This window comes from Talpa occidentalis, unplaced genomic scaffold (genome assembly GCF_014898055.3).
Source record: "Talpa occidentalis isolate TD23 unplaced genomic scaffold, MPIMG_talOcc4v2.1 talOcc4.11, whole genome shotgun sequence".
In the NCBI taxonomy this organism is placed as follows: Eukaryota; Metazoa; Chordata; class Mammalia; order Eulipotyphla; family Talpidae; genus Talpa; species Talpa occidentalis.
The window spans coordinates 37886791-38030969 of record NW_023601104.1 but is presented as its reverse complement, the minus strand read 5'-3'; the positions used below and the strand labels follow the sequence as shown (position 1 = coordinate 38030969).

General features: G+C 35.1%; 11 protein-coding genes, 1 long non-coding RNA gene and 1 pseudogene across 13 annotated transcripts; 9 read left to right on the top strand and 4 right to left on the bottom strand.

Annotated features, from left to right (window-relative positions):
* Positions 1-6709: 6709 nt before the first annotated feature.
* Positions 6710-7651, bottom strand: LOC119237974 (olfactory receptor 4F6-like). Its single transcript, XM_037501782.1, has one exon. The coding sequence runs from the start codon at positions 7649-7651 to the stop codon at positions 6710-6712; it is 942 nt and encodes a 313-aa protein (XP_037357679.1).
* Positions 7652-17688: 10037 nt separating this feature from the next.
* LOC119237973 (olfactory receptor 4F6-like) lies at positions 17689-18630 on the bottom strand. Its single transcript, XM_037501781.1, has one exon. It carries the CDS (start codon positions 18628-18630, stop codon positions 17689-17691), a length of 942 nt encoding a protein of 313 aa, XP_037357678.1.
* A 15151-nt stretch (positions 18631-33781) lies between these two features.
* LOC119237972 (olfactory receptor 4F6-like) lies at positions 33782-34723 on the bottom strand. Its single transcript, XM_037501780.1, has one exon. The coding sequence runs from the start codon at positions 34721-34723 to the stop codon at positions 33782-33784; it is 942 nt and encodes a 313-aa protein (XP_037357677.1).
* A 14733-nt stretch (positions 34724-49456) lies between these two features.
* LOC119237971 (olfactory receptor 4F6-like) lies at positions 49457-50395 on the bottom strand. The gene has a single exon (XM_037501779.1). The coding sequence runs from the start codon at positions 50393-50395 to the stop codon at positions 49457-49459; it is 939 nt and encodes a 312-aa protein (XP_037357676.1).
* A 10383-nt stretch (positions 50396-60778) lies between these two features.
* LOC129145419 (uncharacterized) lies at positions 60779-66942 on the top strand. Of its 2 annotated transcripts, none has more exons than XR_008550953.1 (3): positions 60779-60948; positions 61976-62105; positions 66920-66942. It is a non-coding gene; the product is annotated as an uncharacterized LOC129145419 (long non-coding RNA). The 2 variants fall into 2 exon arrangements; XR_008550954.1 differs by lacking the exon at positions 66920-66942 and adding an exon at positions 63169-63185.
* On the top strand, positions 63185-64060 carry LOC119238177 (olfactory receptor 4K2-like). Its single transcript, XM_037501884.1, has one exon. It carries the CDS (start codon positions 63194-63196, stop codon positions 64058-64060), a length of 867 nt encoding a protein of 288 aa, XP_037357781.1. The 5' UTR covers positions 63185-63193.
* A 4027-nt stretch (positions 66943-70969) lies between the features above and the next one.
* On the top strand, positions 70970-71908 carry LOC119237970 (olfactory receptor 4K3-like). The gene has a single exon (XM_037501778.1). It carries the CDS (start codon positions 70970-70972, stop codon positions 71906-71908), a length of 939 nt encoding a protein of 312 aa, XP_037357675.1.
* Positions 71909-83413: 11505 nt separating this feature from the next.
* LOC119237969 (olfactory receptor 4K1-like) lies at positions 83414-84352 on the top strand. Its single transcript, XM_037501777.1, has one exon. It carries the CDS (start codon positions 83414-83416, stop codon positions 84350-84352), a length of 939 nt encoding a protein of 312 aa, XP_037357674.1.
* A 5955-nt stretch (positions 84353-90307) lies between these two features.
* LOC119237968 (olfactory receptor 4K3-like) lies at positions 90308-91246 on the top strand. The gene has a single exon (XM_037501776.1). It carries the CDS (start codon positions 90308-90310, stop codon positions 91244-91246), a length of 939 nt encoding a protein of 312 aa, XP_037357673.1.
* Positions 91247-94796: 3550 nt separating this feature from the next.
* Positions 94797-101947, top strand: LOC119237966 (olfactory receptor 4F15-like; annotated as a pseudogene).
* Positions 101948-110507: 8560 nt separating this feature from the next.
* On the top strand, positions 110508-111449 carry LOC119237965 (olfactory receptor 4F15-like). The gene has a single exon (XM_037501775.1). It carries the CDS (start codon positions 110508-110510, stop codon positions 111447-111449), a length of 942 nt encoding a protein of 313 aa, XP_037357672.1.
* A 17110-nt stretch (positions 111450-128559) lies between these two features.
* LOC119238176 (olfactory receptor 4F17-like) lies at positions 128560-129498 on the top strand. The gene has a single exon (XM_037501882.1). It carries the CDS (start codon positions 128560-128562, stop codon positions 129496-129498), a length of 939 nt encoding a protein of 312 aa, XP_037357779.1.
* Positions 129499-134677: 5179 nt separating this feature from the next.
* On the top strand, positions 134678-135610 carry LOC119238175 (olfactory receptor 4F4). The gene has a single exon (XM_037501881.2). The coding sequence runs from the start codon at positions 134693-134695 to the stop codon at positions 135608-135610; it is 918 nt and encodes a 305-aa protein (XP_037357778.1). The 5' UTR covers positions 134678-134692.
* The last annotated feature ends 8569 nt before the right edge of the window (positions 135611-144179 follow it).

The following is a 144179-nucleotide window of genomic DNA, read 5'->3' as shown; positions in this document are numbered from 1 at the left end:
AAAGTTTGGTTAAAACATAAATGGAAAGAAAAGAAAACTTCATGTAATAAAACATGACAGTAAAATATCTTCAAGGAAGATCAGCATCTCCTAACATTTTAAAGCCTATTTGTAAGTATACTTATACTAATGCCAGGGAAAGGGAAATGGATATTAGCAAGTTCATTAGTAAGGACCATTAAAAATAACACATATATGGGATATCAGTGGAAACACTACTTGCAGTTTAGCTCATTGGTACAGTTATCCTCCCTATTTCAGATATATTAATATTAACTAATATATTGGCCAAAGTCACTTTGCTACATCTATAGTCAATATTCCAATGCTACTAATTTCTGATCTCAAAGTCCATGGCTTTAATACCAACACTATATTGCTTCATTTTATATCATTACTACAACACACAAATAAGAGTTTACAGGTTGAATTAGCTGTTAACTTTTCTGAGTATATTTACATATATTATCTCATCTATTGTTCTTTCACTCCACATTTTTTGAAGTCACACATACTAAAGTGTTTCAGTGCATCATTCTTCATAGCTGAGTAATATTCCTCTATATGAATAGGCCACATTTGTCTATCCATTCATCAGCTGAACATTTCTATTGTACTTACCTTTGGCTATTGTGATCAGTGCTACTACAAACATTCATGTATAAATTGAATATCTATTTTCATTTTTTTAAAGATTATTTATGCATACAAGAGCTGAAGTACAGGGCGGAGATGAGGGGTAGGGTGTGAAAGGACCCACCAGAGACAGAGCAGGGAGCAGAACAGGTGGATTGACTGAAATACACTTCTGAGGGGAGCAGCGGGTGAGACAGGAGAAGTCTGCTGTGCCAGGGGATTGAACTTGTGCTGCAGAGGCTTCAGATTGCTTCACAGTGCAGTGCTTAATCCCTTGCACCACCAGGGAGGCCTCTATTTTCAATTATTTTCTGTAAATTTCTATGAATAAAATTAATGGGTCATATGACAATTATATGCTTAATCTTTCTAGGTACTCCTTTATTATTTTGTAAAATAGATGCATCATTTTATATACCTACCAACAATACACAGTTTTCCATTTCTCACCATCTTTGTTAACAATTATTTCTAAATTTCTCTTTTGTTGTTGGATGTTTGTTTTTAATATAATGGACATCTTAAAAGATGTGAAGTAGTTTTTGCAATGGTGTTGATCAACCCTTCTTTCTTTGTCTTTTCAAACTTGAAATACAATCTTCAATAATACAATAAAGTTCAGGGCCTCCCTTGTGGCACAAGGGGTTAAGCGTCAGCCTATGAAGCAATTCCCAGCTACTGCAGCACTAGTTCGATACCCGGTCAGGGAGGTGACACACATGGCACAGCAGACCTCTTCTGTCTCACTCACTGCTCCTCCCAGCAATGTATTTTGGTCCATCTGCCCGTTCCGTTCCCCATTCTGTCTCTGGTGAGTCCTCTCACCACCACCCCCCCAACACAAACACACACCTCTGCCTGCATCCCAGTTCTTGTATGCATAAATCTTAAAAAAAAATTATAAAGTTCAGATTTTTTATTTTTTTTTCATTGAGGTAATATTGGTTTAATTTAGTACATATGATTCAGAGGTACAGCATCATTTCTTTTCAGAGGCTTATTCCCACACCACACCCACCTCCAAGGCACCTATAATTTTCTACCACTTCTACCCCTCCCACTTTGCTTTCTACCTCAGAATCAGTCATTGAATGGGAAAAAATATTTTCAAAATACACACCTAATAAAGAACTTGCATCCCAAATATGTAAAAAATCCTTAAATCTCAACATTATGACAACAACCTAATTTTCAAAGGAGAAAGTATCTAAATAGAGATCTAATGGAAGAAGAAATGCAGATGACAAAAAAAGTGTCTGAAAGATGCTTGACATTAATTGTCTTTAAGGAATATTAAATCTAAGTAACAAATATGATGTGAATATTCACTTATCAAACTGACAAAAATAAGCAAAATGACAATATCAAATCATGGTAGGAATGTCAAAACCCAAACACCTCCTAGTACCAGAAAATAACAGTGTGTGCGTACACATGCACATGCAACAAGCTCGCATGTGCACACGCGTGTGCACACACACTATGATGGTGGTATATTGACGAGTTACAGGAGACAAATTTAACAGATGCCAATGGCCACAGCGAGAACGAGTTATGTAACAAGATAAATAAATTGGTACTGGATTGTGACCCAATTATTAATTGAATAATCTATCAGTCCATATTTATACAAATGAATTATTTAAGTTCATTGATGAATACATAAATAACATATATTTGGTGCTATATGTCAATTATTCTTCAATTATACAAATACAATTGTGTACATGTATGTTTTCACTTGACATACATATATATTGTGGAATGATGAAAATTGTGATAAAAACATCCTTCATTTCCTAGAAAAAACACAGGAACATAAAAGCTCCTTGACGTGAATATTGGTAAAGATTTTTGGATGTGACACCTAAATCACAAGCAAAACCACCAAAAATAAACAGCTGGGATTACCAAAACCTTCTGAAAAACAAAAACAAAAACAAAAACAAAAAAACCCAAGAAACTGAAAACAACCTATGGATTAGGAAATTTTTTTATAAATCATATATCTTTAAAGGGTTATTACCTAAAATTGTTTGGAAAAAAAACTCATAAAACTTCCAAGTAGACCAATTTAGAAGTGGTAAAGGACATGAAAAGACATTTTCCCAGAAAATATATATGATAGGCTAACAAATACATGAAAAGAAGCTCAACATCATTAGGGAGATGAAAATAAAACTATAATGAGATATACCTTCACACCTAGTAGAATAGCCATCACCACACAGACAAGAGATAACAAATGCTAGTGTGGATATAGAGAAAAGGCAACCCTTGTGCCCTGCTGTTGAGTGTAAATTGTAAAACCACCAAGAATTACAATATGGGGAAGCATAAAATATTAATCATATTATTCTAAGTGCAATAAGTTAGATTTAAAAAAATATATATATAAATATCAACTTGTGACTTGTATTTACCAGAGGCAAGGAGTGATTGAAAGGAACAACTGGAAGAAGGCAATCAACAGATACAAACTTCCAGTTATTCCAAAGTAATTAAATAAGTATAGGGATGTAATATACAATGATTACTATTGCTGATATAGGCTATTTTACACATAGAGTTAACAGAAAAATCTGAGAAATCACATCACAAGGGGATATATTTTTCTTTTCATCATTTTGAGTTCTTTTTTCCCTGTATTTATATAAGAAAATGAATATTACCTGAATCTACTGTGGTAGTAATTATAAGATATAAATCAAACAATCATCTTCATGCTGTGATGTATATTTACAACTTACACTGTAAATTTCTGTTTACAGTATAACTTATACTGTGATATATGTTAATTCACAATAAAATGGTACTGTCCCCTAACAGGCAAAATGATACTGTCCCTTACAGGCAAAATCAGCAGAGGCCAGAAATTTAATAAAACTAATCAAGACAAATGGATGTATCTTAGTCTATAGAAAAGTAAAAGAATTGCAGCTGCTGTGAAAAAAACAGCTTGACAGTTTCCCCTGTCATCAACTAATTCCACTCCAGAGGATTGAAAACAGGCATTACAAAAAAAAAGTGTGCATAAATGTTTGTAGAAGCAATGTCCCCAATAGCCAAAAGGTAGAGGTGATCCAAATGTCCATCATTGATGATAGCATAAACTGTGTGGTATATTCATACAATATTACTTAGCTGTAAAAATTAATGAAATTCGGATGTATGTTAACATGTGGATAAACCTTAAAAACATTATATTAAGTAAAATACATCAGATACACAGGGTTCACATAACATAATTCAACTTCTCTGAAATGTCAAGATCAGTCAAATCTATTGTTACAGTTAGTGAATTAGTGGTTGCTAGGAAACAGGAAGATAAGAGAAATGCACCTGATCACAGGTACAGTGTTTCTTTTGAGTGATGAAAATGTTTTTAAATAGTAGAAAAGACAAGTAGGAAGTGTATGTCCAAAAGTTATGGAACCAGGAATACAAATTCACCATCACACATCGATTTTCTCTATTTTTTAAATTTGTTGTTACATAAAAGGAAAAACTAAGATTAAGTATGTTAGAAATATATAAAGATTTTAAATGATTTCCAAATGATTTTCTATTATGATTTTAAATTATTTTCTATTTTATAAAATCCTTACTATCAAGCATAAAGTGCATTTCAAAATTCACTTATTCAGTAAGATTTTCCTGATTGCCTACTGAAATATATACAATATATACAAAATACATTTTTTAGGTTTTGTCATGAAAACCTCAGCTGCTTTTAAGAAATGAAGACTTTAGTGTAATCACTAATGCTAAAGATCTCTCATCAATGGTACATTTGCAAAAGTGAATTTTCCATTACATAGTCATAAAACTATATATATTATAGTTTTGTATATCTCCAGAATATATGTATATCTCTAGAATATATAGCTTCATGTTATGAATTTGAATTTTTTCTTTTTCATAGAGGTAACTTTTATTTTCATGTTTTCTTTTTGAACTGTCATAGATTAAAATAGTTTACAAATACCTGTTCACAGATTGGTCCTGTTTTATCAATTGTTTTGCTTGGTTTTGTGTTACTTAGTATGCCTTTTACATGTTGTCCCTTTTATTTTCTCTTTTTAATTCTTTTAAGTATACTGTTGTATTACTTTTTAAAAATATTTTAAAAATTTAGTGTCCACATTTCATTAAATCCCATCATTCCCTCACTTCAAAGAAACTGGAATTCCACTATTTGGGTTGCCAATTCTGACCCTACTTACTGCTAATGAAAAAAATCAACACATTGTTCTACTTTTATTTCCATTAGCCTTCCCCATTAAATAATATAAATTAAAATAATATAAAATAAAATAAATGTTTAATTTATTAGAGAATGAGAATTACATACTATTCTTTCATGTGGAGCTTTATTTTTGTTTAAATATTAAATCTATTACATAATCTATAAAATTCTAAGCACCAGTATTGCTGAGGGTCTCCAAATAGCTCTTGATTGCATGGAGTTCATCTTCTAAAAGATTCCTCAGAAAGTGCTTATATATATGTTGTGACATTCGACAAAGTATTGCAAACTCAAAGGTAATTTCTTTTTTTACTTCTCACATATTTTAAAGTCAGGTTGGATATATGCTATTTATCTCACTAACTTTTTATTTCCTTGAGTGCTTTAGAGAAAAATGTGCTTTCATTGTTGCCTTTAGAGATTAACAATGCAGATGACAGCCTGATTTTCTCTCCTATTTAAGTAAAATGACTTTTTTGATACCAGGCTCAGAATAAATTAGGAAATGGGATATTCTGAATTCAAAAATATATTCAAAATATCCAAAACTTTTACAAGGTCATGCCTGGGAATTAACCATATAAGCTAATTTATCTAGATCCCTTACAAAATGTTCATTATATAGATTTTGATCTGTTACTTCTGACACATTAGAAAAGTCTGAAATACAAATTCTATTTTAAATTCCATCATTTCCAAATTTTACAAATATTGGAGGTCATCTGCCCAGTACTTTTTAACCATCTATCTGAACTTTTCTTAACTCTATATTTAATTAATTTCATTTTCAATGCTTTGAATTACTCCCTGTATTTTTCACTGTAATTTTGGCCAATGTATTCTTCTTTGAGTACCTAATGATTTATTCTTTGTTTATAAAATGATTTTGCCAAGTTAAAATTCAGTTCTAGTTTAAGTTGGCTCTATTTTTAGATATTTCTTTTCAGAAATATTGAATTTCTGATTCTTTTATATCTTGAGTTGCAGTTTTAATGACATTTTCTTTGTCATTGAATATTATCATATTGTTTCACCACTTCATGGTTGGAATCATTGTTGCTTTGTAAAGATTTCAAAGTAAACAGATTTTAAAAGTAGTTAAATTGTTATTTGATATTGTTTCAAAAGAAAAAAAAAGCTCTGAAAATTTGATAAATGATCTTACCAAGAAATACTTAAAATTTAGGATGGATTGCTTCAGAGGAAAGATTTAACTCCTAAAGGTAAAAGATATAGTTCCAATTATGAAAGAGGAGACACTACAGAATTCAGCCTACAAGACTATAACATGTAATCTACAACGAAGCAAACCCCATATACTATAGTAATATAATATATATTATAGTAATATAATGTGCATATGTGTTGATGTTTTTTTCAGGTTTTTAATCTTAGATTTTTGCTTGAATTAGAGTGTGGCTGCTCAGTACCACATTTCAAACATTATCAAGCAAATGTCAGAAAGGAAAATATCGAGAGTCAAAAAAAAAATCTGAAAATATAGCAGGTGGCCTGGATTTCATTTTTAAAAATGTTTATTTTATGAATTACAAAATATAGGTCACAGTGTGTTTTAAGAATTTGAAAATATAAAAACTATGAACTAGATTATACATAATAATTAATACCAAAGTCAAGTTACAAGTCAGTAACTTGGAATGTTTTATTCAAGACTATTTGACCTCATGAATTAAGAAAATAAATTGTCTCAAGAAAGTATAATGTTATAACTTCATGATTACAGTAGTGGTATCTTTCAGAAGATACTACTATCTTTTAAAGAGCTAAATAGCCAAATAGCTCCTTCTAAATAGCTACCATGAGCTATTTAGGAGAGCGCCTCAAACTCAGTAACTGGCTACTCAGTCTCCTCATTGAGGACTTCATATCTTTGTTTCTCAATGTGTAAATGGCAGGATTCAGAATGGGTGTAATCAAAAAATCCAAAATGGCAAGAAACTTATCTGCTGGCACTGTGGGAAATGGCCATATGTATATAAACATGCATGGTCCAAAGAATAAAATCACCACTGTGATGTGAGCTGACAGAGTAGAGAGGGCCTTAGACAAACCAGAAGGAGAGCTTTTCCATACAGTGAGCAGAATGTAGATATAGGAAATAATCAATAAGAAGAAGGTTCCCATGGAAATAAATCCACTGTTGGCAGTCACCATAAATTCCATTTTGTATGTGTCCATGCAAGAAAGTTTGATGAACCAAGGAAGGTCGCAGTAAAAACTATCTATCTCATTAGGACCACAGAAAGGTAAATGGACAACAAAAGCCAACTGGACCACAGAGTGAATGAGGCCTACAATCCAAGCAGCAGACAAAAGGAAAATGCACATGCGTGGGTTCATGATGGTTAGATAGTGGAGGGGCTTACATATGGCCACATATCGGTCCAAGGCCATGGCGATGAGCAGCACCATCTCAGACCCACCCATGAGATGAAGAACAAATATCTGCATGATACACCCTGGGAAGGATATGGTCCTCAGTCCGGAGGACAGGGTAGAAATCATCTTGGGAACAGTTGCCGAAGAAAGACAGAAATCAATAAATGAGAGATTGGCTAAAAGGAAGTACATGGGGGAATGTAAATGAGGATCCAATGTCACAGTAAGCACAACAAGGAGGTTTCCAAGAAAAATTGTTACATAAAACACTGTAGAGAAGGCAAGGAGGAAATACTGCACTGGCTTAGAGGCAGAAAGTCCGATTAATACAAATTGAGACACTTCAGAGTAGTTTGCTTCATGCATTAGATATTTCTTGTGATGCCTAAAACAACAAAGACAATGTTACAAAGATTTCTAAAAAAAACATTAATATGTAGTAAACATTGAATACTTCAAAAATATTAAATTACATATCAAATGAGACCTCTTTACTAACATTCATAGGTGTTTTGAAAATGTTATGCATTAATATTCTCATTGAACAAATATCCCTGTGAGCATAACCAATATTCCTAACATGCACCTATTAAATGACAAGCAGTATGTCAACTTCTCAGGCAAAACACTAACTCTGATGTGAGGGAGTTTCTGTAAAGGAAAAGAGCAGACTACTATGAGACAAGATGACTCTTCACAGAAGTGCTTGTTCACATACTGCTAAATTAGAGATATCTTTGGAAAGAAAGTTGAGTTGGCCGGACTTGAACATGCCATGGGCAAACACCCTGAGAAAGTAAAGAAGATACATTATTGAGATCAGCCAGGAATAATAGGCCAGGCAGGATGGAAATCTGCATCCATGAAAGACATATTTTACATCAGTGTGGACATGGTGGACTTATTCCACTAATAGTGCTGGTACAACAGGTAAAACTTGAAAAAATTCAGATTTCTGCCTCTCAACATAAACTCAATAACTCAGTTGAATATTTAAATGTAAGCAGCAAATAATAGGATAGAAAATCCAGTGTATATATAGTCCTTGTTAAAAACTCAGAGAAGAAATAACTGACAGTATCTAAAATATTCTAATCAAAATCACATCAAGTTTACAAAGTTTAAAGCTTCTCAAATTTAACTAATAATCAAGAAAAGTTACTTATAGTAATAATAAGTGAAAAATCAAGGTATAAGGCACCAATTAGACCAATGTTTATTTAAAAAATCTACAGACAATATTAATGTCCATGATAGAGAATTAACAAGTCCTCCAACCAGGGAAGGCATTCAACCATATATATCAATAAAAAAAAATCAATGTAATAATTTATGTCAATAGTGGACACTGAGCTATAAACCAATGTGGTTTCTATTTAAATTACGCAAATAGAGAAAATATTGAGTATAAAAATAGAAGGAAATCCATTTTAAAACTCTTATCTTCATTAACAATTAGAATGACATAGATCTTTAATTCATATCATAAAATAGTTCATCTCTGCACGGTATGCATTAATGAATTTGAACCATATGAAATTATTCCTAAACAAAGATGGTCAACTCTCAGTAATAGAGTTCAATATATTAATTTTTCTTTATATAATTTTGACCAGTTTGATGTCAAAATATCAAAATCAAATTACTGATCCTTATTCTGCACCTCAATGAATGCTATGGATACCATACCTGTACTATCATTACCAAGCTTACCAGTTCCACATGAAGTCTTTCTTACTTCACTCCACATGGTCTCTTATGGACACAGACCAGCATGGCCTCGGTATCAAACCGAATACTGTGCATCATGACCCCAATGAGCCAAGAGTTATGAAAGTGCAGCCAAGCAGTCAGTAAAGGGCACCAGGAAATCCATGGACATATAGCAGTAATGTGAAGCAAAAGGAAACATTGCCGTGATGATGCTTGGGAATGTTGACATAAGTATACAAATGGAGAATTTTGTACCCAATAATTAATTAGTAAAGAAAGATAGACCATTACTGAGCAAAGGATAATGGGTAAGGTAAACAAGAGGGAATGTATTTCAAAGTGGAACAGCAGCAGACACTTCAAAGGCCCTCTCTTAAAGTTTTGATCATGCACACGTATGACCAATGAATTATGTCTGGCTTTCACTGCCTAGCATCGATATTTTGTTTTCTATAAGTGATTACAACAATCATGCCTTGATTTTGACTTTAAAAAAATCAATTTTAAATACAAAATAAGATGTTCAAGATGCACTTTCCTTTTAATTAGAAGAAAGTAATGACAACACCATTGAATTAAACATTTAAAAGTGCAGTAAAGTTTCACAACTATGTGAATAACTGTTAACTAACCAGAAATGAGAAGAGGCCAAGGCAGAAAATATTCTCTATAACAGATTCATTCCCAAGATAAAATAATATTTGAAAGCAGTCTACTGCTAGTTTCTTTACAAGAAATCTATTGCTTGGTGGATTGATACTAAGAAGAAAGAGATGACAGGAAAAGAAAGGAGAAAAAGGAAGTCGGATTCATGGAATAATGGAAAAGGAGTGATGGAAAGAAGTGAAAAAGAGCATCACAGAAGTAAAGAGGAAGCAGCTGCAACACACTAAGGAGGGAGTGGCCCAGAGTCTTGTCTTAATGCTCACTGCTTAAAATTCCCCTGCAGTCTCACTGGCTCTCACAACACCTTGGCTGACACCTAAAGCTACTGCAGTATGTCCACAGCCAGTGCCCCCACACACTCATCTTTCTCTCCACCTAGAAAACTCAGCAACTGCTGGGACACTATTTCAGAAATGCTCAGGTTGATGCATACTTTTGTTTTAACCAAAGGTATCCCTGAGCTTTTCTTCATTTGGCTGATTATTTCTGCTCAAAAAATGTTATCTCTGCACCAGTTACTCAATGATCTTCCCTCTTTCCTCCAGTCTAATTTCTTTTTTAAGATTTATTTATTTATTTTTACAAGCACTGGTTACAGTCAGAAGCACGGGAGGGTGAGAGAATTCACCAGAGAGAGAATGGAGAGCAGAATGGGCAGACTGACGAAGTACACTGCTGAGGGGAGCAGTGGGCGGCAGGAGAGGTCTGCGCTCCATGTGGGACCCTCACCCGGCGACCAGGGATCGAACAGGCACTGCAGAGGATGCGGGCAGCTTCGCAACCCAGCACTCAACCGCTGCGCCACCAGGGAGGCCCTCCAGTCTAATTTTGTGTTCTCCTTCAATACCACATTATACTCGCAAGTTGCTCATGATGCTTTTCATAATAACTACAGGTGACAAGTTTCTGTGTCTGTCCTGCTAGGTCGATACGCTTCTTGAGAGCAGGATTGTGTCTTATTCTAAATACTAGTCCAGGTATTATTGTGAGTTTAGAAAAGTAAGGGGTTAGATAGTTGTGGTTATGCATATGTATATAATTTAATGGATATTCCTGAAATAGTTTCTCAGTAAATAATATCCTACATCTTATCCTTTAGAAATCTGATGGCAATACAATTCTTAAAATACAGCTGCTACTGTAGGAACTGTATGTAATTATGGCAGGTTTGAGAAAAATCACATATCCACTCATTTCATCAGTCAATATTGAAATATATAATTTTAAATTACTTAAAACAGTTCTACAAACACAGTATATCAAACTCACATATGCATTTTGAAGGGAAAATCTCATTCTGTTTAGAAAGACTGTCACCTGTGTGGGTTCAGTAAATGCTCACTGAATTGAAAAGTAGAACTGAGATGGAATGAAAGGAAGGGAAAAAGAGGCTAGTGAGATATTTTAGACAGTGTGGCAGAGGTACTAAGCATTAATTATAATAGGAAAATAGCAGATAATTTTAGCACCTATTCATTATAATCATACCATCTCCACTTACCTGACCAAAAAAAAAAAATGAACTAAAGAAATAAGTATTCTAACTATTACTAGACTTTTAAGAACTGTTTCCCTCTGTATTATGTGGTTAGTTCTTCTCACAGCTGCTCCAGCTCTATCAATAGCTTTGGTAACCACTTGATGACTCAGTGACCTAGTCCCCAGCACATTCACCTTGGGGGATCTATTTTAATTCTCATGACACTAAGAAAAAAAATGAGTGTTAAAAGTTGGTTTAAAAATAAATGGAAAGAAAGAAAACTGTTTAATAAAATATGACACTAAAATATCTTCACAGAAGATCAGTATCTCCTTAACATTTTAAAGCCTATTTATAAATATCACATAGACCATTACCAGTGAAAGGGGAATAGCAATTAACAAATTCATTAATAAGGGCCATTTAAAATCCTTTTGTTAATACATATATAGAGTATCCATGGAAATATTGTACTTGCAGTTTAGCTCATTGTTACAGTTATCCTCCCCATTTCAGATATACTAGTATTAATTAACAGGATTTAAATAGATTGGCCAAAGTCACTCTGCTACATCCATAGTCAATAATCAAATGCCAAGGTCACCTGGTGGTGCAAGGGATTAAGATGCAACCTATGAAGCTATCCACAGCCACTGCAGCATGAGTTTGATCCCTGGGCAGGGAGCTACCCACATGGCGCAGCAGACCTCTCCTGACTCGCCCGCTGCTCCCCTCAGCAGTGTATTTCTGTCAATCTGCCTATTCTGCTCCCCACTCTGTCTCGGTGAATCCTCTCACCACCCGCACCTCTGGCTTGTACCCCTGTTCTTATATGCATAATAAATCTTAAAAAAAAATTCAAGTGCCATTACTTTCTGATATCAAAGACCATGGCTTCCATCCCTACACTATACTGCTTCCTTTCATATTATTACTGTAAAATATAAATAAGAGTTAACAGTAGGATTAGCATATAACTTTTCTGAGTGTCTTCACATATATTATCTCATCTATTCTTCCTAACAAAACAGTCAGATGGAAGTGCACCATTCTTCCCTCAGGTTGTGATTTCACTTAACAGTAGAAAAGGAGAATCAATTTATGTTTCCCAGATTCATTCCACTGGTCTTTTTTTTTTAAATTTTTTTAAATATTTATTTATTTTTATACAAGAGCTGAGATACAGGACAAATGCGCAGGAGGGTGAGAGGATTCACCAGAGAAAGAGCAGGGAGCAGAACAGGCAGATGACCGAAATACACTGCTGAGGGGAACAGCGGAGCGACGAGAGGTCTGCAGCTCCATGTGGGACCCTTGCCAGCAGGCCAGGGTCAAACCCACACTGCAGATGTTGCGAACATCTTCACAGCACTGCACTCAACCCACTATGCCACCGGGGAGGCCCCATTCCCCTGGTCTTTGTGTTCACTAATTTATACCACACTTAACTGAGTTACAGAAATGCTGTTCAGACACACACAGGAGAGCAAATGCCACACATTCTTATCTCAGGACTCTGTTTCAAAATACCGTTTCAACAATCTTGATTTTTGTTAGCTAAATTGCTGTCAACTATTGTATCGGTACTTTTACTAAATTATGTGATGATCAACATTATATGTAAGTACACACAAAAGCATAATTTTAACAAAAATCAAGCAAAGATAAAGGTAAATGTAAGCAAAATATGATGATGAAACCACATGCCGAACCACTTTGCAATTGAAATCTTAACTTATAATGAAAATATCATTTCCTCATTTATCATTTTCTAGTTTCTAACTGCACCTGCTATTGTTTAACTAAGTTCACACCACATTAATTCTATTAAGGGCACAATTCAGTGACATTTTGTATGATTATAATATTATGCAATCATCACCTTATCACCCAGATAGGAAACGAGTGTCCCTTGAGCATTCACTCTTCCCCCATCTGCCCCTTACCCCTGGAATCTCTCATCTGTTTTCTCTCCTGTGAATTTGCCAATAGTGGATATTTTATATCCACTATTATATAAATGAGAACATACAAGATGTAACTTTCAATATATCTTGTTTCTTTCACTCAGCATGTTTTTGAAGTCACTGAAGTGTGTTTCAGTGCATCATTCCTTCATAGCTGAGTAATATTCCTCGGTATGAATAGACCACATTTGTCTATCCATTCATCAGCAGATGCACATTTGGATTGTATTTACCTTTGACTATTGTGACTAGTGCTTTTATGAACATTCATGCATAAATTTTTTAAATACATATTTTCAACTATATCTGCAAATATCTATGAGTGAAATTGATGGGTCATATGATAATCCTATGCCTTATTATTTTGTAAAATAGATGCACCATTTCATACACCTACTAAGAATACACAGGTTTTCAATTTCTCCCATCCTTGCTAACACTTATTTCTCAATTTCTGTTTTATTTTTGGATATTTGTTTTTAATATTATGGATATCTCAATAGATGTGAAGTAGTATTTTACTGTGGTGTTACTGACCCTCCTTTTCAGAGGTATAGGATCAAATATTTTCAGAGATTTGCTCCCACATCACACCCACCTCCAAGGAGATATATGTATCTTAGTCTATGGTTTCTTTAAAACAATATAGTACAATCAACAAAAGAAAAATTAGACAAAAAATACTTCATCAGAACTAAAGCCTTTTGCATGTCAAAACATACAGGCAAGACAGTGAAAATAAAATCTTCAGGTGAGAGAACATTTTGTAACTCATGTGTCGTAGAGGATCTGGTAGTAGGATGAATGGTGGTCCTCAAGAAGCTATGTCTATATCCCAATTTCTGAAACTGCTAATGTAATATTATTTGGAAAAGGGCTCTTTGAAATACAGTGAGCATCTTGCAAGAAGAGAATCCTGGATAACCCAAATGGCTCTAATTCCAACAGAAAGTGTCCTATGAAGAGACAGAAAACAAGAATACATAATAGAAGACTATGAAAACAGAGATTAGAGGTATGCAGAGTCTGGACAGGGCCATGGCTCAACCAATATATTTGTATCAGGTTTCTAATTTCTAACGTGGAGAGATAATAAATCTGTTATCTATTAATTAGCCCAGCACTGATGAATGGATAAACAGTGTGGCATATTCATGCAATAGAGTAACACTTGGCCAAAAAAGTGAATGAAATTCTGATATATGTTATAATATGGATGAACCTTGAAAACATTACATAAAGTGAAATAAGTGATAAACACAAGGGCCACATAATGTAATTCCACTTCATTGAAATGTCAAGATCAGTCAATTCTATATAAACAGTAAGTGAATTCATGGTTACTAGGAAATAGGAGGATAAGGGATCTTGGATTGAATGTTACCAGGTACAGTGTTTCTACTGAGTCATGGGAATGTTTTAAAAGTAGGGAAAAAAGTAGGAAGTATTACATGTGCATAAGTTCAGTAGCAAGGAATACAAAATTCACACACCACAGATTTTCTCTATTTATTGATTTTGTTGTTACATAAAAGGAAAAACTAAGATTAAGTATGATAGAAGTATGTAAAGATTTAACACGATTTTCAGTTGTGCTATTTTTAAGAATCCTCACTATCAGGCATAAGTGTTTCAAAAAATTCACTTGTTTAGTAAGCTTTCACTGACTGTGTTTGAAAGAAACTATAATATATAGAAAATACTGTTTATGTTCTGGCATGTAAACCTTAGTTGCTTTAGGAAGTGAAGTCTTTAGTGAAATCACTAGACATTAAATAACTAATCACTGGTCTATACAGTTAGATCTATATTTGAAAAACTATTCTTCATTATTGGGTTACAAAACCATATATATACATACATATGCACACACACACATATATGTATATGTATACATGCATATATGCCCATTTTTCCAGGCCATATAACAGTGTAATTATAGATTTGAACTGTTTTACTTTACATGGAGAAAATTTTTTTTCACTACATTTTCTGCTTGAATGTCATAGACTGAAACAGTTTGTTAATACATGTTCACAGATCTTATTTTTTCGATTGTTTTGCTTGGCTTTATGTAATTTTGAACATGTCTTTGACTATATTGTCTTTTTTATTTGCTCTTTTTTATTCTTCTAAATTTACTTTGGTATAAATTTAATATAAAATATTGAAACTTTAATTAGTGTACAGATTTCATTAAGGAACATTATTCTTTCAACTCAAAGAACACTGGTTTTCTACAATTTGAGTTGTAAATTCTGAAAACTACTTACTGCTGAAGAGAAAATCAACACATTTTTAATGATAAATTTTCTACCCCTTTCCCATTAAAAATGTTTTATTTTTTAGAGATTTAATATTATATAATATTCTTTCATGTGGAGCCTCATTTTTGTTTGAATTTTAAAGCTATTATAGAATTTATAAATTCTAAGCACCAGTTTTGCCGTAGAGTCCCCAAATAGTTCTTGATTGCATAGAGTTCACTTTCTAGAAGATTCCTCAGAAAAGATTATTATACACACAACATTTGACAAAACCTTCCAAACTTAAAATTATTTCTAATTCTGACACATTTGAAAGACAGACTATATACTAACTACTTATTTTATTTCCTTGAGTGCTCTGAGAGACAATGTGGTTTCACTGCTGTCTTTCAAGATTATTATTGAGAATTCAGATTTCAACATGATTTTGTCTCCTATTTAGGTAAATGACTTTTCTATATACCAGGCTCACAACAAATTGAGAAATAGGATATTCTGAATTCAAAATATATTCACAGTATCCAATACTTTTACTAGGTTATGAACATATAAGCCAAATTATCCAGAGTCCTAAAAGCCATTTCACTATATTGATTTTGATATTTTGTTTCAGGCACACTAAGACAAGTTTGAAATCACAATTGCATTAATTTCATCATTGTCAAATAATACCAATTTTGGAGGTCATCTGCCCAGTGCTTTATAACTTTCTATCTTGAACCTTTCTTACTTCTATATTTAGTTAATTTCATTTTCAATTCCATTCTTCTTTATTCCCTGTATTTTTCAATATAATTTTGGTCACTGTATTCTTCTTTGAATACCTAGTAGTTTATTCTTCATTTATGAAATGATTTTGTCAAGTTAAATTTTGAGTTCTAGTTGTCTCTTATTTTTAGATATTTCCATTCAGAAATTTTGAATTTTGATTCTTTTATATATTTTTATAAATTCTTTTATAAATTTTGATTCTTTTATATATTTACTTGCAGTTTTAATGAAATTTTCTTTGTAATGGAATAGTACCATATTGTTTCAGCACTTCAATGGATAGAATCAATGTTGCTTTGTAAAGATTTTGACGTGAACAGAATTTAACAGTAGTTAAACTGATATTCAAGGTTTTCTCAGTTTTAAAAAAAAAAAAACTCCTATTATAGTTTGATGATGGAGAATTTTGGTAGGCATTATTTAAAATTTAGGATGTTTGGGGTCAAAGGGAGGATTTAACACCTAACAATAAACAATAAAGCTGCAGTCATGAAAGGAGAAGACACCACAGGAGATAATTTCTTCTGTATAATTCTGACTCAAAAAGAAAAACATATAAAATATGTAAAGAAGTAAATTCCATCTCAGTATAGGAATGCAATATCAACAACAAAACATTTTACAAACTTTGTTTTGCATGTGTTGGTCTCTTCTGAGGCTTGACTTAAAACTCAGACTTAATGAGAAATAGAGTTGGTTGGTCAGTACCGCATTTGGCCATTATCAAGCAATACAACATCCAAGCTTCCTCTCTTTTTCTTACATCCCAGTCTTGTTTTCATCTCTCTGACTGAATATTTTTTCTTAATTCATATGTCACTGTCAGTACACATTTATATATAATATTTGAGGAAATGATGAGAGAAATAAGACATAATCTCTTAAACTTTAAAAAGTTTTCAGTCCACTTGTCACTAGCATAATAAAAAGGTGGGAAAACAAAAAATAAATATATTTCAAACTCTGACAAATGCATAATTGCTTCATTCTTCAGTATACATTTCTACATATTTGATTAAAATACAAATTTTATCTACAAATTACTTTTTCATTCAAAAATTATATTCATGTAACTCAGTATTTTTACTAGCATCAGTAACAGAGGAAAAGGAGCAACAGCAAACCCAATTAATATAAAAAATAATCCTTCATTGCCTAGCCAAAAATACTAGAAGCAATCATTCTCTTCACAGGAGATAGTTTCTGTATGATTATATAGGAAATTATCAAGAAAGAATAGAAAATCTGACTATATACAGAAGGTGGTTTGCATTTCATTTTCAAAAATGTTTATTCTATGGATTACAAGATATAGATCACAGTGTGTTTTCATAATTTGAATATATAAAGACTATATAAAATAGATTCTACACAGTAATTAATACTATAGTCAAGTTATAAGTAAATAAAATGGAATGATTTCACCAAGACTATTTCACCTCATTAATTAAAGACAATAAAATGTCTCAGGAGAGTACAATGTTTCAAACTTCTCATTGACATAGTACTTTTAGAAGATACCATTTGTGCTAACATGAGCTATTTAGAAGAGCTCCTCAAATTCAGTAACTGACTACTCAATCTCCTCATTGAGGTCTTCATATCTTTGTTTCTCAATGTGTAAATGGCAGGATTCAGAACGGGTGTAATCAAATAATCCAAAATAGAAAGAAACTTATCCCCTGGCACTGGGGGAAATGGCCATATGTATATAAACAAGCATGGCCCAAAGAATAAAACCACCACAGTGACATGAGCTGACAGAGTAGAGAGGGCCTTAGACAAACCAGAAGGAGAGCTTTTCCATACAGTGACCAGGATGTATATATAGGAAATAATCAATAAGGAGAATGTCCCTATGGAAATGAACCCACTGTTGGCAGTCACCATAAATTCCATTTTGTATGTGTCCATGCAAGAAAGTTTGATAAACCAAGGAAGGTCACAGTAAAAGTTATCTATCTCATTAGGACCACAGAAAGTCAAATGAACCACAAAGGCTAGCTGGACCACAGAGTGAATGAGGCCTACAACCCAAGCAAAAGCTACAAGCAATATGCATATTCTTGGGTTCATGATAGTTAGGTAGTGGAGGGGCTTACATATGGCCACATATCGGTCAAAGGCCATGGTGATGAGCAGCCCCATTTCAGATGCACCCATGAGATGAAGGACAAATATCTGCATGATACACCCTGGGAAGGATATGGTCTTCTGTCCTGAGGACAGGTTAGAAATCATCTTGGGAACAGTTGCAGAAGAAAGACAGAAGTCAATAAATGACAGATTAGCTAAAAAGAAGTACATGGGGGAATGTAAACGAGGATCAAATATCACAGCAAGAACCACAAAGAAGTTTCCGAGAAATAATGTAACATAAAACACTGTAGAGAAGAAAAGGAGGAAATGCTGTACTGGCCTAGATGCAGAAAGTCCAAGTAATACAAATTGAGACACTTCAGAGTAATTTGCTTCATACATTAGTTTTCTTATGATGCCTAAAACAACAAAAAGAAAAGAACAATATTTTTTATCAAACATTAATATATAATGAACATTGAATAATTAATTAATATTGAATCACAAATAAAGGAGACATACATCTTCACTAAGTTGTTTTGAAAATGTTACCCATTCATATCTCCATTCAACTAATATTCACAGTGAGCATAACCAATATTCCTAATGTACATCTCCTATGTGACAGGCAGTATGTCAATTTCTCAGGCAACTGAGTAATTTTGACTTGAGGGAGTTTATAGGTTAATGAGGTATTAGACTTCAAATAGTTTTAAATAAAGATACAAGTTACAGTTTTGATGTAAAGGTAAAGAGAGAGTATTATTGGAACAGGTGACTCACACAGAGGTGCTTGTTCACACACTGCCAATTAAGTAGAGATATTACTGAACAGAAAGTGGAGTAGCCCAGACTTGGACATGCCATGTGCAAAAATCCTGAGAAAGGAAGCCAGTGGGAAAGAAGATAAATAATTGAGATCAGCCAAGAATAATAGGCCAGACAGGATGGACTCGTGTGCTCACAATAAGAACACTGCCTTCATCCTAAAAGCAATAGAGTGTATGGGGCATTCAAGCAGAGAGTGGATCGTATTTCTGCTTTCAGGAACAAAAGTTCCAATGTAAAAAATGGAATGAAAGATCTAGAGTTGACTTAGTGGTACCTCTCAGGAGACTACGGAAGACATTTCACATCAGTGTAGACAGGGTGACTTATTCAAGCAATGGTGCTGGTGCAACTGGTAAAACTTGGAAAATTCAGATCTCTGCCACTTATTAATAAATCAGTAATTCAAATGAATATTGAAATATAAAAAGCAAACATTAAGATGGAAAATCCACTGTAATCATGACCCTAGTTAAAAAATTATCAGGGAGGTGGCCTAATGGTTAAGACTCGGTGATCTCAGGGTGATGGCTTAAGTTCCATCCTGGGCCAGGGAGCTAACCCACAGTGGCAGCAGACCTCTCCTGTCTTGCCACAATGTCCCTTAGCAGTGTATTTCAATAAAAATCTACCTGTTCTGTTCCCCAATCTGTTGCTGCTGAATCCTCTCACCCTCCAGTCCCTCCCACCTCTGGCCTACAACCCAGGTCTTCTACACACACACACACACACAGGGAGGAAATGATTGTCTAAAATATTATAATCAAAATCATATCAAATTATACACATATTATAAAGATTGTGTATAAAAATGCATGTGAATATCTATTTGGAGGTATAAGTACTATCAAGAAAAGTAAAACCAAACTATAAAGTGCTGATTTTTTTAATATAAAATTAGTTTCTTCAAAAGGTAAACGTATGACATATAAATTATAAAATGAGCAAAATATATGAAGACTACTGACAAAGGAAGAAATCTCAATAATTATATGAAAATGAAACTGTCACTAGAAATCAAATATAAATAGTATCGGGGGGCTGTATTATACTATCAAATTTTAAATTTAAAAACCAATGTGTCATTGCTGAGGCTGTGAGGAAATGAATACTTTCTTCCTGATACTGACTGTGAAAACTGATACAACTATCCAAGAATATATATTGCAAATATTGAATAAATACAAAAGTTTAAAACTTCTCTGAACTTACTAATAGTCAAGACAATTCATTTAGAGTAATAACAGTGATAAGTCAAAAATTAAGGTATGAGTTACTTATTAGACCAATGTTATTTTAAAAAACTACAAATAATATTAATGTCCATGATAGAGAAATATTCATCCAACCAGCAAAGGCATTCAACCACATATATCAAGAAAAAAGAATCAGTGTATTTATGTCCATGGTGGACACAGTCATAAACCAATGCTTTTCAATTAAAAAAATGCAAATTGAGAAAGAGAAAAGTTAATAAGAAGAAATATATAGGAAATTATTTTGAAAATATATCTGTATTAAAAATTAGAATGATGTCAACCTTTAATCCATATCATTCAATAATTTATCTCTGTACTATATGCATTAATTTGAATCATATGAAATTATTCCTAATAAGTACAAAGATGGTTAACTGTCAGTTTTAGAGTTCAATATATTAACTTTTTTTTATATATCATAATTTTAAACTACTTGATATCAAAATATCAAAACCAAATTACTGATGATTGTTCCATATCTCAACGAATTTCATGGATTCCACAGTTGTACTACCATTCCCAAGATTAGTAGGGTCCACATTACATCTCTATTATATCATCAGTCTTTCCCATGTCACTCCATATGGTCTCCTCTGGACACAAACTTGCATGGTCTCAGAAGCAAAACAGCATGTTATTAGCAATGATCCACAACAGCCAAGAAGATCTGAGAGGGCAGCCAAGCAGGCAGGAAAGGGCATCAGGAAATCCATGGACATACAGCAGTAATGTCAACTAAAAGGAAACACTGCTGTGATGGTGCTAGGAAATGCTGACATAGAGATACAGAAGGAGAATTTTGCACCCAACAATAAGAAAAACAGAACATGAGCTAACAAAGGAGAATGGAACAATCACCAGGTAAATAACAGAGAATGATTTTCAAAGTGGAACAGCAGCAGACACTTTCCCGTAGTCAAGTTTCTATCTTAAAGCTTCAATCATGCACACAAGTATGACCAATGGATCACCTCTGGCTTTCACATCCTTCTATATTTTTGATTTCTATAAAGGTGTAAAACAATCATGTATTACTTTTGATTTAAAAATGCATTTTTAAATACAAAATAAGGGCCTTCCCGGTGGCGCAGCGGTTGAGCGCTGGGTTGCGAAGCTGCTCACGCCCTCTGAGGCGCCAGTTCGATCCCCGGCTGCTCCCAGGCCACAGGAGGAGGGTCCCACATGGCGCGCAGACCTCTCCTGCCGCCCGCTGCTCCCCTCAGCAGTGTACTTCGGTCCTTCTGCCTGCTCTGCTCCCCACTCTGGCTCTGGTGAATTCTCTCACCCTCCCGTGCTTCTGACTGTACCCAGTGCTTGTATAAATAAATAAATAAATAAATCTTTAAAAAAAAACAAAAGAAAATATATTTTAAAAAAATAAAAAAAAATACAAAATAAGACAATCAAGATGCACTTTTCTTTGAACTAGAGGGTTGTAATGACACGATTCAACTGAACATTTTAAAGTGCACTGAAGTTTCACAACTATGTGAACAGCTGGTTACTTACCTGAAATCACACGAGGCTAACACAGAAAATATGCTTTGGAAAAGGTTCATTCCCAAGATAAAAATAATCATATTTGAAAGTAGTCAACTATTAGTTTTTTTTTTTTTTTTTTAAAGATTTATTTATTTATTTATTTATACCAGCACGGGGTACAGTCAGAAGCACGGGAGGGTGAGAGAATTCACCAGAGCCAGAGCAGGGAACAGAACAGGCAGACTGATGAAACACACTGCTGAGGGGAGCAACGGGAGTGGTAGGAGAGGTCTATTGTGTCATGTGGGACCCTTGCTGGCAGCCGGGGATAGAACCAATGCTGCAAAGGCAGATTCACAGCCCAGCGCTCAACCGCTGCACCACCAGGGGAGGCCCAACTGTTAGTTTCTTTATAAAAAATCTATTGCTTGGTTGATTGATACTACAAGTTAGTGATAACAGGAAAAGGAGAGACAGAAAGTCAGGGACAAGGAAAGTAAAGGAAAAGGAGTGATGGAAAAAAGCTACAAAAAGCATCACAAAAATAAAGGGGAAGAATTTGCAACATTAAGGCAGGAGGAGCCCAGAGTCTTCTCTTGCTGCTCACTGCTTAAAATTCTGCAGCAACTTCTTTGGCTTTCACAATTGCCTGATACCTAAAGCTACTGCAATTTGTCCAAGTCAAAGCCCCAGACACTCATCTTTCTCTCTACCTCAGAAAACTCATCAACTGCTGGGACACTATTTCAGAAATTCTCAGGTTGATGAAAACTTTTGTTTTACACCAAAAGTGTCCCTGACCTTTTCTTCATTTGGCTGATTATTTCTGCTCAAAAAATTGTACCTGCACCAGTTACTCATGCATCACTCCTACTCTCCTCCAGTCTCCATTGAGTCATTCTTCTTTGGCTACAACATTATATGCAGGTTGTTCATAATACTTTTCATAATAATTATAAGTGATGAGTTTCTGTGTCTGTCCTGTTAGGTCTAATAGCTTCTTGCGAACAAGGACAGTTTCTTATTCTAAATACTGGTTCAGGTAATTGTTATATGGTTGGGAAAGTGAGGGGGTAGATACTTGTAGTTATGCATACGTACATAAATGCATGGATTTTCCTGAAATGGTCTCTCAATAAAGAATACTTCAGAAATACTTTGCTTCCCCGTTAGAAAACTGATGACAATACAATTATTAAAACATAATAGCTACTCTAGAAGCCATATGAACCTACAGCAGTTCCGGGAAAATTCACATTCACGAGCATTTCACGAGTCCATATGAAATATAATATATAATTTGCAATTTAACTAAAACACAATTCTACAAATATGACATACAGAACGTATATATGAAACTTACAATGTAAACGTAAAATATAACCTGGATCAAGAAAGTCTCCTGTATATATCAGGCACAATCTAAGTTTGTGGAGCAATGCAATTTGAAGAGAAAAATCTCATTTCATTGAGAGATACTGGCACCTGTGGGGGTAAAAATGCTCCCTGAATTTAAAAGTAGACTGAGATAGAATGAGATCGAGTAGTGACAGGGTAGGGAGACATTTTTATAAAGTAGTGGCACAGCCACTAAGCATTACCTTTAAAGTAAACATCTGATATTTTCAACAGATTATTCTTTAAAAATTATACCATCCCCACTTACCTGACCCCCCAAAAAAATGAACTGCAAAAATGAATATGTTCAGCATTACTAGACTTTTTATGGAATATTTCCCTTGTGATCTACGTGGTTAGTTTTTTCTCACAGCTGTTCCAGCTTTATTCATAGCTCTTGGTGACTACTTGATGACTCAGTGACCTGAGTCCCCAGTCCATTCACCTTGGGAGCTCTGTTTTAATTCTCATGTAATTAAAACAAAAAAGAGTATTAAAAGTTTGCTTTAAAAAATAAATGGAGGGGCCTCCCTGGTGGCACGAAGGTTTAAGACACAGCACTATGAAGCGATCCACAGCCACTGCAGCATGAGTTCAATCCCCGGCCAGGGAGGTGACCCACATGGCACAGCAGACTTCTCCTGCCTCACTCACAGTTCTCCTCAGCAGTGTATTTCAGCATATCCGCCTGTTCTGCTCCCCACTCTGTCTCTGTGAATCCTCTCACCCACAGCATCTCTGGTATGCATAAATAAATAAATCTTAAAAAAAATAAATGGAAAGCAAAGGAAGCTATGTGTAATAAAATATGACAGTAAAACATCTTCAAGATCAATATCTCCTAATCTTTTAAAGTCTATATTGTATACTTACACCAATATCAGTAAAAAGGGAATAGCTATTAGCAAGTTCATTAGTAAGGGCCACTTAACTTCCTAGTGGAATATCCATGGACGCACTGTATCTGCAGTTTAGTTCATTGGTTAAGCTATCTGTCCCATTTCAGATATACTGGTATTAATTAACATGGAAATTTAATATATTGGTCAAAATCACTCTACTGCACCCACAGCCAATATTCAAGTGCCATTAATTTCTGATCTTAAAGTCCAAGGCTTTAATTCCTACACTGCACTGCTTCCTTTTATATCATTACTGTAAAACACAAATAAGAGTTCACAGGTGGAATTAGCTTATAACTTTTCCAGTGTCTTTACATATATGATCTCATCTATTCTTCTCAACAAAACAGGTAGGTGGAAGTGTACCATTCTTCCCTCCAATAAAGAAATGAGGTGGAGATTTCTGGACCTACTAAACATAGAGCTTCCATATGATCCAGCAATTCCACTCCTAGGTATTTACCCAAAGGACACAGAAACATCAATTCCAAAGAGCACCTGCACCCCTATGTTTATAGCAGCACTGTTTACAATAGCTAAGCTTTGGAAACAACCCAAATGCCCAAAATAGATGACTGGATCAAGAAGATGTGGTATATATGTACCATGGAATATTACTCAGCATTCAAAAAAGATAAACACATGCAATTTGCAGCAACATGGATGGCGCTGGAAGGGATCATGCTCAGCGAAATAAGCCAAAAAGAAAAAGAAAAATACCGGATGGTCTCACTCATAGCAGGAATCTAGAAAATTTAAATAAGGGACCAGGAAAATGAATATAATAAAGTGAAAATCAAAATCAACAAAAAACTATGAACCAGAGACACTTTTTGGGGGGGGGGGGAGAGGGGAAGGATTGGGGTCAGAATGGGGCGTTTGCAATTGTATGGGGGAATATAAAAATAAAATTTATTATTTAAAAAAAAAAAAGAAATGAGGTTGTGCTTTGTATGCACTTAATGGTAGAAAAGGAGCATGGATTTATGTTTCCTAGGATTTGATCCATTTGTCTTTTTTTTGTCCACTAATTCATATCAAATTACTGAATGACTGAAATGTTGCTCAGAGAAGCAGCGGGCACACACAGGAGAGCTATCACTACACGTTCTTATCTCAAGAACTCTACTTCAACACACCATTTCAATAAACTTCATTTTTGTTACTTAAATTTGGGTCAATTAATTCAATATTACTAAGCCTTAAGTGAATATCTACATTATACTTTAGTACACACAAAAGTATAATTTTAACAAATATCAAGCAATGAGAAAGGTAAACCTAAGGTAAATATGACTATGAAGCCACATGTTGAACCACTGGGTGACTGAAATCTTATGAAAATATCATTTCCTCATTTACTATTCTCTAGTATCAACTTTACCTGATGTTGTTTAACTAAAGTGCATACAACATTACTTCATCATTTAAGGATACAATTTAGTGATATTTTGTATGATTACAATATGGTGCAATCATCACCTTACCCTGTCACAGGATATATCATCACCCAAATAGGAAACAGTGTCCCTTGAGCATTCACTCTTCTCTCTACCACTCCTAGTCCCTGGAATCACTTTTCTGCTTTCTGTCTCAATGAATTTGCATATTATGGATATTTTATATAAATGATAACATACAACATGTAACTTTCAATATCTGTTGCTTTCACTCAGCATGTTTTTGAAGCCACACCTACTGAAGTGCATCAGTCTTTCATAGCGGAGTAATATTCTTCTGTATGAATAGGCCACGTGTCTATCCACTCATCAGGTGATGCACATTTGGATTGTATTTATCTTTGGCTATTGTGACTAGTGCTACTACGAACATTCACGTATAAATTTTTGTTTGAATACCTATTTTCAATTCCTTTCAGTAAAAATCTTCGAATGAAATTGACAAGTAATGTGATAATTCTATGCTTAAACTTTTTGAGGCACTCCCTTATTACTTTGGAAAATAGCTGCACCATTTTATATACCTACCAACAATATGCAGGATTTCAATTTATCAACATCTTTGCCAACTCTGTTTTTTTTTTTGTTTCATTTTTTAAAAAATATAATATATATCTTAATAGATATATAGCAGGATAGTATCATGGTTTTATTTATCTTATCTTCTTTTATTTGCCTTTTGAACATGAAATACAATCTTCATGAATACTACAAAGTTCACATGTGTTTTTATCTTTTTTTTTCCTTTTTGGTCACCAGGTAACAGTGGTTTAAAATACTACATACGAATCAGAGGTACAGGATCAAATCTTTTCAGATGTATGCTCCCACAATATACCCACATCCAAGCCACCCATAATCCTCCACCACAGTCTACTGTATACCCTCCCACCTTTGCTTTCTACTACTATCACCCCTTAATAATAAGTCATTGATTGGGAACAAATATTTGCAAATTATATACCTGAGAAAAAGACTTGCATTCCTAAATATGGAAAAAATTCTTAAACCTCAATATTAAGAAAACAATGAAATTTTTAAAAGTAGAAAATATCTAAATAGGTATCACACCAAAGAAGAAATGCAGACAACAAAAAAAAGTATATGAAAGATGCTTAACATCCATTGTCACTAAGGAATTTTAAATCTAAGCAACAAATGTGATACTAATATTCACCTATCAAACTGACAAAATAAGCAAATTGACAATATAAAGCCACATCAGGAATGCCAAAGCTGGAGCACCATATAGTACCAGAAAATAAATTTGCACACACACACTCAAACACCCATACACATACACAAAGATGGGGCTACAACAAAGGGGCACAGGACACAAATGTAAGGGATCCTAATGGCCACAATTAGAAAGATTTATGTAACAAGATAAATAAATTGGTACTAGATTATTACCCAATTATTAACTATCTATGAGTTCATATTAATAGAAATGAATTAGTTAAGCTCATTGAAGAATAATTGAGTAACATATATATGCTATATATATATATATATAATATGGGTTTATATTTGTCAACTATTCTTCAATTATGCAATTGACAAATACAAATGTATACATGTACAAAGTGTTGACATATACATACATTGCTTACATTGAGGAATGATTATGAAAAATCAAGGTAAACATGTCCCTCACTTCAGGTGGTTTACTTGTGTGTGTGTACTCTCCTCTTACCAGTTATTCTTAACTATAATAAGAGCCATATTATTAACTATAGATACAACACAGTATATTAGACAAGAGCTCTTCAAATATATTGTTACAGTTTTCTCCAGCTATCAGAAAGCAGAATATTCCTATTTGTTACCATTTGTCAAGTTATTTTTTTCATTCTTTGAACACTGTTACCATTAATTTATATGAAAAAAAAAAACTTGAATACTCCCAGATTCCCAATAATCTTCCAGACTCCCAATAATCTATCAATCATACTGAATGGGAACATTCCACTTTTGGATGGCAAGGGTAGCCTGTAACGGAAAATTTGTACCTTTTGACTTATGTGACACATTCTTCCTCCCCTGTAGTCCATGACAACCACCATTCTACTCTCTCTTTCTGTGAAATAGTTCTTATCTTTTGAATTCCACATGGACATGATTTCATATAATAGTTGTCTTTATTTCATTTTGCATAATCTCCTCCAATTTCATTGACACTGTCAAAAATGGCAAATTTTCCTGATTTTTTTAAGGTTGAATAACATCCCCACTTGTATCATTTTTTACTTTACCCATTAAAGGACATTTAGGATGATTCCCTATCTCAGCTATTGTGACATGCTGAAATGAACATAAATATGCAGATACTTCTTGGTGATACTAATGTCAGTTACTTTGGATATATACCCACCATGATATTGGTGAATCATGTTTTATTACAATATTCAATTTCTTGAAAAACCTCCATAATGTTTTAAGTAATGGCTGTGCAGTTTTACATTTCCACAAAATGTGCTGAGGAGATTGCTCACCTCCATATACTACCAATCTTTCCTCTTTTTTTTTTTTTTTTTTGAATTTCATTGAGGTAACACTGGTTTATACTTTCTGTGATCCAGAGGTATAGGGGCACAGTCAACCTTGCAAGGATGTTTGCATCAGCTAGGTTGTACCCAATCAGGAGTAATGAAGCACACTTGAAAGCATATACTAAGTAATAAGTAACACAGAGATCCAATAAAGGGTGAAGAATGTGATCACAGGAAGGCCTCTCTGGTGGCGCAAGAGGATAAGTCTCAGCACTATGAAACTATTTGCAGTCACTGCAGCATGAGTTCGATCCCCAGCCATGGAACTAACCTATATGGCATAGCAGACCTCTCCTGACTTGCCCCCTGCTCCCCTCAGCAGTATATTTCAGTCAATCTACCTGTTCTGTTCCCTACTCTGTCTCTGGTGAATCATCTCACCCCCTGCAACTCTGGCCTATATCCCAGTTCTTGTATGCATAAATAAATAAATCTTTAAAAAAAAAAAAAGAATATGGTCACAGGGATATAAGTGCAATTTCTGAACAAAATGTTCTGGAAAATAAATTATCTGGTCTAAGGGTAAATCCTAAGAAATAGCATTTAAAAAAAAAGAACAACACATCTCTGGATGTTTGAAAACTTGTTTGCATGTTTAATTCCAAATAGTCCCATGAGTTACTAAGCAATTCCTTTATTTTCATAAATTAAATTGTAATTCTGTAACCTATAAAATTAAAAGATGTAGCCTATCAGAAATATTGCAATCATAATTTCAATAAATATGAGATAATTTATGAACTTCCATAGAATATTTCTGGCTCTTAGACTATGATGTGAAATGAAAATTTAGAAATATGAACTTATTTTATTCTGTAAGCATTCAGAAGAATCTATCACATACCATACTCCTTAGTAATCATAATTAGTAACAAAATTAGTCAAGTATAATAGTCACCTACTTCAGTTGGCTCTTTAACACAATTAACATAATCATGAAGCCATGTTTGTTGGTAATGGGATTACTAGCATTCCATTTAACATTCACAGGCAGCTCAGCACTGCATTCATGCCTAAGGACAAGACCAAGTCAATTCCATGAGCCCTATTTGAGTCTATTTCCTGGGAGTAATTCAATTAAAATTTTCTTAGGAGACAAAAACTACATTAGTCATTTTAATGAAATAATTGCATTTAAGGTGGTGAACTAGGTGTTGAAGAATTAAAAAATAAATGTTTTAAATGTCAACTGAAGTAAAACATACCAGCTCAGGGATTATTAAAGAGTTTGGTTTCATTTAAACTTAGAGTTTGGTATTATTAAAAAGTAAAGAGTTTAATATTATTAATCTTAGAAACTTAAAAAGGGTGCCCATGAACTTGAAACACTTTTGAAAACAGGGCAGTGGCTGTGTTAATACTTTTGAGAATAAACATTAGCTTCCTAAACCAATTAATATGTCACCTTCTGGTGATATGTTAAAGACAAAAAGCATTTATGTAAAATGCTTAAAAGTATCTTACACATAACAAAAACACAAATTCCAAATGTTTTCAAAGGCTATCCATTATTATTAATATAAAAGTCAGAGACATTTTGGGTCCTCCCTCCATAACAGATAATACAGTTTCTGTCTGTCATCCGCACCTCATGTCATCCTCCAATGGCATCTAAGACTTCACAGGCCATGAAAGAAAAAAAAAATGCAGGTGACAAAATCTTAGAAATAAATAGTATATTTCCAGATAATGGGTGTACTATTTACTATGTCTGTCTGTCTGTCTGTATGTATCTTAGTCTGTGGTTTCCTTAAAAAAAAAAAAAAATCCAACAGAGATTCAACAAAAGAAAAATTACATAAAAAAGACTTCATCAAAACTAAAGCCTTTTGCATGTTAAAAGATATAGAGGAGAGAGCATTTAGTAAATCATGTGTCTTAGAAGGATCTGGTGGTGGGATGAATGGTGGTCCTCAGAAGCTATGTCTATATCCTAATTCCTGAAACTGCAAATGTGACCTTATTTGGAAAAGGAGTCTTTGCAAATATGAGAATCTTGAAATGAGAGCATCCTGGAGAACTTGTGTGGGTCCTAGTTGCAATAACACGTGTTCTAATAAGAGACAGAAAACAAGAATACATATTAGAAGACTATGAAAATAGAGGTAGAGATTAGGGTTATGCAGAGTCTGAGAAGGGGCACAGCCCCTCCAATATATTGCTATCAGATTTCTAAATCCCAAAACGGAGAAAGAATAAATCTGCTATCCATTCACCAGCCTGGCACTGATGAATGGCTAAAAGTGGAATATTCATGCAATAGAAAATAATTTAGCCATAAAAATGAATGAAAAACTGATACATGTTACAATATGGGTGACCTTGAAAACATTACATTACGTGAAATAAGTGAGACACAGAAGGGTTACACAGTGTAATTCCACTTCTATGAAATGTCAAGATCAGTCAAATCTATAGAGACAGAAAGTGAATTCATGGTTTCTGGGAAATAGGAGGATAAGGGAAGTGGGCTTAATTGTTAGCAGGTATAGTGTTTCTACTGAGTGATGGGAATGTTTTTAAAAGCAGAAAAAACAAGCAGGAAATATTATATGTCCAAAAATTAAGGAGCAAGGAATACAAATTCACACACCACGGATTTTCTCTATTTATTAATTTTATTGTTACATGAAAGTTAAAACTAAGATTAAGTATAATAGAAATATGTAAAGATTTAACTTGATTCCCAATTTTGTTTTTAAAAATCTTCTCAATCAGGCATAAAGTTTTTAAAAATTCACGCACTCAACAAGCTTTCGTCGACTGCATTTGAAAGGACCTATTATATATAAAATATTTTTCATGGTTTGGCATGAAAACCTCAGCTGCCTTTAGGAATGAAGTCTTTAGTGAAATCAGTAGACATTAAGTAACCACTGGTGTAAACAGTTACAGATGTATTTGAAGAAGTGTATGCTTCATTATTGGGTTATAAAATCATATGTGTATATATATATGATTGTATATATATATGTATATGTGTATATATGTATATATATATAACCATATTTCAAGAATATATGGTTAGTGTAATTATAAATTTGATTTTTTTTACCTTACATGGAGAAAAAAAATTTTTTGCTACATTTTATGTTCGACTGTCATAGATTAAAATGTTTGTCAATGCCTCTTCACAGATCTGACTTTTATGTCAATTGTTTTGCTTGCTTGTGTGTAATTTTGAACATGTCTTTCATAATATTGTCCTTATTTTTACTTGCTCTTTTTAAATTTTTTATATTTATTTTAGTAAATTTACTACAAAAATTTGAAACTTGCTTTAGTGTCTAGATTTCATTAAGGATTGTCATTCCTTTACTTCAAAGAACATCGGGCTTCCACTATTTGAATTGCCAGTTCTGAAAACTACCTATTGCTAAAGAGAAAAATCAACACATTTTTATTTTTTCTACCCCTTTCCCAACAAAATGTGAGAATTAACATTACATACTATTCTTTCATGTGGAGCCTCACTTTTGTTTAAATACTAAATCTATTATATAATCTACACAATTATTAGCACCGGCATTGCTGAAGGGTCCCCAAATAGCTCTTGATTGCATGGAGTTAACCTTTTACAAGATTCCTCAGAAAATGATTATTATACATATAACATCTGACAAAACCTTCCAAGCTTAAAATTATTTCTCTATTATTCTGATACATTTGAAAGACTGACTACACACTAAATATTTATCTCACATTGTATTTCCTTGAATATTTTGAGAGACAACGTGGTTTCATTGTTGCCTTTTGAGATTATTAGTAAGATCTCAGATGACAACATGATTTTGATTCCTATTTAGGTAACGTGACTTTTTGATACCACCAGGCTCAAAAGAAATTCAGAAATGGAATATTCTGAATTCAAAATATTTTCAAACTATCCCATACTTTATTAGGTTATGTCTTTAGAATTAACCATATAAGACATTTTATATTAATTGTAATTTTGGCCATTATATTCTTCTTTGAATATCTAGTAGTTTATTCTTCGTTTATGAAATGATTTTGTCAAGTTTAAATTCAGTTCTGAGGGTCTCCCTGGTGGTGCAGGGTTTAAGACGCAATCTATGAAGCAATCCGCAGCCACGGCAGCAGGAGTTCGATTCCTGGCCGGCCAGGGAGAAAACCACATGGCAGGACAGTCCTCTCCTGTCTTGCCTGCTGCTCCCCTCAGCAGTGTATTTCGGTCCGTCTGCCTGTTCTGTTTCCCACTGTCTCTGGTGAATTCTCTCATCCTCCTATGCATCTCTGGCTGTACCCCAATTCTTGTATAAAATAAATAAATCTTTTTAAAAAATTAAATAAATAAATTCAGTTCTGAGTTTAATTTGGCTTTTATTTTTAGATATTTCCATTCAAAATTTTAAATTTGTGATTCTTTTGTATCTTCAATTGCAGTTTTAATTCAATTTATTTTAAATTGGAATATTATCATATTGTTTTATCACTTGATGGTGGAATCTGTTGCACTGAAAAGATTTCAATGGGATAAATATTAAAGGTAATCCATATCCGAGGACATCTCATTAAAAAAAACAAAACTGAAATTTTGATGACAGAGAATTTTGATTAGAAATATTTAAAATTTGAGATGTTTAGTATCAAAAGGAAGATTTAACCCCTAAATTTAGAAGACACCACGGGAGATTTCTTCTGTACAATTCATACTCAAAACAAGGAAAATATAGAGACTGTGTAATGAAACAAATTGCATCTCATATAGTTATATTATTTCAACAACTAAATATTTTCAAGACATTGTTTTGCATATGTTGGTGTCTTTTGAGGCTTGACTTACAATTGAGACTTAATGAAAAACAGAGTTGGTTGGTCAGTACTGCATTTCATCCAATATAAAGCAATACAACATTTGAGATTTCTCTCTTTGCTCGAATATTTTTTAGATCTCCCTCTTGTTTTCATCTCTATTACTGAATGCATTTTCTTAATTCAATGATATCACTGTGCATATTTAGAGGTAATATTTAAGGATATTATGAGAGAAAGAAGACATAATTTAACTTCTTAGGTACCAAACTTAAAAAAAAAAATTCAGTCCTTAGTCATTAGCATAATAAAAGGGTGGAAAAAATTTCAAACTCTAAAAATTGCATCACTAACTTTTTCTACATTTTGTACTTTCCTGCATATTTGACTAATATACAAAATTTAATCTAACAAATTACTTTTCCTTTCAAAATTATATTCATGTGACTGAGTAATTTTAGTAACATCAGTCACAAAGGAAAAGGAGCAATAGCAAACCCAATGAACATAAAAAATGATTCTCCATTGCATAGCCAAAAATACCAGAACAAATCATTCTCTTCAAAGGTGATATTTTCTGTATGATTATTCAGGAAAACATCAAGAAGGAAGAACAGATCTGAATATATAGCGGGTGGTCTGGATTTCATTTCAAAAGTATTTATTCTACAACAAAATGTAGATCGGAGTGCTTTCCATAATTTGAAAATATAAATACTATGTAAAATTGATTCTACATAGTAATTAATACTATAAAGTTATATGTAAATAACTTGGAATGATTTCACCAAGATTATTTGACCTCATGAACTAAAGACAATAAATTGTCTCAGACAATATGTTTTAAAAATTCAAGTTCACAATAGTATTTCAGAAGATACCATTTGTGCTAATGTGAGCTATTTAGGAAAGCTTCTCGAACTCAGTAACTGACTACTCAGTTTCCTCATTGATGTCTTCATATCTTTGTTTCTCAATGTGTAGATGGCAGGATTCAGAATGGGTGTAATCAAATAATCCAAAACAGCTAGAAACTTATCCCCTGGCACTGGGGGAAACGGCCATATGTATAAAAACAAGATTGGCCCAAAGAATAAAACCACCACAGTGACATGTGCTGACAGAGTAGAGAGGGCCTTAGACAAACCAGAAGGAGAGCTTTTCCATACAGTGACCAGGATGTATATATAGGAAACAGTCAATAAGGAGAATGTCCCCATGGAAATGAACCCACTGTTAGCAGTCACCATAAATTCCATTTTGTATGTGTCCATGCAAGAAAGTTTGATAAACCAAGGAAGGTCACAGTAAAAGTTATCTATCTCATTAGGACCACAGAAAGTCAAATGAACCACAAAGGCTAGCTGGACCACAGAGTGAATGAGGCCTACAACCCAAGCAAAAGCCACAAGCAATATGCATATTCTTGGGTTCATGATAGTCAGGTAGTGGAGGGGCTTACATATGGCCACATATCGGTCCAAGGCCATGGCGATGAGCAGCACCATCTCAGATGCACCCATGAGATGAAGGACAAATATCTGCATGATACACCCTGGGAAGGATATGGTCTTCTGTCCTGAGGACAGATTAGAAATCATCTTGGGAACAGTTGCAGAAGAAAGACAGAAATCAATAAATGAGAGATTGGCTAAAAGGAAGTACATGGGGGAATGTAAACGAGGATCAAATATCACAGCAAGCACCACAAGGAAGTTTCCCAGAAAAATTGTTACATAAAATACTGTAGAGAAGAAAAGGAGGAAATGTTGCATTGGGATGGAGGCAGAAAGTCCAAGCAATACAAATTGAGACACTTCAGAGTAATTTGCTTCATACATTAGCTTTTTTTCTTGTGATGCCTAAAACAACAAAAACAAAAGAACATTTTTTTATCAACATTAATATATAATGAACATTGAGTAATTCAATAATATTGTCTCTCAAATAAAGGAGACATCTTCACTAACAAGCACAAGGGTTTTGAAAATATTATCCATTCATATCTCTATTCAGCTAATATCCCCAGTGAGTATAACTAATATTCCTAATATGTGTCTCCTATGTGACAGGCACTATGCCAACTTCTGAGTCAAAACACTAATTTTGATTGAGGGAATTTATAGGTTAATGATGGATGTAGACATTAATAGCTTTAAATAACAATACAATTCACAGGACTGATGTAAAGGAAAAGGCAGAGTACTATCAGGACAGGTGACTCATCACAGAGGTGCTTTTTCACACACTGCTAATTAACTAGCAATATTACTGAAAAGAAAATGGAATAGCCCAGACGTGGACATGCCGTGTGCAAAGACCCTGAGACATGAAGCTTATGGGAAAGAAGACAAATGACTGTGATTAGTTGAAAATAATAGGCCAGACAGGATGGAATCTTGCATCCATAATGAGAACTCTGCCTTCATCCTAAAAGCAATAGATAGTATGGACACTTAAGCGGAGGGTTCACCATATTTCTGCTATAAGTAACAAAAGTTTCCATGTAAATAATGGAATGAAAGATCTACAATTAACTTAGTGTTATGTCTCAGGAGACTACGGAAGACATATTTCACATAAGTGTGGACAGGGTGACTTATTTAAGCATGGTGCCCACACAAGTAAAACTTGGAAAATCAGATCTCTGCCTCTCAACATAAAGTCAGTAACTCAACTGAATATTGAAATGTTAAACAGTACACATTAAGATGGAAAATCCATTGTAAGCAGGACCTATTATAAAAAAAATCAGGGAGAAAATAATTGATAGTGTTAAAACATTAAAATCACAGCAAATTGTGCACATATATAAATAAATATTGTGTATAAATATACACATGTAAATAACTTTTTATATTTGGAGGCATAAATACTATCAATGAAAGTAAAAAAACTATAGAATTTACTTGTAAAATATCACACTGGTGATTAATGTTTTTAATATAAAATTAATTTCTTCAAAATGTTAAAAGTATGAAATACCAAGTTTAAAAAATGAGTAAAACATATGAAGACTTTGACAAAGGAAGAAATCTCTTACTCAATAAATATATGAAAATGAAAACTGCCATTATAAATCAATTAAATATAAATAGGACCTGGGGTACTGCTGTGTACTATCAATTTTTAGAATTTTAAAAATGGATATATCATGGTTGTGACTATAAAAAATGAATACTTATTCCCTGATAATGACAGTGAAAATTGATACAACTTTCCAAGAAGATACTTTCCAAATAAATATAAAAGTTTAAAACTTCTCTTAACTTATGAATAATAGTCAAGATATTTCATTTAGAGTAATAATGAGTGATAGTTAAAAATTAAGGTATGAGGTACTGATTAGACCAATGTTTATTTTAAAAATCTACAAATAGAATAATGTTCATGATAGAGAATTAACAAGTACTCCAACAACGAAGGCAATCAACTTCATATATTAAGAAAAAAAGGATCAGCATATTAATTTATGTCCATAGTGGATGCTGAGTTATAGGCCAATATTTAAAATACACCTATTGAGAAAAAGAATAAATAACAAATATGTAGGTAATCAATTTTTAAAACCTATATCTGTTTAAAAATTAGAATGATGTCAATCTTTAATCCTAATATTAAACAGTTCATCTCTGTCTTATATGCATTTATTAATTTGAACTATACGAAATGATTTTTAGTAAGTAAAAAGATGGTCAATTATCAATTTGAGAGAGTTCAATATGATATGCCAACTCAATTTTTCTTTATACATTTGAAACTATTTGATATTTAAGTATCCAAATTACTGATGCTTATTCGGTACCTCAATGAGTCCACACTTGTACTACCACCTCCAAGTCTACCCGGTCCCTCATTATGTCTTTCTCATGTCATGGGCCTTCCCCATGTCACTCCACATGGTCTCCTAAGGACACCAAACCTTCATACCCTCAGGACCAAAGCAGCATGTTGTGGGAAATGATCCACAACAGTCAAGAAGAGAGAGGGCAGTCAAGCAGGCAGGAAAGGGCATCAGGAAATCCATGAACATACAGCAGTAATGTGAACCTAAAGGAAACACTGATGTGATGATGCTAGGAGGTGCTAACGTAGGCATACAGATGGAGAATTTTGCACCCAATAAACTGGTAGATAAATACAGGCCATGACTGAGCAAAAGAGAATGGAACAATCACTAGGTAAACAGCAGAGAATGATTTTCAAAGTAGAACAACAGCAGACACTTCAAAGGCCCTGTAGTCAAGTTTCTGTCTTAAAGTTATGATCATGCACACAATATGACCAATGCATTACCTTGGCTTTCACTTCCATGTATCTATATTTTTGTTTTTTATGAGTGGTTAAAACAACCATGTAATACGTATGACATAAAAAATGCATTTTAAATCAAAATAAACAGTTCCAGATGCACTTTCCTTTGAACTAGAGGGTAGTAATGACAACACCATTCAATTAAAAATTTAAAAGTGCACTAATAGGTTTCCCTGATGTCCTAAGGGTTAAGTCTCAGCACTAGCCCCTTGATGTCCTGAGTTCTATCCCCAATCAGGGAGATAACCTACATATGGTGCAGCAGACCTCTCCTGTCTAGCCCACTGCTACTCTTAGGAGTGTATTTCAGTAATTCAGCTCCCCACTCTCTCTCTCTCTCTGTTAAATCCTCTCACTCCCCCCTCCATTTCTCGTTTGCACCCCAGTTCTTTTACACATAAATAAATCTTGAAAAAGATTAGAGTGCACTAAAGTTTTATAGCTATGTTAACAGCTATTTACTTATCAGAATTCAGAAGAGGCCAAGCCAGAAAATATTCTCTATAACAGATTTATTCCCAAGGTAAAAATAATCATATTTGAATGCAGTCAACTGCTAGTTTCTTTACAATAAATATTTGCTTGGTTGATTGATATTATGAAGAAAAGTGACAACAGGAGAGAAATTCAGGCACAAGGGAAGTAAAGGAAAAGGAATGTTGGAAAGAAACAAGAAAGACCATCACAGAAGTAAAGGGAAGCAGCTGCAACACACTAAGGAGGGAGTGGCCTAGAGTCTTCTCTTGCTGCTCACTGCTTAAAATTACTCTGTATCCTCACTGGCTGTCACAACACCTTGGCTAACACCTAAAGCTATTGCAGTATGTCCACAGCCAGTGCCCCCAGACATTCATTTTTTTAATTTTTTTTTTGCAAGCTGGAAGAGTAATTTTTTTTGTTTATTTAAATATTTTATTTTATATAATTCTTACATCGTTTTTCATTTTTGCACAATGTATGCATTTTCATTTTGGTTATATTCCCCATACAATTGCACCCCCCTGATTTTGACCCTAATCCTTCCTCTCCCCACCCCCAGCAATCAAAAAATATAAACTCATGCAATTTGCAGCAACATGGATGGAGCTGGAAGGGATCATGCTCAGTGAAACTAGCCAGAAAGAAAAAGAAAAATACCTGATGGTCTCACTCATAGCAGGAATTTAGAAAACCTAAATAAGGGACCAGGAAAAAGACTAACTATAATACAGACACTCATTTTTATCTCCACCTAGAAAACTCATCAACTGCTGGGACACAACAACTTTTAGATAGTTGTGCGCATGCTTATACATAAATGCATGGATATTCCTGAAATGGTTTCCAGTAAAGAATACTTCAGAAATACTTTGCTTACCTGTTAGAAAACTGATGGCATTACAATTCTTAGACTATTGTTGTTACTCTAGCAACTATATGAACCTATTGCAGTTTTGATAAAAATTCACATTCATACTCATTTCACTATTCAATGTGAAATGTAATATATAATTTACAATTTAAACACAATTCTACAAATATGATACATAAAACTTACATATGAAACTTACAACCTGTAAGTGTAAAATATAATCTAGACCAAGAAAGATTCCTATATATCAGGCACAATCTAGGTTTGTGGAACTATGCAATTGGAAGAGAAATTTCACATTTCATTTAAAAAGACTGGCACAATGCTCCCTGAATTGAAAAGTAGAACGGAGATGGGAATGAGAGGCAGGACTGAGAGGTCATTGAGATATTTTCATAAAGTTGTGGCACAGGTACTAAGCTTTAAAAATAGTTGATAATTTCAGCAGCCTATTCTTTACAATTATTCCATCCCCACTTACCTGAGCAAAAAAAAAAATGCACTGCAGAAATGAATATTTTCAATATTACTAGACTTTTAAAGGAATGTTTCCCTCTGTGATCTATGAGTTTAGTTTTTCTCATGACTGCTCCGGCTTTATTCACAGCTTCGGTGATCACTTGAGGACTCAGTGACCTGAGTTCCCAACCCATTCACCATGGGAACTCCATTTTAATTCTCATGACATTAAAAGAAAAATTAATATAAAAGTTTGTTAAAAAAGTAATGAAAAGCAAAGGAAGCTATGTGCAATAACATATGATAATAAAGTATCTTCAAGAAAGATCAATATCTCCCAACATTTTAAGGCTATTTGTAAGTATCACTTAGACCAATACCAGTGAAAAGGGAATAGCTATTAATTAACAAGTTCATTTGTGAGGGCCATTAAAAACCCTAGTGGAAACATATATGGAGTATCCATGAAAACACAAGCCCTGCACTTTAGCTCATTTGTATAGTTACCCTCCCCATTTTAGATATACTAGCATAATTAACATGGAAATTTAATGTATTGGCAAAATCACTCTGCTATACCCATAGTCAATATTCAAATGCCATTAATTTCTGATCTCAAAGTCCATGGCTTTAATCCCCACACTACACTGCCTCCTTTTATATCATTTCTATAACACACAAATAAGAGTTCACAGGTAGAATTAGCTTATAACTTTTCTAGTGTCGTTATATATATTATCTCATCTATTCTTCCTAACAAAACAGTCAGATGGAAGTGCACCATTCTTCCCTCAGATGAAGAAATGAGGTTGTGATTTGTATGCACTCAATGGTAGAAAAGGAGAATGAATTTAAGCTCCCTGGGATTCATTCCACTGTTCTTTTTTTCAAAAATCATACCACACTTACTGAATGACTGAAAGGCTACTCAGAGAAGCAATGGGAATACACAGGAGAGCAAATACCACACATTCTTATCTTAAGAATTCCATTTTAGGGCCTCCCCTGGTAATGCAGCAGTTGAGCGCTGGGCTATGAAGCTGCCTGCAGCCTCTGCAGCGCTGGTTCGATCCCCAGCCACTGGCGAGGGTCCCACATGGCACAACAGACCTCTCCTGCCGCGCCCGCTGCTCCCCTCAGCAGTGTATTTCATCAGTCTGCCTGTTCTGGTCCCAGCTCTGGCTCTGGTGAATTCTCTCACCCTCCCACGCTTCTGACTGTACCCAGTGCTTGTACAAATAAATAAATAAATAAATAAATCTTAAAAAAAAAAAAAAAAACTCCATGTCAACTTATTGTTTCAACAAACTTGATTTTTGCTAGCTAAATTGCTGTCAACTATTCTAAGTTTACCAAATTTTAGGTGAACATTTACATAATACCTAAGTACACACAACTGTATAATTTTAACAGGTACCAAGCAAACAGAAAGGTAAACCTGAGCTAAATATGACTATGAAACTATACGCTAAACCAGTAGGTGACTGAAATCTTAACTTAGAATAAAAGTATCCATTCCTCATTTATTATTTTCTAGTGTCTAACTGCACCTGTTTTTGTTTAACTAACTTCACCTAACATTAACCCATTTAAGGGCAAAATCCATGACATTTTATGTGATTAAAATATTGTGCAATTATCACCTGATCTAGTCACAGGATATGTCATCATCCAAATAGGAAACGAGTGACCCTTGAACATTCTCCCCCTGGCCGCCCCTCACCCCCCAGAATCATTTGTCTGCTTTCTCTATGAATTTGCCTATTATGGATATTTCATATAAATAAGCACATACAACATGTAACTTTTAATATCTGATTTCTTTCACTCAGTATGTTTTTGAAGTCACACATAAAAAGTGTGTTTCCATGTACCATTCTTTCAGTGAGGAGTAATATTCCTGTCCGAATAGACAACACATGTGCAATAGATGCATATTTGCATTTTATTTTCCTTTGGTTATTGTGACAGTGCTACTGTAAACACTCATGTGTAAAGTTTTGTTTGAATACTTATTTTCAGTTCTCTTTAGTAAATATCTATGAATGAAATCGGTGGGTCATATAATAATTCCATGGTTAAACTTTTTGAGGCACTCCCTTATTATTATTTTCTAAAATAGTTGCATCATTTTATATGCCTATCAACAATATACAGGCTTTTAATTTCTCTATATCCTGGCCATTACTTATTTCTTATTTTCTGTTTTGTGGTTTTTTTTGTTTGTTTTGTTGTTGTTGTTTGATGTTTGCCTTTTTCTACATATAGTAGACAGGAAGTAATATTTTATCATGGTTTTGGTTTATCCTTCTTTGTTTGCTTCCTCAAACTCAAAATACAATCTTTATGAATATAATGAAGTGCATATGTTTTAGCTTCTATTCTTTTTTCATCAAGATAATTGGTTTGAAATACTACACATGAATCAGAGGTATAGAATCATGTCTTCCTCACCACACCTACCTCCATCTTCCACACCACACCCATCTCCATCGAAGTCCATTATTCACCCTGTCTATTTTGCTTTCTACCCACTTCTCCCCCAGAAGAGGTCACTGATTGGAAAACAAAGCCAAAAATATAAATACTTGCAAATTATATACTTGTTAAAGAACTTGAATCCAAAATGTGGAAAGTCCCTTAAAGCTCAACATTAAGAAAACAACCCAATTTTCAAAGAAGTAAAGATCTAAATAGATATATCACCGAAAAAGAAATGCAGATGACAAAAAAAGTGTATGAAAGTTGCTTAAGCATTAAATAATTTTTGTCATTAAATAATTTTCAATCTAAGCAACAAATGCATCACTAATACTCACCTATCAAACTAAATTGAAAGCCTAGGAATAATCCCATATACAAACAATCAACCAAACTGACAAAAATTCAACAAAATGACAATACCAAATCAAGGCAAGAATGCAGAATCTGGAGCATCCCAGAGTACCAATAAATAAGTGTACATATACACCACACACACACACACACACACACACACACACACACAAACATGTAGGAATATCAAAGAGGCACAGAATGCAAATGTAAGGAAACCCAATATCCACAGGTAGAACGAATTATGTAACAAGATAAATATATCTCTACTGAATTATAACCCAGGTATAAACTGAATATCCATGAGTCCATACTAATAGCAATGAATTAATTTAGCCCATTAAAGAATAATTGAATAACACATAATATACAGTTATATTTGTCATGTAATTGGCAAGTGTAAATGTATAAATATATAAATTTTTGACTTGACATATAATGTGCACTGATTCTGATAATCAAGATAAACACATCCCTCACTTCACATAGTTACTATGTGTGTCTGTGTGTGTGTGTATTCTATTCTCAGCAACTTACAAATATAACAGAATCATATTATTAACTATAAGTACCACACAGTATATTAGGTGAGAGCTCCTCAAATGTATTCTGTTACAGGTTTCTCCCACTATAAGAAAGCAGAATATTCCATTTTGGAATGAATTAGTAAATTATTTTTTTTTCATTTTGTGAACACTGCCACCATTAATTTACATGGAAAACAAACTTGAATACTGCCACAATGAATTACCACATCATATTGAATAAGAACATTCCACTTTTGGATGGCAAGTGAAGCCTGTAACTGAAAATTTGTACATGTTGACTTATGTCACCCATTGTCCTTTCCCTATAGTCCAATGACAACCACCATTCTACTCTTTGTGTCTATGAAATTGTTCTTATTTTTTGGGATACCTCATGTAGGTGATTCCATGTAATATGTCTGTCTTTGTTTATTTCATATAGCGTAATATCTTCCAATTTCACTGAAGTTGTCAAAAATGCAAATTTTCCTTATTTTTTATGGTTGAATAACATACCCTTTGGTATATCACCTTTCCTTTATCCACTGAAGGATATTGAAGTGATATCTAATTTTCTCAGCACCATATTTTTAAGAGACTCTCTTCTCTCCAGCATACACACTGACCCCTTTGTTATAAATTAACTGTCCATATAAATGTGTGTTTATATCTGGGCCATCAATTCTCTTTCATTGGTCATATGTCTATTTTTTTAAAGATTTATTTATTTATACAAGAACTGGGGTACAGGCCAGAGGCACGGGAGGGTGAGAGAATTCACCAGAGACAGAGTGGGGAGCAGAACAGGCAAACAGACCGAAGACAATGCTGAGGAGAGCAGCGGGCGAGGCAGGAGAGGTCTGCCGCACCATGTGGGTAACTCCCTGGCCGGCCAGGAATCGAACCCACACTGCAGAGGCTGCAGACAGCTTCACAGCACAGCGCTCAACATGCTGCACCACCAGGGAGGCCCCATAAGTCTATTTTTAATTAAAAAATAAATTATCTTGATTGCTATAGTCTTTTACTGTGAAGCCTGAGAGCATGAGACCCCCATTACTTTTCTCATATGTCATGATGTTTGGGGTATTCATAGTCCTTTATGATTCCCTATAAATTTCAATGTTTGCTCTATTTCTTTGAAGAATTCCATTGAAACTTTGATAGGGATTGCATTGAATCTTTATCCAATCGAGCTAGGATAAGACTGACTTTTTAGCAATGTTAATTACTCCAATCTATGAGCACTGGCTATCTTTCCATTTCCTTGTGACTTCTATTTCTTTTAACAATGTCTTCTAGTTTTCATTGAATTAATCCTTTACTTTCATTTTTAGATTTATTCCTATTTATTCAATACTTTTTGAGATGCAATAGTATATGGGCTTGTGTTCTTGATTTCATTATTTTTTAGTTCATTATTTGCATATAGGAATGCAACATACTTTTGTATGTTGATTTTGTAACTTGCCACTTTAGTATACTGAGTTACTGTTTCTAATAACTTTCAGTAATGACTTTTGGGTTTGTCTATGTATATGATCATGTCTTCTGCAAATAGTAATAGTATAGTAATAGTATTACATCTTCTTTTCCTATTTGGAAATCTATTATATCTTTCTCTTGCCTAAAGGCTTTAGCTAGGAATTCCAATACTATATTGTGCAGTAGTGGTAAGAGTGGATACCCTTGTCATGACCTGATCTTACAGGAGAAACTTTCAGGTTTTCAACATTCAATATGACGCTAGTTGTGGGTTGTCACATATGGCCTTTATCATGTTGAGGTATGTTCCATCTATTCTCATTTTACTAAAAAATTTTTCATAAGTGGATGCTGGATATTGTCAAATGCCTCCTCTATACCTATTGATATGATCATATGATCTGTCTTTCCTTTTGTTGATATTGTGAGTTATCATGATGAATTTGCATATGTTGAACAATCCTTGCATCTTGAGATAAATCCCACTTAGTCATGCTGTATGATTCTTTTAATGTGTGTTAAATTTGGTTGGCTAAGAATTTGTTCAGGATTTTTGCATCTGTTTTCATCTTGGATATAGCTCTATACTTTTCATTTTTTTTGTGATGTCCTTGTCTGCTTTTGGCATCAGAGTAATGTTGGTCTCATAAAAAGTATTTGCTGGTCTCATAAAAGTATTTTTTTTTTTGAGGAGTCTGGTAAGGGTATTAGTTCCCCTATGAAGATTTGGTAGAACTCACTAGGCAAACCATCTGGCCCTGATATTTTGGGTTTTTTTTGGGGGGGGGATTTTAATTACTGTATCAATGTGCTTGCTTGTAATTTGTCTGCTCATTTTGCATTCCTTCCTGATTCAGTTTTGAAAAGCTGTATCCTTCTAAGAATTTGTCCTTTTCTTCCTGATTTTTAAATGTGTTTGTATAAAGACATTCATAGCAGTCTGTTATTGCCCTCCGTATTTCTGAGGTGTCTTTCATAGTTTGTCATCTTCATTTCTGGTACTATTTATTCAAGATTTCTCCATTTTTTAGTTTGGGAGTTTAGTAAGAGGTTGTATATATTATTTTTCAAATAATCAGCTTCAGGTTTCATTGATCTTTTGAACTGCCTTTCTGACTTCTATTTCATTTATTTCTGCTGTACATTTTATTATTTCCTTCCTCCTAAGGTTTTTGTCTCATTTATTTTTCTAGTTCCTTAAGATATAAGGTTAGATTATTTGTTTTAACTCTTTTTTCTCAATGTGGGCCTTTGTTTCTATTATCCTCTCTCTTACTACTGCTTTTGTTGTGTCCCTTAGTATTTGGTATGTCATGTCTCCAATGTCATTTGCTTCCAAGGATTTTTTAAATTATTTTATATATTTTTTACATTTTTTGTACAATGCATGCATTTTCATCTTGGTTATAGTCCCCATAAAATTCCCACCACCCATTCACTTGTGAACTATCACCATGGTCCCTTGTGCTCTTCCTAGTCTTGGTCTCATTTATAGCAAGAATGTAGAGGATCCAAATAAGGGATCAGGAAAAAAACTAATTATAAAAAAGTAAAAATAAAAATCAACAGGCAACTATAAATCAGAGACATACCACAGTGAGGGAAAGGGAGTTGTTTGCTAGGATTTTTAAAATTTCTCATTGATTTTCTCATTATTCTAATACTCACTCACTAGTAGTGTTGTTCAATCTCCATCTGTTTAGAAAACGTTTTGTGTCTCCTTGATCCTTGTGATTTATTTCAAGATTAATAGCATTTTGATCAGAGAAGGTAAATGATACATTTTAAATATTCATTAATTTATTTATACTTATTTGAGACCCAACATGTATGCTAGGCTGGAAAATGTTCCATGTGCACTTGTATACTCAGCTTTTTGGTCTTACTAGACATACCAGTAGGTTTAGTAGGACCATCTGGGCTAGTAGGACCATATGGTCTAACTCCTCATTCCAGGCTATTGCTTCCTTGTTGATTTTCTGTCTGGCTGATCTGTCCATTAATATAAGTGAGATGCTGAAGTCCCCTCTCACTAATGTGTTGTGGTCAATATCTGTTTTCAGATGAGTTAATATAATAGTTGTTTTATATATTTTGGTAATCATCATTTTGTGCATATGTATTGATTAGTGTTATATCTTCCTGATGCAATGATCCATTAACCATACCATAATGTTGAGCCCTTTCTCTTGTTACTTTTTTTTTTAAGATTTTATTTATTTATTTATATAAGTACTGGGTACAGTGAGAAGCGTGGGAGGGTGACCCAATTCACCAGAGCCAGAGCGGAGAACAGAACAGGCAGACTGATGAAATACACTGCTGAGGGGAGCAGCAGGCGGCAGGAGAGGTCTGCACGCCATGTGTGACCCTTGCCTGGAGGCCAGGATTCAAACAGGCGCTGCAGAGGCTGCGGGCAGCTTCACAGTCCAGCGCTCAACCACTGCGCCACCGGGCAGAACCTCTTGTTACTTTTTTTTTTAAAACTGGATGTTTATTTTATCTGATATAACTATGGCTGTCCCTTTCTTTTTGTGGGTCCCATATTCCTGTAGTATTGTTTTCCAGCCATTTACTTTGAACTTTTTTATTCATTCGTTCATTCATTCATTCATTCATTCATTTGGCTTCTCTCTCTCTCCTTCCTTCTACATGGGCTCTTACTGCACTGCTACCTTTGAGGTCACTGATTCAATTATTTTATCTGTTCTACTTCTAAACCTTATTCTAGAGTTATTCATCTAACTTATTGAACACTTTACCTCCTATACTTCTGTTTTTTCTTATTTATTTTGTATTGTTTCTTATTTCTACCTTTTGTTCACAGATTTTTTCTGAGCTCATTAATTTGTCTTTTTAAGTTTTTCATCTCTTTGATTAGCTTCTCTGAGTTCTTTTGTATTACTTTGACCCACCTGTCTGAGTTTCAGTCTATTTCTTTGAGTTCCTTTATTGTAATGGTTCTGAAATATGTGTCTAAAAGGACAATATAATCTTCCATCTTTTCAAGTTTGGATTCTAGAGAACTGTTCTCTCCTTGAAGTATCATACTCTTTTGAGTTCCTATATTCCATGTATACCACATCTTAATTCAGTCATCTGTTTTGAAATGTTTTCATAACTTGGTTATTATAAATAGTGAGGCAGTAAACATTGGAATGCACACATCACTTTAAATCAGTGTTTCTGCACTCTTTGCAACTCTTTGCAATGCAAATTAGTTCTTAGCTACCTAGGAAAGAATTGCTTGATCATATGGCAGATTCATTTTTAATATTTTACAAAATGTCCATTCTATTTTACATAAGACCTGGACCAGTTCACATACCCAACAAGAATCTACAAGGGTTTCTCTGTCTCCACCAACTCACTAGCACTTGTTATTTCTGGACTTTTTATACAGGTGTCAGAAAATATCTCATTGTGATTCAGATTTCCATTTCCCTAACATTTGGTGATGTTGATCAGCTTTTAATATACCTACTGGAAATAAATACATCTTCTTTGGGAAAAAGCCTATTCGGGTATTTTGTCCAACTTTTAATTGGATTATCTTCTTTTTTGCAATTGAATGATATGAGTCATTTATAATGTTGGAAATCAACCCCTTATTATATAGATGACCTACAAATATTTTTTGCCATTCTGGAGGTTGCTTTTTCTGTTCATTGACTATTTCCTTGTTCTACAGAAAGATTTTTAGTTTGATATAGTTTCACATGGTTATTTTAGCTTTTGTTTCCTGTGCTTTTCATGTCTTAAAAAAATCATTACCAAGACCAAAATAAAAAGAGATTTCACCTATGATTTTTTTTTTTTTTTGTGGGACCCTCGCCAGTGGCCAGGGAACGAACCAGTGTTGCAGAGGCTCAACCGCTGCACCACTAGGGGAGGCCCTCACCTATGATTTTTATAGGCATAAAATGGTATCATTTCCAATACTTAAATTTTTAATTCACAGGACACATTTTATGAGTGGTTTAAGACAGGCATTGCATTTCATGTTTTCCATTTGCATTTATCATTTTCCCAGCACCACTTATTGAAGGGACTGTCTTTTTTAGGTTAAGTATTCTTGGTTCTATTGTCAAAATTAGTTGATTATATGAATATGGGGTTATTTCTGGGCTATCAATTCTGTTATGTTGCTCGATGTATCTGTTTTTATGACAGTGGCATAGTGTTTTGATATTATGGCAATATATTTTGAAATCAAGAAGCGTGACTCCTCCAGTTTTTTTCATCATTCCTAGGACTGCTTTTACTATTTGGGGTCACTCTGCACAATTTTCAAAACAAATTTATTAATACTATACAAATGTTGCTAAAGAATTCACCAGACATTAAAAAATTAAACAGATTTTACAGACTGCCCAATAATTTAAAATGAAAGTTATGGCAAAATTTTCAAAATGGGGAATTGTGCCTGTGAAGATTTACAATTCAAGTACTTCAGTTTCACAAGGAACATTTAACACAAAAATTAGAAGATAAAACACAAATTGAGACACTTCAGAATTTGAAAGGACAAATTATGAAAGCTATTTTATACAAAATGGGATATATGATGTGAAATATAAGGAAACAAATTCCATCTCAATATAAAAATATATTTTCAAGAAGTAATGCATTCACAATGTTACCTTATTACATTGTGTGGTTGCAAAATAAATGACCCCATAAGTCTAAACAGGCTTAGGAAGGATTTAGTGCTCAGCGCTGCCTTAGGTTATATTTGAGCTCCCACTCTTTAATGTGATTTTTTTTTCAAGCCCATGCTAGTGCTACCTTCTTTGACTGAATATTACCTCTAATTAATATCATTTTTCTGTCAGTATACACATTTAGAAGGCATAAATAAAAGCAAAAGAAGAAAAAAGATCTAACTTTGACTTTTTGTTGACCACATCTAAAGTGGCACTCAAATTACTAATAATTATTTAATTATATATTTCCAATCTATTTGTTTTCTGCATACATAAGTAGTAAAAATATTTAATCAATTATGAATTAAATATCTTTCAAAATTATATTTGCATGAGTAAATCTAGTAGCATAAGTAATAAAGGAAGAAAAAGAAGTAACAATAAATTAGAATCAACATAGAAAGAATTCTGTTTTTCTTGCAAAGGACAACAAAGAAAAAATAATTCCCTTTACATGAGAACACTTTCAGCACTGGAAATAGCAAAATACACTACTGCTATGTAATTACAGCAAAATCAATTGAAATTCATATATTGTCAATATTCTATGTATGTGGAGGAAATCTTACAGTCAAAACACTAGCAAATGTGTAAAACGATGGTATTTGAATAAAATATAAATGACAAAACATGTATAACAGGAAATTAAAGATTCTATACGCTAATAAAAATGGAAGCCACATAAAATGAATATTTTCTGTATTTCTAAAATCTAGAAATTATGAAAAACAGCCTGTAGATAATAAATAATATATTCACACTATTGGACATTAGAGTGAAGTAAACTATCTAAGATTTTTTAGGCTACTGAATTACAAATAATTTTTTTCAAGATAGTATAACTTGACAAATATTTGCATATATAATGGTACTTTGAAAAGGTACCTCATGAGTTATTTAAAGGAATTTTCTCAAACTCAGGAGCTGACTACTCAGTCTCCTCATTGAATTCATCATGTCCTTGTTCCTCAATGTGTAAATGGCAGGATTCAGGATGGGTGTAATAAAAAAATCCAAAATGGCAAGAAACTTATCCACTGGCACTGTGGGAAATGGCCAGACATAAACAAAGATGCATGGCCCAAAGAATAAAATCACCACAGTGATGTGAGCAGACAGAGTAGAAAGGGCTTTAGACAAACCACTTGAAGAGCGTTTCCATACTGTTAGTAGGATGAAGATGTAGGAAATAATCAATAAGAAGAAGGTTCCCATGGAAATGAACCCACTGTTGGCAGTCACCATGAATTCCATTTTGTATGTGTCCATGCAGGCAAGTTTGATAAACCAAGGAAGGTCACAGTAAAAACTATCTATCTCATTAGGACCACAGAAAGGTAAATGGACAACAAAAGCCAACTGGACCACAGAGTGAATGAGGCCTACAATCCAAGCAGCAGACAAAAGGAAAATGCACATGCATGGGTTCATGATGGTCATGTAGTGGAGGGGCTTACATATGGCCACATAGCGGTCTAAGGCCATGTTGATGAGCAGCACCATCTCAGATCCACCCAGGATATGAAGGATGAATATCTGGAAGACACACCCCTGGAAGGATATGGTGTTCTGTCCAGAGGACAGGTCAAAAATCATCTTAGGAACCGTTAAGGTAGAGAGACAGAAATCTATAAATGAGAGATTGGCTAGAAGGAAGTACATGGGGGAATGTAAATGAGGATCAAGTGTCACAGTAAGTACAACAAGGAGGTTTCCCAGAAAAATTGCTACATAAAACACTGTAGAGAATACAATGAGGAAATGCTTCACTGGTCTAGAGTTAGAAAGTCCCAGCAATACAAAGTGAGACACTTCAGAATAATTTGCTTCATACATTAGTTTTGTCTGATGATACCTAAAGGACCAAAAACAAAATAATAACCAAGGGCTATTCAAAAATTAGTACTTAAAAAACAATTACAATTTTTATCAATTTTGTATTAGAGAAGAAATCTTCACTAACAGACTTAAGGTGTTTTAAAAATGTTATCAATTAATATCTTCATTCAACTAATATCCCCAGTGAGCATAACCAATATTTCTAATGTGCATTTACTACATGTCAAGTTCTGAGGCAAATCACTAATGTTGACTTGAGGAGGTTTATAGATTAATGGTTTATTTTAAATAGCTTAAAATAAAGATATAATTCATAGGATGGATACAATGGAAAAGAAAAGTGTAATATGAAAATAAGGTGACTCATCTCAGTGATGTTTGGTCACATAATTCTAATTAAATAGAGATATTACTCAACAGAAAACGGAATAGTTCCGACTTGGCCATGCCATGTGCTAAGACCCTGAGACAAGAAAGCCAGTGGGAAAGAAATAAATTATTGAAATAAGGCAAGATTAATAGGCCAGACAGGATGGACTTATTTCCATGATGAGAACTCTGCCTTCATCCTGACAGCAGTACATAGTATGGACATTTAAGCAGAGGGTTGACCATATTTCTGCATTTAGTCACAAAACTCTCAATGTAAATAATGGAATGAAAGATCTAGAGTAAACTTAGAGTAATTTCTCAGGAGACTACTGAAGATATTTCACATCAGTGTGGACAGAGTGACTTATTCAACCAATGGTGCTGGCATAACAGGTAAAACAGAAAATTCAGATCTCTGTCTTTCAACATAAACTCAAGGAAATAAATTAAATATTTATATATTAAACAGAGAAACAAATGAAAAAAGTATAAGAATATTTAATTAAATATTAAGATGGAAAATTCATTATAAGCTCAACCCTTGTTAATAAAACAGAGAGGAAACAATTGGCAGTGTTTAAAATATCAAAATTAAAATCATGTTAAACATAGACATGCAGAGATATATAAAGATGATGTATATACATATACATATTATTGTCTTTAGAGATGTCAGCACAGCAAAAAAAGTAAAAATAACTGTGGAGAATATTTGTAAATATGACAAGGTGATTAATACTTTGAATATAAAATTCTTTCAAATACATAAATAATGTGTAGTATACCAATGTTAAAATAAGCCAAATATAAAACATTATTTACAAAAGAGAAATCATGACAGTCATTAAGTAAATATAAAGTGATAAACTCATTAGCTATTATTAAATGTAGATAAGTTTGCTTTGAAGTGTTATTTTTTCTAAGTCAACATTTTTATATTATAATTTATCATGGATGATGCTATGTGGAATGACACTCTGATACTGAAAATGATGTTATAAATTGCTATCTCTTTAAAAACCACGTTCAAAATAGATATTAAAAGTTGAAAATTTTCCTTAACTTCTAAGAAACTCACACCAAGAAATTTTGCTTAGGGAAACAACAATAGATTAACTAAAAATTAAGTGATATGGCTCAGAATTATAAGTGTTTTAAAATGATCTATAAGAAATAACATATGCCTGCAATACTGAATTTAAATATTCATGATAATTTCCACTGGAGAAGTCATTCAACTTTCTATGTCAAAATAAAAATCAGTACTATGGAAAGATACAAATAATGTATGTTTGATTAAAAAGAGATTGTTACAATCTAAACTATATAGAAAATCCATTTTTAAAACATATATCCAAGAAAAATAGAAAAATGCTTATCTTATATTCTTAGCAATAAATTTTAATCTCTGGACTTCTATGCACTTAGTTTAAACCATATGAAATTATTCTTTTTATAATCAAATATGACTGTTTCAATGTTATAGATTTTAACCTATTAGGTTGTTTCTGATATAATTTATAAACTATCTTTAAACAAACAAACCAAAATATAAGCGCTTATTCCACACTTGTATTGGATACTCAGGGGTCCCCACTTGCACTGACACCACCAAGCTTTCCCTCAGAGTCCAACCAGTACCACTGTTCTTTCTATGTCATCACTCCTCCATTTGCCACCCACATCAAGCATGACTACAACCATGCACCACATTGGTATGAAAGCAGCATAAGCACATGGACACTATATGAGGAAGAATAGGCTTGAGGGCATCCAGGCCAGTTGGGAGTGGGCAAACTGTGTGTTATAAACATGGAGCAGTATTGTAGCCAAAAAGAAACACTACAGGGGGGTGCTAGGAGGTGCTTGACAAGAGCACTGAAGAGAACTTTGTAACAAATAACTGGGGGGGAAATAGAGCACAGCTGAGCTAGAGAATGGGACAATTACTGTGATGAATGACAGAAGGTGTGACACTTCAAAGGATCTATAATGAGATCTACGTAAACATTATGAACAACAATATGTGTGGTTCTTGAAAATGTGGATATCCTGGCATCTAAAAAATATGCATTCAGTTTGTCTCCAGATGAGCAAAAGAATAAGAATACTTTAAATACCAACAGGAAATTCAGCAAAATAATACTGATAAATTTTAAATTGGTAGGAAATGGGGAGGTTTTTTGTTTTTCACTTTTACTTTCCAAATCTTAATAATTCCTTTATAAATACAAATGGTCTCCACCTGACTCAGTTCAATAGAAAGGGGGGAATATTAGAATCAATCAGAATACTATACTTGATAGGAAGTTTAACATATTAACTCCTAAGGAGGAAATCTAATTACAAATAGCAGGTATACATGTAAAGGTCACTAACAAGAACAACAACCCATACAAATGTCCAATAAACATATTTATTGATGTTTGTTTACATCATCATCAGTGATTATGACCTTAATTGTTTTTTGTTTAACCAATCAATAGAGAAAGAACAAAGCAGAGAACAGAGGTAAAGAAAGAAAATACCCAGTAATTTCAAGCTTTCAATTTAAAAGGTACTTATTCATTGTTGAAAGGATTAGAAGTTGACAGTATTTATTAGAATTTAAAATGTACAAATTTATATCTAGACATGGCAACACAAAGACACATATATCTATAGCATGTATACTTATGTATTTATTTACATATATACACATAAGCATATAGATTCATATAATAGAATGTTGTTGACACAGGTCAATTGAGAAGGTTCTGGTCACATTCCAGCACATATATACAATGGACTACTAAGAAGCACTTGAACACAGATAATAGTTCTACACATAGAGTTCTGGAAAGATTTCAATTTTAATGAAAATAACTGTATAAAGTTAATAATATGAAATTTTACATTTGCATTTGAATTAAAAAATTCTCCAGGAATGCATACCAATTACCAGTGATGAGTCTAGTATTACATGTGACTTTTACTTGCTAATATCTATACTTCTATATTGTTTAAATGGTCTAAAACCACATTATCTTGATTTTGACTTAAAATACATGGTATTTTAAATATAAAATAAGAGGTTCAAGTTGCAATCATTCAAATTCCAATTTTACTAAAGGAAACATTTCAAATAAGCATTTAAAGCTGAAATAAAGTTTTACAAATGTGGAACTGTTTAGCCATAAAGCATCACCTCAGTCACATAGGAAATATTCTCAGATTCACCACTAACACAAAATTTGTTTGTGAGCAGTCTAGGGCTAGTTTCTAAAAAGTATATCTGTTGGTTAGTTAATTGATAATTAACTAAGAAAAAGATGTCAGGAAAAGGGGGGGGGGAAATGAAGGAACAGGGAGAGGAAGAAAAAGGAGAGAAGGAAAAAATCAGGTAACCAAAGAATGGCATAAAATTTAAATAGGAAGTGGTAAGACTTCTATACCAAGAGAGCATTTCCTGTCTTCTCTGCCTGCTTAAAATTCCTCAGTACCTTTGCGAGGCTGCCCGCAGCCTCTGCAGCGCCAGTTCGATCCCCGCCCATCCCACAAAAAAAAAAAAGAAGAAATTTCCTCAGTAACTCCTGCCTTTACAACACCTCTTCCTGACACATTGAGTTTGTGTAATATATTTAGAGCCCATTGCCCCAGGCTCTCATCTTTTCTCTCCACCTCACAACCACAAATCTATAAAGAAACTCGCTCTTGCAAGTTTAACAGTGTTTTGTTTCTCCAATACAGGTATCCCTGACCTTTTTTCTTTTGGCTGGTAATTTCTGCTCTAAAAATTTTTTATCTCTGCACCAATTTCTCAAGGGTCACTTCCTCTCTCCTCCAGTCTGGATTAGATGTTCCTCCTCTATGCTCCCATCTTATGCTTGAATGCCTCTCATATTACTTTTCATAACATTATAATTTTCAATTGGCTAATCTCTGCTCTGTCCTGCTAGGTCTAAGGCCTGCATGAGGGCTTCTTGTGTCTTACTCATAAATCCTGTCCCATGTAAATGTTGTTAGTTTGGGAGAGGAAGTATGTGGTTTGATGGTTGTGGACATGCACATGTACATCAATACATGGATAACTGATAATAATGGTTCTTGGTAAAAATGTTTTATTTTGCATCCCTTTTTCATTAAAAATCAATGCCAACAATTTTAAAAGTACTGTCACTCATATGGTATCTCTAATGCTATTCATATTATAGGTGACCATTTCCAAGATCCTTCCTGGTTCTTAGTGAAATATAACTAGACTCAGAAATGCCCCCTAAAACAAAGCACAATCTAAGCATATGCAGCAATGCAAACAACCTGGAGTGAAAATTATCACTTCCCCTTAGAAAGATGGGCATCAGTGGGCATTCAATAAATGCTTACTGAAGTGAAATACAGAAATAGAGAAAAGAAAATGGGATGGAGAGAGAGAGGGACAGATAGAAAGAACAAGGGGACATCTTATAGTGTTACATGACAGGTATTATTCATTTTATGAATAATAAAAACAGCTGACAATTTTAAGTCTATTGCATAATACCATTCCCACTTACCTGACCAAAACAAAGGGACATCAGAAATATATAATTTATCTATTGCTAGATCTATTAAAAGTATTTCCCTCTTTGATGCTATGTAGTTAGTACCTCTCACAAATGCTCCAGCACTATCAATGGCTTTTGGTCACCACTTGATGATTTGGTGACCTGAGTCCCCAGGCCATTCACCATGGGAGCTCTACTTTTAATTCCCATGGAATTAAGAGAAGGGAAAATAGTGGAAGTTTAATTTAAACCATAAATGGAAAGCAAATTAAATTATATTCAATAAAATATGAAAGCAAAATATCTTCAAAGAAAATTGGTAACTCCTGGCATTTTAATCTCTAGTTAAAAATTAAATGTTATCTAATCTAATGCCAGTGAAAAAGGAACAACTATTAACATACTCAGTAGTAAGAATTAATTTTAAAAAGCTGGAAGTATATTCATGAAATATCCTTAAAAACATTCTATCTGCTTTTTGCCTCATTTACATAATTACTATCTCCATTTTAGACATATTAATATCAAATAATATGGAACTTATATTGTCAAAGGTCATTTTCCTAGAGTCAGATCTAACATTCAAATGCAATTTTCAGCACATGTTCAATCTCAACATCATACCATTTTATTTTTTTAACTTTAAGTTATTTATGTTTATCTATTTTTTTAAAGATTTATTCATTTATTTATACAAGAACCAGGGTACAGGCCAAATGTGCGGGAGCATGAGAAGATTCGCCAGAGACAGAGCTGGGAACAGAACAGGCAGACTGATGAAATACACTGCTGAGGGGAGCAGCAGGCAAGACCGGAAAGGTCTGCTGTGCCATGTGGGACCCTCGCCAGCCGGCCGGGATTGAACCGGCGCTGCAGAGGCTGCAGACAGCTCCACAGCACTGCGCTCAACCACCTAAGCCACCAGGGGAGGCCCTAAGTTATTTATTTTTAAATAATTTTTTCTTACATTTGTGTTGATTTTTGGATAGTATATGATTTCTCCCCTCAGGTGTAGTCACCATAATTCTTCCACCACCAACACACACACACACACACAGTCTATCCCTATAGTCTATTTTGCTCTTCTATCTCACCCTACTGTTTTCACATTTCCTCCTTCCTCTCCCCTCCTGGATGCCTCATATCTATGATCAGCTTTCAAGATTTGTCTTTGTTTGACCATTTGTTTGGTGTTACTATATTCCACATATACATGAAAGCATCCGAAATTTATCTTTTTCCTTTTGACTTATGGTAATCCTGTCCAGCTCTACCCATTGTTGCCAGAAATGGCATGAGTTTATCTTTTGTGATCACTGAGTAGTATTCCATTGCATGTATTCCATATGCATGTTTGTATTTGTGTGTGTGTGTGTGTGTGTGTGTGTATACACACTACATTCTCTTGATCCATTCATCTGTTTGGGGCATTTGGGTTGTTTCCATATATCTTGCCTAGTGTAAATAGTGCTGCAATAAACAGGAGTGCAGGTTTTCTTTCAAATTAGTATGTTTGTATTCTTTGGGTAGATTTCTATCCAAAGCTGAAATAGCTCAATCACATGACAGATAACATTTTTAGTGTTTTAAGGAACCAGTAGGAAGGGCACTGGCAGGATCTCATAAGAGGTTGTGAGGCCTCTGGCCACTCTGGTACCTTCCCTGGTGTGCGTTCAGGGAAGGGTCTCATCATTCTGTGTGAGTCCTGGAAGTTTCACAGAAGGTTGTGAGGCCTCTGCTGATAAGGGCAGGTGATAGCAGGGTCTCACAAGAGATCATGAATCCTCAGTGCAGCTTCTCTGGTACGAGCCCAGGTCTCTTCAACTGCTTTCATGTAGAGGTATTTCTAGTCTATGTCTCAAGAACAGGGCCTTCCTTTACTTGTTTCTACCCAACTTGATCAGCAGATTAATATCACTGACACTACCTACGTAGTTAATGTTAATCCCAGTAATCTACACAATACTGTGTTGCCAAGTTTGCTTTACAATGCCAACCTACTATTCATGAAGTATGAAAAGAACATTTTTAAATTGTGTCTTTACAATGTTTAAAAAAATAGAAGACAAACAGAAGTTGAAAGACATTCTCTGCTCTAGATTGGAAAAATTAATATTGCTAAAATGCCTGTCTTACTTAAAGCAATATACAGATTCAATGCAGTGGCATTCCTCAAGCAAATTGAACAAACATTACTGAATTTCATATAGAACTACAACAGACCCCAAATAGCCAAAGAAATCCTGACAAAAAAAAGAATAGCTTTAAAACTACATTACAAAACTACACCAATCAAAACAGTATAGTAATGGAAGAAAAAGAAACACAAAGACCAATGGGATAGAATCAGAGCCCAGCAATTAAACCACATTTACGTAGAATATCTATGACAAATTAACCAATGATATACAAGTAAGAAAAGTCTTTTCAACAAATGGACGTTTGGGTAAACTGTACAGTCATATGCAAAAGAATGGAACAAAATCATTGTGTCATACCACATCCACCTGAAATCATAAAATATTTACTTTTTGAAGACATAGGCAAAACTCTTCATGGCATTGGCTTGAGAGATGTCTTCAGGAATGAACTGCAATGGCAAGACAACAAAAGCAAAAATAAACTTCTATACAGAAAAGGACACTATTGTTAAAACAAAGAAACATCTTTTTGAACAGAAGAAAATATTTCTACATCACACATTCAAAAAGAGACTGTTATCCAAGATCTACAAAGAACTCATACAACTCAACACAAAAGAAAACAAATCACCCAATCAAAAAATGGGTAGAAGATCTAAATGGACACGTCTCAAAGAAAACCACCAGGTGGTTACAGGCACCTGAAAATATGCTCATTACTTATCTTCAGGGAAATGAAAGAAAAAAGCACAATCAGATACCATCTCAGACCTGTAAGAATGGCCCATAACAAAAAGACCCAAAAGAACAAGTGTTTGCGAGGGTGTAGTGAAAAAGAAAGCCTGATACTCTTTTGAAGGGAATGTAGACTGGTCCAGCATCTACGGAAAACAGTATGAAGGTTTCTCAAAATATTAAAAAGAAGAGCCACCATATGATCCAGCAATTCTACTCCAAGACATCTGTTTGCATAATGCAAAAATACTCATTTGAAGGGATATATGCACTTCTTTGTTCACTGCAGCACTATTTATAATATTCAACTTACGGAAGCAACTTAAGTGCTCCCGTGACAGATGAGTGGATTAAGAAGATATAGCATATGTACATAATGGCATACTAATCAGTTATAAAAAACAAATGAACTTTGCCATTTGGGACAACATGGATAAAACTAAAGGGGACTATGCTAAGCAAGTTAAGACAGAAGGAGAAAGACTGATACTGTATGATTTCACTCATATGTGGAATATAGAGGAAAAAAGCAAAGAAACTGTTGAAAAAAAAAAAAAAAAACCTCTAGAAATCTGACTATAGAATTGGGGCTACAAGCAGTGATGGGTGTGTGCGTGCCAAGTCTGGAGGGAATCCAGTGGAAAGCGGTAAAGGACAATGGGTGCCTTGGTGTTACATGTAGTATGGTAAAATACTTCTACCAAGGTGTGAACCTATACCTCACAACTACATATGGTGTTGTATGCCAGTTCTATCTCAATAAAAATAATTTTAACAATAAATTAAAAAATGTATCCTTAGTATTGAACAAAAAATGTAGGTAAGTTTTTAAAACAAATTTTATCTTAAATTCTTGTTATTTCTCTGGAAACAAATATTACCACTGAATAAAAGATATTTAAGTATAAATTTATCTTTAAAAAAATTGAAATTTAAAGTACCCTTTCAAATTCTATATATCCAAAAAAACACTATTCCATTCATGCAATTATGTAATTGCATATAACAGAAACTGAAACAATAACCACCAAAATGTAGACATCTTTTTCTAGTGCAAAAAAGTAACAGGAAAGAACAGAGAGAGAAAGAATACCATGTTTCCTTTTCAAACCTCTATAGTGTTGGGATTCTGATTAATAATATTGAGTTTACAAAATACTTTGCAAATGAAAATAAAAAATAGGTTTCCAGGGCCTCACTGGTGGCGCAGCGGTTGAGCGCTGGGTGGCGAAGCTGCCCGCAGCCTCTGCGGCGCCGGTTCGATCCCCGGCTGCTCCCCAGCCACCAGAGGAGGGTCCCACATGGCGCGCAGACCTCTCCTGCCGCCCGCTGCTCACCTCAGCAGTGTACCTCGGTCCTTCTGCCTGCTCTCTCCCCACTCTGGCTCTGGTGAATTCTCTCACCCTCCCGCGCTTCTGACTGTACCCAGTGCTTGTATAAATAAAAAAAATAAAATAAAATAGGTTTCCATTATTGTCTCCTGGTTCAGAAAAAATTCATAATATTTTTTCATTCAATGTTAAACCTGAAACATTGTTTCAAGTAACCACTGAAATTTTTTAGACTTTAATGATTCGTGACTCCAATAAAACCTAAATATCAGCAATTCAAAGCTGGCTGTTCTGTCATAGACACTGTTGTGATACATCAGTGACTAATTCATCTTCCTCTGCAGGTCAACCCCTGCCCACTCACCCAAGTAATCTGACTTCTACTGAGACTGAAATAGCAGTTTAGCTCTGAAATAATTATTTTTTTTTAAAAGACAAAGATATGTCTTAAAACTGTGCTTAACTTTCATCATTGCAATGTCCATAACTGTGCTCACCAGACCTCTCTTTGATCTTGACCAAAAAACGCACTTTCACAAATCTCTCAGAAACTCAGAAATTAAGACTCCCAAGGGAGCATAGCATAGGTTGCCTGAAAATTTCCTACCCCAGAGGCTACTTTTTACAGTGAATATATGCCTCACACTCCCATGAACACTGGTCATAGAAAAATGGATTATTTGCTTGTTGAAATATGATTTTGTTTCAGATTCTCAATGGAACGGAGGCAACACTTTATACATGGAAATATATATAGCCAAATATGATGTCTCTCTGTTAAGAAAAGACAGTCTTCACTCTGTAAATTTCTTTAATTCATTTCCTCTATTACAATGAAGGCAAGTTCACAAATATTTTAATATAATATGTCCATGAATATTAATTGAGATGATTTGGGATTGATACATAGCTTTCAAAAATATGAACAATTTCTTCTTCAGGTACATCTTAGGACTTCTGGACTCCCTACAACATCAAAAGGAATCCTTCTAAATGGTCTCACAGCTCCCTAAATGCCTGGTTGAGGAATTATTTATGTTCCCACAGAATTATTATCCTCAGAATCTTAAGTTTTCCTGGATTAAGAAACTATTCCAGGCATAGATATGTAACTGTAATAGAATTTTCTCAACATGGAGAAAGTTGATTGTTATTAAATAGCTCAGGAAGAAACGTAAGAGAAAGTACAGAAGGAACTCTGCAGAATCTATGTCAATAGTTACCATGGAAATGAACTTATGCTCTTGGAACTGAACAGGAGATGCATAATGATACTACAGAAAAAAGACTGCAATCAGAGATCATTGGATGTGTACCTTGGTCTACCATTTCTCAGCTCTGAAACTTATAACAGGTTGTATTGAGGGTCAACCTCAGAATTCTAATTCCTATTCATGGGGTTATTGTGATGACGGAGTTAGACATGTGCAAGTTTCCAGCACACGGTAGGTATGCATAGAAACAGAGAAACAATATTCACATGACCCCGAAATAATTAGTAATTCAAAAAAAGAAAAACAAAAATAGTTTCATTTCTTTTTAGTTTTCTTGTTGTTTTTTTTTAAGTTTTGATTCTCTTTGGTTAGTTCTTAAGTCATTAGATTACAATTACACTGTAATTGTAGAATCTGTAGACTTATCTCTCTTGCCTGGGATACAGCTGAAAATTAATTTTAACATTATTAATGTGGTTATTCATGTAATTATTTTAGAAATAATATTTTGACTTTTATAATATAAGTACTAGGTGAGAAAGCAGATAAAGTGGTATAACCTATAGCATGTAGAGTCTTTTTCATCTGAAGGACTGAAAGGTGATCAGAGAGTACAGTAAGAAAATATTAAATAAGTTCTTGTTGACTATATTAGAAAAAAGTAAAATCCTCTCCTACATTAAGAACTTTCTAATTCAGTTCTTATTTTCATCCCTGATATCTAATAACTATAGTGGATTTAAACAATATCATCAGCTTTGGTTATAGAAAACAGTGAGGGTAAATTAGAGAAAATCTGAAACAATTAGTGCTAAGACTACTAACAGAATTATAGATACAGAGGATATATTTCATACATCTATTAGCCACTTAAATTTCCTTTTATGTTAATTATGTTTTCACATTCTTTCAAGAAGTTGCTGATACTAAATCATCTTAATTCTATTACTTTGGGCATTTACCTTTTGACTTGATTTTTTTTTCCAGCAGTAATATAAGTGATTATCATTGTTATGAGCAGGAATTAAAAGTAACTATAAATTATATAACTTGTAGATAAACATAATTAAAAATCTAAATGGGTGTATACCACATAAAGTTCACCACTAAAATCTTTCTGTAAAGTAACCTATGTATAGCCTCTCAAGAATTAATCAGACTGGACCATTTTAGTTTATGCAGATATTGCCAGATTTGTTTCTTAGGAGTCATCTTGTTTTGTAGCATTAAAATCACATTGTGTATTCTGTGCTCCTAGAACATGTTGACAAAATGAGATTTAAACCCACTGGAGAGTTTCACAATTCAAGACTAAACCTCAGAATTGACTGAAGTACACCACAGATGTGGAAAGATTTCTTCCAGGTTTCAGCAGCTTTGACTTTTAGGTACAGAGAACATTTTTTTCCTGGTGTTCATAAGTCATCCTTTGTGCTGAAGATTTATTCTTTCACTGGTTGTTAATCATAATCTCCTTGAGTGATTTAATCCGCTCTTGTATTTTTTTGACTATTTTCATTGACGATACAGATTAGTCATTTTATCAAGACTCTTTAAAACTGATTCTTTAAAACTGATTTATTCACTAATGAAAAACCATTAATTAATAATGTGTTAGATGTTGTCTCAGTTTTTCTTTTTCTTAATACTTTTACTGAAGTACCACTGGTTAATGTCCCTGTCAGTATTTTGAGAGTATGGGATCTCTCCCCTCAGATGTGATCACCAGTTTCAGTTTTTCAAATTTACATGTAGAAACTACTTTTCTACCATTTCCTTTGAAAACCAAATAAAGTATGTTATTTTACCTTGGGTCCACAATTTGAATTGATTAATTTCTTGATACACCACATATCCTCATCATGTTTTCATGCCTATTTGGTGTTCATATTTAATATTAAAATTACATCAATGAAAACATGACCAATTATAAGACCTAAACAACTATAATAATATCCATGCTCACATTCATCCTTGAATTCCCCTCACTTGAGGTTACTTACATTTTCTCTTTAGTATAAAATTTTATCATTTATACAAGCTCCTGCAAATGCACTGTAAGTGTCTATTGCTTTTCACCTTATAAGAATTTTGCCATGCAGATCTATTTTGGACCTCTTATTTTCTTCGTTACGATATCTACTAAGATACATCTCTATCATTTTATATAGATGTATTTTATTTATGGTTCTGCACAATATTTTATTGTCCTGTTTATGGGCATTAGTGTAAATTTCTCCTTAATAGATGCAAAAGTTTATCTTAAGCATGTAAATAAGAGTGAAATATCTGTGTCATAGAATATGTGATAGTTGAACTTCACAAGATAATGCCAAATGGTTTTCCATAGTGATAACATCAGTACATGCTTCTATCAGTAATGTATAAGAAATCCTCTTGGAATCACATACTATTATTCAGGAAATCTAATGTCATTTTTTTCTTCTTCAGATAAATTTAAAACAAACTGGACTAAATGGAAGAAGCAAACCAGTCTGTGGTTTCTGAATTTATTATTCTTGGACTTTGTCGCTCATGGGAGCTCCAGGCCTTCCTCCTAGTAATATTTTCTTCACTGTATTTGATCACTATTTTGGGCAACATCTTCATTGTACTTTTAATTATTGTTGACCTTCACCTCCACTCCCCTATGTACTTTCTGTTAGCCAATCTTTCTTTCATTGACTTTTGCATTTCCTCAGTCACTACGCCTAAACTGATCACAGACTTTCCCAAGAAAAACAAAACCATCTCTTTCGGAGGCTGTATGTGTCAGATTTTCTTTGGACATTTCTTTGGAGGGGCTGAGATGGTGCTCCTTGTGTCAATGGCCTATGACCGTTATATAGCCATCTGTAAGCCACTCCATTACTCCAGTGTCATGAGCAGACAAATGTGCATTGGATTAGTGATGACATCATGGATCATTGGCTTTGTGCATTCAATAAGTCAACTAGCTTTGATTATAAAGTTGCCCTTCTGTGGACCCAGGGAGCTAGACAGCTTCTTCTGTGATATTCCACTGGTAGTCAAGCTAGCCTGCATGGACACCTATGTCCTAGAAATGTTGATAAATGCTGACAGTGGAGTACTGGCAGCCTTCTGTTTCATTGTGTTGATGATCTCTTACTCTTACATTCTGTTTACGGTCTGTCATCACTCAAAGGATGGGGCATCTAAGGCTCTCTCCACCTGCACTGCTCACATTACTGTGGTGGTGCTATTCTTTGGGCCTTGCATCTTCATCTATCTGTGGCCACTCAGCATCCCTTGGCTAGACAAGTTTCTTGCTGTATTTTATGCAGTCATCACACCTCTCCTAAATCCAGCCATTTATACTTGAAGAAACAAAGAGATTAAAAATGCCATTAAAAGACTATGATGTTAGCCCAGGGATAGATTTCTGTGGGGTTTTTAAAGTTTCACATTTCTAGCTATTCACTGTATAATCCCAAAATTGCTCACACCTTCCCTATTACTCAGGGCACAGAAGCATTCCCAATTCACAAATGGAAAGCATTTGTATCTCCAGGTGTTTTTATCAATTCTGTTATATTCCGTAATCATTTCTCCATCATATGATTTCTTGTATGGGGAATCTGGTCTGTCTTTATGACTATTATGTTGGCTGTGCTCAAAGATGTCTTGAAATTAATGATAATGCACTTATTACTATTTATGCTGCTATTTCAACACCCACCAGCACATCCTGAAATTTTCCATTATGCTAAGCATTTCACTGAGCAAAGCATTACATATAGCTCATATCCAAATTTTTCAAGAAAAATGTATCTTGGTAACTTTATTTTTACAAATGGATAAACTAGTATTCAAATAGTTAAGTCTATCTACTTTTTCTGGAGAGACATCTAAAGAAGTAATCAGAAAAAAATTAAATCATAATCACAATCTGCAGCAAGTGTTGTTTCTTCATGTTTCACACATTTGAAAAAGTATAAATATAGTTTAAAAATATACATTAAATACAAAGATAAATGTACTAGCAACGGTGAGGATTTTTTTTTTCTTCTCTTTCTATTTATAAAAAGGCTAAGGAGTTCATTATCTATACCAAAGGAAGCATGGGAAAAGTGTTAATGAAGATGGTATCAAAAAGTCCAATTTTAGAATGAACTATACTACCCATTTAATTCACTACAGTGTTCAGATGACCTATAAGCAACTAAATCATGCACAAAGTTCATGAATTGTTCATCACTACATATAACTTCTGTAAGAATTCTTACTATGTTTCAAAAGGATTAAGTTTCAATTTCCTTACTGAAATCTGTGGAGTCTGATATACTTCAAATTTCACACTTTTTTTTTTTTATTTTGTGTTTATTTTGTATTTATTTTATTGAGGCCATGCTGGTTTACAACATAGCATATCATTTAGGGGTATAGGTTCTCACGTCATTAAATGTATGTTACCACACCACACCCAACACCAAAACACCTATAATCCTCACCCTACCTTGTCCATTTGGTGCCTCTTTTTGCTCCCCATCCTCCAACCTCTCCCTCTGGTGACCCCAACTCTTAAGTTTTAGGGTTTTCTCTTGGTTTGGTTTCATCTGTTCCTTTGTTTTGTTTATCATAATGCTTTTTGAAGCTATCATGGTATTTTGTACTCTGTAAAATTCCCAATGAAGAATCTGAAGCATAAACTTCCAAAAAAATATAATTTCTCTATGTAGGTACAGATATATAGATATTGAGTCTGAATTTTTTATCCTTTTATATCTTTATGTACCAGCTTGGAAAATATATACGACTTGTCTTTGAACCTATTAACCTTCTGCTATGCTTTTCAAAGCTACTTAAATTTTAAAATAAAATTAAATTCTAAACTATTACTTGGGTTTTTCTTATTCATTCCTATGCTAAAGGTTTTCATTGTTTTTTCCATTTCTTTAATTTTTAATGTCATTTTTAAATGTATGAGCTACTTTATATTCTTTGCTCATTTCAAGAATTGAGACCTCTACTGCTGTTAATTATTTTTCTCTCCATTTTGAGCCAGAGATTCCTGCTTTTTTTCATGTTTCACAATTATTTTATGCACCATAGGCATTATACATATTGTATTAAGTTATGTAAGTCTGACTTGATAGATACATGCCTCCAGAATCTATTTATTCTTACCTATAGAAGGTATAAGGAAAAAGGTATGATCACATCAATTCTATCAAGAAATAAGTGCATTTGAAAATAGATTGTAATTTCTATGAGTCAATACACTTTTGGTTTTGAACTGCTCTTTGGAAAAAATCTTTCCACATTTTTATTATCATTCTGAGGGATCTGTCTAAACTCAGTCTGAAAGATTTCATGTTTTGCCCTCCAAATACTCTAGCTTAGGCTTTTAGTCTTTTTCCTGCTAGCTCCAAAATATGGCTAATTTTTCAAGCAGAAATTGGGCTTTGCATTTTCCCTATTTAATGTACCTAACAAGAATCCATTAAAAATACAAATGTTAAGCAGAAAAATAAGCATGAACAGAAAATACATCAAATATTATCAATTATGCAATTCAGAAAGAACTTTGTAATTCATTTTTGAAAAGACATAAAATTCTTTTTAAAATTCTTTTGTTCCTGTGGTGATTTTCTTCATCCTCAATTAAAATACTATTTTTTAATATCAGCTATATTTTGAAATATTAGGTAAACACATCATTTACAATATTCACATAGAAGATGTTATTTTAGAGTAATTTGGGTTTTTTATTTGGCAAATTACATTATTTTTATTGAGGTTTACAACATGTATATGATTTAGAGTTATAAGTTCACACTTTCCAAATGTGTTACACCATACCCAACACCAAAAGTACCAATAATCTCCATCATAGTCCATAAATCGGGGCTCTTTATTTTTTTTTAAGATTTATTTATTTATACATACAACACCTGGGGTGGGGGGGTGAAAGGATTCACCAGAGAGAGTGGGGAGCAGACAGGCAGATCTACTGAAATATACTGCTGAGGGAAGCAGTGGACAAGGCAGGACAGGTCTGATGCACCATGTGGGTAGCTCCCTGGTTGGCTGGGGATCGAACACGTGCTGCAGTGGCTAGTGATAGTGCAACAGGGTGGTTCCCTATAACAATAGCTTGATAGCACTGACTTTAATCCCTAAGGCACCAGGGAGGCCGTGGGGCTCTTCATTTTTCATTCCTTTTCTTGGTGTCTTTCAGCTTCTTTCCTTGGAAATGTGGAGGCCAATTTTCTGGAGTGCCCTTGTTTTGTCATCATTTCTTGACTTCGGACTTGCCTAAGAAGGTTTCCTCAGAGACATTATGTGAAATGTGGTTATTTCTATTATAATCTGCTCCTGTTGTGCTGGAGCCCTGCTGGTATAGTGATAACCTGTTGGAAAAGGGGAGCATTCTATATACACTTCTGAGATTACATCACCATCTTCTGGTAGCTCTATATTTTAGAGTGGTGCAGCTGTCAACTCTTCTGACTTCTTTCCCTGGATGCAGCATTCCGAGTGTATTTTCTTGAAGACTTCACTTCTTTAAACTATGATAAAGTTTTTAAATGATGCACTGGCAAATTTCTTTCATCTTTCCTTCACTATGGAGAAGGCTCTGGGTATATTACACCATGTTTACTTTTACCATTCCCCTGCCATAACCATAAGGAAAAGATCTTTCTCAAAATTTTACAGTGAGAGCCATGTAGGTTTCTAGAAGTGAAGCCTACAAAAGTGTACCACCCTAAAAATAAGGCCCTGTGGAGTTTCACATGCTAGTTCAGGCTATAGATCACAATAGATCACAAAATTACCATTCAAGTGTCCCAACCAGTGGCTTCTCCTCCAGTTAAGCAGACCTCCCCTGGATCTCCTCTGTAGGTTTCATGGTGGTAATTTTCCTTATGACCTCAGTTATCTTATGACTACATAAAAAGTCATTGATTTTCAGTGTCCATGTATTCTCATTGTAAAAATGCAAGTGACAACTTAAATACACTAACCTGTCAGGAGTAAATAAGAAGTTTCCTACAGTGCTTTTTTTTTTTTTGGCAGTGCTTTTTATACTCATCTCAGCTTGACTGATTATATTTCTTTCATTTATTTTGCTTTATATAGTTCTCAAACTTGTACATATCTGATTGCCTTTCATCTCCAAATGGACCTATTATTTCTGATTCCAACAGTGGCAGATATGTTGGACAGGGAAGATCTGGAAAGGACAGTGCTAAAAAAATCATAACTGTATAGCTGTGTGAGTTTCCCAAAATGAAAATAGTCAGTCTACCAACACCCCGGGAAATAAATGATAATTTACCAGCTCTCTAGATATTTTATTGCATTTCAGTGCTTGTGGTTTTTTTCAAGTTTCATAGTAATCACATGTCCTCAGGCTCTCCATTAAATCAACATCCTCCCCCAGAAGATACCTCTCATAAATCTTCCATTATCCTTCCATTTATGTCCTTCAATCATAACTTAGAGAAATGTCTATAACATGGTTGACACTCAAACTATCAATTTCAGGACTCTGCTCAAGGAACCACTGAGAATGTTGAAACCTAATGCTCCTGAAATTCAACAGAGGTTCAACTCATGAGCATTAAGTCGGTAGCACAGTTGCAGTAATTTGCTCACCTGTGTAACTCATCTAACCTCTGTCCGGATGGAAATGAATCTTAGTGTTCTTTATGACATGGCAAAGATACAGCAAAAGAACAAAAGTCATATCCTCTTAATAAACAGAATGATGAAACATTCCAAAATTCTGTCTCTTACACATTTGTAGTTGTATATAACTGGACTAACATGAATCTAGCTTTGAAAAAGCATGATGACCTCAATACCCATATCTTCCTCAGGGAAAGAAAGAAGCTAAAGATCCCTGAGGAGTATTATAGAGGATTTTTTCCCCAATACTTAGGTCTATTTAAAACAGATTGATGGAAAGTTTCCAAGCTCAGAGGCTATACTTTAAAGAGTATATATGTCTCAAGGAGAGTATATTCCAGCTGCACTGATCATAGCCAAAAATAAACTGGACATCATTTCAGACTTAAATTAGAATATAGAACAAGACTTTCAGTCAGAGAAGGACAGGATAAAGAATTGATCCATGTACGGTAAGTATATCTCAAGCAATCTGATTGTAAATTTTCACTTTCAATGCTTCTCCTCCATTTTAAAACTAAGCTAGTTTTATTTTCTCTCTGGAGCACTTTTTCTATACCTATATGTGGAGCTTAGAGTTCTAAATGTGTTATTTAATGTACTTACAGGAAGGATTATAGGTTTCTCCTCCAACTAATTCATGGACTTCTGAATTGCTACCAGCAGATTCACACACTAACTAAAAGCACTGCCTTTCTACAAAATTAGAAGTTCCCAGAAGTTCTTCAGTTTTGGAAAGATGGGTTCTGAAAGACCCTCAATTTCTCCTGATGTTTTCTAATTCCTTTGGATCTTACTTCAACTATATAATACAATTGTAACGGGAAAAAAGCATTAGTGAAAAATTATCTGGGTAAAGTATCATACAATTTGAAGTTAATGAAACTGAATGAATTTTAATGGAAATCTGTCCATCTTTCCTATTTCTATTGGCTATTTGTACTTGTATCTCTGATACCTCTTCACAGAACAAAATACCTTAACCCAGAGAACTTACTTATTTTTTTATTCTTGTAGTCTTGTCCACACTAAGAATCCTATCAGAAGCCATTTCAGTAGGTAAGTTATACTGCTAGTTCACTGTTTATATTTCAGTATTATTAATTTCTGATTTGTGACTCAGGGAAAGCAAAGCTCTCTTGTAAAATGACTAGAAATGTGCACAATAAAAAATAGATGAGTGCATTAATGTAGTTTATTAGTCTCATGCTTATAAAAGGAATAAAATAATTAGATTTTATGTAGGTTGACTGTCAAAAGAACCTAAATCAGATGGTACTTATCATATTTAAAATGTCTTACTTTTACTATGAAAAAAAGTGAAGAGAAGAAAGAACAGAATCCAATACATAAAAATGTACAAAGATGGAAGAATTCGAAAGAAAAAGAAAGGTCAATAAAGCTTCAAAACATGAGGAAATTCTGTGACCTCATAAAAGATTAAAAGTACATTCAGTTGCTGTGTGGCCAGGCTACAAAAAAGAATTCAATTCAGACACTGCTGGTGGAAATGCAAAGTTCTTTAACCCTATGGAAGGAAGCTAACAAAAAAAATAAAATAATAAGCCTTTAAAAGTACTTAACACAGACTTGGTACATGATAAGTTTCTGGTTAGTCAACTTTATGATCTCTCACTTTCCAGACTGAAAACTTGTAACAGGATAAAAGGCCAAGACATGAGGAAAAACTAAACTGAAAAAAGGAAGGAAGGAAGAAAAGCAAGAAATCTTCAACTTAGCATCTGGTTTAAAGAAAATAAATTTATTTAAAAAGAGAATAATTTTAACAATATACTAAATCTTTTAAGTACAAATGAAGTTAGAATTTCTATTTTCTTCCATGAAGGCCAGTCCGGAGTAAGGTGTTTTCATGTACTGTGACTCTAACAAGTCTCAAAAAATAAATCTCTGTTACCAGTGAGGAACAAGGACCAGTGGATGCATTTTAATAAGTGGATTTACTCAGATGATGGAATATATGATTTTGTATAAATATTGTTGATGACAAATTCAAAAAGGATGCAAACGTATATTTTTAGAAAGGTTTAGATAGCATTTGAGGTGTTTTTTGGAACATAAATATCTTATTTAAAGTCATTTGATATACAGTTTTTCCCTAAGTTCACTAAATACTGCTTCAATTCTATCTGCTCATGAATATCCACTTAGCAATGGGTCCGTTTCTGAGAAGCATGTTTTGCATGATAACAGCCCAGGATTGAACTTGGTAAAATACAGAACCTCAAAATATATTTCAGGGCTATGAATTCTCCATTGTTTCAATCTTTTGGAGAAATTGTTTATGGAACACATAACTACTGATGCTTTAAATCAGAATATTCTTCTTGTTACCTGTAAGGGTTATACGTCTGATGGTTAAAGTTTTTGGTCTGCCCTTGTATACTAAATTAGCTCCCTTCTTAATCACATATTTAAGAAAACTTTATTTCCAGTTTTGATTATACTGGTAAGATTTTAATTTTGACATGAGAAGTATTTGTCTTTTCTCTGATATCTCAACATTAAGCTTTACTTTCCATTCTAGAGGTTCTTATTTCATCTCTTTTTTAGGTTGCATTAGAGCGTGCTGTACTAAATGGAGCAAGCAAATCAGTCTCTGGTGTCTGAGTTTATTTTTCGTGGACTCTGTAATTCAAGTGAAGCCCAGATCCTCCTCTTACTGCCATTTTCAATTGTCTACCTCATGACATTTGTGGGCAATCTTCTTGTTGTTCTTATAATCATCCTTGATCCTCATCTCCATTCCCCAATGTACTTTCTCTTAGCCAATCTCTCATTTGTTGACTTCTGCCTTTCCTCAGTAACCACCCCTAAATTGATCACAGACTTTCTGAGAGATAATAAGACCATTACCTTTGAGGGCTGCATGACCCAGATCGTCTGTGTACATTTCTTTGGAGGGGGTGAGATGGTGCTACTTGTGACAATGGCTTATGACCGCTATGTGGCAATTTGCAAGCCACTCCACTACTCCAGCATCATGGACAGACAAAAGTGCATCTGGCTAGTTTTGATAACTTGGATCATTGGCTTGGTGCATTCCACAAGTCAACTGGCTATGGTTTTAGAACTTCCCTTCTGTGGACCCAGAAGAGTGGACAGCTTTTTCTGTGATATCCCTTTGGTGATTAAACTGGCCTGCATGGATACACATAAGATAGAGATGATGATAAATGCTGACAGTGGGGTCTTGGCAACAACCTGTTTTATTATCTTGCTGGTATCCTACACCTATATACTAGTAACTGTCCGCCTTCGCTCCAAAGATGGGGCATCAAAGGCACTCTCTACCTGTACTTCTCATATCACAGTTGTGGTGTTATTCTTTGGACCCTGCATCTTCATCTATCTGTGGCCACTTAGTATCACTTGGGTAGACAAGTTTCTTGCTGTGTTTTACACAGTAATCACACCTCTCCTGAATCCAGCTATTTATACGCTGAGAAATAAAGAAATTAAGAATGCCATAAAAAGACTGATAAATAAGCATTTGGATTCAAGAGATAAATTGTAGATCTTTCATGTAATCAAAAGATACACTATGTGTACTAGCATTGGACCACATTTTAACCTATAAACTGAGCTCAAACTTTACCTGCCCGTATCTAAAAGCTACAGGTATTCCAGATGGTCTGTCTTTACTCCATCATGACTTAGGTTTCAAAATCCAGTACAGGGCCTCCCCGGTGGCACAGCGGTTGAGCGCTGGGTTGCGAAGCTGCCTGTAGCCTCTGCAGCACCAGTTCGATCCCTGGCTGCTGGGCGAGGTTCACACATAGCGCTCAGACCTCTCCTGCCGCCCGCTGCTCCCCTCAACAGTGTACTTTGTTAGTCTGTCCACTCTGCTCTCCCCTCTGGCTCTGGTGAATTCTCTTACCCTCCCGCGCTTCTGACTGTACCCAGTGCTTGTATAAATAAATAAATAAATAAATAGATAGATAAATAGATAAATAAATAAATAAATCTTAAAAAATAAAAACATTAAAAAAACAGTACATTTATTCTTAATACTTGGAGAAAAAAATAATTTGCATATATATATTTGCATAAATTCTCATTTATATGTTAAATACTAACATGATAATAATGAAAATGATCATTACAAATAAAAATCATAACTACTATCTACTAAACAGTGTTATGTACCCAACTTCATGTTAACCATTAAGGTAGTTAATTTATTATTGACAAAGTCACTCTGAATTAGTTATTATTCTCGTCTCTAAAAACACCTATTTATCTACCCTAAGACTAACTTAGCTACACAGGAAATGAAGACTGGATCAAAAGCATACTATATTATTTTATCTGTTTACATATTGGGAAATATATAATATACAATACTATACATATACATACACATTATAAATATTGTATACACGGAGTATACAATACTATATGATTTAGATGAAAAGGTTCACACTTCCTCAGACTTATGTTACCACACATCCACACAAAAAGCACCCATAGTCCTTCCCCATAGATCACTGGGCCCCTTCCCTACTCTGTTCCTGTAGTTGCATGCACTCAGAAAGCAAAATGATGAATGAATCAAACCATATTACTTTTGCCCTTGTACTTCAAAACATAATCGATATAGTTCAATTTATGAAGTCTTATATGTAGATTTAAATTTTGTAATTTGAAAAAAAATACCCAAGGAGAAGCTTTTTTAAATCCATGAATCCTCATTTCTTTCCTATGTATATAAATAATCTTTATGAATATAATGTTACCTTACACTTAAGAAATAAGAAAAGACTGTGAGGATGAGGACAAATATGTGCTGCTTCCAAAGCAGTAGAAATTTAGTGATGACATGAAAACCAATGAGAAACCATCAATAAAAAACACATAACAATTTCATACAAAAAATAAAAACCACCTTAAAAATGAATTAGAAGGACAAAGCCTTACAAAGAGGAAGAGGTGATGGAAAAAACATTGAAGAGGAATTTTTTCACTGACAACAAAATATTAATGGACATTGAGCTCATTAGTAATTAGGGAAATTCAACTTATCATCATTAGAAATAAGGGAAAAGCAACTTAAGATCATAATGAATTTACACTGTCCACCAGTTAAATGGGTAAAAAGAAACCTGGCAATAAATATTAGTATTGAGATTTTGTATTAATGGAAATTTTTGCCCTTCTAATGGATGTAAATTGATTTAACCATTCTTCCAAACATTTTGGAATTGTATGGTACAGCTGAGTATATGAATACACTTTTGTCAATAACTGGCTGCTAGTTGGTGCCCAGTGTCCATATGTGGCTTCTTCCTTTTACTAACGGAAATCCGCCCCCCCTCCAAATTTAGCTGGACACAAGACCACCAGGCTAGATAAACCGTCTTAGTCTTGGCAGGTGTATGTCACTAAATTACTAATTCTGGCGACAGAGTGTGCCAAGAAATGTGTTACAACTTCCAACTCATCTCTTAAAAGACATCAGCTCTAGATTCCCTTTCTGGACCAGTGTTTGGGTCCCAGAAATACCGGAGCAGAATATTTGGGCTCAATAATGGAAACCACATGTTGAGAGATACAGAGCATATGTTCCAACCAGAAAATGCTGTAATTTACAAATTTAAGGAAAAAAAATAAGAGTAATGCTTTCTTTGTCCTACAAATTAAAAAATAAAAGGTAAAAGTCACAACATAAAGCAATGAGAATTCATTCACTGTAGGGTTAGTCTGTGTACAGTTCTGGAATATATACTACAACAATTTGTTTTCTGTGGTAGTGCTCCCCCGTTACACCATCTCAAAAAATGTATACACATACACACACACATCACACAAAGATTGTAACATGAATATAGCAAAAAATAGATGTAATATGGTGTTACGATTAGTAAGGAGACTGGACAAAACCAGTTATGTCAGCACCCCATGATAATTCAATAAAATTTCCTCTGATATGCACATTTTACACTCCTAGATGATTCATTGGTGAATAAAATTGTTTCAAACCATTACATTGTCTTAATTTCTAGTGTATTGCTATGTACAAAGGAGGAAAAACATTTATTTTGGGGGTTCAATTCCATACCAATATCTAAAAAGTTAATAACAACATGTCAAAATTTATGTAATAAATCAAAGGAAGCTGACAACCTAACCTATTGAACAAAAATACATAAATTGTACTTACTGTATAAAACAAGTAAAAAACTGTGTCAAGAGTTATTTGCAGTCGTTACGTTTCCCCAAACCATATGAAATCATCACTCCAGCTGCAAATATGCATGGGACAAAATATGGTTTCTTAGCATATTTTTAGATGAAATTATTTCAGCTGTGCTCACTGATATCAGTCTTCACTTTTAGGACACAGCATTTATTCACAAATGATTGGAAGTCTACTTCCTTTCACACCTCTTTGTGGAAGGAATATACAGCATTGAATCCTGATTAAGCCCTTGATAGACCATACAATTAGTCTTGCTAGACTACATAATGCGGTCTTATGGTAGATCTCATTTCTAGGCATATGAATTTCATTTTACTCATGAGCAGTTCTACACAATTAACTTCTAAGTAGTCCACATTTACAAAAGAAATACAATGGAAATTATTTATTTTTTATATTTGTATAATTTATTTGTGTATATTTTACATCATTGTTCATTTTTGTACAATATGTGCTTCCTCCTCTTAAAAATTTTGAAATAAATACTAATAAAAGTAAAATACATACAGACATAAGAACTTAAGGGATGCAACTACAGCCATGCTTGCTGGAACTTTATCATATGTATTTTAAAAAGATGAGATGTACATCAATGGATATTGGTATCCAGCTCAAGAAAATTAATCTCAGAAAGTAGAAAGAAGAAAATAATAGAGCAGAAATTAATGGAATAAAAAATTTAAATCCAAAGACTCAAGAAGACCAAAGCTGGTTATTTTAAACGATAAACAAAATTAATACCACATTGCCAAGATAATCAAAAAGAGTAAAAGGGGCAAAAAACTGATACCAAAAATTAAAAGGGAGACAATTCTACAGATCTGCAGTCATCAGAAATATTACAAGATGATGTAATGGAATCTGAGGTTATTCCACCATTCACCCTTCATCCCTCTCTTCTTTCACAGGAGCCATTCACTCTGGTGTTTGCTAGGAAGGCTTCCCTAACATATATTTCCATTAAGAAATATCGAGCACTTCCTTCAAGGTCTCTACTATAAAGACTACCAGAATTGACACTAATAAATTTTTTGAACACTGAATTACTTATGAAGAAAATACTAAGAGGAATCCAGAGCTTAAGGGTTACCATCATAAATTGGTCAAGCAACAATTTGCCTCAGACACCAAATTCCTTCCCTAAACCCATTATTTTTTTAAGATTTATTTATTTGTTTGTTTGTTTGTTTATACAATAACCGGGATACAGGCCAGATGTGCCAGGGGTGAGAGGATTCAACACAGACAAAATGGGGAACAGAAAAGGCAGATTAACTGAAACACCCTGCTGAGGGCAGCAGTGGGCAAGATAGAAGAGTTCTGCTGCACCATGTGGGTAGCTCTCTAGCTGACTGGCGATCAAAATGCTGTGCTTCCTGTGGCTGCAGATAGCTTAATGGTGCTGCGACTTAACCCCCTGTGCCACCAGGGAAGTCCCCCTAAACCCATTTTAATTATATAATGGTAGAGCATTTTAAGCTGTGCTAAATATAAATGAGTTCAACTGTTGTCCTGGATTAGTCAATACTATAAAATTAGGTAAATTGGTGTTTTATTTAATAATAATATATGAATATATTTTATTTAGTAATAATATACGAATCAAATGTTCATGTTTCAAAACTACTGACCATTCTCATTTTGAGTTTGGTCAAGTGAGTACAAAAATAAAGCTGCATATTCACATTGCATCTACTTTCCTTTATGTTGTTTATATTGCTAACAAAGGAAGAGAGGGGGCAAGCAGAAAGCAAGGAGGGAGCACAAGCAACTATGGTGGTGGACTCTGGGGTTTTGGTGGTAGAAGCACTCTGGTAACAGCACCAGAAGAGGGGTTTCTATAATTCCAAAATACAAAAACAGTAGAAGCCAACGGTACTCCAATTACAAAAGAAAGAAAGAGAACAGCTAGTCAATAAAAGCTGTGTTCTTAATTCTTTAATGCTGAACCTATTGCCTTCCAACTCTATTATTAGGCTTAACTGAACCTAATAAATACTTACGAATTCAACCTTGCAAAGGAAAGATCCTCAAACTCTTTAAAGTTGGTTCTGCACCATTTCTTGTCTTGATTTCCCCTCTTCTACGCAATTTATACTTCAAATATTGTAATACAATCCTAATCTCAGACTCATTATATTGCTATCCAGTATTTTCTTAGTTCTATGTATAGAGAGTTGGTCAATGTATTTTCTATAAAAAGCTTTGCCATTTTAGTCAAAAAGGAGTGATGTCTTGAAGCTAATTCCACCAGAAAGCTTCAGAGTGATATCTTGAAGCTAATCCCATCATCTTTCCTCTAAATATCTTCATATGTAAATAGAGTCCTTTAAATAACTTCTCTTTCCTTTAAACAAAATATGGATTATTTCTTCACAAAATGGATCCCAAGCCACTGCTGCACAAATGAAAATCAAAGCAATGCTGCAATGAAGTCCTAGGTAGGATAGTAGGCATACTAGGTAATTTGTAAACACTGTGAAAAACATCACTTAAGTTTATTTTGCCCATGAGCATATGCTGCTTTTTCCCCCAAAACAAACAAAAAAGGAAAGCTCCTTTGTCCTCAGAATTCCACATAGAATAATTTTACATACTGAAACACCAAGTGAAATTTTCAATTTATGTTTGCTTTATCCTTGAAGCTCCCACAATTTTAAAATATCCACCTACTTTTGTTATTGTCTCTTTTGCTGTGCAGAAGCTCTTTAATTTGATGTAGTCCCAGCTGTTTATCCTTGCCTTCACTATCACTGCTTTGGGTGATGTGTCTGTAAAGATGTCTTTGATGTGAATATCATGTAGTGTTTCGCCTATATTTCCTTCTATGTATTTTATGGTTTCAGGTCTTATGTCTAGTTCTTTAATCCATTTTGAGTTGAATTTTTTGTATGGTGTGAGGTAGTGGTCAAGCTTCATTCTTTTGTATGTAGCGACCCAGTTTTCCCAGCACCATTTATTGAACAAACTTTCTTTGCTCCAATGCATAGTCTTTACTCCTTTGTCAAAGATTAGTTGACCATAAATCTGTGGGTTTATTTCTGGATTTTCTATTTGATTCCATTGGTCTGTGTGTCTGTTCTTGTTCCAATACCATGCAGTTTTGATGATTATGGCTTTGAAGTAGAGTTTGAAGTCTGGGAGTGTGATGCCTCCATTTTCTTCTTTTTTTTTTCAGGAGAGCTTTGGCTATTTGGGGTTTTTTGTGATTCCATATGAATTTCATCAATAATTGTTCTATTTCTTTGAAGAATGACATTGAAATTTTGATTGGAATAGCACTGAATGTGTAGATTGCTTTTGGTAGGATGGCCATTTTAATAATGTTTATTCTTCCAATCCATGAGCAGGGGATGTCTTTCCATTTCTTTGTGTCTTCTATTTCTTTTAACAGTGTTTTATAGTTTTCTTTTTGCACACAACACTAATGACAAAGGACTGATCACAAAAATCTGCAAAGAGCTGATGAGACTCAACAACAACAAAGAAAATAATCCAGTCAAAAAATAGGCAGAAGAGCTAAAAAGAAACTTCTCTGAAGAGGAAATGCAAATGGCCAACAGGCATATGAAAAAATGTTCAACATCACTTGTAATCAGGGAAATGCAAATCAAAACTACCATGAGATACCATCTTACACCAGTGAGAATGGCACATATTAAAAAAACTGGAACAACAAATGTTGGCAAGGGTGTGGAGAAAAAGGAACTCTCCTGCACTGCTGGTGGGAGTGCAAACTGGTCCAACCACTATGGAGAGCTGTGTGGAGATTTCTGGACCTACTAAACATAGAGCTTCCATATGATCCAGCAATTCCACTCCTAGGTATTTACCCAAAGGACACAGAAACATCCATTCCAAAGAACACCTGCACCCCTATGTTTATAGCAGCACTGTTTACAATAGCTAAGCTTTGGAAACAGCCCAAATGCCCAAAAATAGATGACTGGATCAAGAAGATGTGGTACATATACACCATGGAATATTACTCAGCATTCAAAAAAGATAAACACATGCAATTTGCAGCAACATGGATGGCACTGGAAGGGATCATGCTCAGCGAAATAAGCCAGAAAGAAAAAGAAAAATACCGGATGGTCTCACTCATAGCAGGAATCTAGAAAACTTAAATAAGAGACCAGGAAAATGAATAACTATAAGAAAGTGAAAATCAAAATCAACAAAAAACTATGAACCAGGGACACTTATTTGGGGGGTGGGGGGCGGGAGGGGAGGGATTGGGGTCAAAATGGGGGGGTTGCAATTGTATGGGGAATATAAAACTAAAATTTATTATTAAAAAAAAGAACAATAACCATAAGGCAAAAATAAATGTAAAAAAAATCTATGTAAAAAAAAAAAAAAACACCTACTATTTCTCAAAACTCTAAGTGCAATTAGTCGTAAGGAATGAGTCGTGACATTTGGTGTTTAACATGATATTGATGCCAAACATATAATCAGTTATTCTGACAACTTTCAATAATTCAATGAATATCTGTAACCTCAATTTTGAAAACAAATATTGTCAGATCCACACAATAAATGGTCATCACTTTGAACTGTTGGATTTCCTCAGAACTCTGTTCTGCATCACATGATACTTGAGCCTTGGGAAAAGCCAATGGTCATGAATGACCCAATTTCTATAGAATGTCTTTAATTGCTGCACCACCCAGGAGGCCCTGGGGCTCTTTATTTTTCATTCCTTTTCTTGCTGCCTTTCAGCTTCTTTCCTTGGAAATGTGGAGGTCAATTTTCTGGAGTGCCCTTGTTTTGTCCTCATTTCTTGATTTTGGACTTGCCTAAGAAGGTCTCCTCAGAGACAGTACATGACATGTGGTTATTTCTATTATAATCTGCTCTTGTTGTGCTGGAGCCCTGCTGGTATAGTGATAACCTGTTGGAAAAGGGGAGCATTCTATATACACTCCTGAGATTACATCACCATGTTCTGGTAGCTCTATATTTTAGAGTGGTGCAGCTGTCAACTCTTCTGACTTCCTTCCCTGGATGCAGCATTCCCAGTGTATTTTCTTGAAGCCTTCACATCTTTAAAATATGATAAAGTTTTTAAATGATGTACCGGCAAATTTATTTCATCTTTCCTTCACTATGGAGAAGGCTCTGGGTATATTACACCATGTTTACTTTTACCATTCCCCTGCCATAACCATAAGGAAAAGATCTTTCTCAAAATTTTACAGTGAGAGCCATGTAGGTTTCTAGAAGTGAAGCCTACAAAAGTGTGCCACCCTAAAAATAAGGCCCTGTGGAGTTTCACATGCTAGTTCAGGCTATAGATCACAATAGATCACAAAATTACCATTCAAGTGTCCCAACCAGTGGCTTCTCCTCCAGTTAAGCATCTCCCCTGGATCTCCTCTGTAGGTATCACGGTGGTAATTTTCCTTATGACCTCAGTTATCTTATGACTACATAAAAAGTCATTGATTTTCAGTGTCCATGTATTCTCATTGTAAAAATGCAAGTGACAACTTAAATACTCTAATCTGTCAAGAGTAAATCAGAAGTTTCCTACAGTGCTTTTTTTTTTTTTGGCAGTGCTTTTTATACTCATCTCAGCTTCACTGATTATATTTCTTTCATTTATTTTGCTGTATATAGTTCTCAAACTTGTACATATCTGATTGCCTTTCATCTCCAAATGGACCTATTATTTCTGATTCCAACAGTGGCAGATATGTTGGACAGGGAAGATCTGGAAAGGACAGTGCTAAAGAAATCATAAGTGTATAGCTGTGTGAGTTTCCCCAAAATGAAAATAGTCAGTCTACCAACACCCCGGGAAATAAATGAAATATTACCAGCTCTCTAAATATTTTATTGCATTTCAGTGCTTGTGGTTTTTTTCAAGTTTCATAGTAATCACATGTCCTCAGGCTCTCCATTAAATCAATATCCTCCCCCAGAAGATACCTCTCATAAGTCTTCCATTATCCTTCCATTAATGTCCTTCAATCATAACTTAGAGAAATGTCTATAACATGGTTGACACTCAAACTATCAATTTCAGGACTCTGCTCAAGGAACCACTGAGAATGTTGAAACCTAATGCTCCTGAAATTCAACAGAGGTTCAACTCATGGCATTAAGTTGGTAGCACAGTTGCAGCACACTAATACGGGCTGTAATTTGCTCACCTGTGTAACTCATCTAACCTCTGTCCGGATGGAAATGAATCTTAGTGTTCTTTATGACATGGCAAAGATAGAGCAAAAGAACAAAAGTCATATCCTCTTAATAAACAGAATGACGAAACATTCCAAAATTCTGTCTCTTACACATTTGTAGTTGTATATAACTGGACTAACTTGAATCTAGCTTTGAAAAAGCATGATGACCTCAATACCCATCTCTTCCTCAGGGAAAGAAAGAAGCTAAAGATCCCTGAGGAGTATTATAGAGGATTTTTTCCCCAATACTTAGGTCTATTTAAAACAGATTGATGGAAAGTTTCCAAGCTCAGAGGCTATACTTTAAAGAGTATATATGTCTCATGGAGAGTATATTCCAGCTGCACTGATCATAGCCAAAAATTAACTGGACATCATTTCAGACTTAAATTAGAATATAGAACAAGACTTTCAGTCAGAGAAGGACAGGATAAAGAGTTGATGTACGGTAAGTATATCTCAAGCAATCTGATTGTAAAATTTCACTTTCAATGCCTCTCCTCCATTTTAAAACTAAGCTAGTTTTATTTTCTCTCTGGAGCACTTTTTCTATACCTATATGTGGAGCTTAGAGTTCTAAATGTGTTATTTAATGTACTTACAGGAAGGATTATAGGTTTCTCCTCCAACTAATTCATGGACTTCTGAATTGCTACCAGCAGATTCACACACTAACTAAAAGCACTGCCTTTCTACATAATTAGAAGTTCCCAGAAGTTCTTCAGTTTTGCGAAGATGGGTTCTGAAAGACCCTCCAATTTCTCCTGATATTTTCTAATTCCTTTGGATCTTACGTCAACTATATAATACAATTGTAAGTGGAAAAAAGCATTAGTGAAAAATTATCTGGGTAAAGTATCATACAATTTGAAGTTAATGAAACTGAATGAATTTTAATGGAAATCTGTCCATCTTTCCTATTTCTATTGGCTATTTGTACTTGTGTCTCTGATACCTCTTCACAGAACAAAATACTCTAACCCAGAGAACTTACTTATTTTTTTATTCTTGTAGTCTTGTCCACACAAGACTTGATAGGATTCTTGTCCAAGAAGCCTATCAGAAGCCATTTCAGTAGGTAAGTTATACTGCTAGATCACTGTTTACATTTCAGTATTATTAATTTCTGATTTGTGACTCAGGATAGCTAAGCATTCTTGTAATATGACTAGAAATGTGCACATTAAAATATAGATGAGTGCATTAATGTAGTTTATTAGTCTCACATGCTTTTAAAAGGAATAAAATAATTAGATTTCATGTAGGTTGACTGTGAAAAGAACCCAAATCAGATGATACTTATCATATTTAAAATGTCTTCCTTTTACTATGAAAAAAAAGTGAAGAGAGGAAAGAACAGAATCCAATACATAAAATTGTACAAAGATGGAAAGAATTCAAAAGAAAAAGAAAGGTCAATAAGGCTTCAAAACATGAGGAAATTCTGTGACCTCATAAAAGATTGAAAGTATATTCAGTTGCTGTGTGGCCAGGCTACATAAAAGAAAGCAATTCAGACACTGCTGGTGGAAATGCAAAGTTCTTTAACCCTATGGAAGGAAGCTAAAAAAATAAATAAATAAACTTTTTAAGGTTCTTAACACAGACTTGGTACATGATAAGTTTCTGGTTAGTCAACTTTATGATCTCTCAATTTCCAGACTGAAAACTTGTAACAGGATAAAAGACCAAGACATGAGGAAAAACTAAACTGAAAAAAGGAAGGAAGGAAGGAAAGCAAGAAATCTTCAACTTAGCATCTGGTTTAAAGAAAATAAATTTATTTAAAAAGAGAATAATTTTAACAATATACTAAATCGTTTAAGTACAAATGAACTTAGAATTTCTATTTTCTTCCATGAAGGCCAGTCCGGAGTAAGGTGTTTTCATGTACTGTCACTTAAATAAGTCTCAAAAAATAAAACTCTGTTACCAGTGAGGAACAAGGACCAGTGGATGTATTTTAATAAGTGGATTTACTCAGATGAAGGAATATATGATTTTGTATAAATATTGTTGATGAGAAATTCATAAAGGATGCAAATGTATATTTTTAGAAAGGTTTAGATAGCATCTGAGATATTTTTTGGAACATAAATATCTTATTTCAATTCATTTGATATACATTTTTTACTGAGTTCACTGAATACTGCTTCAATTCTATCTGCTCATAAAGATCCACTTAACAATGTGGCTGTTTCTGAGAAGCATGTTTTGCATGATAACAGCCCAGGATTGAACTTGGTAAAATACAGAACCTCAAAATATATTTCAGGGCTATGAATTCTCCTTGCAGAAGCCATTGTTTCAAACTTTGGAGAAACTGTTTATGGAACACATAACTACTGATGCTTTCAATCAGAATATTCTTCTTGTTACCTGTAAGGGTTATATGTCTGATGGTTAAAGTTTTTGGTCTGCCCTTGTATACTAAATTAGCTCCCTTCTTAATCACATATTTAAGAAAACTTTATTTCCAGTTTTGATTATACTGGTAAGATTTTAATTTTGACATGAGAAGTATTTGTCTCTTCTCTGACATCTCAACATTGAGCTTTACTTTCCATTCTAGAGATTCTTATTTCATCTCTTTTTTAGGTTGCATTAGAGCGTGCTGTACTAAATGGAGCAAGCAAATCAGTCTCTGGTGTCTGAGTTCATTTTTGATGGACTCTGTAATTCAAGTGAAGCCCAGACCTTCCTCTTACTGCCATTTTCAATTGTCTACCTCATGACTTTTGTGGGCAATCTTCTTGTTGTTCTTATAATCATCCTTGATCCTCATCTCCATTCCCCAATGTACTTTCTCTTAGCCAATCTCTCATTTGTTGACTTCTGCATTTCCTCAGTAACCACCCCTAAATTGATCACAGACTTTCTGAGAGATAATAAGACCATTACCTTTGAGGGCTGCATGACCCAGATCGTCGGTGTGCATTTATTTGCAGGGGGAGAGATGGTGCTACTTGTGACAATGGCTTATGACCGCTATGTGGCAATTTGCAAGCCACTCCACTACTCCAGCATCATGGACAGACAAAAGTGCATCTGGCTAGTTTTGATAACTTGGATCATTGGCTTGGTGCATTCCACAAGTCAACTGGCTATGGTTTTAGAACTTCCCTTCTGTGGACCCAGAAGAGTGGACAGCTTTTTCTGTGATATCCCTTTGGTGATTAAACTGGCCTGCATGGATACACATAAGATAGAGATGATGATAAATGCTGACAGTGGGGTCTTGGCAACAACCTGTTTTATTATCTTGCTGGTATCCTACACCTATATACTAGTAACTGTCCGCCTTCGCTCCAAAGATGGGGCATCAAAGGCACTCTCTACCTGTACTTCTCATATCACAGTTGTGGTGTTATTCTTTGGACCCTGCATCTTCATCTATCTGTGGCCACTTAGTATCACTTGGGTAGACAAGTTTCTTGCTGTGTTTTACACAGTAATCACACCTCTCCTGAATCCAGCCATTTATACTCTGAGAAATAAAGAAATTAAGAATGCCATAAAAAGACTGATAAATAAGCATTTGGATTCAAGAGATAAATCTTAGATCTTTCATGTAATCAAAAGATTCACTATGTGTACTAGCATTGGACCACATTTTAACCTATAAACTGAGCTCAAACTTTACCTGCTCGTAACTAAAAGCTACAGTTATTCCAGAGGGACTGTCTTTACTCCATCATGACTTAGGTTTCAAAATCCAGTACAGGGCCTCCCCGGTGGCACAGTGGTTGAGCGCTGGGTTGCGAAGCTGCCTGTAGCCTCTGCAGCACCAGTTCGATCCCTGGCTGCTGGGCGAGGTTCCCACATAGCGCTCAGACCTCTCCTGCCGCCCGCTGCTCCCCTCAGCAGTGTACTTTGTTAGTCTGCCCACTCTGCTCTCCCCTCTGGCTCTGGTGAATTCTCTTACCCAACCACGCTTCTGACTGTACCCAGTGCTTGTATAAATAAATAAATAAATATATAAATAAATAAATCTTAAAAAATAAAAACATTAAAAAAACCCGGTACATTTATTCTTAACACTTGATAAGAAAAAAAATAATTTGCATATATATTTGCATAAATTCTCTTTTATATGTTAAAGACTAACAGATGATAATAATGAAAATGATCATTACAAATAAAAATCATAACTACTATCTACTAAACAGTGTGTTATGTACCCAACTTCATGTTAACCATTAAGGTAGTTAATTTATTACTGACAAAGTCACTCTGAATTAGTTATTATTCTCGTCTCTAAAAACACCTATTTATCTACCCTAAGACTAACTTAGCTACACAGGAAATGAAGACTGGATCAAAAGCATACTATATTATTTTATCTGTTTACATATTGGGAAATATATAATATACAATACTATACATATACATACACATTATAAATATTGTATACACGGAGTATACAATACTATATGATTTAGATGAAAAGGTTCACACTTCCTCAGACTTATGTTACCACACATCCACACAAAAAGCACCCATAGTCCTTCCCCATAGATCACTGGGCCCCTTCCCTACTCTGTTCCTGTAGTTGCATGCACTCAGAAAGCAAAATGATGAATGAATCAAACCATATTACTTTTGCCCTTGTACTTCAAAACATAATCGATATAGTTCAATTTATGAAGTCTTATATGTAGATTTAAATTTTGTAATTTGAAAAAAAATACCCAAGGAGAAGCTTTTTTAAATCCATGAATCCTCATTTCTTTCCTATGTATATAAATAATCTTTATGAATATAATGTTACCTTACACTTAAGAAATAAGAAAAGACTGTGAGGATGAGGACAAATATGTGTTGCTTCCAAAGCAGTAGAAATTTAGTGATGACATGAAAACCAATGAGAAACCATCAATAAAAAACACATAACAATTTCATACAAAAAATAAAAACCACCTTAAAAATGAATTTAAAAAGACAAATAGCCTTACAGAGAGGAAGAGGAGATGGAAAAAAAATTGAAGAGGAATTGTTTCACTGACAACAAAATATTAATGGACATTGAGCTCATTAGTAATTAGGGAAATTCAACTTATCATCATTAGAAATAAGGGAAAAGCAACTTAAGATCATAATGAATTTACACTGTCCACCAGTTAAATGGGTAAAAAGAAACCTGGCAATAAATATAGTATTGAGATTTTGTATTAATGGAAATTTTTGCCCTTCTAATGGATGTAAATTGATTTAACCATTCTTCCAAACATTTTGGAATTGTATGGTACAGCTGAGTATATGAATACACTTTTGTCAATAACTGGCTGCTAGTTGGTGCCCAGTGTCCATATGTGGCTTCTTCCTTTTACTAAAGGAAATCCATCCCTCCCTCCAAATTTAGCTGGACACAAGACCACCAGGCTAGATAAACCGTCTTAGTCTTGGCAGGTGTATGTCACTAAATTACTAATTCTGGCGACAGAGTGTGCCAAGAAATGTGTTACAACTTCCAACTCATCTCTTAAAAGACATCAGCTCTAGATTCCCTTTCTGGACCAGTGTTTGGGTCCCAGAAATACCGGAGCAGAATATTTGGGCTCAATAATGGAAACCACATGTTGAGAGATACAGAGCATATGTTCCAACCAGAAAATGCTGTAATTTACAAATTTAAGGAAAAAAAATAAGAGTAATGCTTTCTTTGTCCTACAAATTAAAAAATAAAAGGTAAAAGTCACAACATAAAGCAATTCACTGTAGGGTTAGTCTGTGTACAGTTCTGGAATATATACTACAACAATTTGCTTTCTGTGGTAGCGCTCCCCCGTTACACCATCTCAAAAAATGTATACATATACACACACACATCACACAAAGATTGTAACGTGAATATAGCAAAAAATACATGTAGTATGGTGTTACGATTAGTAAGGAGACTGGACAAAACCAGTTATGTCAGCACCCCATGATAATTCAATAAAATTTCCTCTGATATGCACATTTTACACTCCTACATGATGTATGTCATTGGCGAATTCATTGCTATTTCAGGCTATAGATCACAATAGATCACAAAATAAACATTCAAGTGTCCCAACCAGTGGCTTCTCCTCCAGTTAAGCAGATCTCCCCTGGATCTCCTCTGTAGGTTTCATGGTGGTAATTTTCCTTATGACCTCAGTTATCTTATGACTACATAAAAAGTCATTGATTTTCAGTGTCCATGTATTCTCATTGTAAAAATGCAAGCGACAACTTAAATACTCTAACCTGTCAGGAGTAAATCAAAATTTTCCTACAGTGCTTTTTTTTTTTTTTTGGCAGTGCTTTTTATACTCATCTCAGCTTCACTGATTATATTTCTTTCATTTAGTTTGCTTTATATAGTTCTCAAACTTGCACACTTCCGATTGCCTTTCATCTCCAAATGGACCTATTATTTCTGATTCCAACAGTGGCAGATATGTTGGACAGGGAAGATCTGGAAAGGACAGTGCTAAAGAAATCATAAGTGTATAGCTGTGTGAGTTTCCCCAAAATGAAAATAGTCAGTCTACCAACACTCTGGGGAACAAAAGAAAAATTACCAGCTCTCTAGATATTTTATTGCATTTCAGTGCTTGTGGTTTTTTTCAAGTTTCATAGTAATCACATGTCCTCAGGCTCTCCATTAAATCAACATCCTCCCCCAGAAGATACCTCTCATACATCTTCCATTATCCTTCCATTAATGTCCTTCAATCATAACTTAGAGAAATGTCTATAACATGGTTGACACTCAAACTATCAAATTTCAGACTCTGCTCAAGAAACCACTGAGAATGTTGAAACCTAATGATCCTGAGCATTAAGTCCATAGCATAGTTGCAGCACGATAATATGGGCTGTCATTTGCTCACATGCATAACTCATCTAACCTCTGTCGGGATGAATATGACACAGTGCTCCTTATGACATGGCAAACATAGAGCAAAAGAACAACAGTCATATCCTCTTAATAAACAGAATGACGAAACATTCCAATATTTTGTCTCTTATACATTTGTAGTTGTATATAACTGGACTAACTTGAATCTAGCTTTGAAAAAGCATGATGACCTCAATACCCATCTCTTCCTCTGGGAAAGAAGAAGCCAAAGATCCCTGAGGAGTATCATAGAGAATTTTTTCCCCAATACTTAGGTCTATTTAAAACAGATTGATGGAAAGTTTCCAAGCTCAGAGGCTATACTTTAAAGAGTATATATGTCTCATGGAGAGTATATTCCAGCTGCACTGATCATAGCCAAAAATTAACTGGACATCATTTCAGACTTAAATTAGAATATAGGACAAGACTTTCAGTCAGAGAAGGACAGGTTAAAGAGTTGATCCATGTATGGTAAGTATATCTCAAGCAATCTGATTGTAAAATTTCACTTTCAATGCCTCTCCTCCATTTTAAAACTAAGCTAGTTTTATTTTCTCTCTGGAGCACTTTTTCTATACCTATATGTGGAGCTTAGAGTTCTAAATGTGTTATTTAATGTACTTACAGGAAGGATTATAGGTTTCTCCTCCAACTAATTCATGGACTTCTGAATTGCTACCAGCAGATTCACACACTAACTAAAAGCACTGCCTTTCTACATAATTAGAAGTTCCCAGAAGTTCTTCAGTTTTGGGAAGATAGGTTATGAAAAACCCTCCAATTTCTCCTGATATTTTCTAATTCCTTTGGATCTTACTTCAACTATATAATACAATTGTAAGTGGAAAAAAAGCATTAGTGAAAAATTATCTGGGTAAAGTATCATACAATTTGAAGATAATGAAATTGAATGAATTTTAATGGAAATCTGTCCATCTTTCCTATTGCTATTGGCTATTTGTACTTGTGTCTCTGATACCTCTTCACAGAACAAAATACCTTAACCCAGAGAACTTACTTATTTTTTTATTCTTGTAGTCTTGTCCACACTAAGAATCCTATCAGAAGCCATTTCAGTAGGTAAGTTATACTGCTAGATCACTGTTTACATTTCAGTATTATTAATTTCTGTTTTGTGACTTAAGAAAGCAAAGCTCTCTTGTAAAATGACTAGAAATGTGCACATTAAAATATAGATGAGTGCATTAATGGAGCTTATTAGTCTCACATGCTTTTAAAAGGAATAAAATAATTAGATTTCATGTAGGTTGACTGTCAAAAGAACCTAAATCAGATGATACTTATCATATTTAAAATGTCTTACTTTTACTATGAAAAAAAGTGAAGAGAAAAAAGAACAGAATCCAATACACAAAAATGTACAAAGATGGAAAGAATTTGAAAGAAAAAGAAAGGTCAATAAAGCTTCAAAACATGAGGAAAATCTGTGACGTCATATAAGATTAAAAGTACATTCAGTTGCTGTGTGGCCAGGCTACATAAAAGAAAGTAATTCAGACACTGCTGGTGGAAATGCAAAGTTCTTTAACCCTATGGAAGGAAGCTAACAAAAAAAAATAATAAGCCTTTAAAAGTACTTAACACAGACTTGGTACATGATAAGTTTCTGGTTAGTCAACTTTATGATCTCTCACTTTCCAGACTGAAAACTTGTAACAGGATAAAAGGCCAAGACATGAGGAATAACTACAGTGAAAAAGGGAAGGGAGGAAGGAAGGAAGGAAGGAAAGAGAGCTTGAACTTGGCATCTGGTTTATAGAAAATAAATTTACTTCAACAGAGATTAATTTTAACAATATACTAAATCGTTTAAGTACAAATGAACTTAGAATTTCTATTTTCTTCCATGAAGGACAGTCAGGAGTAAGGTACTTTCATATATCCTCACTTAAACAAGTCTCAAAAAATAAATCTCTGTTACCAATGAGGAACAAGGACCAGTGGATGTATTTTAATAATGGATTTATTCAGATGATGGAATATATGATTTTGTGTAAATATTTTTGATGAGAAATTCAAAATGCATGCAAATGTATATTTTTAGAAAGGTTTAGTTAGCCTCTGAGGTGTATTTTGGAACATAAATATCTGATTTCAAGTCATTTGACATACAGTTTTTCCCTGAGTCACTGAACACTGCTTCAATTCTATCTGCTCATAAATATCCACTTAGCAATGTGTCTGTTTCTGAGAAGCATGTTTTGCATCATAAGTGTAGCATTAGATTACTGCCCTGGATTGAACTTGGCAAAATACAGAACCAAATATATTTCAGGGCTATGAATTCTCCTTGCAGAAGCCATTGTTTCAATCTTTGGAGAAATTGTTTATGGAACACATAACTACTGATGCTTTCAATCAGAATATTCTTCTTGTTACCTGTAAGGGGTTATACGTCTGATGGTTAAAGGTTTTGGTTTGCCCTTGTATACTAAATTAGCTCCCCTTCCTAATCATGTATTCAAGAAAAAATTATTTCTAGTTTTGATTTTACTGGTAAGATTTTAATTTTGACATGAGAAGTATTTGTCTCTTCTCTGACATCTCAACATTGAGCTTTACTTTCCATTCTAGAGATTCTTATTTCATCTCTTTTTTAGGTTGCATTAGAGTATACTGTACTAAATGGAGCAAGCAAAGCAGTCTCTGGTGTCTGAGTTTATTTTTGATGGACTCTGTAATTCAAGTGAAGTCCAGACCCTCCTCTTACTGCCATTTTCAATTGTCTACCTCATGACTTTTGTGGGCAATCTTCTTGTTGTTCTTATAATCATCCTTGATCCTCATCTCCATTCCCCAATGTACTTTCTCTTAGCCAATCTCTCATTTGTTGACTTCTGCCTTTCCTCAGTAATCACCCCTAAATTGATCACAGACTTCCTAAGAGTTAATAAGACCATATCATTTGAGGGCTGCATGACCCAGATCGTCTGTGCACATTTCTTTGGTGGGGAAGAGATGGTGCTACTTGTGACAATGGCTTATGACCGCTATGTGGCAATTTGCAAGCCACTCCACTACTCCAGCATCATGGACAGACAAAAGTGCATCTGGCTAGTTTTGATAACTTGGATCATTGGCTTGGTGCATTCCACAAGTCAACTGGCTATGGTTTTAGAACTTCCCTTCTGTGGACCCAGAAGAGTGGACAGCTTTTTCTGTGATATCCCTTTGGTGATTAAACTGGCCTGCATGGATACACATAAGATAGAGATGATGATAAATGCTGACAGTGGGGTCTTGGCAACAACCTGTTTTATTATCTTGCTGGTATCCTACACCTATATACTAGTAACTGTCCACCTTCGCTCCAAAGATGGGACATCAAAGGCACTCTCTACCTGTACTTCTCATATCACAGTTGTGATGTTATTCTTTGGACCCTGCATCTTCATCTATCTCTGGCCACCTAGTACCATCTGGGTAGACAAGTTTCTTGCTGTGTTTTACACAGTAATCACACCTCTCCTGAATCCAGCTATTTATACTCTGAGAAATAAAGAAATTAAGAATGCCATAAAAAGACTGATAAATAAGCATTTGGATTCAAGAGATAAATTGTAGATCTTTCATGTAATCAAAGATTCACTATGTGTACCAGCATTGGACCACATTTTAACCTATAAACTGGGCAAAACTTTACCTGCTTGTATCTATAAGCTATAGGTATTCCAGATGGACTGTCTTTACTCCATCATGAAAATACTTTTAAAAATCCAGTACATTTATTCTTATCACTTGGAGAAAAAAATAATTTGCATATATATATTTGCATAAATTCTTTTTTGTATGTTCAAGACTAATAGATGATAATAATGAAAATGATCATTACAAATAAAAATCATAACTACTATCTACTAAACAGTGTGTTATGTACCCAACTTCATGTTAACCATTAAGGTAGTTAATTTATTACTGACATAGTCACTCTGAATTAGTTATTATTCTCGCTTCTAAAAACACCTATTTATCTACCCTAAGACTAACTTATCTACACAGGAAATGAAGACTGGATCAAAAGCATACTATATTATTTTATCTGTTTACATATTGGGAAATATGTAATATACAATACTATACATATACATACACATTATAAATATTGTATACATGAAGTACACAATACTATATGATTTAGATGAACAGGTTCACACTTCCTCAGACTTATGTTACCACACATTAGGGATGAGTGGTGACATTTGGTGTTTAACATGATATTGGTGCAGTGTTTGAGCGCTGGGTTGCAAAGCTGCCCGCAGCCTCTACAGCACTGGTTCATTTACCGGCCACCAGGCGAGGGTCCCACATGGTGCGCAGACCTCTCCTGCCACCCACTGCTACCCTCAGCAGTGTACTTCATCAGTCTGCCTGTTCTGCTCTCTGCTCTGTCTCTGGTGAATTCTCTCGCCCCCACCTCCCACGCTTCTGACTGTACCCAGTACTTGTATAAATAAATCTTTAAAAAATAAATAAATAAAAGGGCATTATTCTCTCTGTTTCTCAATCCATTGCTGTTGCTGTAAGTAAATAACCTGGACTGTGCAAGTAGGTAGAAAACAATTTTTAATTGTCCTCACAATCTTTCTCTCCTCTGTTGTCCTTTTGCTTTGTTAACTCACTTTATTTGAATGTTTTTAAGATATGTTGATTTATTCCCTCCCACCTAGTCTTATTTTCATAGTTAAAAGTGTAAGATGGACAGAACATAAAAGATTCTTCAGTGTTCTGATATTTTTGTTAAAGTAGGATATGAATATATTAAATTTTTCATCCCTTTTATTGTCTAATATGAAAACAATGTTTACATTTGTCATTCTATTCCTACTGACACAACAAGAATGAACACGCCTCTTGTCAGATTTATCCAACTACTGTTGCCAATCTGAAAACTCCAGGCTATTTCCTGAAAATCAGCAAAATGTAATACTTATTTAGCTGCTGCATGCCATAGAATTTTCAGATGTCTGTTGTTTCAACTCAGTTCTCAAAACTATTATAGAGGTATTATCTCTGAGTAGACATCTTTAACATGAAAAACTGATGCAGAGGGCAATCCCATTTCTCATGTAGACCATACACCAAGTATGTTAGTGCAGGTAGGTAGAAAAAAAATTTCTAATTGTTTTCACTCAGTGGGTTGAAAGATGCATACTGTTTGGTTCCTATGTCTGTGGCCTTAAACACTGGATGCTGATCCTATACAATGTTCCTGCTTCCTTAATTAATATTGATGAAACTGTTCTTAAATTAGAAAACTACAAATATTACCTCTAAAAATGAAGCAAATCATGTTGGGGATACAGAAACAAATATAAAATTTAAAATTCCATCCCCTGAAAAATTTTTGGGTGAATCTTAAACCTCACACAAAATGCCATTTGGCCTTCAAAATAGATTTTTCTCTATAAAAGTTTCCTGAATTTACTTTTATTTTTCCATGCCAGTCAATTTAGTTTTATTAATAATTTTTAAAACTATGTTATATGAATGTATCCATTTAATCTGCACTGTATTCCTCAACATTAATATGTCTCCATTTAGTTCCTACTATATAAAATGCTGGTAGGTAGTAGCATTGCAAATATATTTCTTTCTTTTGTGTATTTATTTCCTTTCAAAATATTTTTTATAGAACTGCTGAGTTAAAGTCAAAAGATCTCTTATTATTCAGTTGCCCTCTTGAATGATTCCCATTAGCTGAGAATAAGGAATACTGCTTCCCCAATCCCACACCAAAGATGGGTTTGTTGAGGAAAAACTAGAAAAATGCAATTGTTTTTGAATTAGGACTACTAGAAAGGACAAGAAGGGATAACATTCTTATCTTTGCATAAGTGACTGAGCATGCATTTAGCTCTACATCCTTTCTAATTATTCTCTATTTCTTTCAGTACATGGTACTTTAAAATTTCATGATTGCTTCACTTTTAGGAATAACACCAGCATCAGGAAAAAATATCAGGAAAATCCCTCTCCATTTGAAAATTTGTCCTTTTATTTGGGAAAGAAAGTCCTCCACAGATGACATTGTTTTACGTCACATTGAAGAGTTCTGGATTCTATGCCCCATCTTAGACAAATCCATGCCCAAGTAAGATAGAAACTGATTTAGAAAAATCATGCTCTCAAGCTGGAATAGGATTAAATCTCCTAAATTGAGACCACTACCTGGAGTTTCTATGGGAAAGAATGAGAGAGGATAAAGTCTTTCTATAAAGACATTATAGAACTCAAGGGCAGCTGGAGTTATAGAAATGAAGGCATGATAAACAGGGAAGGGAGAGCAAGACAAATGATTAAAAAAATAATATTACATAAGGTATTTCGAATTCAGTTTCATTCTACAAATAAGGAAGATATGGACACCAGTTTCACTTGTCAATCATGAGGATAGGCTTGCTGATGAAAAGGTGACTGAAATGGCTGGAATTTTTCAGTTAAGTGAATACCTAGATGAGTGCTCAGAGAATACATATATAAATCCTTGACAGGAAAAATAAAAATTGCCTGAAAATGAAAGAAGAAAAGATATAATCCCATTTTCATCCATCTAAAATATTCATAGGGCCTCCCTGGTGGTGTAGTGGGTTGAGCACCGGGCTGTGAAGCTGTCCGCAGCCTCTGCAGTGAGGGTTCGATTCCCGGCCAGCCAGGGAGATTCCCAAATGGCGTGGCAGACCTCTCCTGCCTTGTCCTCCGCTCCATCTGCCTATTCTGCTCCCAGCTCTCTCTGGTGAATTCTCTCAACCTCCAATGCCTCTGACCTGTACCCCAGTTCTTGTATAAATAAATGAAATCTTTAAAAAAAATAAAAAATTCTCCTAGGACCCACAGAAGGAAACGCCACTATTTAAAATAAATTAATTAATTATTCATAATATTTTTTCTTTTTATGTGTTCACTCTCCTGATGACAATAATTATATTTTCTTTATTTTTCTAATCTAATTAAGTGATTTTTACCTCTAGGAAATAAACTGGTGGCAAGTAGGAAATAATAGAATAACAGAATAAACTAGTGGCATAAGTAGGAAATCTACTTTGTACCACTGATTCTGACTTTTCATATGTTTTATCCTCAGGTGATTTGATAATCAGCTCACCTGCCCAAGTCAATGGGTATACTAAATATCTCTGTGGTTTCTGAGTTTGTGTTGATGAGATTCTCTAGTTCTTGGGAAACTAAAGTTTTCCTCAATGTGATATTCTCCTTGATCTACTTAGGGATTGCCCTGGGAAATCTTTTCATTTTGTTCTTGGTGATTTTTGATTCTCACTTATATTCTCCTATATACTTCCTGCTGGCCAACCTTTCCCTCATTGATGTGGGTATTTCCTCTACCACCATCCCCAAGATGATTACAGACCTTTTAAAAGAACACAGAGAAATTTCATTCCAAAGTTGTATCACACAGATATGCTTCATCCACATCATTGGAGGAGTCGAGATGGTGCTGCTCATCGCCATGGCCTTTGACAGGTACACAGCGATCTGCAAGCCTCTCCACTACTTGAGCATCATAAGCCCCAAAATATGTTTAATTTTTAATTGTTTGGATGGGTGATTTGAGTGATACATGCTATGTCTCAATTTGTATTTGTTATAAACTTGCCCTTTTGTGGTCCTAAGAAAGTGGACAGCTTTTACTGTGACTTTCCCAGGGTTATAAAACTTGCATGCCTAGATGGAGCCAAGTTTGAATTTATTATTGCTGCCAACAGTGGCTTCATGACCATGGGCACTTTTTTCCTGCTAATCCTCTCCTATATCTTTATTTTGGTCACTGTCTGGAAACATTCTTCGCAGACTTATCCAATGCATGTGTCACATTGTCATCTCATATTACAGTAGTGGTTCTTTTTTTCACTCCATGTATGTTTCTCTATGTATGGCCTTTTCCCACATCATCAATTGATAAATATCTGTTCATTGTTGACTTTACCATCACCTCTGTCTTAAATCCTGCTATGTATACACTGAGGAACAAAAACATAAAAGTATCTGTGCAGGGCCTCCCCTGGTGGCGCAGCGGTTGAGTGCTGGGCTGCGAGGCTGCCCACAGCCTCTGCAGCGCCGGTTCATTCCCCTGCCACTGGCGAGGGTCCCACAAAAAAAAAAAAAAAAAAAAGTAGCTGTGCAAAGAATGAACAAACAAAGACATTATGTCAAATTTTTCTAATTGCACCTGACTTTGGATTTCTAAAACAATACATCTACCCTTTGGACATTTCCAACCAGGCATCTCACACTTAACATGGCCATATCTGAACATAACTACCTTGCTTACCAGATTTCTACTACTTCTGTAGAACATTTTCTTATTATCTTTATCACTATGGTAAAAGTGAAGCCACCATGATATGGGTTATTTTAGCAAACAGCATCACAATATACTAAATGATATTTATAATTGAAATTGTGATCATTTTGATAATAAAAATATAGTGACATCTCTTCTAAACTCATTAGGTTTTGAAATGAGCTACAAACATTCTCTGGTGAATTTCAGGAATCATCACATCAGTATAGTTAGGAACTAATAGCTTTGTTTAGATATTCAGGTTGTGTTCCCTCAGAAAAAGATCCAAAGAAAAAAAATTTCATAGCACTAGTATATCTGGAATTTGATTTTTTAAAAACCATTATTAAGGGAGTTGCATAGTTACAGAGAGAGAGAGAGAGAGAGAGAGAGAGAGAGAGAGCGAGCGAACGAACAGGATCTTTATGTTGAGAAACAATTCTGTGACATGGGCTATGTTACTATGGCTCTTCTGGGACTCTATAAATTCTGTGGCTTAAAACTGCTCCAAATGGAGAACACAGTGGACTATGGCAGAGGACAATGGGTTCTTTGGTGGAGGGAGGGCTACAGTGCTTACACCCGAGGGGCAGGGGGGTTCTATATTGTCAAAATTACTAGCAAGAACATAAAATAATGGTATTTCAATAACAATAAAATATTTTTTTAAAAAAAATTCCCAATTGAAGGGAAAGAAAGTTGGCAAAATTTTTCATGTTCACAGTGTGCATTAACTCCTTAGGGTAGCCACTCTTTCCCAAACAAAATATTGTGCATGTAGGGAAGCCACGCACCAGTCTACAGATAGATTCTTGGGTGCTGGCAGTAGAAAGCCATCTGCTTGTTTGGAAATGAAAAAATGCCAAGGTTTGTTCTACCTTTTACAGATACATAGTACCCACTTAACTTCTCTTTCATCCTGTCGTAGATTTTTTTTTTTTTTAAAGCTGGTGGCTATTTTCAAATTCACAAAAGAAAGTCTTAAAACAAGAGGGACCAGCTATAGCAGCTAGTAATATATTGTTATATTCTTTTCTATTATCCATTCAAACCCCTCTTATCTTCAGGCAGTTCTTTTGCTAATTAATGATGCTTGCCCAGTGAGTGACTCAGTTCATATATGAGCAGTTAGGAGCTCTGGTTAAAATATCTTGCTAGTCTATTGCTATGATTGCTCTTTTACATTTGCCTTCAATCACGCAACCTCCAAATGGTATGTCAGGGGCTCCCTAGTTTTAGACACTTTTCACTGCATCATCCATTAAGAAACAGTAAGCCTGCCTTTACCCAATATGGGCTAAAAATGAGTAACTTATCTTTTCTGAATGGTCTTCCAACATGAAGAATCCAAAGACTGAAAAATAGCTGGAAATACTAGGTTTACTAGAACCTATAGTCTGTTTTGCAAAAAAGTATCCTCTCCACTCCAGCAAATCCTAAAATTGCAGAGACTAAAGCAGAAACTGTTACAGAAATTCATTGGAATCCATGTCAAGAGATATGACTGTTTTCTCTAGCTCTTTGGTTTGCAGTACCATGTAGCTCATCCATGGAGGACACAGCATTATCTAAAGTTCACTGGTTCAAAGTAAATGCCCTGAAGCACACACCCCAGCTCTGCAGGGTCTCATCTCCAAGTTGGCGCTTCAGTTGAAACTTTAACAACTATTCCAGTGTTCTATCAGATTAACAAATCCCAGTTGTGTAATATATGATAGGATAAATCGGTTCCCTAGTTATGTGTGCTTTTGTGCACTTTTTTCACTGACCTAGGGAAATGTTGTGTAAGATTTAATGTTGGAAATCAAACACTGTGAACATATAGATGGTAGTGTTGGCCACTGAAAGTTTCCTACTGAAAGCAGGAAAAATAATGTACTAATAGTCAATGACTTTAAATTCTCATTGTCAACATAAGTTGTCTCCTGCTGAAACCTGATTGTCATTTTTCACTCCATTAAAAAAAAGTAAAAGAAATATTTAAATGGTTCCACTAATAAATTCTCCAAGCATGTAAGAAAAAAGGACATTCTTAACACCTTTAGAAATACATAAAAAAGAAGAAATGGCTTAGGTAGCTAGGATAAAAACAAAAGGTTTAATTGCCAAACTGGACACACAAAAATCAGAGGTATTAATTTCAAACTTTTTTGATAATTCAAAAAGTACAAATAACTACAAGACACAAGTAAAGAAGAATCCAAGACTGCTTCACTTCAGTTTCTTTCTTGTTGTACAATGATGTTTTCTACCTCAAATATAAAATATGAGGTTTCTACTGATGAATGAAAGCTAATCATTTGCTAAAGTGGAGTTATTATGTTCATGAAATATCTCCCTTTTATATTCCAATAGTTACAGAAAAAAATATATTTCTTTTGATGGAGTCCAAGTTCATTTACTCTGAGCAGTTTGCTATGAGCCTAGGAGGGCGAGATATATTCAGCTAGTAGCATTCCATTATCTATCTTTTAATAAATACCCTAGGAGAATATCCAGTTAGTAGTATGTCTTTGTGGTAATTTACCAGATCTCATTTCTTTGTGTTATTCTGCTGTTTCCATTCATTCTCTCCCTCTACCTCTTCTCTTTCCTTTCCCTCCTTCCCTCCCTCTCTCTCTCTCTAACTCTGTCAGCCCCCTTCCCCTTTCTTCCTCCCTGTTTCTCTCTCTCTCTCTCTCTCTCTCTCTCTCTCTCTCTCTCTCTCTCTCTTAATTACAAACAGAGGATGGGTTGCAGATTATTTAGTAATTCTCCCCTTCTAGTAACCAGAATATATTTGAAGGAAAATGAACACTACAAGAAAAGAAGATTATAAATGAATTTATGTATCTCTTCAATGCAGATACAAATAGCTATAAAGCAATAACAAACTAAAACCAATGATATAATCATGACGAAAGCAAGGGTAAGACAGTTTTTTACTTCCAGAATGCAAATTTATTGTAAAATCTGGAAATCAATAGAGGAATTTACCAAGTTAAGAATATGTGCAAGAAAAATCATTTAATAAAGTTCAATACTCATTTTCACTAAATCTTATAGCAGAGCCTTAGCAAACTATCCATAGAAGGTGTGTTAGGTTGAAGAGTATACCAAAAAAAAAAAAAAATCATGTCTACACATAACCTCAGAATGTGACCTTACTTAGAAGAGGGTATTTGTAGACAGAATTAATATAGGGATCAAGATGAGATCTTACTGATCTAGTGTGGACCTGAAATCAAATAAATGTCCTCAGACAGAAATGGACACACACAGAGATACCAGGAAGAAGCTATTTGAAGACAGAAGGAGAGATTGGAATTATACTGCAGGATGCCAAGGAGGCCAGAACCCATCAAAAGCTGGAAGACATGAAGAGAAATTCTCCCTGAACATTAAGAGGAATCACAACCCTGCTAATACCTTGGTTTTAAATATCTGAGCTTTAGTACTTTGAAGGGATAAACTCCTGTTTTTTCTTAAGTTGTGAAGTTTATGAAAATTTGGTATATCTATCCTAGAAAACTAATATAGATAGTTTTAGTTTTAATAGAAGGAAATTTATTCTGATAAAAGGTATTTACACAATAACTCAAGATTCACTGTTGGTAATATATAATATTGAGAGATTAGTAATATGTCCTCATTCTTCCTAGAACTACTTCTATTTTCCATTTTGATGACTTTTCATGAGGAAAATAAGGCAAGAATATTAAAGATTGAAACTTATAAATTGATCTAGTGTGGAAGAAAAATCATTTAATAAAGTTCAATACTCATTTTCACTAAATCTCATAGCAGAGCTTTAGCAAACTATCCATAGAAGGTGTTTTTCATGGACATTACCATGTATAAGTTATCTTTTCCACAGACTCCTAGAGCATAAACTACCTCTTCATAATAGTACTTTGTAGGCTGTTGCCTATCTGATTTCTTTTTCATTCAACAGATGGTAAAATAATTCTGTGCAGGAATTAATGGGGAGAATAAAAAATTATAAAGTAGCTTCCATAGTGTTTTAATAGTAGAGACATAAGTAAAGAAAACTGAGCTTCTACAAGCAACACCAAAATCATAAGATTTTCAGAAAAAGATGACTACAAATGTTGTAATTGAACTCTTATCTGTTATATAACTGAAGAGACTATATAGTACTCACATGATTTTGAATCAAAAAGTATGATATGATTTTCAGAACACTAGGAAGGGAACCAATTAGTTTAAGACAGCATTTCTCAGCTTCAGCATCATTGACATATTGAGTTGTCAGTTTTTGTGTGGGGAGCTATTCTATATGTTTTGGAATATTTGGTGGTATCCCTGCCCTATATTCAATAGTTGTCAGTAATGGAAAATCCCAGGCCTCACAAGGTGACAACCCAAAATACCTTCAGACATTGCCAAATGTTCCTTAAAGGACAAAGTCATCCTGCATTGAGAATCACTGTTTTAAGGATCATTATGGATTTTCACTCAGTTCAAGTTATATGTTAACTTCAATTGTTTAGTATATACCAAGGTGGTTGGTGCACTATAGTGGCAATACCTAAGCAGGAAAGGGAAATACTATATTCTAAAATACCAACTATAGTATAAGTCAATGTTATGTCAATTTAAAAAGTAAAAAGATATCTTGTTTAATATTTTGTTGGTCTTTTTTTGACACTTTAAATATCAGTTGCGTATACTGACCCATCTCTACTTAGGCACCTCAAATTTAGTATGTCCAAAACAAACTCATCATCTGCCATTCTAAGCCTGTTACTCAATGTGTATAGTGGAAGACATAACCATTACCATCATAGAAAATACAAAGCCATCATACTAAGAATTGGTATTCTTAGAAAGAACAGCATGTTCTGATCAAAAACGTTTTAATTTTGATAAATTCATGTGGTCAAAGTCAAATATATCACTTTGAATTGTTATACATGTAGGTCCAATGATGTTATTTATCACTTAAAAGAAGACCCAAAGACAAAATCTGAGTACAAGTCATTTATTTAGAAAAGAATCCTAGAAAACACTGGTTCAAAAGTGGAGACATGAAACATAAATGGAAAGGGTGCCAAAGGAGGGTGAATTAATTGGTATTCCACTACTACGGACAACTGGATTGCAATTCTGCCATGGTCCCATAAGAGACTGTATAGGTTCTATGTCATACTTGTCCCACTTGAGCAGCAAGGAAGCTGTGTATTTCTCTATTGGTGTAAGACTGCTCTGGGACAGCAATACTATGGCAGTTTCAGGCTGCTCCATATAGTGAGTTGAGAACTTTTGCAAACCAAAGTCCTCAGGCAAAGTCTCTATAGTTTATAGTATAAAACAATCTATTTCTCAGGAATATTAAATACAGAGAGATATGTGTGAGACATCAAGAGCATCAGATACACTCCACATCTTCCCATGCTGAGAGATGATCATGCTTTGTGTAAGTTCATTACATCATAGATACTTCAAAAACACAAGTGTTAATGGAGCAAGTGTTAAGGTATATTGTCTTGGCATATGTTCCTAGAATGACATTCATCATCTTCCTCCTCTACAGTTCATTCTAGATTCCTCTTACATTTATACAGTACTTCTACTGATTTAGATCATTTGCCCACCTTTGTATCTTTCTAGGTGAGCAGTCTGGGTCCATGACTACCTTAATTGATGCAATTACCCATTTATAGTTATCATGAATCATGGTAATGCAAGAGAAGTACTGTCTTCATTATAATAAAGGATAATTATCCCTGGCATTATATTTAGTAGCTTCTTTCTTTGCCTGCTTATCTACAAACATAAGGAAACCAAAATGACAAGGGAGCTATTAAGACCTAGGTATACTGAAATGCTTACTCCACCCCCAGAAAAAGGATTCTCCTCAACCCAGCAGAGGTCAAGATGCAGATCCAGAAGCTCCAAGTCCCCAAGGAAGTGATGATAAATTAAGCTACTCTCATCATTACCCTTGGTTTCCAGACCGATGATTCTGGGACACAACACCTAATAATATCTGTTTGTTCAAAGTTTATATCACAAAATAAAGTACAAAATGCTATAGCCAAACTAATTTGCACTTTTACTTGTATCTTTAAAAGGCTACTCTCATGTTCTATCAAACTGACAATTTCTGTTATTGTATACTGTATTGTATATTGCATCACCAGTGGTTTACTTAGTTGTAGGCCCATTATTGTACTTTCTTTGCTGTGAAGTATATTCCTTTGACCAAAGCAGCAATGTTATGAGAGACATTATGTATCCTATGTATTTTTGGGTGATTTAATGAGAAACTGTTGTGAGGATAGTTAAAACCATACCTGGAAAACACAGCTATCCTACTAAGAATAATTCACTATTCTTCAACCATACAAGGGATCCAGTGTGAACAACTTGTTATCAAGTTGTTAACTGAAGCCTCATCAAAGGAAACTATATCAAGGAATGAACATTAATATGTGCTTCTGAAAGGTAAAAAAATCAAGCATGGTTGTAGCTTGCAGCCTTAATTAGAAGACCCTGCTGAAAGAACACATGTAAAGACTTCATCCTTGTCTTTCAGCACTCCTGCATTCGTGAGCCCATTGCACAAGCACCGGAGTAGATTATCAACTCTGCTACTTAACACTATTCATGAATACAGTAAGATAAGAAGCAACAGAAATAGACATTCTTTCTTCCTGCTTTCCTCTGACTAAAAGAACAATTACATTACATCTCAACATGACCTTTCAATTATATTAATCACTACTGAACTTAAATTAGAGTCTAACAGTGTTAAGGCAGGAATGGCCACAGTGCAGGTTTTCTATGTTCCAGCAGACTGGGTAAAGGAGGAGTCAGAGTCCTCAGTGGTTTTTGCAGGTCTTTTATTGGGATTTACCCAGTACACAGCAGGCAGAAGTGCTGGGGGGCCGGGAGGCTGGCAGGCCTCCCAGCCCCCAGCAAGTCTTCACTCTGTCTGGGCTCTCCTGCATTCTCTGCTTCTCTCTGGGCTTCTGTTTATTCTCGGCTTCTACTGGCATCTCTGTGACACCGCCCTTAAAAAGCACAGTCTCAGCCCAGGTGAATCCCATATACCTATGCCCACACCCTAATCCAGTTGCCCGCCATCAGGCATGCATTCAGGACCACAAGGATCCATCATCTATCCTGATGGTGGGAGGGCAGGAAAGCCTGACATTTTTTCCTTACCCTACAAACAGTTTTATAGAAATTACAAAACTGAATCACTTGAGAACAGTAAGGAAAAGGGTGCAGAAAAATTATGACTAACTTTCACATGAGGGTCACGAAGTAGAACTGTTGGAGCCATAACCAACTGGAAGAGTGAGACAAAATCGCCTCCTCATAGAAAAGGCTAGTATTTGCAGTCCAAGGCTGATATGTGAAAAACCTACACTGCCCCCACCCAGTCCAAAACCCAGACAACTGAATGCTCTCACTAGCAGAGTTGAAACACTTGGATCGTAACAACAAGTAGGAACAACCTAAGGTAAGACTCCACACTCAAAAGCAAAGAGAACAATTCCTGACTTTAGCCCTGTCTAAACTATACTTTTAATCCAGTGCTACATCTATTACTCAAAGAGTACCCAGAGGTTGAAGCTGACACAAAACTGTATAAGACACTTTGGCTGAGGAGTTTGCCTAAAGAGGGGATCACTCTGGATCCCAACCACACAACTCAGACACCCAGCACTGTAGGAAGTTTGAAGCATTCATGCTCACTGGAAGCAAACTTTTGGTGCCCTTCTGGCCTGGTTCTTTCCTGTTACTCTTTATTGGTACCAGTGCCCCATTCATCTGAATACATGCAAAGGCACTAGTCTATAAAATAACAGACAACTAAAACTCCTGGGTAACAAACCTAGGATTATAGACAACTTCATGTAGAAGGGACATAAATCTAACTTTTTAAGATAAAAAGGAAATTTCCTATTATAACCTATTGTAGGGGCAGGACTGGCCACAGTGCAGGTTTTCTGATCCCATGCAGACCGGGTAAAGGAGGAGTCAGAGTCCTCAGTGGATTTGCAGGTCTTTTATTTGGGTTCACCAGGCATATGGCAGGCAGGTGTGCTGGCTGGGGGGCTGGGAGGCTGGCAGGCCCCCCAGCCCCCAGCAAGTTTTTACTCTATCTGGGCTCTCTGGCGTTCTCTGCTTCTGCTTCGGCTTCTCCTTCAGGTTCTGCTGCTGCTGGCTGGGGCTGCTGGCATCACCCCATGACGCCGCCCTTAAAAGCACAGTCTTAGCTCAGCTGAATCCCATCTACCTATGCCCACACCCTATTCCAGGTGCCCGCCATCAGGCATGCATTCAGGACAAGGATCCATCATCTATCCTGATGGCGGAAGGGCAGAAAAGCCTGATATTTTCTTTACCCTACACCTATACAAACTAAAAATGAAGTGACAGAAGAACAAATCCCAAATGCTGGAGAAGAAAAAACCCAAGTGGAGTATCAATCAACAGAACTGCAGAACAGGTCTGATGAAAATTTTAAGATAATAGCTATATACTCAGGCTTGCCAAATTAAAACAAATGATGGATGATCAAAATCAGGAACACAGTATTTTAAAAATTGAAACTGCTACAACTAAACGTAATTTATAAAAAAATTCTATAACCTAATTAAAAAATGTAACACAAGTCCTCAACTGTAGACAAAGTTAATGGAGAGAATTTAAAGCTTAAAAGTACATGGTGGAGAACACACAAATAGAAAACTATAGAGAAAAAGGAATTTAAAAAAATAAAAAGTGTAAGAACTCCTTGGGGTAACCTAACAAGAAATAACATCCATATCAGGAGGATCCTAGAAACATAGGAGAAAAAGTATAGAACATTTATTTAAATAAATAACTGCTGGGAACCAGCTCAATCTGAGAAAAAAGCCAGTCATTATAATCTAAGAGGGCCCAAAAGTGCCAAACAAAGTAATACCAGGCAGATATCCTCCAAGACACATTACAATCAAACTATTAAAAGCCAATAACAAGAATATTAAAAAAATTAAGAGAAAGAATAGGAACCTATAAAGGAATACCTATTAGACTGTCTGCAGACTTTTTCAGTGGAAACCTGAAATAGCAGGAGCTATTCAAAGTACTCAAATAAGATGATTCCAGTCTAGAAAACTTTATCCTGCAAAACTATCATTAAACACAGAACAAAGAGTAAGGAGCTTGACTGAAAACAAAATTTAAAGAATATGTCAGCACCAAGCTGAACACAAAAGTACTAAAGAGTCTATTATTAGGCCATGAGAAAACAAATACAGAGGTATGGGACATTGTGTAGGAAGAGGAGAGTGAAAATGTGGCCCATTAGAAAAAGGCTGAGATCAGACCATCCAATAGACCATGGAAATGGAAATGGAACCTAAACTAATACTTTCATAAGTCAAAATAGAAGACAGTAAGTATAGGTAAGGATGTGGAGAAAAAGGAACCCTCGTTCACTTAAAAAAAAAATATGAAGGCAAACTAAAAACCATTTTAAAAATAACAAAATGGTAATAAACACATGTGTCATTAATCAACTTGAGTGTAAATGACTTATATTCACCAGTCAAAATATCTAGAATGGGTGATTGAACTTTAAAACAAAGTAACTTTCTGTAGTTTACAGGAAACTCATCTTACCACTGAACACAGCATGGATGCAAGAGATAAAAACCAGTGATCATATAAAATTGAGAGAAAGAATTTGTTATTCACCATTCACTTACAATTTAAAAAACATTAATCAGGGAGTTAAGGAAAAAACCTCAACAAAATAAAGACCATGTGTGCCAAACCCACAGTTAATGTCATTACTACATGGTGCAAAACTGAAATATTTTCCTCTAAGGTGAGATATAAGACAAGGACGGCCACTTTCAGCATTGGGAGTCTTAACTAGAGCAATCAAACAAGAGAAAGATATAAAAGGAATTCAATTTGGAAAGAAGTAAAACTATCACTATTTGCAGGTAATATGATAATTAACATACATCTAAAAAAAAGCCCTAAAACTCCACTAAAAGTATTAGAAACAATAAATGAGTACAGTGAAGTGGCATGTTACAAAATCAATTAACAAAAACAATTGTGTTCCTATATGCAAACAACTACCCAGATGAGAAAGAAATCAAGAAAACAATCCAGACTGTTTCACTACTGAGTTTAACCAAGATCGACTATGAATAATATATCTATCTTTCTCAAACTCTTTTAAAACTTTGTGAGATAATACTTTCAGACATTATGTGGCCAACATTTCCCTGATACCAAAACCAGACAAAGACATTACAAAAACAAACAGCAAAAACAACAACAAAGAAAAAAACCACTATAGACCATTATAAATTATTTTGAAAATTAGGTAAGAAACTTTGTTTCTGAGAGCATAAAATTTTATTAACTTTTAAGTTCAAGCTTTCAGTTCTTATATATGGCAGAAAAAGGCACTTCATTTCTTGCTTGTTTCTAGAAAAAAATATTGACAAATAGGGCTCACTCTCTCCTGCTTTGCTAAGGGGACATCTGTAACAATAATGGATGGCATATCACTCTTCCCCAACTCAGTAAATTTAAGTACACTCATGATTCCACATGTCCTGTACTAAATGGAATTTCTTACCCATTAGTCCAATACTTTATCTCATCTAGTTTACTAAAGATATTCTTACATTTTCCATCTTTCCTTCTCATCGTGAAGTAATACATTTGATATTTTTTCTCTTGAGAAAATGAAAATGACTAATAGATCTGGTTCCCAGGAGAAATCAACAAAAGACTGGTTATTACAGATCTCATAAGCATCAATGGGTCACTAACTCTAGTGCTACTAATTAACTGTATTCTCACTGGGAAGAAACTTATATAGTTTTGTATTGGAGGTAATCATACTACATTGCAGAGTCCAAAATTACTGAGTTCCTCCAAATGCTGTTGCACACCCTACAACACATCAGGTAGGTCAGAACATGCTCCCAACATTGAGCAAGAACAGCAATTTCTAATTTCTTGCATTTCCCCACTAATTTCTGTCTTTCATTTCCACTTGTCTGCTTCCTTTTTTGCCTTCAGTTATTCCAATCCTTTTCACAATATTTTAATCACTGAGTTCTACTATACATAAAGGAGGAGCTATTTCTGAGAGGAAAGGAATTGCATTTCTAATTCTCTTTGGTGAGTCTATATCTCAAGAATCTTTTCTCTCTCACCACTTTCTTCATCATCTTATATGATACTTCACATTTCACAATGCGGGTACCAAATATGTTCATGTCTTGGCCACTACATTCCCACCCATTCTCCTAACAAATTATACCCTGGGAAATAATTCCCTGTCCTGATATAAGGAATTCTGAGGTCAATCAGTTCCCTCTACTTGGCATAACTAATAAAGCATTTGATGTTAGTCAATGACTGGGTCAAGAATTAATGGGAGAATGTTAAGAAAGAATATCGCTTGATAGTATTGTTGTCCCTCACTTCTTAACAGGACCTCTATTACAAGCAAGCTAAGGTGATTAAGATATTAAAGGAGAAATTATTAAATGTGGTATATCAGTGAATAAGACATTGATAAAAATCAGTTTTTAATAGCTGTGCTACCTTTTTTTCCCAGTTTTCGGGCATAAATTGGTCATATTGGACATATAACTGGTCTTGACCACTTAGATGAGAGGAAATTTTCAATCAGCAAAGAATTTATCTACCTCACTTTTTTTTTTGGGGGGGGGGATGGGGGCATTACCTACTTGAAAACTTTCCAGTGTTCTAAATGGCAAATCCAAAATATCCAGCAAGGATAATAACAAATTCTTCTGGGATTCTGCTTATGGAGAATTTCTGATTTTTCGTTGCTTTTTAAGGAAGCAAAAGAACTAAATATTTGATGGGATTTGAATACACTCCTGCCTCATGCTCTAAGTATGAACTCACCATTTATTAACTACTTATTAGAACCTACTCCTGATAAGCCTTGAACAAAAGAGGATATCCTCTTTAAATAGGGTAATCCCTATAACATAGTGTGCAGTTACTAGTAAGTCTGATCTCACCAAACAGTTTTAGGTATTTTCCTTGACAAATTTCTTCAGATTTCAGTCTTAACTGTTTTATATAGATAACATCAGGGAAAATTAAGAAGAATAAAATTTGGTTAGCAAACTAAAATTTAGGCTTATATTAGTGCTTTTCCATTGTTTTCAGTGCATGACTTCCCTGTACCAAATTACTACAACATATCAGGAGTCTATAAAATGCCGTTAAGATATTGATCATTTATATTCTTCAACTTAAAACTATATATATATATATATATATATATACACATATATATATTCAATTTTTTCTGAACAAAGAAATATATACATTTCTGGCCAAAACCAGCATAAAATACCCACGTTTCCTTCATAATAATCCAAGTAATTGTCTTTGACTGACCAAAAGTGGTGGTTAACCAGGGCTAGTAAAACAATGAATGAATGGTTAACCAGGGCTAGTAAAACAATGAATGCAGTCACACACAAAAACTACATCACACATATATGCTCTACTGCCTCCATATTATCTCAGTGTATCCCATCTTTTCCTTTTCTTGCCTCTCATTCTCTCCTGTTGCTTTCCTTTCAAAACTTTTCATATTTTTTTCTATATAGCTAGCTAACCATTTGCATATTAAAATAACATTATTCAAAATTGTCTTCCTGAGGTGTTGATGTATATATACACACATATTTTTGAAGTACATGCATATAAAAAGCATATATCATAAGACATAATCCTTCATAATCAATTGTCACTTAATAATTTAATCGACATGTCAACAAATCTAAATCTGCATCATTACAATGGTCACATACATTTTGGTATGAAACTTATCAATCTCCTCTTTCTGCCTATTATGTCTTACTATTTTAATTTTTCTATTTCTAATTTTTTACTATAGATCATATAATGAGTGAATCCAAGTATATAATGTAGACATCTTCAACTTTTCCATTTATATGTAGTGATAATAACAGATATTCTATTTTAAAATGTTACTGCTAGAAATTTTATTTGCCTTCAAATAGCACTTTACCAAAACTAACCTTTAAATAGCTGAAGACAAGTTGTCTTTATCTTTAGTTTATCTTTATCTGTAGTTTATCTTTATTTATCTTTTTTTTAGTTTATCTTTATCTGTAGTTTTCATATGATCTTAGTGTATCAAATTCAGTTTGTTTGAGAGAAGACACCAATACTTCCCTTTTTCTGTTTGAATTACCACTCCAGAACAGAGCTCTCAAAAGCACAGAATCTCCTTCAATCCTAGAAAAGTACTGAAAAACTTCTTTCTGAGCCTTCTGATCTTTTCTTTGGGATTTCAAGTTTCATTTGATTTAAAGTAAGTCTAATAACCAAGATAATGGCTACATTCAAAAGCATTGGAAACTAACAAAGGAGTAAGCTTTTTCATTTCATGATATTATCCCTATTAGATTCAACACACTTTCCCTCATTTGCTGTTCACTGTCCTATGTGTAATTAAATGCTTGAGACTTCTCAGGTATGAAGTAAAATAATAATCTGAGAATGCATTCTCCTAGAGTATGTGTGGACAAATGTGAATAGGAATTTGAACATTTCAAATAAGGCTGACAAATCATGACAAGGAAAATGTATTGTTGAATAAACAAGGCTAAACAAGCCAACTGCTGCCTCACAGAGCAGCAGCATTGGTAGCTGCATGGGGAGAGGGAATGACTACTCAAAGTCCAAGTGGGTTGGAGCAATGAGAAGCCTAAAGGAGTACACTGGGAAGTAATGTGCTGCCTAGATCCAAAGGCAGCCTTTTATTTCTTAGAATCAAGTACAAAGGTGGGGTAAGTAGGTAGAGAGTGTACATGCATGGGGGATGTAAACTAGGGTGGAGTGATCAGGGTCTATTGCCTGGGGGTTCCATGATTCCTGCTAGTCAAAGCATATTATCTGTGTTCTTTATTCTTACCTAAAGTTCTGCTAATCTTTTCAAGTAAAGTATTTTAGCTGATTTGCTAGTCTGGTCATAATATCTGCCTGCTGTTTTCAGCAGGTACTGGTTTCCCAGTATGTTCCTTATGCCTGGACTTTAGTCCTTGATGAGAGGCTTCCTACCTGACTGTATGCCTTGCTGACCAGTAAGAACTCTGGGTACTAAGACAATATCGCTGACAACAAGCAGGGCTGGGGATCCCCAGCCAGAATTATTGCATAATAACGATGGGAAAGAAGTACCCTATTAGGAGAATGTTACGCTTTGCTCCTAATTCATCCAATACTCCTAATTCATCTAATACTTGCTGTATTCCCCCTGTGATTTTTTTCCTGTCTTTCCTAAATTCTGATTATTTCAATTCTCCTATTCCTTTATCTTCTTTTTATCTGCCTTCTCGGTATGTTTTCTACCATCACATTTTGGGATGTGCAACATATTTCCCACAAAGTCATTCATGAGCAAACAGGCAATGTTTAGTAACCATGTTTCCCAATTCTTTCGGTTCTTCAGCTTCTCTACTGACTGAGTCAATGGATGGAGTAAATGACTCTGTGGTATCTGAATTTGTATTGATTGGACTTTCAAATTCATGGGAGATGCATCTTTTTCTCTTTTGGTTTTTTTCTGTTTTCTACATGGGAATTATCTTGGGAAACCTCTTCATTGTATTCATAGTAACTATTGACTCTCACTTACACTCTCCCATGTATTTCCTATTGGCCAACCTCTCACTTCTTGATCTAGGACTTTCCTCTACCACAGTACCCAAACTTATCTCTGATCTTTTTATTGACAGCAACATCATTTCTTTTCCAAAATGCATGGTACAGATATTTTTTATTCATGTCATGGGGGGAGTTGAGATGGTGCTTCTCATAGCCATGGCATATGACAGGTATACTGCAATCTGTAAGCCTCTCCACTACCTAGTCATTATGAGCCCCAAAATGTGTGTTTCCTTTGTAATGGCTGCATGGACAGTGGGGATAATTCATGCTGTATCTCAGTTTGTTTTTGTTATAAACTTGCCCTTTTGTGGACCTAATAAAATAGATAGTTTTTATTGTGATTTTCCTCGGGTCATGAAACTTGCTTGTGTAAACACTTATAAGCTAGAGTTTATAATCATTGCTAACAGTGGGCTTATATCAATGGCTACCTTCTTCTTCTTAATTATATCCTATATCTTCATTTTGGTCACTGTCTGGAAACGTTCTTCAGGGGACCTATCCAAAGCATTTGTCACACTGTCAGCTCACATAACTGTAGTGATTTTGTTTTTTACTCCATGTATGTTTCTCTATGTTTGGCCTTTCCCTACAACATCACTGGATAAGTATTTGTTCATTGTCGACTTTGCTATAACTCCTGTCTTAAATCCTGCCATTTATACATTAAGAAACAAAGACATGAGAGTGGCCATGAGAAGACTGAGCAAACGAATTATGGATTCTAGTGGGATATCAGAATGAATGGAACAAATGCAGAGTACAAGATGCTTCAGACTGACCAAAATACTGACGGTCACTGTACTGTCATTATTATTATGGTAAGAATTACTATTTGGGGAGATACTCCAACAAAGATACACCCGTAAAAACTGATTATCAATTCAGAGATGACTTTATTTTGCTAACCACAGAGAATAAATTGACTTCATTACTTCCATTGAGAAGAGAAATGAGAATAGAAAATTGAGCTATTTTTAATACAAGAAGAAATTTAATGAGTTTAAAGAATAAAATTAATCTTTAAATATAATTTATGGGTGACATTTTTTAGGACTTGCCAATTACTCTAAATTATTTATATGTAAATAAATTATTATATATCATCATAAACTTACAGATTCAACAAATGAAATATGAGATGGGATAAATCATAAAGAATATTTTTAAATTTCTATTTTAATGTTAGCTTAATTTAGATTAAGAAAATCAATTACATGTTACTTATGGTAAGCTCTGAATTCAAATTTGGCACTATCTTGAGCTGCCAGTTGAGGATGCTATTTTAGTTTTATGTTTAGAGTTGAGTGATAGCTGTTAGAGAATTTCTTTAACACTATCAGCACTTTAATCATAGAAACATACTGAAATTATTTGAACTTTTGCCTGCCTCTCTATTATTCTAAAAATGAAGACCTCTAATATTCAATCATCCTAGGATGTGTATTTACATGCCCTGGTTTCTTTGAATGTGATTTCTGGGTCAGGGAAAAGATCCCCCAAGAGTTTATATCTCTGTAGTTGATAGTCTTGGATAAACATAAAGCCAAAATTTTTGAGGCACATTCAATTTAGTTGAGGATGTCTAGATTGGGAATAAAAATCTTTATGGAAGTTACACATAACATTTTTATTTGTTTCTACTGCTTTGTAAATAAAATCTGTGCAATTAAAAGAAACTAACACTGGGGCCTCCCTGGTGGTGCAAGGGGTTAAGATGCAGCACTATGAAGTTATCTGCAGCTACTGCAGCACAAATTCAATCCCCAGCCAGGGAGATGACACACATGGTGCAGCAGACCTCCCCTCACTCGCCCCCTGCTCCCCTCAGCAGTGTATTTCAGAAGATCTGCCTGTTCTGCTCCCTACTCTGTCTCTGGTTAATCCTCTCACCCACTGCATCTCTGGCCTGCGCCCCAGCTCTTGTATGCCTAAATAAATAAATGATTTAAAAAAAACCCAAAAAACTAACACCTATGTTACTTTGTCCTATTTTTCTTGTAAACAAATCTCCTATGTAAACAAATCAATAATACTTTCTAATTCTTTACTATTCATTTGGATAGGAAATGCTTCTTTATTTAATCACTGCAAACTACTCCCTCCTTCAAATACTCTAACTGGCTTCTGAAATAAAAGTCTCCTGGTTAACTCTTGGTGAATTCCTTCCCAGTATATTTGCTGAGTTTCTCTGATCAGTCCAATCATCAAGTTTAGTATTCCTCAGAATTCCATCTCTGGCTTTTCTCACACTGAACACTGTCCCTAGGTGACATCCATTCCCATGGCTTTAATTACCATGAAAAACCTAGGTTTTTTCAAAGTTTGGGTTCTATTCATTGAGTTCTTAATCCACAAGTGTAACTACCTACTTACTTGGATGCTTCACAAGCACCTTCCATTCAACAAGTCTAAAACTAATCATCTCCTTAAACCTGCTTCTCTTTGAAGGTTCCCAGCCACAATAAAATGACACAATGTTCACTCAGTTGATAAATTCAGTACCTGAGAGTAATAATGAACTCGACTCTCATTCTGATCCCCAACATTCAATAAATCAGCAAGTCTTATTAATTTCATCTTCTAAACACCTCTAAAATATGATTTCTTATTATCTTCTGCAGTGTCACCTTTTCTAAGCCTTCGCATTATCTTTGGAATAGAACATTAAGTCACCTGGGAAGATATCCTATATTGCCAAAATCAACAAAGATATAAAATAATGATACTTCATTTAAAAAATAAATATTTAAAAAGAATATTAAGTTACCCACTTCAAATCTGATTTGTTTTAATCCCCATTGTCTTGACTTCCCTGAAATCTTCTCTAATCTTCAGGGCATTTCACTGACCAATCTGTCTGAAACATGTGCCCTTCACTCTTTACCTATTAATATCTACTTATTTACCAAATAGCATTTCCAACATCATTTGCCAGGAAGATTTCTCTGAACTCCTGGATCCAAAAGAACTCCTTCCATAGGATATTATATAACTCCCTACTACCATTTTCATATTAGTCACATTCATAATTTCTTTTTTTTTTTTTTTTTAAAGATTCACTTATTTATTTATTTATACAAGCACTGGGTACAGTCAGAAGTACGGGAGGGTGAGAGAATTCACCAGAGCCGGAGCAGGGAGCAGAATAGGCAGACTGACGAAGTACACTGCTGAGGGGAGCAGCGGGCGGCAGGAGAGGTCTGCGCGCCATGTGGGACCCTCGCACTGCAGCCGGGGATCGAACCGGCGCTGCAGAGGCTGCGGGCAGCTTCGCAACCCAGCGCTCAACTGCTGCGCCACCGGGGAGGCCCCGCATTCATAATTTCTTATTCAATATACATATTCCTTATTACACTTTAGATTCCATGTGAGGACTTACATTCATCATGCTTACTGCTATAACATCAATATGAAAAATGCTCAATAAACATTAATCACTGCATAAATGGATAAACCCAAATGAAGAGAGAAAACCTAGGAATGTGAATAATTTATTGAATAGTGTCATCTGGGCTTTCTTTTAGATTCAATTAAAGCTGACAGAAGTAAAGAACTCCCTCCTTTTGTTTCTCCTGTCTCTTTATTTTCTTGCTATCCTCTCCGCAGTACTATGTAATGAAATCTTATGCATTCCTTTTGCAGTTTAGGTATATTCAAATTTTGAGTCAATCTCAGCTGAAGCAGGCTGAAATCATTTATCTCACACTTCGGTGGTATTCCTAGGTTTCAAATTCCACATTAACAGCTCTTGCTCCTTTGTTTGCCAAGGAGCCTTCTCCACTGCCAACCAAATCCATGATCAATGCATTAGAAAATAGTCCTCAAATTACATCATATTTTGAGCCTGGCTGGTCAACTACTTAGGACTTCATTTCTATCTAGATTCTCCCTCATTCATCTTAATATACTGTTTGCTGATAGTCTTCCACTTAGAACAAAGTCACATAAGGACAGGCACCCATTGGTATGATAGAATACGTTACAGGGCATCCCTGGTGGTGCAAGGGGTTAAGACACAAACTATGAAGCTGTCCGCAGCCTCTGCAGCACGAGTTCAATCCCCTGGCCGGCCAGGGAGCAACCCACATGGCGCAGTAGACCTCTCCTGACTCACTCACTGCTCCCCTCAGCAGTGCACATTGCAATCTGCCTGTCCTGTTCCCCACTCGGTCTCTGGTGAATCCTCTCACTCCCCTCTTCACACCTCTGGCCTGTACCCCAGCTCTTATATGCATAAATAAATCTTTAAAAAAAATAGTAAGTTACAGAACTCTGCACTTTTCACTGTGCTACTAAAGAACAAGAAAAACAAAATCCCTCTAGTATCAGTTTAGTTGTGCTCCTTCTAGACAACTAAATTGCTTTACTACATTTTATATAAACTATAATTCATGTAACTGACCAGGCATTCCTATCATTCTTGTTTTTATACTTGTTTATAAATTTTGGGGGTCTCAATATTTTTCAAAAATTTCTTCTGCTACTCTAGAGAATATGATTCCCCTTGTTTCTGAACAAGAGAAAATTAAATACATCTCTAAACAAATACAACTCAAAAGAAAAATAAAGCCTTAGTAGTTTTGAGGAGTCCATCATAACCTGAAGGCCAAATTCTTACATACATTAAAGATAAAGCCAGGCTTTTCCAGACTGATCCAATAGCCTTGTGTAAGGTCAGGAAAGGACACAGAGCAGGTTTTCTATGATCCAGCAGACCGGGTAAAGGAGGAGTCAGAGTCCTCAGTGGCTTTTTGCAGGCTTTTTTGGGGTTTACCAGGTACACAGCAGGCAGGGGTACTGGGAGGCCAGGAGGCTGGCAGGCCTCCCAGCCCCCAGCAGGTCTTCACTCTGGGCTCTCCGGTGATCTTCTGCTTCTCTTGCTTCTCTCTCGGCTTCTACGGGCGTCCCCTTGACACTGCCCTTAAAAGCCTAGTCGAATCCCATCTACCTATGCCCATACGCTACTCCAGGTGCCCGCCATCAGGCATGCATTCAGGACTGCGGGGTTCCGTCTCTATCCTAATGGCGGGAAGGCAGAAAAGCCTGATACCTTTTACCTTACCCTACACCTTGTCTCAGTGGCTTTGAATGATTATCTCCCTCTCAGGTAAACACAATACTATTATAAACAGCTCAAAATAACTCACTATATTTTCCTTTCTTTTAGGTTTGTATATGTTTTCACATGTCTTCTTAAGAAATTGACCAAATAAAATAGAAGTTTTACTTGCATCCAGTCAACTCTGGGAGGATAAAGGTTAAAAGTCTTCAAGCAGACCTTTATCCACATTACTCCAAAGTTTGACAATACATGTACACATTCACAGGTAAACATGATATAACTGATAACAGGTGAATGATCAATTCAGTCCACTGTTATCAATTATAAGAATTATCTTCACATAGTACGGGTTAGAGATTCATTTTTTCAAGTATTATTTATGGAGCTATCTGCCTACTCAGGATATATTTTCATACCCTTATCTCAATCTTTTCAGGCAAGTCACACCCCAAGTTCATACACCCTAAATTGGAAAATTTTAATACTAATCAACATATTATCTCAAAACCTTCCTTCTTCCCATCTGTTTCATCACCAGGCAATTCCTTCAATACTTCTCCCTTGGGGAAACCAATGTGACTCAAAGACTTAGTCCTCAGGAGAAATTAATGATGAGCTGGGTATTGGCCTTCTCTGCCGCATCTGTGGGTCACTCTCCAGTGCAGCTAATTAGCTTCTTTTCCATTATGGAAAATCTTATATAAGGTTTTGTGTTTGGGGGAAGGGGATCACTCTTAACAGAAATGAAGGCTAAGCTTTCTGAATCTCTCTTCTAAAAATACACATGACTGAACAGGCAGGTAAGAAAATATTTTTAAATTACAAAACAGTTTCTGTCATGGTTGCTTCCTTCCATCTCCCTCAACTTGCCTTCAATTTCTGCTCTTCTATAAAATATTTGTGTTGGAAATTTTCTATTTTCTGAATTTTTTTCCTTTTATTCCATATTATCTCTCTCCTCACATTTCAATCAATGAACTGAACTGAATCATCTTCTAAAAATTACATATACATACACTTTGATATTTTAATTTACTTAATGTGAAGGTTTTTCAAGACTCACATGTTTCTGATTTCTGTGCTCTCCATCTCACTTTAAATATAATTTTCCATTGTGTGAAAACAGACATCTGGCCTCAGCTACTCCCATTCCTACTATTTAGGAACCAATTTCTATTTGAAAACAGAGGAAGGGAATCTCAGTTCTCAATTTCCAAGTTTCTGGTGTTTCTTCTCTTTTAATATTATGTTTCTGGACATTTGAAGGGCCCAGACAATGCCCAGTCTGAGAGGCTATGCTCAATTTTTAAAATATTCTGGTGCTACATCAGGAGATAGTATAGAAAGACCAGTATCTATAAATTCTGAAATAGAACTGTTCAAGAACTGGCCAGGTTATTTGAAGAACTGGGAAGAATAACATCAAATGAAAAAGGAAATAGTCTTGGGACCAACCTGGTGGCACAAAAGGTTAAGACACAGCACTATGAAGCTATCCACAGCCACTGCATCATAAGTTAGAACCCCCACCAGGGAGGTGACGCACATGGTGCCACAGACCTCTCAGGTTTCGCATGCTGCTCCCCTCAGCAGTGTATTTCAGCCAATCTGCCAGTTCTTTTTTTTTTTTTTTTTTTTTTAAATATTAAATTTTATTTTTATATTCCCCCATACAATTGCAAACGCCCCATTCTGACCCCAATCCTTCCCCTCCCGGCCCCCACCCCCCAAAAAGTGTCTCTGGTTCATAGTTTTTTGTTGATTTTGATTTTCACTTTCTTATATTGATTTTCCTGGTCCCTTATTTAAGTTTTCTAGATTCCTGCTATGAGTGAGACCATCCGGTATTTTTCTTTATCTTTTTGGCTTATTTCGCTGAGCATGATCCCTTCCAGTGCCATCCATGTTGCTGCAAATTGCATGTGTTTATCTTTTTTGAATGCTGAGTAATATTCCATGGTATATATGTACCACATCTTCTTGATCCAGTCATCTATTTTTGGGCATTTGGGCTGTTTCCAAAGCTTAGCTATTGTAAACAGTGCTGCTATAAACATAGGAGTGCAGGTGCTCTTTGGAATTGATGTTTCTGTGTCCTTTGGGTAAATACCTAGGAGTGGAATTGCTGGATCATATGGAAGCTCTATGTTTAGTAGGTCCAGAAATCTCCACACAGCTCTCCAGAGTGGTTGGACCAGTTTGCACTCCCACCAACAGTGCACAAGAGTTCCTTTTTCTCCACATCCTCGCCAACATTTGTTGTTGCTAGTTTTTTTAATATGTGCCATTCTCACTGGTGGGAGATGGTATCTCATGGTAGTTTTGATTTGCATTTCCCTGATGACAAGTGATGTTGAACATTTTTTCATATGTCTGTTGGCCATTTGCATTTCCTCTTCAGAGAAGTTTCTTTTTAGCTCTTCTGCCCATTTTTTGACTGGATTATTTTCTTTGTTGTTGCTGAGTCTCATCAGCTCTTTGCAGATTTTTGTGATCAGTCCTTTATCATTAGTGTTGGGTGCAAAAATGTTCTCCCAGTTGGTGGGGTTTCTCTTTGTTTTTGTTATTGTCTCTTTTGCTGTGCAGAAGCTCTTTAATTTGATGTAGTCCCAGCTGTTTATCTTTCTCTTCACTATCACTGCTTTGGGTGATGTGTCTGTAAAGATGTCTTTGATATGCAAATCCCGTAGTGTTTCGCCTATATTTCCTTCTATGTATTTTATGGTTTCAGGTCTTATGTCTAGTTCTTTAATCCATTTTGAGTTGATTTTCGTGTATGGTGTGAGGTAGTGGTCAAGCTTCATTCTTTTGCATGTAGCGACCCAGTTTTCCCAGCACCATTTATTGAACAAACTTTCTTTGCTCCAATGCATAGTCTTTGCTCCTTTGTCAAAGATTAGTTGACCATAAATCTGTGGGTTTATTTCTGGATTTTCTATTCGATTCCATTGGTCTGTATGTCTGTTCTTGTTCCAATACCATGCAGTTTTGATGATTATGGCTTGGTAGTATAGTTTGAAGTCTGGGAGTGTGATGCCTCCATTTCCTTCTTTTTTTTTCAGTAGAGCTTTGGCTATTCGGGGTTTTTGGTGATTCCATATGAATTTCATCAATAATTGTTCTATTTCTTTGAAGAATGCCATTGAGATTTTGATTGGAATAGCATTGAATCTGTATATTGCTTTTGGTAGGATGGCCATTTTAATAATGTTTATTCTTCCAATCCATGAGCAGGGGATGTCTTTCCATTTCTTTGTGTCTTCTTCTATTTCTTTTAACAGTGTTTTATAGTTTTCTTTGTATAGGTCCTTTACCTCTTTTGTTAGATTTATTCCCAAATATTTGATTTTTTTTGTTTCGATAATAAAAGGGGTGTTTTTTTTGATTTCTTCTTCTTCAGATTTATTGTTTGTGTATAGGAAGGCTACTGACTTTTGCGTGTTGATTTTGTATCCTGCCACTTTACTGAATTGATTGATGAGTTGAATTAGTTTTTCTGTGGAGATTTTGGGGTTCTCTATGTATATTATCATATCATCTGCAAATAGTGATAGTTTGACTTCTTCTTTTCCTATTTGGATTCCTTGGATGTCTTTCTCTTGTCTTATTGCTCTGGCTAGGACTTCCAGTATTATATTGAAAAGCAGTGGTGAGAGTGGACATCCTTGTCTTGTTCCAGATCTTAATGGAATTGCTTTCAGCTTTTCACCATTGAGAATGATACTGGCTGTTGGCTTGTCATAGATGGCCTTTATGATGTTGAGGTATGTTCCTTGTATCCCAAGAATTTCAAGGGCTTTTATCATGAATGGGTGTTGCACTTTGTCGAAAGCTTTCTCAGCATCTATTGATATTATCATATGGTTTTTATATTTCTTTTTGTTGATGTGTTGGATAACGTTGATTGATTTTCGGATGTTAAACCATCCTTGTGCCCCTGGAATGAATCCAACTTGGTCGTGGTGAATTATCTTATGGATACATTGTTGGATTCTGATAGCTAAAATTTTATTGAGGATTTTTGCATCAGTGTTCATTAGGGAGATTGGCCTATAGTTTTCCTTTTTTGTGTTGTCCTTATTCGGTTTTGGTATTAGTGTAATATTGGCTTCATAGAACGTGTTTGGTATTGTCCCTTCCTTCTCAATTTTTGGAAGAGTTTGTGAAGGATAGGCACTAATTCGTCTCTGAATGTTTGGTAGAATTCATTTGTAAATCCATCAGGTCCTGGGCTTTTGTTTTTGGGGAGGTTTTTAATTACCATTTCAATTTCGCTGCTTGTAATTGGTCTGTTTAGGTGTTCTATTTCTTCTTTATCTAGCTTTGGGTGATTGTAGAGTTGTAGGAATTTGTCCATCTCCTCTAGATTGTTGAACTTGTTTCCATATAACTGTTCATAGTAGTTACTGATTATTCTTTTGATTTCTGCTGTGTCCGTTGTGATTTCTCCTCTTTCATTTATGATTCTGTGTATTTGTGCTTTCTCCCTTTTTTCCTTTGTGAGCCTGGCTAGGGGTTTGTCTATTTTATTTATTTTTTCAAAGAACCAGCTCTTGGTTTCATTGATCTTTTGGATTGTTTTTTTAGTTTCAATTTCATTTATTTCTGCTTTGGTTTTTATTATTTCTTTTCTTCTACTGGTTCTGGGGTTTTTTTGTTGTTCTTTTTCTAGATCTTTGAGCTTCGAGATTAGGTTGTTTCTTTGAGTTCTTTCTTGTTTCTTGATGTGAGCTTCTATTGCTATATATTTTCCTCTTATTACTGCTTTTGCTGCATCCCATACATTTAGGATATTGGTGTCCTCCTTGTCATTCAATTCAAAGAATTTTTTAATTTCTTCTTTGATCTCCTCGTTAGTCCAGTGGTCTTCCAGTAATGTGGCTTTTAATCTCCATGAGGTAGGATAGTTCCTTGCCTTCTTTTTATGATTTATTTCTAGTTTGATGCCTTCGTGGTCAGAAAAGATGGTTGGTATGATTTCAATCTTGGTGTATCTGTTGATGTTTGTCTTGTGCCCCAGTATGTGATCGATCCTGGAGAATGATCCGTGTGCGCTTGAGAAAAATGTGTACTCCGTTTTTTTTGGGTTTAGTGTTCTATAGCTGTCTGTTAAGCCCAAATGCTCTAGGTCCTTATTTAGAGCTTTAGTTTCTTTACTTATTTTTTGTCTTGTTGATCTATCCATTGTTGATAGTGGTGTGTTGAAGTCTCCCACGACATATGTGTTTTCTCTGATGTCTGTTTTCAGAGAGGACAACAGTTGTCTGATATATTTTGGTGCTCTTTCGTTTGGTGAGTATATGTTAATGAGTGTTATTTCTTCTTGAAGTATTGTCCCCTTGATCATAATGTAGTGACCATTGGGGTCTCTTTTTATTTTTTTGAGTTTGAAGTCTGTTTTATCTGATATAAGTATAGCTGTTCCTGCTTTCTTTTTGGCCCATTTGCTTGTAGGATTGTTTTCCATCCTTTGACTTTGAGCCTATTTTTATCTTTTGTAGCTAAATGTGTTTCCTGGAGACAGCAAAAGGTTGGGTTTTGTTTCTTAATCCAGGCTGCAACTCTGTGTCTTTTTATTGAAGAGTTTAGTCCATTTACATTTAGAGTTAATATTGATATGTTAGCATCTGTATTTGCCATTATGTTTGTCTTTCCTTTGATTTTATTTATTTATTCTTTTAATAACTTTTTTTTTTTTTGGTCTTCTTTCGTTGTTATTCGTCCCTCTGAGGTTCTGGCTTTAGGATTCCTTGTAGTATTTTTTGGAGTGGGGGTTTAGTCGCAATGAAATTCCGGAGTTTCTCTTTGTCTGGGAAGGTCCATATTCTTTCTTCATGGAGGAAAGAGAGCTTTGCGGGATAGAGTATTCTTGGTTGGCATCTGTTTTCTTGGAGTCTGTTGACTATGTCCCTCCACTCTCTCCTTGCCCGTAATGTTTCTTCAGAGAAGTCTGATGTCAGCCTGATTGGTTTTCCTTTGAATGTTATCTGTTTCTTCCCTCTTGTCAGCTTCATTATTTTTTCCTTGTCCTGGATTCTTGGGAGCTTTACTATTATGTGTCTTGCTGTGTTTTTCCTTTCGTCGTGGAAGTTTGGTGTTCTTCTTGCTTCTTGTATATCAATTTTCAGCTCCTTCTTCTCATTTGGGAAGTTCTCTTCAATTATATCCATGAATATTTTCTCTGTTCCTACATCTCTCTCCTCTCCTTCTGGAATTCCTATAACTCTTATATTTCCTTTCCTCATGGAGTCAGATAGTTCCCGAAGTCTTTCTTCATTCTTTTTCCTTCGTACTTCTCTTTCCTTTTCTGTTTTGGTTCTTTTTATTTCTGTGTCTTCAAGATTACTTATTCGTTCTTCCATTTCATCTATTCTGCTTTCATTGCTTTTCCCAGAGTTCTTTAGTTCCTCCATTAATTCTTTGATCTCCTGCATTTCTCTTACTTCCCTCTTTAGGGACTCAATTTCCTTCTTCTGATCTATCACTTTTTTAATCATGGCAATTTTAAATTCTCTTTCTGGAAGGCTCAGAAGTTCTTCCAAGTTGCTGTCGTTGCAATCTGGGGAGTGGTTTTCTTTTTGTGGTGTGCTTCTTTCCTGAGGAGTTTTAGGTTGCGTGTGGTTCTTCTACTCCCTACTGTCTGTTTTCTAATTTGTCGTATGCGTTGGGACACTGTGTTGCTCGGACTGACTGACATCTTGGGTGAACTTCTCCGCTCCCCTCTGGCTCTTCCAGGAGCCATCTCTGTCTTCTGGGGGAGCTTTCTGCTGGTTTTAGGCAGTTTTTACTGAAGAAATGTCCCTGTTCTAAAATGTCCCTGTTCTCAAATGTCCCTGTTCTCAAAACCCTGCGCCTCCGGTTTCAGGCACACTCTTCTGCGCACCCGGTCTGCCCCGGACGTGGGTGCCTGCTCCCTCTGTGGGCTCAGACTGCTGGTCGGAAGGGGCCTGGCGTGGAATAACTTCCCGGCTGGCCCCTGGGTCCTCCAGAAACCTTCTGCCCTTTTCAAGCAGTCTTAAGAAATGTCCTGTTTTATAGGGTGTTAGTGACTTTTTTTTTCCTGGTCGCTAGGTGGCGCCAGAGATCTCTCCTATTGTCCTTGGGGGGCTGTTTTTCGCCTCCCCCCACCCCGTGGGACAGAGAACAGAGCGGGAATGTTAGGGTACACCTCAACAGCTTTGGGGTGCTGTGTCTGCCTTGTGCCCCACCGTCGTGGAGAAACCACGCCCCGAATTTTCGTGCCCCGGGTCTCAGTTCAAGCCCTCAGTTCCAGGACGCGGGCTGTAGCCCAGTTCAGTGGCGCGGGAATGGCGCCTTTTGCACCGCTCCCGTGCCTGGGCGCCTGGTTCCTGCTCACTCAGGGAGGGACCTTCACCTCAGTGAGGACCTCCGCGCGTCTCCCCGCAAGCCTAGGTCGCAGTCCAGGTCTGCACTTGCTTTTCAAGCGCGCAAGCGAGCCGCGTTTCCGCGCCAGCTTACCGGCAGCCCGGGCTGTGTGCGCTTCTCCCGGGGTCTTTGTTCTTCTCTAATGGCGCCCGGAGCCGTTCGCTCGCCGCCGCGGCGAATCCTGCAGGGTTTGCCTCAGCTCCGGTTCACGGGGTGTGGTGGCTGCAATAGTTCCTTTCCACTCACAGTCCCGCTTGCTATGTCGTTTGTTCTTGTTGGTTGTTTTGGTTTGTTGTTTCCTCCTCTCTGCCGGTCGGAGAGTGCCGCCTCTGTGGGCGGGGGAGGGGAGCAGGGTTCTGCGCTTCCCTCCCTTCTAGTCCTCTTTTATGGCCAGTTTCTTCTTCGGGCAGTTCGCTGGCGTCACCCGTTTATCTTCCGTGTCCCAGTTCTCACTGGGACCTGCAGCTTTTCCTCCCTATTCACTTTTTTTAATGGGAGATCTTACTCGCAGCGTCTCCTCGCCACCATGTTGCTCCGCCCCCCTCCACTACTGTATTCAATCTGCCAGTTCTGTTCCCCACTCTGTCTCTGGTGAATCCTCTCACCCCTCACACATCTGGCCTATACCCCAGTTCTTGTATGCATAAATAAATAAAACTTTAAAAAAGAAAAAGGGAACAGTCTTTTAAGGAAAGGCCAGTTTTATTTTAAATGAAATAACTCAGGAGTGGAAAAATCTCTTCCAGCTAGATTGGAATAATCCTACCAAATAAAAATAATTCTAGATTTATGGGCCTCCGCTGGTGGCGCAGCAGTTGAGTGCTGGGCTGCAAAGCTGCCCGCAGCCTCTGCCGCACCGGTTCAATCCCCAGCCACCGACGAGGGTCCTGCATGGCGCAGACCTCTCCTGTCATGCCTGCTGCTCCCCTCAGCAGTGTATTTCGTCAGTCTGCCTATTCTGTTCCCTGCTCTGGTGAGTTCTCTCACCCTCCCACGCTTCTGACTGTACCCAGTGCTTGTATAAATAAATAAAAATAAATCTTTAAAAAAAATTATAATTCTAGATTTTTAATGATTTTTTATATTAAGCAGGTGTACAATATTTTTGAAGAAGAGTACTGAACTGGAAGTTAGGCTGACTTCTGGTTCTATTTCTGTAAATATATTGCTATAAATTCACTGAGTAGCCATTTAACCTCACTGGGTTGTTTCTCTACTTGTAGAATGAAGTAAATGTATGGGAAATCTGTGTTCTTTTCTACTTCTGTACAAATATAATTCTAATCATCTTTTCTGTTTAATATGTATCCACATTTCCTATTTAAAGATGTGCCCCCAGGCCCTGAAAGACTGACAAATTTTAAATCTCCAATAGAAAAGATGGCAAACTCTATGGGGAGTTGGAATCTGAAGAACTCCTGGGAGCTTCACAAAGTCACCATTGTTTCTGAAGAAGGCAGAAAAATGAAATGCATGGTCTTTTTCTCCAAACAAGTTTTCTGAAGTCACGATTTCTTCACAATGATAAATACTAATTCCAGATGTCTGAAACAGATAGGGTGGGACTTTCTTCATTTACCTAAATAATTACTTTTTTATACTTGGGTTGTCCACAGGAAGCATAGGCTTGTGGAAAAGTATCATTAAATTCAATTTCTTTACATATTTGTCAGTTACTATTTTGCTTCTTTAAACAAGTTAGTACCTATTTCTAGAATATTTATTCATCAAATTTTTTGAGATTTTTCATTTACCAGGCATTATTTTAGGCAGGTGATACAGTGTTGACCAAAGCACAAAGGGGGTGGGAAGGTTCCTACATTATGAACTTTTTTTTTTTTTAATTTTTTTTATTTAAGATTTATTTATTTGTTTGTTTATTTGTTTATTTATATAAGCACTGGGTACAGTCAGAAGTGGGGGAGGGTGAGAGAATTCACCAGAGCCAGAGCAGGGAGCAGAACAGGCAGAAGGACCGAAGTACACTGCGGAGGGGAGCAGCGGGCGGCAGGAGAGGTCTGCGCGCCATGCGGGTCCCTCCTCCAGTGGCCGGGGAGCAGCTGGGAGTCGAACCCGCGCTGCAGAGGCTGCGGGCAGCTTCGCAACCCAGAGCTCAACTGCTGCGCCACCGGGGAGGCCCCATTATGAACTTTTATTTTACATTTATTAAAACTATAAATATCAGAACTAGAGTAAGTTAAATACTTCCTGGATGTTAAAGAGATGTTTTTGATCAGTTATTGCCTAATTTTTTAGAGGTGACTCACCTGCCAGTTAGCTAAACCATTATCTCTGCACCACCAAACCTCACTGCCACACCTATTATCCATATACTAAGTCTTAACTTTTCTAACAGTAACTTTTTTTCCCACAGCTTCACTACTACTTCCCATCCTTTTAGTCAAAATGTATGTAAAATAGTATATAAAAATCCAAAAGAGGTTCACAATCTTAATTATTCATAACGCTTCAATATGTGTTGACTTAAATAATGACAAACGGCTTAAGCAGAAATGCAGTTACATCAATGCCTCTTCTGATCACCTTTTTAATCTTCATAATTTCTCCTTTGAATTCTTATACCTTCTCCTACATTTTTTGTTGTTCTACTCTTTTTCCATTCCATGTTCATTCTTCCTGTTTCTTTAGATTTTCTTTCCTGCTTATTCCTTATCTGTTCTACCACACTGATTATACTCATAGTGTAATTCTGTATTGTGAATGTCCCATTTTAGAATAATTAAAGATCATAGATCAAATTACATGCTACAAATGGTAACTTTTAGCCTTTTAGGTTGCTTCAGGTAGTATGAAAATTTCCCATTTAAACACTTGTTTACCACTCAAAAACTATTTCAGAGTATTAATTCAACAGTAGTGAGAATTTTTTAAATTGACTAATTCCTTTTATAATGTCAACATTCACTTTAATGATGAGATTATCCAAGCATTGGATTTATATGTTTTATATCTTAGTTTAACAGGTAAAACATTTTTCTTAACCAATCAACATGGTTCTTTGGTCCACTATTTCTCCAAAGACACTGAATTCAGTAGTGAGCTTAGGAAGTTACCAAATAACTTCTGCTCACTGGAATAGAGGTCATTACCATGAAACCTCCCAGGGACGACTTTATTAACTCTATAATGCTCCCCTGATTAAATTCCCATCACAAAAGCCACTGTCCACATGCCACTGCAACATGTATAATTTATATATGAATGAGAAATATAGTGATAGTAAAAATGAATTGAAAATGGTAAAACAGAGAAATTGAAAGTTCATTAGATAATGAAAAAAGGCAAAAGGCAATGTAAGAATTGATCAAGAGGTAACAAAAATAATTGAAAATTGTGGAAATAGGAAAGAAATCAAAGCTACTTGTCTCCAAAAGCTATAGCTTTCCCCAAATATTACCTCTATTCTCCCATTGCACTTTAATTCCTCTATTCATTTCACCATTTGCTGCATCTCTCTTAATATATTCCACTGCAATATTAATAATGGTGCTTACTGTGAATTGGATTCAGTTGTTTTTGTGGGTACTAGAACTCATTGCAAATGGCTAACCCTTGTCAAAGTAAAGCAGGGTCAATTACCTGGATGGGTTGAACTAAGAAGTTTCAACTTCATGAGAGTTTTGTACAACGTCCAAGAAGTTTAATTAGTTTCATTTATTTACCTGTATTCCCCTCTTTAAATGTTTTCATCTGAGTCAATTTCTGGCAGTTTATAAAATTACTGATAGGATAAGAGGAGTATTAAAATGCTTTATTTCCTAATCCATTCCTTCAATGATCTGTGATCTTTGCTGTTATCATAAAAAAAAAAAACTAATATAAATGTGATGGGATGCTGAAAGATATTTCAAAATCTAAAAAGAGAATTTAAAAGCTCTAAAAATATCAAATACAACTACTGTTATTTAAAGTTTTGGTGTATGCAAACTGTTTCCTTTATTGCACTTGATATTATGAAGAAACATCTTCCTAATGCTGTTATAAACTTATCTATTAATATTTATTTTAATGACTACTATATCCCATTATGTGCATAGCTTTAAGCCTAATCTTTGGCATTTAAATTGTTCAAAGTTTTACCACCATAAAGTTTGATGAATACTTTTGTAGCAAAAACTTATTCTGTACAAACAGAATCCCATAAGGAATATTATTGTATCGAATAATATAGACTTAAGATTCTTGACATATTATTTCAAAATGTTTTCTTTGAAGATTGAATCAATCTATATTTCCTCTAGTAATGTATGAAGATACTATTTCACTAAGAAATTGACAGTTTTCATAGCACTATTGTAAAACTTTTTTCTATATATGAAAAAAATAGCATTACATTTGATTACATTTAATTTCTAAGGAAGATTTTTATGTAGATGCATACATATACATATATAATTTTTATTTCTTAATTCTCTCTTCATATCATTTGTCTGTTTACCTACTAGGTCCTAGTGCCTTAAATGACTGGTTTGATTTTTTTTTTTTTTTAAAGATTTATTTATTTATTTATACAAGCACTGGGTACAGTCAGAAGCGCGGGAGGGTGAGAGAATTCACCAGAGCCAGAGCAGGGAGCAGAACAGGCAGAAGGACTGAAGTACACTGCTGAGGGGAGCAGCAGGAGGCAGAAGAGGTCTGCTCGCCATGTGGGACCCTCCTGTGGTGGCCAGGGAACAGCCGGGGATTGAACTGGCGCTGCAGAGGCTGCGGGCAGCTTCGCAACCCAGCGCTCAACCACTGCGCCACCGGGGAGGCCCCTGGTTTGATTTTTTTTAATATTATGAATATATCAACATTTTGTCTAGAATTCCAAGTTCAAGTATTATTTATGCATAGGTCTGGAATTTAATAGTTTTTAAGGACATTTAGGAAATAGGCTTCAGAGGGTACTTAACTGGTAGTATGAATTTTATGCTCATTTCAAATTTTTACTTCATTATCTTATTCTTGATTTTGTCTTTAAAGATTGTCCTTTTTAATTTTTAAGGCCATTTTTGCATGCTCATATATACTCTTTAAATTTTCTTGGATTCAACTTTTATTTTTGGTTTTAATTTTTATTATTTTCTCTCACCTGAATTCCTTGAGCATCTTTTCCACATTCTTTTCTAGCTTGAGTTGCCTGATTAGTTCACATATCTGAATAAATGAGATTATTTAAAGCAATAGCTTTCCTCAAAGTCAGGTCATATTACATTAATTGATATACCCTGAGAGCCCATTATTTTATAATCTCCTAAAATTAAGTAAAAGACCATTAATAACCAATTTAATCAATCAATATTTTAGCCCATTCTTTTTAATGCCTTTAAGTTGACCCTTCTCTTCTTTTTCAGGTCACTTCAGCATCTCCCCTTCAATGGACCAATTAAATTAAATTCAATGGACCAAGTAAACAGCTCTGTGGTAACGGAATTTGTATTACTAGGACTTACACATTCCTTAGGAATGCAACTCTTTCTTTTTTTTTTCTTCTCTCTATTCTATGTGGGAATTATTCTGGGAAACCTCTTCATTGTGTTCACAGTGATTTTTGATTCTCACCTCCACTCCCCCATGTATATTCTTCTCGCCAACCTATCACTCATTGACCTAGGCCTTTCATCTACCACAATTCCTAGGATGATATCTGATCTTTTCAGTGACTGTAAAATCATTTCCTTCCACAACTGCATGATACAAATGTTCTTTATCCATGTCATGGGAGGAGTTGAGATGGTGCTGCTCATCGCCATGGCATATGACAGGTACACAGCAATCTGCAAGCCTCTCCATTACCTAACTATCATGAATCACAAAATGTGTATGCTTTTGGTAGTGGCTGCTTGGATCACTGGAGTGATTCATGCTATGTCTCAGTTTGCTTTTGTCATAAATTTACCTTTCTGTGGTCCTAATAATGTGGGGAGTTTTTACTGTGATCTTCCTCGAGTTATTAAACTTGCTTGCAAGGACACTTATAGACTAGAATTTGTGGTTACTGCCAACAGTGGCATCATCTCGATGGGAACCTTCTTTTTCTTAATTGCATCATATATTTTTATTCTGGCTACTGTCAGACAACATTCTTCAAAGGACTTATCTAAAGCATTCTTCACTTTATCAGCTCATATTACTGTAGTGGTTTTGTTTTTTGTTCCATGCATGTTTCTCTATGTGTGGCCTTTCCCTATAAAGTCACTGGATAATTTTTTTGCCATTGTGGACTTTGTTGTCACTCCAGTATTAAATCCTGCTATCTATACTTTAAGGAACAGAGATATGAAGCTGGCAATGAGAAGGCTAAGTCGACAGGTAGTAAGTTCTAAGGACATGACATGAAAGACTTCACTGATGAAAGTACAAGATGACTGTCATGAACCATCAGCCTCCTCATGAGCATGGTGAAAACCATGAACTGTGTACATTTTCATTATTGCCTTTAAAAAACTGAAACATCTACAGAAAAAAAGGCATTCAAAGAATTTCATTTTCAGATAGAGTTGCAACAATTTTTGTAAATTCTAAAAAATAAAGTATTGTGTACTTCTATCTAACCCACATACCTAAATTGTAGTTACCATCAATGACCATGTTTAGTTTTCATGTGGTTATTAATAACTGCATAATTATATTTATATGTATGTATATATGATTTAGCTTTATCAGTATGTTCGTACAGATACTAATGACTAGAAATCAATCAATATTTCTCATGGAAATTACGTATGTCCAATGGATAAAGTGAGTGTATATAAACCAGTAGACATTAAATTGGAAGAAAAAACCATTCTCATCCTAATTATATTTTAAGTTAGATAAATAGGAAGTCATTACTATGTTACAATTCTTAATTGGTTTCAGTCTTTTCTTTGACTGTCAATATATTTTGTACAATGTTATTTTTGAAACAAATTCTATTGTTTTGCATTATGCAAAATTGTCTGAGCTCCATATTTTTCAGTAGAAAAATTCTGTTGCCTCTGCAGTCTTCTTCCAAGCATTTCTTGATTCCCTCTAAAAAATATGTTTACAGTTAATTTTGAAAGTATCTTAAGGGACATATTTCCAAAAATAGGGTACCCCAATCAGATCTCAGCTTGTTTAATGTGCCTGTTCTTAAACTAAGGCACTTAATACTAAGAGATAATTGACATCTTCACCTGAAATGTCTAAGGAGCACAACTGGTCAAGGAGCACAATTGAGAGATGAAGTGAATGTATTTTTATGAATGATTTAAGGACCATTAATTGTGAAGACTCACCTGAGTTGAGTTGTGATGATTCAACTTTTAATGATAATTAGAGGTACTCAATAAAATAATAAATGACATGAGTCTTCTTATTAATGGTTAAGATGTTTTTCTTATATTTTATCCACAAATCGATCATTAGAATTTTATGCTATCAAACTCTGAAGCATTATTACTTTTTGTCTTATTAGTCCCTTTGGATTTTAATTTTGCCTCTTTATCTTATTTTAAGTAGTTTACTACAAATCTTAAAAAGTGTAAGGTAGTAAAGACACCTAAGTAAGCCAAGAAATAGTGACAACTGCCTTTAACTCAAGAAGCAGCTGTGTGTTTCCTCATGAGAGGACTTGTTAGCGTATAAAAGCTGCCTCGGTACTCAATGCTCAGGCGGGCTATTTCCAGTTCACTTCACCCGCCCCTGGTCACTTTCATTAATTACTCTTAACTAATCAAGTGGTTTACTAAGGAGGACAATTCATATAGATTTTTCCTGTCAGAAATTTTATGCTATAAGAGATACAAATAGAAGGAAAATCTGTAATCTTCTTTGCTCTGAAGGTTGCCGAGTATCTTCCAGTTATGACGGAGGTAAGTGAAATGGTGAAAGCAAATACATTAGCAGAATGAAACAAATTATAGCATTTTATTGGAAATGAGATGCTGTCATTAAAAATAATATACTCTGCAAAATTCAACTGCATGTTTAGCTTCAGGAAACACGGAATAATCTCATGAGGTTGGCTTAAGGACTTACAAGAGTTGGTATAAATAACATTAGCAGGATAGCCCTTGCTGTATTATATTAGCAACAACTGTCCAATTCTGAACTTTCTAGACTAATCTATTATTTCCTCTCTAATTGAGGTTCCTTTTATTCATATTTCCCCAAATTGAGTGTTCTCTTAACTCTTTCCCTACCATGCTGAGAAGGAAAATGATTGTTCATGACTACCCTTAGACTTCTTTTTTATACTGGGAAAAATTTTTAAATTGTTAAATTTTAGAGAACTTTGAAAACGGTAATATGAGCTTTTTGGACAGGGCTGAGGAATGAGATTCAGGATAATGAAGAGAAAGGTGTATGGGATATGGTATAATTGTGATTAAGAGAACAAAACATGGACAATCAGCTCACTAAGAAATTTAACAGGAATAACCCTTTATCCACTCATGTCTCCCTTATCATTTTCCCCTCCTCTCTTTTACATCTTACTTGCTTGCTGACTTAATCACTACACCTTATCCTACAAGTCTTCTGATAGCCATGTTTCTACTTCTGGCTACCATTTCTCTTACTGAACAAATGCTTGAAACAGTAGTTTTCTCTCGCCAAAAACAAGTGGAATAGCTTATAAGTCATTTGTGTAGTCACTTTTCACTCTAGCTTAGTAGACAGCCACTTAAAAGGATGCCCCAACAATACTCCTAGATGTGTAGACAACTATCATTTTCCTTTACCTCCTTCCAAACTTATTCCTATTGTAAAAGTAATTCATGTCATATATTGCCATACTAGTGATCATCAAAATATCATCAGAAATAAGATGATGACAATGCTCACCATTACTCAGAATAAAAGCATTAGCCTCATAATTTTTCATATTCCACATCCTGTTCACAAATATCTGTCTTACTACCTTAGTAATGGCTATTGTGCACTGCACTGACTACAATTTGTTAAAAATGCTCATAATTCTTCAGTAATTCTTCACTATTTCATAATAAATAAAAAATTCTTAGTAGGCATGACAAAACCATTTTTCAATTTTATCTTCTTTTAAACTCCTTTACATTTCATGCACATTTTATTACATCTTTCTCACTTTTTTATTTCAGCTATGACTTCCCTTTCTTTTATCCTTTATTTCAGTTTTTAAATTATTTTTCTGTTATTTTATTTATTGTTATTTTATTTTCACCTTTGAATTTGGCTTAACTTCTTTTTCTAAGCATTTTTGTTTAACTTAAACTTCCTCTATGGCTGAATCTCTACATCTGTCTTAGTCTTCTATGTTTTCCACAAAAGTTCCTAGAAGCTATAAGAATTATTCTGAAATTGCATCCTTCCTCATTCCCAAAGAGTTTTAGAGTAACAAGGATTTTGAGAATTCTTTTTTTAAAGATTTATTTATTTATTTATTTATACAAGCACTGGGTACAGTCAGAAGCACGGGAGGGTGAGAGAATTCACCAGAGCCAAAGAGGGAAACAGAACAGGCAGACTGACTGAAATACACTGCTGAGGGGAGCAGCGGGCGGCAGGAAAGGTCTGCGTGCCATGTGGGACCCTCGACCGGTGGCCGGGGATCAAAGTGGCACTGCAGAGGCTGCAGGCAGCTTCACAACCCAGCGCTCAACCGCTGTGCCACTGGGGAGGCCCGATTTTGAGAATTTTTGGTCCAATGCACTCTTCTAAAGATGGGAACAAAGGTATATAGGAAAGTGACAACCAATTATTTTATTATGATTGCTATTTCCAGAATACAAGTAAAAATGTTTAATGATTATTGTGCAAATAGGATTTATTAATCAGAAGATGATAAATCTAATTACTGATAACTATCTAAATCTATTGAGCACTTATTAAATATAAAAACTGTGCAAAACAAACATTTACTATTTCATTTGAAATTCAAATAACCATAAGAAGTGAACATAACTAGTATCTACATTCACAAAAGTGGTAAAATAAGTCTTAAAAAGGTCCAAGTTCCAAAGACTATATATACCACAACTTACTCATTTGTCCTTGAGCACTTGGGCTGTTTATACAAGTTGACTATTGTAAATAGTGCTGCAATGAATACAGAAGTGCATTATATGTGTTTTTGTATTCTTAGGTTTGATACCTAGGAGTAGAACTGCTGGATCATATGGTAGATCTATTTTTAATATTTAGGAACCCTCCATGTTATTTTCATATAAGGCATTGACTAGTCTACATCCTGCCAACAGTGTACAAGTGTTTATTTTTTTCAACATCCTCACCAACACTTGTTTCTGGACTTTTTGATCTGTGTCATTCTCAGAGGTGTGCAATGGTATCTCATTGTGGGTTTAAAAAAAAAAAGATTTATTCATTTATGCATACAAGAGCTGGGATACAGGTCAGAGATGCAGGAGGTGAGAGGACTTACCAGAGATAGAGTGGGGAACAGAACAGGCAGACTGACCGAAGCACACTGCTGAGGGGAGCAGCAGGTGAGTAGGGAGAGGTCTGCTGCGCTATGTGGGTTGCTCCCTGGCTGGCCGGGGATCAAACTCGTGCTGCAGAGGCTGCGGACTGCTTCATAGTGCAGTGCTTAACCCCTTGCACCACCAGAGAGACCTTCTCATTGTGGTTTTGATTTGCATTTATTTGTTTGATGATATGAACTCATCATTTCCAACAACATGGATGGAACTGGAGGGGATAATGCTAGGCTAAATAACAGAATGAGAAAGACAAGTACTGCATGCTTTCACTTATATATGGAATATAAAGAACCAAAAAAGAGGGTCAGTCAAAAGCAATCTACTAACAAACCCTAGAAATCTGTCTGCAGAATTAAACTTACAAGGGTAGGGGGATTGTGGAAAGCAAAGTATGGAGGGGTCCTAATGGATTATGGTGGAAGACTATGGGTACCTTGGTTGTGGGTATGGTGTGGTAACATACATCTTAAGAGGTGTGGTACTATATGTCTGAATTACATAAAGTATTGTAAACCAATTTTACCTCAATAAAATTTAAATAATAAAAAATTAAAAATAAATACTATATACAAACCCATATAACTGCCTCACATAGCAAAATTGTAAATGAGGATTTGTTTGAATGTGATGGATTTCCAATTACTATACATTAAAAAAAAGCCTTGGTAAATATGAAGCTCATACAATTTTTGTATATAAGAGCTAAGATGTGGGCTAAGAATATAAGCTGTTTTTAGATTTACAAAAAAAGGGGATAAAGGTAGGTGATAGTATGGACTTAGAGAGTACAATGGACAGCAATTTTATTAGTAATATGCCCAGCAAAAAGTGCAAACACTGCAAAAACTTGGAATATATGAATATAAGGCATAGTCAGTGGGGGAGTGTGGGATAATATGTTGAGTCTACATTGCTTGCATTTTGAATATCTTTATAACAAACTATAGAAAGTCATTATGAGTGAGCAGAATTATTGAAAATGAAGCTTTGAATTTCAATATAACTCTGACTTCCTTCTTATTATCTTCTCCAAGGTGACTACAGAGATTATTTCCTGGAACAAATCAATAAGTGAAACAAATCACTCCATGGTGACTGAGTTCATTTTTTTGGGACTGTCCGATTCTCAGGAACTGCAGATTTTCCTATTTGTGTTCTTTTTTGTATTCTATATAGGAATTGTGTTTGGAAACCTTCTTATTGTCACAACTGTAACTTCTGACTCCCACCTGCACTCACCCATGTACTTCCTGCTCGCTAACCTCTCACTCGTTGATCTGTGTCTGTCCTCAGTTACAGCCCCTAAGATGATTGCGGACTTTTTCCGTAAACGCAAAGTTATCTCTTATAAGGGCTGCCTTACTCAAATATTTCTCCTTCATTTATTTGGTGGGACTGAGTTGGTGATCCTTATAGCCATGGCCTTTGACAGATATATAGCAATCTGTAAACCCCTTCGCTACACTACAATTATGCGAGGCAATGTATGTATTGGCATTGTGACAGCTGCATGGGGGACTGGCTTCCTACACTCAGTGAGCCAGTTGGCCTTTGCAGTGAACTTACCCTTCTGTGGTCCCAATGAAGTTGACAGCTTTTATTGTGACCTTCCTAGGGTCATCAAGCTTGCCTGCACAGACACATACAGATTGGATATCATGGTCATCGCTAACAGCGGTGTGCTCACTGTGTGTTCTTTTGCTCTCCTCATTGTCTCCTACACTATCATCTTAGCGACCATCCTGCATCGCCCTTCAGACAGGTCTACTAAGGCTCTGTCCACTTTATCTGCTCACATCACAGTTGTTCTTTTGTTCTTTGGACCATGTATCTTCATTTATGCCTGGCCATTCCCCATCAAATCATTAGATAAATTTCTTGCTGTGTTTTATTCTGTGGTCACTCCTCTCTTGAATCCAATAATATACACACTGAGGAACAAAGACATGAAAAGTGCAATGAAACGGCTGAGAAAATGGAATGTGAATTCTAGGATAAAATCTTAGATCTTAGACCAATCTGAGATAAGGACATAGCATATTATCAAACTGGTAAATTACTTAGTAAAGGTCATGAAAATTTTACCTTTCATTTTCTTAGCAATTGTCAAAGAACTTTTACATACATTGCCTCAATTTACCCTTTGACAATCTTGTACTTTAAATATTTAGGTACAGATGGAAGTTTAATATCATGCTTTGCAAATATCTCACTAATTCTCAGAAATATGAAAGACATAAATGTGTTAGAATTTGTACAGCCCTTTGTGTTCCTGAGTGACACAGAGGGTAAGAGAAGATAAAAACTAGCCTAGTTTCTAAGATTTTGTTAGATTTTTGTTTGGCTCAATTTCCCTAAACTCATAAAGGTGCCACACACCTAACCAAAAGCTACACTTAGTGATAAAAAATATATGTCAACTTTTTTTTTGACCATCTAATAAAATTATTATGAAATTAGCATTATTTTTATATCTTCATAATCAGCATTTCTCTTTAAATGCTGTATGTACATAACTCAAAAAGGAAAAGCTGGTGAGGTGATTTTAAGAAAACAATTTTTCCTAAACATTTAAGTGTTAGTAACAGTCTACATTGAGTACTTTTATATATTTAATTAATTAAACACAAACACATTGGATTTCCTAAAGTACATCAAACATCTTAAAAAACTAACAAAATATTATCAAATGCTTACAAAAATTATTATATAACATTGATTTTTAAGTTGTGAATACCATGCATATAAAGTTATTCATCATATCCACATTTTAATTATTATTTTTATGAGGTTTAAAAAAAATTCCTATTCTGAATTTAAGTTCACCACCTATCACTGTAACACTATGTCACCTATTACTATAATATTATGTTACCTATCACTATAACAGGCATGAAGTACTTTCTAAAGAGTTATAGGAAGAGTGAGTCTGACAACAAGAAATTTGCCTTATAGATACCTATAATATTTTGGTATATATCTGCTCACAGAGCAATAAACAGTATTTAGAGAGATCCAAGTTTTTCAGCATGTCAGCACAAAGTATATCATTTGGACCTATCTATGTCATTTTCCACTGTTAGTTTTTAAGAGTGCAAGATTGTGTGTTTGTTTGTTTTTCTTTTTTTAACGATGTGTCGTTATTTTATATCCTGCTTTGTTTTTCACAATATGGCATTTCTCCCCTCAAGTGTGGTCACCCTAGTTTTCCTACCACCAGAGCATCATAGTCCTTCACAATAGTCTATTAAAAGCAAAAATTTCCAAGTTAAAAAGAGATGGCTTCAACTCTACTTAGCCGTACAAACCATAGCAATGGGCACATTGTTTAACATTCATAAGCTTCAGTTTTCAGTATTCATATATGTAAAAGGGAGATAATTCTTATACACAAGATTATTTAAGGGTAATGAAACAATAGGGTAAGTAGCATATTTGGTGGCATATTTTCAGGATTCAATAATTATTAGGAACTAATTATTATTAAGATCATATAAATTCTATATATCCACAAGCCAAGTTCTCAACATTTATTTTATGCCACATGCTCAAGGGATAGGGCCCATTCCAGTTTTAACAGATGTTCATTTGAGGGCATAGCAGTTAAGTGGAAGCGTACAGATTTATGTGAAAGCATGTACTCATGCACAGATACTCTATCCCCCTAGGAAGGATGCCAAAAAGACGATGTAGAAGTGGAGGAAAGTATTGGTTAAAGAAATGCTTGACAAGTGAGTGACAAATAGCTGTTCTGTGGTAAGAATCACTAATGATTACTAATTCTAAGTATAAAAGGAATGTAGTTTTTCAAAGTGTGGTGTGAATTAATAAGGAGAACCAGATGATGAAAGGATTAGGATTATGTTTACCCAGAAAAAAGAGAATAGAAACTCCATGAGTAGCTTAAAAGCAGAAGAAAATTAGTATATGATTAATTATAGTCTCTCAAATTGGTGGAGAAATGAAGGACCTATTAATACGATAGTGCAATAACTGAATAGTAAGATGGAAAAAGATAGATATATTGGAACTAATCCTCATGCCAGGACAATTTCTCAATGTATTCAAATATAAATCTACATAAACAATTTTAAAATACAAATATCTTTATAATCCATGGATATAATAAATATTGATAACATGAACCTTATTAACTACAATCAATATTTTACTACTTATCAATATTACCACTATACTACTGTACAGTATCAACTACTTATCAATAAATTTAACAACATAAAATTAAAGATTTCACTGCATCATAAAACTATGAGAAAAGTAAAAAAGATCAATCATACACTAGGGGAAAGTATTTTCAACCCACATCAAAAGATTGATAGTTTTTTTTTTTTAAGATTTATTTTATTTCTAAAAGAACTGGGGTACAGGCCAGATGTGTGGGAGGGTGAGAAGACTCACCAGAGACAGAGCAGGCAGACTGACCAAAACACATTGTTGAGGGGAGTAGCTGGTGAGACAGGAAGGTCTGACACACCATGTGGGCCACTCCGTTACTGGCAGTGATTGAACCGCCACTGCAGAGGCTGCGGACAGCCTCACAGCACTGTGCTCAATGACCTGCACCACCAGGGAGGCCCAAAAGATTAATAGTTTTTTGTTTTTTTAAAGATTTATTTATTTATTTATACAAGTACTGGGTACAGTCAGAAGTGCGGGAGGCTGAGAGAATTCACCAGAGCCAGAGCCGGGAGCAGAACAGGCAGACTGACGAAGTACACTGCTGAGGGGAGCAGCGGGCATGGCAGGCGAGGTCTGCGCGCCATGTGGGACCCTCCCCTGTGGTCAGGGATCGAACCGGCGCTACAGAGGCTGCGGGCAGCTTCGTAGCCCAGAGCTCAACCACTGCGCCACCAGGGAGGCCCAAGATTAATAGTTTTAATACACAAAGAACTTCTAAAAAAAGAAAGCATAAGATGGGCAGAATAAATGAATTTACAGTTCATATAAAGGAGATAAATAATTCTATACACATGAAAAAATGTTCAAACTCTCTCATATTAAGATATATGCAGAGTAAAACTAAAGTAAAACATTAATTTTGACTTGAAAGATATCAAACATCTGATGTCAATATTTAACAATATAACTTGTTGATAAAGCTATAAAAGGCATTTACAAGGATTCTTGATGAAAATAAAAAATGGTATAAATTCTTGACATTTCTGCAAAATTGACTATGCTACTAACTTTTGGTCCAGCAATTCTATTTCTATTCTCTATATTTGCAAAAAATATAAAATTATCAATGTACAAGGTTACTTGTTGGTGCATCATTTTTAAATGCAAAAGAATGGAAAACACCCAAATGACAATAAGGACTACATAAATTATGTGCATATATTATACACCATTAAGCTACTATATAAATGACTGAGAAATATTTCCAACTACTGCTCTGAAAAAAATCTATAAGGTATATGATAAGTGAAACAGGAATTTCATTAGAATATCTTTAGCATGCTAAATTGTATGCTAAAATGTGGAGATGTATATACATGCATATGGAAAATTTATATGCATGTGCAACTTACACATTTTATAAATACAGACATACATATACTTTAAATGGTAAATAAAAAGTAATTTTAAATGTTTTTTTTTTTTTTAAGGAGGGAGGAGGAAACAAGGCAAAGGAAAAGGATAAAAGCTAGATTTTTCTGAATGTCTTATTTTATAGCTTGTCTTTGAAAGCATGTAAATGCTTTTACATAAATAAAATTACATAAATTTTCACCTTCTGCTATATTATGCTGGGTGGCTCCTGTTACTACAGAGGTGACCTCACCTCGTTTTTTTTTTTTTCATTTTTTGTGACTTTCATGCTCAAATCTCCACCTTTCTTACAATGTAGCTCTTTGATTTTTCTTTCTCCCTCACTCAACAACATAAGTGTGGGTCTAGTTTGTCCCCAAAGCCTGCCTTGTTCATAAGCATCTGATTCTAGGCACTTTTCACCAACACCTGAGATGTATGGGCCTGAAATAATTAGGCATCTTTGCAAAAGTCACATAGAGACTCTTTTTCCTCTTTCTTCCTCCATGGATCGACTTATTCAGAACAGCCATGAATATTCCACCAGACCGAAAGTAAATGTACTCAGTCCGAAATTAAATGTACTCACTTCTACAGAGATGAGTACAGTGAAAAAGAAAATTAAGGTCCAAGTGTTATAGGACAGGGAGAGGGGCAGCCCAAACCCCGCAAACCTGCCTATTTTAAATGGGTTCTGCCATCCGCCGCATCAACACAAAACATAGGAGACTTTAATGGGAAGGAAATTTAATAAAACTAGACATCTTTACAGACACATCACCCAAAGCAGTGATAGTGAAGAGAAAGATAAACAGCTGGGACTACATCAAATTAAAGAGCTTCTGCACAGCAAAAGAGACAATAACAAAAACAAGAGAAACCCACCAACTGGGAGAACATTTTTGCACCCAACACTAATGATAAAGGACTGATCACAAAAATCTGCAAAGAGCTGATGAGACTCAGCAACAACAAAGAAAATAATCCAGTCAAAAAATGGGCAGAAGAGCTAAAAAGAAACTTCTCTGAAGAGGAAATGAAAATGGCCAACAGACATATGAAAAAATGTTCAACATCACTTGTAATCAGGGAAATGCAAATCAAAACTACCATGAGATACCATCTCACACCAGTGAGAATGGCACATATTAAAAAAACTAGCAACAACAAATGTTGGCGAGGATGTGGAGAAAAAGGAACTCTTGTGCACTGTTGGTGGGAGTGCAAACTGGTCCAACCACTATGGAGAGCTGTGTGGAGATTTCTGGACCTACTAAACATAGAGCTTCCATATGATCCAGCAATTCCACTCCTAGGTATTTACCCAAAGGACACAGAAACATCAATTCCAAAGAGCACCTGCACTCCTATGTTTATAGCAGCACTGTTTACAATAGCTAAGCTTTGGAAACAACCCAAATGCCCAAAAATAGATGACTGGATCAAGAAGATGTGGTACATATATACCATGGAATATTACTCAGCATTCAAAAAAGATAAACACATGCAATTTGCAGCAACATGGATGGCACTGGAAGGGATCATGCTCAGCGAAATAAGCCAAAAAGAAAAAGAAAAATACCGGATGGTCTCACTCATAGCAGGAATCTAGAAAACTTAAATAAGGGACCAGGAAAATGAATATAAGAAAGTGAAAATCAAAATCAACAAAAAAACTATGAACCAGAGACACTTTTTGGGGGGTGGGGGCGGGAGGGAAGGATTGGGGTCAGAATGGGGCGTTTGCAATTGTATGGGGGAATATAAAATAAAATTTAATATTTAAAAAAAAAAAAAAAAAAAAAAAAAAAAAAAAAAAAAATGTATTTTCTCAGTGAAAAAAAAAAAAAAAAAAAAAAAAAAAAAAAAAAAAAAAAAATAAAACTAGGAAACAATACAGGTAAGGCAAAGAGTCTAGTTTCTAAATGAAGCACCCAAAGTTACCCGTCCCCTCGTGGGTAAAAGTCCATCCATATGGGATCGGCCCAGAACAAGGCCCCAAAGCCTGCTACAAGTCTAAAGCATCTTCTAGTGGGGACCCACAGCAAAGGGTCACAAACAACCGGACAAGCCCGGAAGGAAAAGAGCAAAATCAACATCAAGATAAAAGCTGCCATTGTCACCTCCCCACAGGTCTCACCCACATCTGTGTCACCCAGTCCACGACCAAAAGACAAGCGCAGTTTCTTCACGTGTCTCTAGGCTCCATGCGCCTCCTCCAGGTCTCCTGGCTCCATCCTGCTTCCTCCCTCAGTCTCTTCACCAGCTTCTCCTCTTCCTGCTCAGCTCCACCCTTCCTTGGGTGGGGCAGGGAACCTCCCCCTTTCCTGGGGACCACCCTGTTGCACAAGTCAAGAACAGAACAGAATCCTGTTCTTTCAAATCCAGTGTGTATACTCAGTAATAGATTTCAGAGACAGAAATACCTTCAGCCTCCAGAAGATGAAAGAAATTTCCAATATTATCCTGAAATTTAGCTGCAGACAGGTTAAGACCTGGACCCAGAAATAGAAAGTGAAATAGAATAGGTGGCAGAACAACAACTGGCCAAAGTATTGCAACAGTTTGACTCAGGTCTGAAAACCTACAGAATACCCAGGACTCTGTATCTATCACCAGTGATGATTGGTGCGTATTTCTGAAGCCTTCCAAAAGCAGCCTGGAATGATCAGATGGTAATTAATAGTTCAGAACTGCAGAGAGAAATTTGTACAAAGATGTATGATGAAAGATTTTTCATATTTTCTGAGACTGGGACTATTCTTCAAAACCTCAATTGTGAAGTTTGTGTCAATGCTTCATTGATTTCTTCTGCCCTTTTACTCTGTTTTACTATGACCCCTAATTTTTTTCATTCTTCTAATTTTTTTAGAAAGATGTTTAGTGTTATGCTGCATCATGATAGTAATAGTGCCAGTTTAACTGGTTAGTTTATAACTTTAAGTAAAAGTAAAATACATATTTTAGTTAAAAAATAAAATGAAAAGAAATTTCGTGTACACTCATGCACATGCACACACACAGGAAAAAGGCTTTGCTCACAATATCTGCTGAGGTCAAATCTAAGCTGTAGCTGAAGGATCGTTTGCAGTCTGGGGTTTCTGAGAACAGTGTTGATAGAGTCTACATTGAGATGATGGTGATGGGTGATCACCCACACATCAGCTAAAGGAGTTGCAGCAAGCAAAAAAGCATATGCCCTGGATACTCTATAGCAGCAAAGTCCTCACCACTTACCTACCCTGCCTTCACCCAGGCCCTGTGTTCCTGGAATACCACCCTCTTACGTTTCAGCCATTGTGACTGGTAATGAGCCCTTATGATAGAAAACAACAGAAAGCACAGCATCCAAAGATAATACATACGTCTTTCAAGTAAAACAAGAGGCCATCGCAGCAGGGCTGGGAAGGAAAACAATCTAGCCTAATCCACAGAAATAAACCAAAGCAAATGGACACAAAGGACTATAACAATGAAAATAGCAAAAATTGGCTAGGCCCAAATGGGCAAAAGAGGAGGTTCTATTCTTCATTCCTGAGAGGAACATACAATAGCTAATCAGAGGAACAATATACCTGGAGATTCCTGTGGCCTAAGGAAAAAATAAAATACTACTTGGACATAAGACACTGACACAGACTACCAGGAAGGACATGGAGAAGATTCACGTTTCAAACGGTACCCTAAAAAATGCAAGGAAAGATTCCCAACCTGGGTAGGTACTAAATATACAACCAAAACCAAGATACAACATTGTGAAACTACCAAGAATACAAAACAAAGACTTGAAGATCTGCTAGAGAAAACAAAAAGGCAACCTATAAAGTAACTCCCATGAGACATCAGAATTGTATAGGAAAAAAACTAAAAGTAAGGAGAGAATAATATGACACTTTCAAAACAGTTATATATAAAAGCCGCCTGCCATGTATACTCTAGCCTGCAAGACTCTGCTTCAGATATGAGGTAGAAATAAAGGCCTTCCCAGACAAACACCAGCTGAAGGAGTTTACAAACTCTAGACCTTCCCTGTAAGAAATATTGAATGGACATATAGTATCTGCACTAAACAAAAGAAAATCCAAAACCTCTGAACAAGGTAAAAAAATCAACAATTAAAGACATAATGGAAGGAGCAAATAGTCTTATATCAATAATTACCCTAAATGAACTCACCAATCAAAAGACACCGAGTGACTGGTTATTTCAGAAAGCAAAGACCAGCTTTCTGCTGTCTCCAGAAGACCCATCCATCTAACGTTCAAAGATGAGCATGGGCTCAAAGCAAATGGTGTAAAACAATACTACAAGCAAAAGGTAGCCTGCAAAAGGCAGGGACAGCCATACAAACATCACATAAAATAGACAGCTAAAAAAAAAAAAAAAAAAAAAGGGAAACAAGAGACAGGGAGGGAAACTATGTAATAATAAAGGGATCAATATATCAGGATAACAATAAACAAGTTTAAAAGCTGAAACTGTCTGCAACACAATAGCATAAGGAGATTTAAAAACCCAATTTTCATCAGTAGATATGTCAATAAGACAGAAAATCAACAAGGAAAACAATCACCTTAAATGAAAATTAGAACACATGGGCTTAATATACATTTGTAAGGCACACAACCCCAGAAAACTGACTACGCATTCTTCAGCAGAGTACCGGAAACATTCCCAAGAGTTGACATATTGGGTCTCAAAATAAATGTCAACACATTCATAAAGACTGAAATCATATCAAGTATCTTCTCTCATTACAATGATATCAAATTAAAAATCATAAAAAGAAAGGGGGAAAATCCTGCAGTATGTGGTGACTGAAGAACACACTATTGAATGAGTGTAGTGCAATGAGGAAATCGAACAGGAAATGGAAAGTTTCTGAGAGACAACTGAAAATGAAGAGAAGGTAGATATACTGAAACTATGGGATGCAGCAAGTACAGTAATAAAATGGAAATATATAGCAATACAGGCCCACATCAAGAAACATCTAAGATCTCAAATAAATAGTGAAACCTT

Excerpts from the sequence above, each read along its gene's own strand:
- LOC119237973 (XM_037501781.1), bottom strand. The coding sequence starts at position 18,630 with ATGTATGAAGCAAATTACTCTGAAGTGTCTCAATTTGTATTACTTGGA.
- LOC119237972 (XM_037501780.1), bottom strand. The coding sequence starts at position 34,723 with ATGTATGAAGCAAATTACTCTGAAGTGTCTCAATTTGTATTGCTTGGA.
- LOC119237974 (XM_037501782.1), bottom strand. The coding sequence starts at position 7,651 with ATGCATGAAGCAAACTACTCTGAAGTGTCTCAATTTGTATTAATCGGA.
- LOC119238177 (XM_037501884.1), top strand. The coding sequence starts at position 63,194 with ATGGAAGAAGCAAACCAGTCTGTGGTTTCTGAATTTATTATTCTTGGA.
- LOC119237965 (XM_037501775.1), top strand. The coding sequence starts at position 110,508 with ATGGATGGAGTAAATGACTCTGTGGTATCTGAATTTGTATTGATTGGA.
- LOC119238175 (XM_037501881.2), top strand. The coding sequence starts at position 134,693 with ATGGTGACTGAGTTCATTTTTTTGGGACTGTCCGATTCTCAGGAACTG.
- LOC119238176 (XM_037501882.1), top strand. The coding sequence starts at position 128,560 with ATGGACCAAGTAAACAGCTCTGTGGTAACGGAATTTGTATTACTAGGA.
- LOC119237970 (XM_037501778.1), top strand. The coding sequence starts at position 70,970 with ATGGAGCAAGCAAATCAGTCTCTGGTGTCTGAGTTTATTTTTCGTGGA.
- LOC119237969 (XM_037501777.1), top strand. The coding sequence starts at position 83,414 with ATGGAGCAAGCAAATCAGTCTCTGGTGTCTGAGTTCATTTTTGATGGA.
- LOC119237971 (XM_037501779.1), bottom strand. The coding sequence starts at position 50,395 with ATGTATGAAGCAAATTATTCTGAAGTGTCTCACTTTGTATTGCTGGGA.
- LOC119237968 (XM_037501776.1), top strand. The coding sequence starts at position 90,308 with ATGGAGCAAGCAAAGCAGTCTCTGGTGTCTGAGTTTATTTTTGATGGA.